This window comes from Bombina bombina, chromosome 5 (genome assembly GCF_027579735.1).
Source record: "Bombina bombina isolate aBomBom1 chromosome 5, aBomBom1.pri, whole genome shotgun sequence".
Lineage (NCBI taxonomy): Eukaryota > Metazoa > Chordata > Amphibia > Anura > Bombinatoridae > Bombina > Bombina bombina.
The window spans coordinates 890,154,706-890,298,884 of NC_069503.1; positions in this window are offsets into that span (position 1 = coordinate 890,154,706).

Below are 144,179 nucleotides of genomic sequence, written 5' to 3' on the forward strand. Positions count from 1 at the left end.
TGTTTTATTCAAGGGCCACTACCATTGTGTCATGCCACACCATTGCTAGGGGCACGGCATCTCCCCCTTGCTCATTGCCTAGGGCTGTGTCGGCTCAGGATGCATGCGCGCTGACGTCACCGCCGCACGCTCCTGATGCCAGCCGGTCTTGTGGCGCCAACCCCTCAGATATTTGAACAGGCAGCAAACGACCTGTCACTGCCCAAGTATAGGTGCTTATTTGTGTGCTCCTGGGAGTGATAGATCATTTGCTGGACTGTTACTTTGTTGCTGGAACCCTGCCTGTCTCACTACGCTACCTGGTTATCCCCTAAAATACTGGACTAATACTTTGTTTCTGGAACCCTACCTGTCTCACTATGCTACCTGATTAACCCCTAAATTACTGGACTGATACTTTGTTGTTGGAATCCTACCTGTCTCACTACGCTACCTGGTTAACCCATAAATTGCTGGACTGATACTTTGTTGCTGGAACCCTGCCTTTCTCACTTCTCTTTCTGCTTAACCCCTGAATTGCTTTACTGATTTCTGTTGCCGAATCCTGCTTGCCTGACCAATCTCGTAATCTGCCTTGTGCTGTCCTGCCTGTGGTGAGTGCCGCTCTCCTCATTTGCCTGATATTTCCCTATCTTTCCAGCTCGATGCCAGGATAACAAGACTACTGGCCGAGTTCTGTCTGATAGAGTAGTATCCCACAAGCATTACATTATACTTAGGCCATGGAACCAGATGAGGTGGCATGAGCTGTTTATCTCCAAGGACAGATGTTGGGATCCCATACTACACAATTGCAGAATATGGATTCCAAGCTGGAGGCTATTACCACTCAACTCTCCTTACTAGTCACATCAAGGAGTACTACTCCTGTTGTTTCACCGCAACAGTCCCTGCTCCCAGTACTGTGGCTTCTCCCTCTGTTTCTGGAAGCATACCCCGGATACCTTTGCCTGACAAGTATGAAGGTACTACAGATTGCAGGGGTTTCCTTAACCAATGCAGGCTGCACTTCCATAATGATCCCCACACCTTACAGTCTCCCCAGTTAAGGGTCACCTTTATCATTTCCTTGCTTAAAGGCAAGGCCCTAGCCTGGGTCTTTCCTCTTCTGGAACAGGAGGTTCCGCTCCTGCATGATGCTGATGATTTCATTTTTGCTTTTTCTGCTGTGTTTGGGTCTTCCGTCCATACCTCTGCTGCGGAATATTCCCTCCTGGATCTTCGCCAGGGCAATAGAACCGTGGCTCAGTTTGCCGTTGAGTTTCGCACCTTGGCACTTGAAACCACTTGGGATGGCAGTGCTCTCAAGGCAGCCTTTAGGAGGGGTTTGCATGAATGCATCACAGATTAACTCACCTATCGTGATATTCCTTCTTCTTTGGATGACTTTATAGCACTTTGTATCAGCCTGGACTCTTGCTTTCAGGAGAGACAAGCCGAGAGAGACCAAACAAGGAGGGCCCTCCCTTCCTGTCCCCCTGTTCGTCTGGTTCTGGCAGCATCCTCTACTCCTTCAGCAGCTCCAGTTACCTCAGTGGAGGAACCCATGGATCTCTCCTCCTTCCGAAAGACAGAGAAGAAGGAGACTGAGACTATGCTTTTATTGTGACTCTAACTCCCACCAACTAAAGGACTGTGACATTCGGCCAGGAAAAGCCAATGCTTAGAGGATAACACAGAGGTACCTCTAAGCATGATCTCTACCAAATCCCCTCACTCCTCTCGGATCCTGGTACCTGTTACCCTTACCTTCCTTCAGAATACTGTCCACACTCAAGCATTCATTATTCAGGTAATGAAACAAACAAAGAATCCAGCACCTGAAAGTAACAAGGTGTGCAAGCTTCAAGGATACTGCACTGTATCCCACAATATGGAAAATCCCAAAAAAGAAGCAGCACCATCCAATAGTTTCCAACAGATTTATTTGTGCAGTTTGCACAATGTGAAAGCCAGACCAACAAGCAGCAACATTACGGACCTAGTCCTCAATCATGCATGATTAAGGACTAGGTCCGAAACGTTGCTGCTTGTTGGTCTGGCTTTCACATTGTGCAAACTGCACGAATAAATCTGTTGGAAACTATTGGATGGTGCTGCTTCTTTTTTGTGATTTTCTTCATTGATTCAGGGCAGCTGGCAACTTCCTGGATCATCCTTTTATGATTTAAGCTGGTCTACCTCTGCTACAGAAAAGACATTGTCTCAAGATAACTACCATGGATGGAACCCCCCTGGGTTCAGGCTTGATCCATTTTGAGTCAGCACCAATGACCCCGACTGTGGGTGTTCTTCATACCGAACAGCTCCAGCTCGAGGTCATTCATTCCCCAGCTCAGCCTGTTATCCTTGGTCTTCCTTGGCTTCGCTTACACAATCCAGAGTTTGACTGGGCTGAGGGACAGCTGGCTTCTTGGGGTGCCTCCTGTTTCCACTCCTGCCTTGCTAAAGTCACTCCTCTGCTCCACATTCCCATAGCCAGCATCCAGACTCCCTCCATCCTTCCTTTGGTATATGCAGACTTTGTTCATGTGTTTGAGAAAAAAGCAGCCGACGTGCTGCCACCCCACCGTCCCTATGACTGTAAGATCGACCTCCTTCCTGGAGCCCCACTTACCAAGGGCAGGACGTATCCACACTCCAAGGCAGAAACCAAATACATGGAGGAGTTTATCCAAGAGAATCTAGCTAAAGGTTTCATTTGCCCTTCTTCCTCTCCTGCTGGGGCTGGCTCCTTTTTTGTTGGTAAGAAGTGTGGTGGGCTCAGACCCTGCATAGGCTACAGGGCCTTGAACAACATAACCATCAAGAATCGCTATCCCATACCATTGATCACTGAACTGTATGACTCACTCCAGGATGCTCGCTTCTTCACTAAATTGGACTTACGTGGGGCATATAATTTGATTTGCATCTCTCCAGGCCATGAATGGAAGACTGCCTTCAAGACAAGATCGGGGCATTACGAATACCTTGTAATGCCCTTTGGGCTGTCTTCCATGCATTTGTCAACGACGTCTTCCGTGACCTCCTCAACCGTACTGTCATAGTATATCTGGATGACATCCTTGTTTTTACTTCCACTTTAGAGGAGCATCACAGGCATGTGAGACAGGTGCTTCTTCTTCTCAGGAATAATTCTTTGGTAGCCAAGCTAGAAAAATGTGAGTTTGATCAAGTCCGGATCCAATTCCTTGGGTACGTCATCTCGAAGGAGGGTTTTGCCATGGATCCTGCTAAACTCACCATTGTACTAGAATGCTCTCAACCTACTTCCTTAAAGGAGTTGCAGAGGTTCTTGGAGTTCTCCAATTACTACCACAAGTTCATAAAGAACTTTTCTCAAACAGTCGCTACTATCACTGAATTGACAAGACGGAACAAGGACTGTAAACATTGGCCTCCTGAGGCCATAAAATACTTTTCTTGTCTGAAAAAGGCTTTTTGTTCAGCTCCTGTGCTCCGCCATCCTGATTCTGACCTACAGTTCACTTTAGAGGTTGATGCCTCCGAGATAGGGGCTGGAGCAGTTCTTACCCAAAGGGACCCTCTGACTTCCAAGTCACACCCTGTAGCCTTTTTCTTTAAACGCTTTACTCCTGTGGAGAGGAACTATGATGTGGGTAATCATGAACTCTTAGCCATTAAGATTGCCATGACTGAATGGCATCACTGGTTGGAGGGCACCGCCACTCCTATTCAGATACTCACCGACCACAAGAATTTGACTTACCTAGAAACTGCTCATCGACTCAATCCTCGACAGGCCAGGTGGGCCTTGTGTTTTTTCCATTTTCACTTTGTGGTCTCCTATCTTCTTGGGACCAAGAACAAGAAGGTGGACGCCTTTTCCCATCAGTTCCCTCACTCAAGTGATTCCTCCACAGCTCCTATTGAACACATCATACCCCCTTCCTGTGTGATTGCTCAACTCAATACCACCCTTCTGCAAAGATTACAAAGTGTTCAGTCTAGTAAACCTCCTGGTGCCCCCATGGCCTCTGATATCCTCTTTGTACCTCGGAACCTACGTATCCATGTGCTAGCCTGGGCCCATGATAGCAAACTCTCAGGACACCCTGATTCGACTAGGACCTTCAGGCGTCTTTGCCAACATGTTTGATGGCCTACTACTAAGTCTGATGCTCAGGACTACGTGAAAGCCTGCACAATTTGTGCTGCCAACAAGACTCCCCGATCCTTGCCTCCTGGCTTGCTCCAACCATTGTCCATTCCCAAACGACCCTGGACACACATAACAATGGACTTCATTGTGGACCTTCCCTCTTCCGACCAACATACAGTTATCTGGGTTGTGGTGGATCGCTTTCCAGACTGGCTAACTTTGTAACCCTAGCCAAACTGCCTTCTGCTCAGGAATTGTCATCCCTGTTTCTCTTGCATGTGGTGTGACTTCATGGCATTCCTGTGAATATTGTCTCTGACAGGGGTCCACAGTTCATCTCTGCCTTCTCGAGAGCCTTTTGTAAGTTGATTGGAACCACTGTCTCCTTGTCGTCTGGCTACCATCCTCAGACCAATGGATTAACTGAGAGAGCAAACCAGGATGTTAAAGCTTACCTTAGAGCCTTTGTCAACACTCGCCACACCAACTGGTCTGAATTGCTACCCCTAGCAAGAAATACTCATTGGCACTCTTCTCGTCAATGCTTTCTGTTTCAAGCTGCAGCTGGTTATCAACCTCGTATCTTCCCTCTTTCAGCTCGGTCCGCTGGGGTTCCTGCCACAGACCATCACGTCACTGATCTCACCACTCATTGGCAATGCATTCACTCTCAGCTGTGTTCAGCTGTCTCTAGATTTAAGAAGTTTGCTGATCATCGTAGGGCTTCTGTACGTGCCATTCCAGTGGGTGAACATGTCTGGGTCTCCACTCGACACATTCGTCTACGTCAACCCTGTCACAATTTGGGCCTAGGTTTATTGGTCCTTACAAGGTCCTGAAAAGACTGTCTCCTGTTGCCTACAAAGTGGCCTTGATGAGAACTCTACACATACATCCAGTCTTCCACATCTCACTACTCAAGCCGTACATCAAGAATAGATATTCCCAGCTTCGAACTCCATCTCCTCCGCTCTTGATCTGTGGTGACCCCGAATATGAAGAGGCTAAGATTCTGGACTCCAGATACAGGTGCATACAACTGCAGTGTCTGATACATTGGAAGGGTTACTCTGTGGTAGACCATTCCTGGGTTCCTGCCCATGTTGTGCATGCTCCATCTCTGGTTTCCAAGTACCATGCTGCTCACCCTTTGAAGCTGACTCCCGGAGGGAACCCTTGAGGAGGGGGCTATGTCACACCGTGCCGTTGCTAGGGGAGTGGCCTCTCCCCCTTGCTTGTTCCCTAGGGCTGTGTCAGCTCAGGATGCGTTCGACGCTCCTGATGCCGGCCGGTCTTGTGGCACCAATCCCTCAGGTATCTGAACAGGCAGCAAACGACCTGTCACTGCCCAAGTATAGGTGCTTCTTTGTGTGCTCCTGGGAGTGATAGATCGTTTGCTGGACTGTTACTTTGTTGCTGGAACCCTGCCTGACTCACTACACTACCTGGTTAACCCCTAAATTACTGGACTGATACTTTGTTGCTGGAACCCTGCCTGTCTCACTACACTACCTGGTTAACCCCTAAATTGCTGGACTGATACTTTGTTGCTGGAACCCTGCCTGTCTCATTTCTCTTTCTGTTTAACCCCTAAATTGCTGAACTGTTTTTCTGTTGCCGAATCCTGCTTGCCTGACCATTCTCGTAATCTGCCTTGTGCTGTCCTGCCTGTGGTGAGTGCCGCTCTCCTCATTTGCCTGATATTTCCTGCTCTGGGATATTCCCTATCTTTCTAGTTCGACACCGGGATAACAAGACTACTGGCCGAGTTTGGTCTTTTAGAGGAGTATCCCATGAGCATTACACATTGTAGTAGTTTTCTTACCTTTGTGTCTGCCTTTGTTTTTGTAATGGAATTCACTATGAGGTGCCCTTTGTTCTCTCTTTATCTTTAGTGGTGATCATATTTCATCTGGTTTAACTAAGTGGAGCAAACCTCACCATCTGTGTTCCATCACTGGCTTGGGATCCTTTTCTGAACCATTCAAGATTTCTTCCCTTCATACGGCTGATTCACAGAAAGAACATTGATTGCTTATTCCTTTTGGAACTCTCCATTTTTCAGCTTTTTTTGTGTGGATTAACTCCTTTTTCTTTGTTTTTGTATTTTTTATATAAATTTTGTATTGACATTCAGCATTTTGTATTATTATTAAAAAACAATTGTTATTTTTACCTACATTCTTTCACATTTCGTCTTCACCCTTTACAATTAACATTTTGAACGTGTTTTCAACACACTGCTTTTTTACTTTCATCCAACACTTATAGGGTTTTACACATTCCCTTTTCACTCTTTTTTTCTTTATGCAGCCTTTTATTTTGACTGTTGAATATTATTGAACCAATTATACACAGTCATATGCTAAAGTTTAGGCACCCCTGACAATTTCCATGATTTTCATTTATAAATAATTGGGTGTTTGGATCAGCAATTTAATTTTGATCTATCAAATTAATAAAGGACACAGTAATATTTCAGTAGTGAAATTAGGTTTATTGGATTAACGGAAAATGTGCAATATGCATCAAAACGAAATAAGACAGGTACATAAACTTGGGCACCTCAACAGAAATATTGCATCAATATTTAGTAGAGCTTCCTTTAGCAGAAATAACAGCCTCTAGACACTTCCTATAGCCTGTAATGAGTGTCTGGATTCTGGCTGAAGGTATTTTGGACCATTCCTCCTCGCAAAACATCTCCAGTTCAGCTAGGTTTGATGGTTGCCGATCAAGCACAGCCTGCTTCAAATCACCCCACAGATTTTCAATGATATTCAGGTCTGGGGACTGGGATGGCCATTCCAGAACCAGAACATTGTACTTGTTCCTCTGCATAAATGCCAGAATAGATTTTGAGCAGGGTTTTTGGTCGTTTTCTTGTTGAAATATCCAGCCCCGGCATAACTTCAACTTTGTGACTGATTCCTTAACATTATTCTCAAGTATCTGCTGATATTGAGTTGAATCAATGCGACCCTCAACTTTAACAAGATTCCCAGTACCGTCACTGGCCACACAGCCCCACAGCATGATGGAACATTTACCAAATTTTACTGTGGGTAGCAAGTGTTTGTCTTGGAACGCTGAGTTCTTTTGCCGCCATGCATAATGCCCCTTGTTATAACCAAATAACTCAATCATTGTTTCATCAGTTCACAGCACCTTCTTCTAAAATATTTGCATACCTCAAGCGACTCTGTTTGTGGCGTGTGTGCAGAAAAGGCTTCTTCTGCATCACTCTCCCATACAGCTTTTCCTTGTGCAAAGTGCGCTTAATTGTTAAACGATGCACAGTGACACCATCTGCAGCAAGATGATGTTTTAGGTCTTTGGAGGTGGTCTGTGGGCTGTGTTTGACCGTTCTCACCATCCTTAGCATCTCTGATATTTTACTTGGCCTGCCAATTCTGGGCCTGTGGTCTTCCATTTCCTCACAGTGGACACTGACAACTTAAATCTCTGCAATAGCTTTTTATAGCCTTCACCTAAACCATAATGTTAAAAAATCTTTGATTTTAGGTCATTTGAAAGTTATTTTGAGGCCCCCATGTTGCCAATCTTCAGAGAAGAGTCAAAGAGAACAACAACTTGCAATTGGCCACCTTAAATATCTTTTCTCATAATTGGATGCACCTGACTATGAAGTTTAAGGCTTAATGGGCTCGCCAAACCAAGTGTGTGTTTCAATTAATCAGTGCTAGGTAGTTACAGGAATTCAAATCAACAAAATGACAAGGGTGCCCAAATTTATGCACCTGTCTAATTTGTTTTGATGCATATTGCACATTTTCTGTTAATCCAATAAACCTCCTTTCACTTCTGAAATATTACTGTGTCTTTCAGTTATTTGATGAATCAAAATGAAATTGCTGATCCAAACACCCAATTATTTATAAATGAAAATCATGGAAATTGTCAGGGGTGCCTAAACTTTTGCATACGACTGTAGGTAGGTAACTAGTGTGCCACCTTAAGGTTTCCTCTTGGATTCCTAAACACTTTTTTAATTGCATCCTGTAGTGAAATATATATTAAAGGGCCATGATACCTAAATGTTAAAACCCTTGAAAGTGATGCAGCATAGCTGTAAAAAGCTGACTAGAAAGTATCAACTGAACATCTCTTTTACCCCAAAATGTCCTAAGCATTCACATCGCATTGTAAAAGACTTTAAGCAGCAATTCAGTATGCCTTTCCCAGGACAGGCAAGGGAGAGAGCATCATGCATACTCATCTTATTTCCCTATTCAGTTTAAGGAAGTTTACTATGAAATCTCATAAGATCATAAGAGGAAATTGTGAGGTAAAATATCTTCCTTTTTTACATAGAGATGCTGAGGTAATATTTTCATGTCAGCTTTTAACAGTTATACTGCATAATTTTTAAGTGATTTAGTATGAGTATTATGTCCCTTTAAATGAATAATCAATCTCTCACTGACGCAAGCTCCTTTAATACCTCACGTACCCACGCATGCGCATTGAATTCCAAGTGTCCCGCGTATGCACATTATCAGAAGCTTGTCACCTCAGAAGCTCTTCCTTATGACAGCATTCTTGTGGTCATGTGCAGTGGCTGTAGCAATAAGCTGATTCCAGCACTTGCCCAATATGCATGCACAACTTCCTTGTAAAGACCATGTGCATGGTGAAATGGACGAACCACTGCGCATGGGTTGGGGGTGCATGCCTGGTATGCAAATAAAATGCATTCAGAGGAGTGTTCAACAGCATGTCAGACTGTCCATATTTGTGGGCTGGCATTTGATACATCACTATGGGAAAAAATATTTATATTTTATACATCTTTGAGGCTTCGGAGTCAATTTATCAAGCTCCGTATGGAGCTTGATGCCCCGTGTTTCTAAAGACCAGTGCTCCATAACCTGTCCACCTACTCTGAGGCGGCGGATAGAAATCAACCCAATCAAATACGATTGGGTTGATTGACACCCCTTGCTAGCAGCTGGTGCAATGATAAATGCCGACAGCGTATGCTGTCAGCATTTATCGATTTGCGGTGGACATGATATGCTACATCGTATCATGTCCGTCTGCACTATCATAAATAGACCCCTTCATTTCAACAATGAAGTGAAAAAAACAGTTTTATAATCTTTTACACATTTTTATAAAGCTTTGTGTGAAGTGGTGGAAGAACAATAAGATAAACAGTGAGATAGTTATGTATCACACCCATGCTCAAGATTAAGCACTGCTATTTAAGGCAGCCTCACAAACCATACCCTGCCCTGACATTGAGGTTTACACTCTGTTTGTGCCTCTGACCTGTGCCTGTAGACAAGATATTCTGGAGTATGTTCTGGCTCCTGTACCCGGCTAGTCTCCTGACCTTTTTTTTGGATTGCCCCTGTATTTAGACAAAGGATCGGACTGCTTCTTTGGTAAACTGAACTTGGCTTATTTTCTGACTACTCTTCTGTATACTCCCTGTGCTTTGGTGGACTTGTATCTGACCCTCGGCTTGTCTTCAGACTATTCTCTTGTTATCTGCAAGTATATGCTACCAGTTTATCCAGTATCACTACTCTGGTATCCTGCTCCTATACCATAGCCCGGCAGAGGGTGCCTTTCTAGCACCTGTATCAATCTTCCAGTACCCTAGCCCTGCAGAGGGTATCTGCCAAGCACTGCTATCCTGCTCCAGTACCCTAGCCCTACAGAGAGCATCTGTCAAGCACCAGTATCCTGCTTCAGCACCCTAGCCTTGCAGAGGGAAATAGCCAAGCATCGGTATCCTGCTTCAGCACCCTCCCCTGCAGAGGGCATCTACCAAGCACCGCTTAGTACTCATGATAGGACTAAGGCTGACACTTCCACACACAAGCTCCAAATTCCTGAACCCACTCTGCAGAGCGCAACATTAAGTTTGGTTTATATGAAAATTGTATAAATTATTTCAATCTGCTGGCATATAGTGCTGAAAGTATAACAGTGTTACAAACTGAAGATCAAATTCCAAGGAGTAGTCTGAAAGAGGCAGGGGTCAAACCAGTCAGGCAGCAAGGTTCCTGGGGTTAGCCAAAGAGTGTACAATGCAAGCCATGGACAGGAAAGTTCAGTAACAAGCCAAATCAGGAACCATAGAGCAGTCAAATCAAGCCAAGATCATGCACTGGTTAAACAATCTGTTAATAAGCACACTTTAAGGAACTAATCCAAACAAACATGCACTGGAAATAGTGGCCACACCATTTTATAACAGAAATAACATGAAAATTACATTGCACATATGGATGTATGGAAAATGAAGAAATATTTAAAAGAAAACAGCATGAAAAAATAATGCATGAGGGTACATGACATAATTAATGATATTATCAAATGATATTATCAGACATATGTCAGTAAAATTGTATTACCATCAGGAATATCAAAATAATATCAGCGAACAAATCACATTAGGCTATTTAAAGTATTTTGTTATTATTATTATTATTATTATTATTGACTTCAAGTTGATTACAATCCAGAAGTAATAGAATTAATTAAAAAAACTAAATCCAAGTAATTTTATAGATAGAGAGATTGATAGAATATTACCTGATTGTTCCTATATTTGGAAAAACACAAAACCTTGGGCGAGATTACATATGCGGCACAGGCTTCAGCGTAACTGCTGAAACTCGCATCGCCAGTAATTTTACCTCGCACATCGGGGAATCACATAAACCCCGCCAGCAGTTCATAAACTGCTGTAAGTCAGATAAATGTCCAGAAATGTGCTCAAATACAAATTTCTGGAGTTGCCAGTGACTTATAGCGCTTTAGAAACTGCTGGCGCCTAAGAAAATAATTAAAAAAAAATATCTCCTGTAAAAGTCTAACCCGCCTCCCAAAAATAAAGCTGACACTTAAAACCCCTATATCCGCCATCACCTCCATATCGTAACTAATAATAAATGTATTAATCCCTAATCCGCCAACCCCCCTGCCAGGAATCAGACTGAGACGAGAAGTGCAAAAAATAATCACACCTTTATTAATAGCAAAAAATAATAAAAAGTCCACAAGTAAAAAAACAAGCCAGGAATCAAAACCAGAGCTGGTAGTCAGACGAGCCAAGTCAGGAGCCAAAGCGAATAGTCAGACGAGCCGAGCCAGGAGCCAAAGTGAGTAGTCAGACGAGCCTGAATCAGGAACAAGGAGAACAGCAGAGTCAGGAACAAGCCAGGGATCAGGAACCAGGAGGGATGTCAGACAGCCAGGTAATACGCAGGATCTCTCACAAACAGGTCTGAGACAATGCAAGGGCAAAGCATACTGAACAGAGGCCCTTTAAATAATAAGTGATGACATCATAATTCTGAGACTGTATCCTGTCTCACATGGATGATGTTCACCAGTCTGGCCATAAAAGGAAGTGCAGTAAATGAGCAGCATCACACAGTATGCACCAGAGTCAGCAAGAGAGGTGAGTAAAATGGTGCCAGCAGCACTTGGCAAACAAAGCAGGGAAAACCCCTGAAAGTACCCTCCCCTCAACGACCCCTCCCCCGTGAGAGGACAAAAGGCTTATTGGGGAAACAGGCATGGAAGGCACGGAGGAAGGTGGGAGCATGAACATCAGAGGAGAGAACCCATGAATGCTCCTCCGGACCGTAGCCCCTCCAGTGAACCAAATACTGTATGCGGCCCCTGGACATACGAGAGTCAATAATGCTGCTGACCTCATACTCCTCATGGTTGTCAATAAAGATAGGATGGGGACGAGGCAACACAGTGGTAAACTGATTAAAAACCAATGGTTTCAAGAGGGAGACATGAAAAACATTGGAGATGCGCATTGCAGGAGGAAGGTCAAGAGTGTAGGCCACAGGATTGACCCGTCGGAGGATTTGAAAAGGACCAATATAACAGGGAGCCAGTTTATTGGAAGGCACACGAAGGTTAAAGTTTGCGGGAGGACAGCCAAAACCTCTCACCAACCTGGTAGGAAGGCGCAGGCAGATGCCTACGATCAGCCTGGATCTTTTGGCGCTGCATAGAACGATGAAGGCAATCCTGAATCTGCACCCACGTGGAATGGATTTGCTGGAGATGCTCCTCCAAAGCTGGAATACCCTGAGACATGAATGAATCGGGCAACAAGGATGGTTGAAACCCATAATTTGCCATGAACGGGGATAACTTGGAGGAAGCATTAATAGCACTATTAAGAGCAAACTCTGCCCAAGGTAACAGTTCAGACCAATGTTTGTGGTGATCTGAGACATAGCAATGGAGGAACTGTTCCAGAGCTTGATTAGACCGTTCCGCAGCCCCATTGGATTGAGGGTGATATGCAGAGGAGAAGGAAAGCTGGACCCCCATTTGAGCACAAAAAGAACACCAAAATCTGGAGACAAACTAGCTACTCTGGTACGACACTATCTCCTTGGGTAACCCATGTAAACGGAAGACCTCACAGGCAAAAATTGAAGCAAGCTCCTGAGCGGTAGGCAACTTCTTCAAGGGAATGCAATGTGACATTTTATAAAAACGGTCAACCACCATAAGGATAACAGTATTGCCATTGGAAACAGGCAGCTCGACAATGAAGTCCATGGAAAGATGTGTCCAAGGACGCTCACCATTAGCAATAGGTTGAAGAAGACCCACAGGAAGACATTGAGGAGTCTTATTCTGTGCACAAACTGAGCAGGAGGCAACATATGCAGAAACATCAGAATGAAGACCTGGCCACTAGAATTTTTGAGTGACAGACCGAATCATTTGGTTCTTGCCTGGGTGACCTGTGGCTTTAGGATAGTGGTAAGTGTGTAAAAGTTTAGTTCGAAGATTCTCAGGAACAAAACACTTACCACTAGGTTTCTCAGGAGGTGCATAGGTTTTTGCAGCCAGGATCTCCTCCCCCAAGGGAGAAGACAAATTAGTATGTATGGTAGCCAAAATATGGTCAGGAGGTAGGTACAGACTCCTCTTTGGACAGAGTCAAAAATTGTCGAGAGAGGTCATCAGCCCTAACATGCTTACTACCAGGCAGATAGGAGACCACATAATTAAACTGAGACAAAAATAGCACCCATCTGGCCTGTCGGGGCGACAAACGTTTTGCTTCAGATAGATAAATTAAATTCTTGTGGTCAGTAAGAATGAGCACTGATACACTAGTACCCTCGAGAAGATGCCTCCATTCCTTGAGTGCCAAAATTATGGCCAGTAATTCCCTGTCGCCAATTTCATAATTGCACTCCACTGGAGACAATTTCTTAGAGAAGAAACTACACTGATGCAAGGAACCGTCAGGCGTAGGACGTTGAGACAAGAGGGCACCTACTCCAGTCTCAGATGCATCAACCTCAAGAACGAAAGGCAGGACAGGGTTAGGATGAGCCAGAACTGGAGCAGTAGCAAAAGCAGTCTTAAGACTATCAAAGGCCTTAATGGCAGTAGGTGACCAATGGAGTGGATTATTCTCTTTACGGGTCATGTCTGTGATAGGTTTGACCAAGGAAGAAAAGTTTTTAATAACTTTCTATAGTAATTGGCGAACCCCAAAAACGTTGAATAGACCGGAGACTTACTGGATGAGGCCACTGCAGAACTGCAGATAACTTGTCAGAATCCATGGAGAACCCTGCAATGGAGATAACATAACCTAGGAAGGTTACTTGAGTCTGATGGAACTCACATTTTCTCGAGTTTACAAAACAGGCCGTTCTCATGTAGTCTTTGAAGAACCCGTGTAACATCAGAACGATGAGCCTCAAGTGTGGGTGAGTGTATGAGGATGTAGTCTAAGTACACCACAACACACTGTTGCAACATAACTCATAGGAAATCATTAATAAATTCCTGGAAAACAGCAGGAGCATTACATAGGCCAAAGGGCATTACAAGATACTCATAATGCCCGCTCCTGGTATTAAATGCTGTTTTCCATTCTTGGCCCTCCTTATTCCTAACGAGATTGTACGCTCCTCTCAAATCAAGTTTAGTAAAGACCGTAGCTCCCTTGAGGCGGTCAAAGAGTTCTGTAATGAGTGGATTAATACCCCTATAATCTATGCATGGTCTTAACTCGCCACAAAGAAGGAGTCAGCCCCTGCAGGAGAGCAGGATTTGCGGATGATCCCCCGCTACAGAGCATTGGCAACATACTCCTCCATAGCACAATTCTCTGCAACAGACAGAGGGTAATCCCGGGCCCGAGGAGGAATGGCTCTGGGTTGCAGATCTACGGCACAATCGTAAGACCAGTGAGGATGCAACGTACCGGCACGCACCTTGTCAAAAATGTCTAGGAACTCTCTGTACTCCTCTGGCAATTGAGATACCGAAGATGTGCACAAGACTTTAACTGGTTTCTGAAGACAAGTGGAAATATAAACATATTAAACCCTAATCCGCCAAACCCCCACAATGCAATAAACCTAATAAATCTATTAACCCCTAAACCTCTAACCCCCCCACAATGCAATAAACCGAATAAATCTATTAACCCCTAAACTGCCAACCCCCCACAATGCAATTCACCTAATACTTTTATTAACTCCTAAACCACCAACCCCCCATAACACAAATAACTAATTAAATTACTAAGCCCCCTAACCTAACACTACCTAAATTAAACTTAGTTTTTTTTTAAAAAGTAATTTTAGGTTTTATATTTTAATTGTAAATTAGTATTTTTTTATTTAATGTAATTGGGGTTAATTTAGGGGGTGTTAATTAAGGGGCGGCTAGATTTAGAGTTCTGCGGCCAAAGGGATGCGTTAGCTACGCGTGCTTTTTTTCTCCTGCACCTTTTAAATACCGCTGGTATTTAGAGTTCACAGAATGGCTGCGTTAGGCTCCAAAAAAGGGAGCGTAGAGCATATTTACCGCCACTTCAACTCTCGATACCAGCGGTGCTTACGGACGCGGCCAGCTTCAAAAACGTGTTCGTGCACGTTTCCCCCATAGAAAACAATGGGGCCGTTTGAGCTGAAAAAAAACCAAACACCTGCAAAAAAGCAGCGTTCAGCTCCTAACGCAGCCCCATTGTTTCCTATGGGGAAACACTTCCTATGTCTGCACCTAACACCCTAACATGAACCCCGAGTCTAAACACCCCTAGCCTTACACTTATTAATCCCTAATCTGCCGCCCCCGCTATCGCTGACCCCTGCATATTATTATTAACCCCTAATCTGCCGCTCCGTACACCGCCGCAACCTACATTATACCTAAGTACACCTAATCTGCTGCCCCTAACACCACCGACCCCTATATTATATTTATTAACCCCTAATCTGCCGCCCCCAACGTCGCCTCCACCTACCTACAATTATTAACCCCTAATATGCTGACCGGAGCTCGCCGCTACTCTAATAAATGTATTAACCCCTAAAGCTAAGTCTATCCCTAACACTAACAGCCCCCTAAGTTAAATATAATTTTATTCGAACGAAATAAATAAACTCTTATTAAATAAATTAATCCTATTTAAAGCTAAATCTTTACCTGTAAAATAAACCCTAACATAGATACAATATAAATTATAATTATATTGTAGCTATTTTAGGATTTATATTTATTTTACAGGCAACTTTGTAATTATTTTAACCAGGTACAATAGCTATTAAATAGTTAATAACTATTTAATAGCTACCTAGTTAAAATAATTACAAAATGACCTGTAAAATAAATCCTAACCTAAGTTACAATTAAACCTAACACTACACTATCAATAAATAAATTAAATAAAATACCTACAATTATCTACAATTAAACCTAACACTACACTATCAATAAATTAATTAAATACAATACCTACAAATAAATACAATTAAATAAACTAACTAAAGTACAAAAAATAAAAAAGAACTAAGTTACAAAAAATAAAAAAATATTTACAAACATTAGAAAAATATTACAACAATTTTAAACTAATTACACCTACTCTAAGCCCCCTAATAAAATAACAAAGACCCCCAAAATAAAAAAATGCCCTACCCTACCCTATTCTAAAATTAAAATAGAAAAGCTCTTTTACCTTACCAGCCCTGAAAAGGGCCCTTTGCGGGGCATGCCCCAAAGAATTCAGCTCTTTTGCCTGTAAAAAAAAAACATACAATACCCCCCCCCAACATTACAACCCACCACCCACATACCCCTAATCTAACCCAAACCCCCCTTAAATAAACCTAACACTAAGCCCCTGAAGATCTCCCTACCTTGTCTTCACCACACCGGTCCCGATCTGTCCAGAAGAGCCTCCGAAATCTTCATCCAAGCCCAAGCGGGGGCTGAAGAGTGACGTCCATCCTCTGGCTGAAGTCTTGATCCAACCGGCAAATGAAGAAGTCCATCTTCGGGAAGAAATCTTCATCCTATCCTGGCAGAAGAGGACATCCGGACCGGCAAACATCTTCATCCAAGCCGCATCTTCTTTGTTGTTCTATCCGATGACGAGCGGCTGATCTTGAAGTCCTCCGGCGCGGATCCATCCTCTTCGTTCGACGTCCAACTGAAGAATGAAGGTTCCTTTAAGGGACGTCATCCAAGATGGTGTCCCTCGAATTCCGATTGGCTGATAGGATTCTATCAGCCAATCGGAATTAAGGTAGGAAAATTCTGATTGGCTGATAGAATCAGCCAATCAGAATCAAGTTCAATCCGATTGGCTGATCCGATCAGCCAATCAGATTGAGCACGCATTCTATTGGCTGATATGAACATATCAGCCAATCGGAATTCGAGGGATGCCATCTTGGATGACATCCCTTAAAGGAACCTTCAGTTGGACGTCGAACGAAGAGGATGGATCCGCGCCGGAGGACTTCAAGATCAGCCGCTCGTCATCGGATGGAACAACATAGAAGATGCGGCTTGGATGAAGATGTTTGCCGGTCCGGATGTCCTCTTCTGCCCGGATAGGATGAAGATTTCTTCCCGAAGATGGACTTCTTCATTTGCCGGTTGGATCAAGACTTCAGCCGGAGGATGGACGTCACTCTTCAGCCCCCGCTTGGGCTTGGATGAAGATTTCGGAGGCTCTTCTGGACAGATCGGGACCGGTGTGGTGAAGACAAGGTAGGGAGATCTTCAGGGGCTTAGTGTTAGGTTTATTTAAGGGGGGTTTGGGTTAGGGGTATGTGGGTGGTGGGTTTTAATGTCAAAGAATTCAGCTCTTTTGCCTGTAAAAAAAAAAACATACAATACCTCCCCCTAGTATTGTATGTTTTTTTTTTACAGGCAAAAGAGCTGAATTCTTTGGGGCATGCCTCGCAAAGGGCCCAATCAGGGCTGGTAAGGTAAAAGAGCTTTTCTATTTTAATTTTAGAATAGGGTAGGGCATTTTTTATTTTGGGGGTCTTTGTCATTTTATTAGGGGGCTTAGAGTAGGTGTAATTAGTTTAAAATTGTTGTAATATTTTTCTAATGTTTGTAAATATTTTTTTATTTCTTGTAACTTAGTTCTTTTTTATTTTTTGTACTTTAGTTAGTTTATTTAATTGTATTTATTTGTAGGTATTGTATTTAATTAATTTATTGATAGTGTAGTGTTAAGTTTAATTGTAGATAATTGTAGGTATTTTATTTAATTTATTTATTGATAGTGTAGTGTTAGGTTTAATTGTAACTTAGGTTAGGATTTATTTTACAGGTAATTTTGTAATTATTTTAACTAGGTAGCTATTAAATAGTTATTAACTATTTAATAGCTATTGTACCTGGTTAAAATAATTACAAAGTTGCCTGTAAAATAAATATTAATCCTAAAATAGCTACAATATAATTATAATTTATATTGTAGCTATATTAGGGTTTATTTTACAGGTAAGTATTTAGATTTAAATAGGAATAATTTATTTAATAAGAGTTAATTTATTTCGTTAGATAAAAATAATATTTAACTTAGGGGGGTGTTAGGGTTAGACTTAGCTTTAGGGGTTAAAAAATTTAGTAGAGTAGCAGTGAGCTCCGGTCGGCAGATTAGGGGTTAATACTTGAAGTTAGGTGTCGGCGATGTTAGGGAGAGCAGATTAGGGGTTAATACTATTTATTATAGGGTTATTGAGGCGGGAGTGAGGCGGATTAGGGGTTAATACATTTATTATAGTAGCGGTGAGATCGGGTCGGCAGATTAGGGGTTAATTATTGTAGGTAGGTGGAGGCGACGTTGGGGGCGGCAGATTAGGGGTTAATAAATATAATATAGGGGTCGGTGGTATTAGGGGCAGCAGATTAGGGGTACATAGGGATAACGTAGGTTGCGGCGGTGTATGGAGCGGCAGATTAGGGGTTAAAAAATTTAATAGAGTGGCGGCGATGTGGGGGGGCCTCGGTTTAGGGGTACATAGGTAGTTTATGGGTGTTAGTGTACTTTAGAGCACAGTAGTTAAGAGCTTTATAAACCGGCGTTAGCCCAGAAAGCTCTTAACTACTGACTTTTTTCTGCGGCTGGAGTTTTGTCGTTAGATTTCTAACGCTCACTTCAGCCAAGACTCTAAATACCGGCATTAGAAAGATCCCATTGAAAAGATAGGATACGCAAATGGCGTAGGGGGATCTGCGGTATGGAAAAGTCGCGGCTGGAAAGTGAGCGTTAGACCCTTTCCTGACTGACTCCAAATACCAGCGGGCGGCCAAAACCAGCGTTAGGACCCTCTCCCAACTCTAAATCTAGCCGGGGGTTAGTAATTAGTTATTTGCATTGTGGTGGGTTGGCGGTTTAGGAGTTAATAGCTTAATTATGTGTAATGTGTTGTGGGGGGTTGGCGGTTTAGGGGTTAATAGGTTAATTAGGTATATTTGGGTTGTGCAAGGTTGGCAGTTTAGGGGTTAATAGTGTTGATAGGTAATTAGAGTTGTGGGTGAATGGGGGATTAGGTGTTAATTCATATATTAGGTAGATTGCGATGTGGGTGAATGGCAGATTAGGGGTTATTAGTTTTTTTAGTTATTGCTGTGGGGGTTGGCGGTTGAGAGGTAGATAGATATTGTGCATGCTTTAGGTGTTAGTTATTATTTTCAAGGGTTTACGCTGCTTACATATTCAGCGCAAGGCTTGAAGCACCTGCCTATGGCCTAGATTTGGAGTTTGGCGGTAGATGGGTTGTTAACGCTACGCGGGCTTTTTTCTGGCCGCACCATAAATTTAACTCTGGTATCGAGAGTCCAAAAAAAATGCTGCGTTAGGCTCCAAAAAAGGAGCATAGAGCATTTTTACCGCAAATGCAACTCTCGATACCAGAGTTGCTTACGGACGCGGCCAGCCTCAAAAACATGCTCGTGCACGATTCCCCCATAGGAAACAATGGGGCTGTTTGAGCTGAAAAAAAACCTAACACCTGCAAAAAAGCCGCGTTCAGCTCCTAACGCAGCCCCATTGTTTCCTATGGGGAAACACTTCCTACGTCTGCACCTAACACCCTAACATGTACCCCGAGTCTAAACACCCCTACCCTTACACTTATTAACCCCTAATCTGCCGCCCCCGCTATCGCTGACCCCTGCATTATATTATTAACCCCTAATCTGCCGCTCCGTAAACCGCCGCTACTTACATTATCCCTATGTACCCCTAATCTGCTGCCCCTAACACCGCCGACCCCTATATTATATTTATTAACCCCTAACCTGCCCCCCACAACGTCGCCGCCAGCTACTTACAATAATTAACCCCTAATCTGCCGACCGCAAAGCGCCGCCACCTACGTTATCCTTATGTACCCCTAATCTGCTGCCCCTAACACCGCCGACCCCTATATTATATTTATTAACCCCTAATCTGCCCCCCTCAACGTCGCCGACACCTGCCTACACTTATTAACCCCTAATCTGCCGAGCGGACCTGAGCGCTACTATAATAAAGTTATTAACCCCTAATCCGCCTCACTAACCCTATCATAAATAGTATTAACCCCTAATCTGCCCTCCCTAACATCGCCGACACCTAACTTCAATTATTAACCCCTAATCTGACGACCGGAGCTCACCGCTACTATAATAAATGGATTAACCCCTAAAGCTAAGTCTAACCCTAACACTAACACCCCCCTAACTTAAATATAATTTACATCTAACGAAATTAATTAACTCTTATTAAATAAATTATTCCTATTTAAAGATAAATACTTACCTGTAAAATAAATCCTAATATAGCTACAATATAAATTATAATTATATTGTAGCTATTTTAGGATTAATATTTATTTTACAGGCAACTTTGTAATTATTTTAACCAGGTACAATAGCTATTAAATAGTTAAGAACTATTTAATAGTTACCTAGTTAAAATAATAACAAAATTACCTGTAAAATAAATCCTAACCTAAGTTATAATTAAACCTAACACTACCCTATCAATAAATTAATTAAATAAAATACCTACAATTACCTACAATAAAACCTAACACTACACTATCAATAAATAAATTAAATACAATTCCTACAAATAACTACAATTACATAAACTAACTAAAGTACGAAAAATAAAAAAGAACTAAGTTACAAAAAATAAAAAAATATTTACAAACATAAGAAAAATATTACACCAATTTTAAACTAATTACACCTACTCTAAGCCCCCTAATAAAATAACAAAGACCCCCAAAATAAAAAAATGCACTACCCTATTCTAAATTAATAGAGTTAAAAGCTCTTTTACCTTACCAGCCCTGAACAGGGCCCTTTGCGGGGCATGCCCCAAGAAAATCAGCTCTTTTGCCTGTAAAAAAAAACATACAATACCCCCCCCCAACATTACAACCCACCACCCACATACCCCTAATCTAACCCAAACCCCCCTTAAATAAACCTAACACTAAGCCCCTGAAGATCTTCCTACCTTGTCTTCACCTCAACAGGTATCACCGATCCGTCCTGGCATCCGGTGCTGAAGAGGTCCAGAAGAGGCTCCAAAGTCTTTCTCCTATCCGGCAAGAAGAGGACATCCGGACCGGCAAACATCTTCATCCAAGCGGCATCTTTGATCTTCTGATCGGAACAGCCAATAGAATGCGTGCTCAATCTGATTGGCTGATTGGAGCAGCCAATCGGATTGAACTTGATTCTGATTGGCTGATTCCATCAGCCAATCAGAATATTCCTACCTTAATTCCGATTGGCTGATAGAATCCTATCAGCCAATCGGAATTCGAGGGATGCCATCTTGGATGACGTCCCTTAAAGGAACCGTCATTCGTCGGGAGACGCAGAAAGAAGAGGATGGATCCGCGTCGGCTGCTTCAACATGGACCCGCTCCGAACCGGATGGAAGAAGATCGAAGATGCCGCTTGGATGAAGATGTTTGCCGGTCCGAATGTCCTCTTCTTGCCGGATAGGAGGAAGACTTTGGAGCCTCTTCTGGACCTCTTCAGCACCGGATGCCAGGACGGATCGGTGAACCTGGATGGTGAAGACAAGGTAGGAAGATCTTCAGGGGCTTAGTGTTAGGTTTATTTAAGGGGGGTTTGGGTTAGATTAGGGGTATGTGGGTGGTGGGTTGTAATGTTGGGGGGGGGTATTGTATGTTTTTTTTTACAGGCAAAAGAGCTGATTTTCTTGGGGCATGCCCCGCAAAGGGCCCTGTTCAGGGCTGGTAAGGTAAAAGAGCTTTTAACTCTATTAATTTAGAATAGGGTAGGGCATTTTTTTATTTTGGGGGGCTTTGTTATTTTATTAGGGGGCTTAGAGTAGGTGTAATTAGTTTAAAATTGTTGTAATATTTTTCTTATGTTTGTAAATATTTTTTTATTTTTTGTAACTTAGTTCTTTTTTATTTTTTGTACTTTAGTTAGTTTATGTAATTGTAGTTATTTGTAGGAATTGTATTTAATTTATTTATTGATAGTGTAGTGTTAGGTTTTATTGTAGGTAATTGTAGGTATTTTATTTAATTAATTTATTGATAGGGTAGTGTTAGGTTTAATTATAACTTAGGTTAGGATTTATTTTACAGGTAATTTTGTTATTATTTTAACTAGGTAACTATTAAATAGTTCTTAACTATTTAATAGCTATTGTACCTGGTTAAAATAATTACAAAGTTGCCTGTAAAATAAATATTAATCCTAAAATAGCTACAATATAATTATAATTTATATTGTAGCTATATTAGGATTTATTTTACAGGTAAGTATTTATCTTTAAATAGGAATAATTTATTTAATAAGAGTTAATTAATTTCGTTAGATGTAAATTATATTTATGTTAGGGGGGTGATAGTGTTAGGGTTAGACTTAGCTTTAGGGGTTAATCCATTTATTATAGTAGCGGTGAGCTCCGGTCGTCAGATTAGGGGTTAATAATTGAAGTTAGGTGTCGGCGATGTTAGGGAGGGCAGATTAGGGGTTAATACTATTTATGATAGGGTTAGTGAGGCGGATTAGGGGTTAATAACTTTATTATAGTAGCGCTCAGGTCCGCTCGGCAGATTATGGGTTAATAAGTGTAGGCAGGTGTCGGCGACTTTGAGGGGGGCAGATTAGGGGTTAATAAATATAATATAGGGGTCGGCTGTGTTAGGGGCAGCAGATTAGGGGTACATAAGGATAACGTAGGTGGCGGCGCTTTGCGGTCGGCAGATTAGGGGTTAATTATTGTAAGTAGCTGGCGGCGACGTTGAGGGGGGCAGGTTAGGGGTTAATAAATATAATACAGGGGTCGGCGGTGTTAGGGGCAGCAGATTAGGGGTACATAAGTATAACGTAGGTGGCGGTCGGCAGATTAGGGGTTAAAAAAATTTAATCGAGTTGCGGCGATGTGGGGGGACCTCAGTTTAGGGGTACATAGGTAGTTTATGGGTGTTAGTGTACTTTAGGGTACAGTAGTTAAGAGCTTTATGAACCGGCGTTAGCCCAGAAAGCTCTTAACTCCTGCTTTTTTTCTGCGGCTGGAGTTTTGTCGTTAGAGCTCTAACACTCACTTCAGAAACGACTCTAAATACCGGAGTTAGGAAGATCCCATTGAAAAGATAGGATACGCAATTGACGTAAGGGGATCTGCGGTATGGAAAAGTCGCGGCTGAAAAGTGAGCGTTAGACCCTTTTTTCAGTGACTCCAAATACCGGCGGTAGCCTAAAACCAGCGTTAGGAGCCTCTAACGCTGGTTTTCACGGCTACCGCCAAACTCTAAATCTAGGCCTATGTGTGGTGAGGTGAAAATGGAGTAAAATTTCTCTATTTTTATTGCGTAAGTCCTTGCGCTGAATATGTGATACCGATTTGCGACACGGTTCTATGTTAGCTTATGGGAGTAAAATTAGGGTTGACGGGTGAAATATACGCGCCACATTTATATGTGGCGCTATATATGTGATAGCAAAACCGGACTAAAAACCAGTGTTGCCGACTTTTGCGGGTGACGCAGCATATGTAATCTGGCCCCTTATGTGTAAAGGATCAGTTTCAACTTTATGTTAACTTTTACAGTGTGTTTTTCACAAAGGAAGTTGCAGCCAACCAATGGGAGTAAATTTAATCATTAATGAAAGATCAGTTACCATTAAACATTAAAAAAAAAAAAAATTTAATTTACTGCATCTAAAATATTTTTTTTTCTAAAATTCTCTTACCGGATTTTCTTCTTTATAAAATTGTTGTCCTTAGTAAAATAGCCTTTTGATTTAGTGGGGGTGTATAGTTTTCCTTAAAAGCAGGGACTAAGAATTAGATGTACAAATTAATTTACTAACTGATTCAATATATATTTAAATAGCTTAAAAGTGAATGTAAACTTTGATGAAATAGTGCCCGGTTTTTAAAAATACTATTAAAAACAGGGGCACTTTTATTCATCAAAGTTTACATTGCAGCGGATTTTACAAATACTTGCCTTTTTCTCCTGAAACTCCAGATCGCCAACCCCCCACCCCCACCTGCTTCTTCCTGCTATACTTACACAGCAATGACAAAACCGGCTTCCTCCAATAATGTTGTGGCCTCACCAGATGGACGCTCCTGGGGGGGAAGTCGTGATTTGAGGAAGCAGGTTTCGTCATTGCTGGCGAAGTACAGAGGACCTGCAGGCGGGGGATCAGCGATCCGACGGTTCAGGAGAAGGTAAGTATTTGTAAAATCCGCTGCAATGTAAACTTTGATGAATGGAAGTGCCCCTGTTTTTAATAGTATTTTTAAAAACCGTGCACTATTTTATCAAAGTTTACATTCACTTTAAGTTGACATTTTTAAATAGCAAAAAAATCAAGTTCGCATGTTCATTTTTTGTACTTATTTCATAAAGGTTACAATTTCTTTTAGATTCACATATCCCTTTATTTCATAAAGGGCTCGTTTATTAATAGATGGCTAATTATTGCAGGTATTAAATATACGCAATACCACTGGACCGTGCTAACATTAGTGTGCAACTTCATATTACAAGTCTATGGTAAATTGTGTTATCCAGAGAACCGTTAGCGCGGCTTACATTGTTCTAGCATAAATTACTTTCAATTGAGATAGCGAATGTGCTAACTTGTGCTTATATTGCAAGTTGAAATTTAAAGGTTACGCTCGAGCAAAAGTCGAAACTATACTAAAATATTTTGCATGACTTGAGACCTAAAGTAGAGTGTAAGGGTTAAAGAAAAAGTTGCACAAAACACATCAAAAACAAAATAAATAAACACACTCACATAAACACTTTTAATAAAAAACAAACAAACAAAACATTTAAATATTGATAAAAAGGGCTCCATTGTCTATCTATCTATCTATCTATCTATCTATCTATCTACTGTATCTATCATCTATCATCTATCTATCTATTTATCTATATATACTGTATATATACTGTGTGTGTATATATATATATATATATAATTTTTTACTGTAAATACTGTATATCTCTAAATGTGTATGCATGTGTATATATGTGTATACATGTGTATGTATGTATGCACAGGTGTAAATATGTATGTGCACACATACATACACATATACACACATGGGCGTCTGCAGGAATTTTTCCAGAGGGGCAAATAAAATGCCCCAGCACAGTGTAGGTTCAGGCTGGGCAATTGTTGTCACTCATTGGCAGCGCTCAGTTTAGTGCCTGGATTAGGGGAGAGGGTGATATAAATATTGTTTGAGCACAGGGCCAGAGCAAACATTTTGCTACAGATGGTAGCTTTCAGACTAATTTAGATAAATGGTGTTTTAAGCACTGTGCTTGGTTTCAGTATGAAACATTTCAGACTTCATATGCAGCCTAAACCTGAAACTTTAAATCTTTATTACAGTAATCAAGTAAATAACTTCAATGTATACCATTAATTTGATAGGACCATACACCAGCCCCACCTCCTACACTCAAAAGTTCAAAAAGCTTAACTTGCCTCTTCATCCATATATGTAGCTAGAGGTATTTCTAGACCATAGAACAGACATGAAGGTCATTTTAAATATTAAAATAGTTAAATAGAACAGTAATTTTGTGTTTTCAGTGATTTGTGAATTACATTGCCCTTCAAAGTTCCCAATCAGGTTTGTAGTACACACATATGCTGGAATTATTTGCACATGCACACAATTCATGCAAGGGCAGCAGAACTACCATTGGTGTAACAGGTGCAGTGGCACCAGGGCCTATGTAGGGTTGCTAGCTGTGCTCCATAAAAATACCAAACAACCTATAGGTGACTGGGCACTTGTGGTAGGAGGAATCATATAATGTCACTGCAAAATCCTCACCCTTTATACCACCATATATATTTTTCAAAACTGATTAATTTTATCCCCTTGGTTTCCAGTAACACACTCATACAGTAGTGATTTAACTCCTCTAACTGCCAGGAGAACACACACACAAAGCAGTGATATAACACCTTCATGACTGCCTGTAACACACGTAAAAAAAACAAAAAACATAGTGTTCCTTTTTTTTAGGTAATATTTGTCATGCATAGAGAGACATGAGTCTTAGCTATCACTTAGGGGACTTTAAGGATACTGGACATTAAAAATGTGTCTATTATTTTTGTAAAGATTTTACTAGACAGATGCTAAAATACCGGTCTAAAACTGGACACCTAACAACCCTAGGCCCAAGTGCTTGGTGGGGGGGGGGGGGGGGGCATAGCAGCCAGCCTATACAGACCTGAGAAGAATGTGTACATCTGTAATACATTTTAATTAGTGCAGGTTGCAGGTTTAATCTATCTATCTATCTCTCTCTATAAGCCTCCTATTCAATACCTCTCTGGCTATGGATAGAAATCGCACAACATATTTAGGATTTTTTTTTGACCTTCAATTGTAAAGTAAAAGTCTCTGTTTCACATAAAGAACACTACATAGCAACATAAACATTTCTCAAGATAACATTTTTGTTTATACTTTTTTTTAGGGCCTAGCAGTGCCGACAAGACTTCTTAGATCCATTCACCTGAGCGGCGAGATTTTGATATCTATCTATCTATCTATCTATCTATCTATCTATCATCTATCTATCTCTTTGTATGTTTGTCTGTCTATCCATCCATCCTTCCTCAAAATCATTATACAGAGTAGTGTAACTAGTGTTCACTACTGAGTTACCTTTGTTGGAAGCCAAAAAAAAAAATGCACAAGGGCCCTCTGTTGAGTAGGTCCCCTTCTGAATATTTGCAAGTCATTTGCTAGTTCTACAAGTATGCTGTGTATGTGGGGCTCAGCAGGTGAGCTATAACTGTACTGCTCAACTATTAGTCAAAAAGCAAACTTTTCATGGATGCAATGTAAAAGGCAATTGGTTTCATGCTCATAGTCACACTGTGGCCAGAGTACATGCAACAGAAAGATAATCTTGATTGCCCCCCAGATCGATGAAGAAAAATGCTTATTTATTGTCCACTGCAAATAAATGGCGAGATTACGAGTTTTGCGGTAACAGGGGTGCATTGCTAATGCTTAGTTTCAGCTCACCGCTCACCTAAAGTAACGCTGGTATTACAAGTTTTTTTAAACCCGGCATTAGCAGCAAAAAAGTGAGCGTAGAGCAGAATTTAGCTCCACATCTCACCTCAATACCAGCGCTGCTTACGGTAGCGGTAAGCTGGCTAAACGTGCTCGTGCACGATTTCCCCATAGGAAACAATGGGGCTGAGCTGGCTGAAAAAAAACCTAACACCTGCAAAAAAGCAGCGTTCAGCTCCTAACGCAGCCCCATTGTTTCCTATGGGAAAATACTTTTTATGTCTGCACCTAACACCCTAACATGAACCCCGAGTCTAAACACCCCTAATCTTACACTTATTAACCACTAATCTGCTGTCCCCAACATCGCCGACACCTATTTTATATTTATTAACCCCTAATATGCCGCTCCAGACACCGCCGCAACCTACATTATCTCTATGAACCCCTAATCTGCTGCCCCCAACATCGCCGAACCCTACATTTTATTTATTAACCCCTAATCTGCCCCCCAACGTTGCCACAACTATATAAATTTATTAACCCCTAATCTGCCGCCCCCAACGTTGCTGCCACTTTAACAAATGTATTAACCCCTAAACCTAAGTCTAACCCTAACCCCCCCCAACTTAAATATAATTTAAATAAATCTAAATAAATTTACTATAATTAACTAAATTATTCCTATTTAAAACTAAAACCTGTAAAATAAACCCTAAGCTAGCTACAATATAACTAATAGTTACATTGTAGCTATCCTAGGATTTATATTTATTTTACAGGCAACTTGTATTTATTTTAACTAGGTACAATAGTTATTAAATAGTTATTAACTATTTAATAACTACCTAGTTAAAATAAGTACAAATTTACCTGTAAAATAAATCCTAACCTAAATTACAATTAATTAATTTAAATAAACTAAATTACGAAAAAAACAAACACTAAATTACAGAAAATAAAAAAAAATTAAAATTTTTTAAAACTAATTACACCTACTCTTATCCCCCTAATAAAATAAAAAATAATAAAATTCCCTACCCTACACTAAATTACAAATAGCCCTTAAAAGGGCCTTTTGCGGGGCATTGCCCCAAAGTAATCAGCTCTTTTACCTGTAAAAAAAAATACAATACCCCACCAACATTAAAACCCACCACCCACACACCCAACCCTACTCTAAAACCCTCCCAATCCCCCCTTAATAAAACCTAACACTACCCCCTTGAAGATCACCCTACCTTGAGACGTCTTCGCCCAGCCGGACAAAAGTGGACCTCCAGAGGGGCAGAAGTCTTCATCATATCCGGGCAGAAGAGGACATCCAGACCGGCAGAAGTCTCCATCCAGACGGCATCTTCTATCTTCTTCCATCCGGAGCGGAGCAGGTCCATCTTGAAGACATCCAACGCGGAGCATCCTCTTCCTTCTTGATCCGACGACTGAATGAAGGTTCCTTTAAGTGACATCATCCAAGATGACGTCCCTTCAATTCCGATTGGCTGATAGAATCCTATCAGCCAATCGGAATTAAGGTAGGAAAAATCCTATTGGCTGATGCAATCAGCCAATAGAATTGAGCTCGCATTCTATTGGCTGATTGGAACAGCCAATAGAATGCGAGCTCAATCTTATTGGCTGATAGGGATAGAGATAGAGAGGGGTGAGAGATATAGAGGGGAAAGAGATAGAGAGGGTGGAGAGATAGAGAAGGGGAGAGAGAGGGGGGAGAGAGAGGGGGGAGAGAGGGGGAGAGAGAGAGGGGAGAGAGAGAGAGAGAGAGAGAGAGAGGAGGGAAGAGAGAGAGGAGAGGGGGGAAGAGAGGGGGGGAGAGAGAGGGGGAAGAGAGAGAGGGGGGGTAGAGAGAGAGGGGGGAGAGAGAGCGCAAAAGAGATGGGGGAGAGAGAGCTCAAAAGAGAGGGGGAGAGAGAGCGCAAAAGAGATGGGGGAGAGAGCTCAAAAGAGAGGGGGAGAGAGAGAGCAAAAGAGAGGGGGAGAGAGAGCGCAAAAGAGAGGGGGGTAGAGAGTGCAAAAGAGAGGGGGAGAAAGAGAGCGCAAAAGAGGGGGGAGAGAGAGAGTGCACAAAAGAGAGGGGGAGAGAGAGCGCGCAAAAGAGAGGGGGGAGAGAGGAAGCGCAAAAGAGAGGGGAGAGAGAGCAAAAGAGAGGGGGAGAGAGAGAGCAAAAGAGGGGGAGAGAGAGAGCACAAAAGAGAGGGGGGGAGAGAGAGCGCAAAAGAGAGGGAGGAGAGAGTGCAAAAGAGAGGGGGAGAGAGAGCGCAAAAGAGAGGTGGGAGAGAGCGCAAAAGAGAGGGGGGGAGAGAGAGTGCAAAAAAGAGGGGGAGAGAGTGCAAAAGAAAGGGGGAGAGAGAGCACAAAAGAGGGGGGAGATAGAGAGCGTAAAAGAGGGGGGAGAGAGAGAGCGCAAAAGAGGGGGGGGAGAGAGAGCGCAAAAGAGATGGGGAGAGAGCTCAAAAGAGAGCGGGAGAGAGAGAGCAAAAGAGAGGGGGAGAGAGAGCGCAAAAGAGAGGGGGAGAAAGCGCAAAAGAGAGGGGGAGAGAGAGCACAAAAGAGATGGGGGAGAGAGCGCAAAAGAGAGGGGGAGAGAGAGCTCAAAAGAGGGGGGAGAGAGAGAGCGCAAAAGAGGGGGGAGAGAGAGAGCGCAAAAGAGAGGGGGGGAGAGAGAGGGGGGAAGAGAGAGTGGGGAGAGAGCGCAAAAGAGATGGGGGAGAGAGAGAGTGCAAAAGAAATGGGGAGAGAGAGCGCAAAAGAGATGGGGGAGAGAGAGCGCAAAAGAGAGGGGGAAAGAGAGAGTGCAAAAGAGAGGTGGAGAGAGAGAGCGCAAAAGAGATTGGGGAGAGAGAGAGCACAAAAGAGAGGGGGCGAGAGAGAGCGCAAAAGAGATGGGGGAGAGAGCACAAAAGAGAGGGGGAGAGAGAGAGCACAAAAGAGAGGGGGAGAGAAAGCGCAAAAGAGAGGGGGAGAGAGAGCGCAAAAGAGAGGGGGAGAGAGCGCAAAAGAGAGGGGGGAGAGAGAGAGCTCAAAAGAGAGGGGGAGAGAGAGTGGGGAGAGAGCAAAAAAGAGGGGGAGGGAGAGAGCGCAAGGGGTGAACGGGCTTTAGGACTAGTATATATATATATATATATATATATATATATATATATACACACCACTTTTGAGCCCTTGCAAGTCAAATAACCTGAAATATGTAATATCATTTTTATTCATTTTTTATGTATTTTGAATAGAAATTCTGGAAATTCCAATGTTTTTCAATTAGAAACAAAATCTCTGTCCCTTCTCCCCTCTTTTTATGCTGTTCTTTGCCATAATTAAATGGAGTGAGATATACTCCTAAAACCATTTCTACCACACACTAAGAAGACAGGAAGGATGCTCCAATTATATTACAAAAACAGTTAATCAAGCTACAACTGAGGTCTTTCCGTCATAGAAGCAGCTACTTACCTCAAATTATCTGAGTTAATCTCTAGTAAGTGGATTCAATCAGAGATTTATTCCCCTATTATCAATGATTCACATGAAAAACTCTTTTCTCTTTTGCTAATAAATAACGTTACGTCATGCTTATAAACTAATGTTTTACCCCCTGTAGTGCTTACACTTGCTCTTGTTTCATCACATATATATATGAATATATATACAGTATATATATATATATATATATAGATATATAGCTTTAGATATATATTTTACAAAAAATATTGAAATATATATAGAAATACTGTATATATTTTAAAATAAAAATATTTTCTTCTATGTAAAGAACAAAGGAATTTAAAGTATTCCTAATGCAACGTTTGCTTTAGATCTGTTGAACTAGAGCTGTTTTAGTTTAGCGAGCAAGCAATAACTAATTGGCATTTTTTGAGCGTGACCCATAGAAGCCTATGGGGAGAAGGAATTAGCATGGTTGTGATATCTGAAGTCCTGGGCTCCATTACATATGAGGTGTCGCCCGCAAAAGCCGCCGCCACCAGATTTTAAGCGATTTTGTATTACATATACGGCGTAGCATATAAGTTACGCACGTATATTTCACCCTTCAGCCTTAAGTTTTATCCCCATAGACTAACATAGAACATCCGCGCAATTTGGTATCCAATATACAGCGTAAGGACGCACGAAGAATTCAGAAAATCTACTCTATTCTCATCTCGCCACATATTGCAGGTGCAGCAACCCTTGCACTAACTAAAAAAGCAACGTAACTCACTGGAAGCCTTAACAAACACATACATTTAAGCAGCATCTCAAGGTTAAAGGGACAGTATACTATGATATTGGTTTTTTAAGGTTTATTTGTGTATTTGAAATAGCTGATTTTGTTGTTTGAAGCCACAACATAATCAAATGGATTGAGCTTGTAGGTAGAATCAGATCTAATCACTTTATCACATTGTGTACATATACTGGCTTATTTAATTTAAATTTGTTCTAAAAACAATCAACAATACTTAGAGGAGAGAACAATGGGAAATCTTAATTGTATTACCTTCATCTCTTTAGAACCCTCTGGACTGTAATTTATTCTAATGTTAACACAGCTTGGCATTGATGCCAAAATCTATAAAGGGATGTTCAAGTCCAAAGAAAACCTTCTTGTTTCAAATAGGACATGTTATTTCAAACTACTTTCAGATTTAATCCTAACACTTACTTTGTTCTCTTGGTATTCTTAGTTGAAAGCTAAACCTAGGATGACTCATATGATAATTTCTAAGACCTTCTTGAAGGCTGCCTCTTTGCAATTGTGTCAAACCAATCACAGACAACACAACCTCTCACCTGCAGCCTTAAAACACCTGATAATGCACACCCTATAAGTAACATCACTACTATATATACCCATGTGTCAATTTATATTGGATGTGAGATACATTGATTTTTTTGTGTGAATATTACTATATGTACCCTTAATAAACAACTATTGTGGATGTGAGTTATAGTACAAGAATATGTAATAAACATGATAATATTACCTGTTTTTATTGCCATTTCCACACAGGTCATATTATATGTTTTAACAATATTAGTGTACTAAAACACACCTCACATGGGTGTGGATGACAATTATATGGTAAATAACAGAGGACAAGATTTATGGTAAACTATAAGAAAATGTATTTCTTTTTTGGCTTCTTGGATGAGGGAGCTGAGGTGACTGTAGTGGATTTCCTTGTTCTCCTGGTTTGAGAAGATTCTGCTGTTTCTGCTGGTGTGCTGGCCACAGATGATAGGCTGAAGGCAGTGTCCTGCTGGTGTGTAAAGTGCTCAACCAACACACCCAAGAGTTGATTTTGTTTTCTCCATCTATTGTCCATTTCTACCTGCATATCAGACAGAATTTGCATCATCTGTGACTGGTTATGAACACTTGCACTTAACGATGCTGCCATGTCCCTCTGTAGCTTTATGCTACGTTGTTGTCTCCTCTCTTGGCTCCTTGAAACTTTCATGGTTCCTGAAGAACCTCTCTTGGCCTTTTTGTATGCTATCAGTGCTTGTTATGAGCCTCCTCTGGAGTGCAATGTATTCCTCACCCAGGGGAGAATACAATGCATCCACAGACTCTTGAGCAGCAGGGCTTCTAGTTGCTTGTGGGGCAGGGTCACCTGCATCTGCTGTTGCTGGAGGTGCAGGGTCAGCTTCAACTGCTGGTTCATGTGGGGCAGGGCCAGCTTCAACTGCTGGTTCATGTGGGGCAGGGTCACCTGCATCTGATGGTTCATGTGGGGCAGGGCCAGCTTCAACTGCTGGTTCATGTGGGGCAGGGTCACCTGCATCTGATGGTGCTTGAGGTGCAACTGTAGATTCTGCTATATTACCATCTGCCGATGGTGGAGCTCGTCCAATTGCTGATGGTGGAGCTCGTCCAATTGCCGATGATGGTGGAACTCTCATGGTTGGTTGAAAGTCCCACTGATGACCAGTGTGTGACCACTCATCCTGTCCAATTGGCACTTCCTGTGACATTGTCTGTGGGTAAAATCCCTGACTGCCATGAGATTGTGTTGTGTGTGGGGGGGGGGGGTAAATACATGTACCCTTTGTGGCTGTCTTCCTCTGGCCAGGAATCTTGCCAGGGGTCATACGGCAATGGTGGGGGATTCACTCCCAGATCCTCAACTGAGGCCATCCAACCATGCTTATGCCTCGGAGCATACTGTTCTTGCGGTTGCCTGAAGACTGGTAGTGGTGGTGGTGGTGGCATGGATGTTTGTATCCTCTTGACAGGAGGTTCTGTAAAGGAGTCAAAGGATGAGAGGGATTAGTACAGTCAGATATATGTCCACGTGGGCATACAATATACATTGATACATGCTAGGGCCTATACTGATTCTCATGTCAAACTGTTATTCTTAGACATGTTAGTATTGCACTATTCCACCTCATATGATGAAGTGCATTGTGTTAAGTAGCAGTAATGTCAAATATAATTGTAGATGTTTTTGTTAGTAGGCCAAATACTATGCTCCTCATTGTGTACATGAATGTGTGATATTAAAGGATGTTATATCTCAAATACATATAATACTGGTGTTTGGGATGTTACTCACCAGCATGATGTGTTGTGGTTGCAGCCCCTGAGTCAAGAGCCCCTGGAAGTCCACGGACTGCTGTGATACTCAGGGGCCTGCGTATCATCTCCTGCCAGGTGTTATACTCAATATCCAGGGATAGACCACCGCCTATCCCCCTCTGGTGCATAGCTTCCTGCCCCATCTTTTCTTTGACCTGCCTCTTGCAGTCATTCCACCGCTTTTTCAGGACCTCAACAGTCCTCCTCTGTTGGGCCACACCGTTGACGGCATCCTCTAATGCAACCATGCCGTTATTTGCTTTTTGGCAATGCCTTTGCCCTTCTCCTGCCCGAAGAGGGCACTGTAATTGTCCATGATGGCCTGGACAAGGGCAACATTTTCATCAAATGAGAAGTTTGGACATCTCAGCCTCTCATCCTCCATGGACACTTGACTTCCTCCCTGTGATGTCCCTGGTGTGGGTTCCTCCCTATCCTCTCCCTCCACCCCCCTTCTGTCCCCATGTGCACCCTCTGTCCCTCTCCTAGATGTGCCTGCTCTCTGGGGCTCTCGGGCATCTCCCCTCCCATCATCCCTTCTAGCTCTCCCTTTCCCCACTCCACTTATTCCCTGATGGGGACCCCACTGCTCCTCCTATCATTTCCAATACTCCTCTCTCTGCCACTTCGCTCCCCTCCTCCCTACCTCTCCCTGCCATCCTCACACTAAATCACACTACACACACTCACACTCACTCCCAGTTCAATCACACACAATCACTACCAAACACTCAGCCTATAACACTGTAAAAATTAAATAAAATGTGTGAGGTGTGGGGGCGGAGCTTGTCCACGTACCGAGATGGCAGCTTGTTAGCACAGCTCCTAGGCCCTTGTCCCCAGATTAGTTAAACTAAATATAATTGGAAATCTAAAAAAAGCCCTATCTAACAGATTTAATGCCCTAATAGCTTATATAAGGTGAACCAGAGGTCCCATGTGCAGCATCTCATACACACGGCACCACGTAGCCAGCAACACACTGCAGACAGATCTCGGCGAGCAGAAATACATATCCCCACGGCTGCGGGTAAGGAGAAAACCAGGACCTACAAGCTGAACCCGGCAGAGTATACACAGCCGGAGAGACCTGCTGCTGCTTGATCGACAGCGGAGCAGGGAGTCCCTAGGACCGCAGCATACACGGCCACAAGCAGGAGGCGAGAGGATGCGCAGGCCGCACCACAAGAAAAAGTGCACATAAAAGAAACCCCGGCACCTGTCACAAAACACAGGGGACTCACCCGGCACAACAGACTGACAGAAAAGGCTGGAGTGGCAAAACAGCTGATACCACCACAAAGCAAGCGCAGCTGACAGGGACATCAGAGCGGATCACACAGGCGCGCCACGTGGAGGGTAAGCAGTGGTGATTATCGCACTGTGAATGTTACATGGCAGCAGGGACAAAAACACAGCCTAGCATTGCAGCATACAAACCTCGTTAGACCCGGCACAAACTATAAAATTCAAGGCCCAACACATACTGGGAAACCAAAGGGACATAACAGTGTGCACTGCTGTGTGACACGCATAACTCACTGGTTATAGAGACAGTATACATAACCACCCCACGTGGCGGGTCGGCGGCAGAGAAGGGCGCACTGCAGTTGAAAACTGGTATCAGGGGTTAAAACATAACCTCATCAAAATCACGCTTACTTCCCTAGGTGCATACCCCAGCCTGGCCACTACTTCACTCACAGCTGCCAGCAGCTCAGATTGAGGCCTAATATACTGAGGGTCAGATTCAGGTGGCACACGCAATAGCACCCACAGAGTGTATAAGCACCTAACTAATAATAAGGCCAATTTAAAGTACAAGCTTTCTAGACACACAGAAGGGTAATGCCGGGCAAAAAAATATTAAAAACAGACATTAACCCCAGGACAAAGATGATGGACCATTACTTAAAGTCAGCAGAAGAGCCAGCACAGGCCCCTTTAGAAATCACACATAATCCATCCTCATCAGCAGAGCTAAACGGGACTGACTTGATAACCCCTGCCACCCCTAACAAACATATGGAAATCACAAGAGAAGATCTGAAATTGTTAGCCTCTAAAGAGGACATCAAATCTGCCATGGCGGACATGAGGAACATGTTTCAGGAGATGAAAAGGGACATTAAAAGAATAGATAACAGAGTGGTTAATCTTGAAGAAAGCCATGATATTGTCACTCAAGACATGCATCATCTATCACAACTCCTGTATAATCAAGAAGAAACTATCCAGAACCTTCAAGAGAAGGTAGAGGATCTTGATAAAAGAGGGCGCAGAAACAATTTGAGGATCAGGGTCATACCAGAGAGTGTACAACCTTCAGCCCTAACGGGGTATTTGCAGGATCTATTCAGAACCCTTAAAGGCTCCAGTACTGCGGCAGAAGTGATAATGGAAAGGGCACATAGGGCCCTGAGGGCTAAACCCTCCCCGAAAGCACCGCCAAGGGATGTGATTATAAAATTTCTTAATTATCAAGAAAAAGAAGAAATACTGCGGCACGCAAGGCAAAAACCACAGTTTACCCATGCAGGAATACCCATACAAGTATTTACGGATCTGAGTCCAGCAACTCTACAGAAACGGAGGGAGCTCCATTTTATTACATCGGTTCTGAGAGAAAGAGGTATACAATACAGATGGGGATTCCCGGTCTGCATAAATGCTTCAAAAGGAGACAAATCGGCTATATACAGAGGCCAAGATGATCTGGAACGATTTTGCGAAGTCCTTCAAGTGAACATTGTACTACCTAAAGACCGTTCATCACAGGACAGAAACACCCTGTCGGAACCACGGGCACAGAAAGATAGAGCCCAAGAAGAACTATAGTCTCCCGTGAAAGGACAGTGTTAGAGAGCTTAGCTATCTCATGGACAGACTGACCTGGACACTCTCAGCAAGAGCTGCTCGTAAAAGGATGGGTAAAGTTATCAAAGTTGTAAAGTTATAAGTATATATATCTTATCTGTCAGAATGCTAAAGTTTTACAATGTTATTGCTAAAGTTACTGCAAAATTATATCTACTAATAATAACTGTAGCTGAAAGGCTGACACCAAAGTCAGAGAGTTTATCGATGCATGTTGGTCCACTGTTTGAGCAATTTACATTGTCATTAATAATTTAAGGCTTTTATATTGATAAGATGAGATGTTGCATACTGATATTTCATATATCATTGCAAGCAGAACATTGAGTGACATGCTATCCCACCCATATACACACTAATGAACGAGATCTGCATGGGGACACTATCATAGGGCCCTCTTATGCATCACTCAATGAGACCTGGATATGCCCAAAAGGACTGGTATATGAAAGACTATTACAGTTTTAATAGAAGCTAAAGTTTTGTTTGCTACACAGTAATTGTTGAAATGTTTGGGTTTAGACATGTTATTGCCGAATTTAATGCAAACTAAATTTTTTTACAGGGGTACCTTAGACAAAAAATTGATGTAAAATCTGATACTTTGTGAAGCGACACTGGTCCTATACATTGTTTACAAGCCTGGCTGCCAATAGTTAGAGGCCGCTGCCCTGATCTGGCAAATAGGTATCTGTTACATGTTTTAAGAATAATTATATTGACTTGCCTAATAGCATCTTTATACACACTGCTGCTAGCTGGGACACACAAACAGCGGGAGAAGGGATAGTACAGCACGCCCATACACAACCTGAGGTGAAGGCACGATAGACTTAATGAATAGGACATGAAAAGGCACACACATATAGGTAACATCAGGACAACAGGGTACACCCCATGCACTAGGCGGCTGTGGATGTGGTACGGAACAGGGTATGGGGGTGCCCATAATAACCAATGGCCGTAGGCCTGATGAGAACTATAGATTACCGCGCCTCATAGTATTTGAAACAGGCGTGCAGTGCTGCCGGACATTCTCTGGACACCCAGAGATAACTAACGAGCTAGATAAAACAAGACAGGGCAGCCAAGTTTACTACATATAGGACTAATGCATATCAGAAGACTGGTCTGGGGACAAGGGATAACACCCCCCAATTTAACGTAGACATTTGAGACACTACGTGATACACAGCACACAAGTAGCACTAACCGCTCCACTGGTAATACTGCACTCACGGTACAGGGGTTGACATCTCTCACAATAAACTGAAACAAGGCAATGCCTATCAATACGGCAATAAGATCAAAACCTCCCCCAGGACATGAAACAAATAACATGGCAGATAGGGAGACAAGGGAGGAACAAAATAGAGCACATAAACTACGACTCATTACCATCAATGCTAAGGGCCTCAATAGCCCGGGAAAGAGATCTATTGCCTTTAATGACTTACGAAAACTTACGATATATTATTTATACAGGAGACTCATTTCAAGAGGGGGAGGGAACCAAGGGTATTAAGCCCCAGATATCAAACAAAGTTCCTAGCCTCGGGTCCTACAAAGACAGGGGGGGGGTGGGAATCCTTATTTACAACAATGTACAATTTCAGGCAACCCATGTAGAGAAAGACAAGGGAGGACGATACATCATAGTTGTGGGACTTTTATATAATAGATACGTAACATTAGCAAACATATACTTGCCCAACCAGCAGCAACATATTACCATGAAGGCAGTAACCCAAAAACTCCTGGAAATAGGTAAAGGGGAAATGATAGTGGGAGGGGACTTTAACACACCCTTAGATCCGAAAATAGACACCTCCAGCGGTACCTCTAATATTCCAAAAAAAGTTCTGAAATCAATAGCAGCGCAGATACAGCAATTACAGCTGCGGGACACGTGGTGGGTGATGCACCCAAGGGCAAGGAATTATACATTCTACTCGCACCCGCACCATCTGTATTCTAGAATTGATAACATATTGGCTGACCCAGCTATGCTTTCACAAATCACCTACTCAGACATAATGCCTATCACTAATGCCTATCACATGGTCGGACCACGCGCCTGTGGTCTGCGATTTTGAATGGCAAGAGATACCATTTCTCCCCCATATATGGTGGTTAGATGAGTCTCTACTGAACAACCCGATAATTGTAATGGAAATAACAAAAGAATTAGAGGAATATTTCAAAATGAATAAAACAAACCAGAGCAAACCTTCCATGATATGGGAGGCGCACAAAGCAGTGATACGAGGAGTAATGATTAAAATTAAAACACAACAGAATAAGCAGACCAGACAATATTCTAACTCATTGAAAGCACAACTCGCATACTGGGAAAGGGAACATAAACAAGACACAACCGCTACAAATGTATATACTTCCCTGAAAAAGGTCAGATCTGAATTACAAAATTTACAAATTAAAGAGGCCCAAACGAAAGCTCTATATTTAAAACAACACTACTTTGAATACAGTAACAAACCTGGGACCTCACTAGCAAAAGCACTCAAGAGAAAACAGTATAGGGCATATGTCACAGGAATTGTAGATAAGCAGGGGAAAAAACATGATGACAGCAAGGGTATCGCGGAGACGTTAAGACAGTACTATTCGACATTATACAACCTAAAAGGAAACACAAGACCATCTGACATGAATCCAGAAACTGGGGACATAGACCACGAATTGGAATCTTATATAGATAATATAGAAATTCCCCAAATTAGTACAGAAGAGGCAGAAAGATTAGAGGCATGTATAACACCTGCAGAAATTATAAAGGCAATAAAAAACTCACCCACGGGAAAAAGCCCGGGACCAGATGGATTAGGCATAGCATACTATAAAAAATTTGGACAGATACTGGCCCCTCATCTTGCAGACACTTATAATACCCTACAAAAAGACAGAGGGTTTACAAGGAACCTGCTGGAGGCACATATTACAGTTCTTCCCAAACCGGGAAAGACCCCAGATAGGCCTGAAAATTTTCGCCCCCTCTCCTTACTCAACTCAGATGTAAAAATTTACGCGAAGATACTAGCCACAAGAATAAATAGGGTTCTCCCAGGGTTAATTAATTCGGATCAGGTGGGATTCGTCCCAGGGAGGGAGGCAAGGGATAATACGCTGAAAGTGCTGCAGTTATTACAATACGCTAAACTGAAACGCATCCCAATGACACTGACATCTATGGATGCAGAGAAAGCCTTTGACAGGGTGAGCTGGACATTCTTACGGTTCGCTCTGTCAAAATGGGCTTCAGCACACACTTTATCGAAATTATATTTTCACTTTATACCGCCCCATCAGCCAAGATTAAAGTTAATGGACTCTTGTCCACGAGCTTTGAAATCACAAATGGGACTCGGCAGGGCTGCCCCCTTTCCCCGATATTGTTCGCAATATCTATAGAAATTCTGGCCTTGAAGATCCGCGCAGACCCCCGAGTGTTGGGAATTAAATTAGACAACACAGAACACAAGATAGCCATGTATGCAGACGACATTCTGTTAACCGTTACAAAATCAAAGGACTCGCTGCCACAAGCTTTAAAGATAATTCAGGAGTACGGCAAATACTCCAATTTCCTATTAAACATAAACAAATCGGAGGTATTAAACATAAATCTATCGGAGGATAAAATGTCCCTATTGATGTCCCTCTGCCCACTACGTAGGCAGCCAGTCACCATGAAATATTTAGGAATACAGCTATCTGCAGACCCTGAGGCCATTTTTGAAGCTAATTACAAACAACTAGAAAAGACGATAATAGAAGATTTATCCAATTGGAAAAACAAGAAATTGTCAAGGTTAGGCAGAATTAGTGTTATTAAAATGAATGTCCTTCCCAGAATACTTTATATATATTATGCAAGCTCTACCAATTCCCCTTCCGAAAGACTTTATGAATAAACTCCAGAGTTCTCTGGAATCATATATCTGGGGTGACGTGCGACCTAGAATAAATAAGCAAACTATTTACCTGGCAAGGGAGGAGGGTGGTCTAGGGGTCCCGAATTTACTGACATATAGGCAGGCCCTGATGTTACAAAGAATAGTTGAATGGTGCTCCAACGACAATTCAAAACAATGGATACAGATAGATAGAGCAATCCTACACACTAATAACCCGGGGCATTTAGCCTGGACATTAGGGAAGGACCGACCACGGACTGTAGATAAATATCCTTTCTATAAGAAACTTTTCAGGGTATGGGACAAAATTATCCATACATCTGCACGGATATCCTCACCGACCTCCCCCATGACCCCATACATGGACAACCCAGCCCTCGCATTGGGAATAACGAGGAAATACTCAATCCAGGGGCAACAGGTAGGACAGAACACAATCACTAGGCTGACTCAACAACACAAAATCAAAAAATGGGAGAATGTAAGAGACGCGGAAACACACTTAAATTGGCTAGCCTATGCCCAGATCTCCCATTTTATACCGACACACAAAGACAAAAACACACTGCTCCGCGAGCTGACAGAATTTGAACAACTTTGCTATGCCGGACGGACACGCTCACACCTGATATCCATTATATATAAGAAATTGCGACAAAATGACTCAGGTAGCCTACCAACATATACCAAAACATGGGAGAGGGAGCTAGGTGAGGAAATAAATGTAAAAACATGGAAAAACACATTCCTTAATAATAAGACTGCCTCCATATCAGCACAGATACAAGAAACTAATTTCAAGTTTCTCACAAGGTGGTACCTCACCCCCAGCAGGTTAAAGAGATTATACCTGAACACCTCGAGTAAATGCTGGAGAGGCTGTGAAACGGAGGGTACTGTCTTGCACGTGTGGTGGGAATGTCCTGAACTGCAGCAATTCTGGACGGACATCCTCGCATGCACTTGCAGAATTCTAGAGATTATAATTCCCAGAGACCCAAAAATAATACTTCTGTACGCAGGGTTACACCAGATTAAATGCATGGCGAGGAGAAAGCTACTCCTGACTCTGCTGAACAGCGCAAAAACTCTAATTCCCCGTCGCTGTAAAACTGCTTCTCCCCCCACGCAACAAGAGTGGGTAAGGCTCTTCTCCCCCCTCCCCCTCCGCTCACAGATACATATCTCCCCAAGTCCGGACCTAGTAATAATCGCTTGCCCCCTACTTGGCGCGAAGGGTAGGGACACATGCGATAGCCACCCACAAATTCACTAGGATAACAAGACAGAAGGAGTGGTACTCAGGGGACATGGACATAGATGGGGGCACAGGGAAGAGAATAAACTTATGAGGACAATATACCACTGCCGGAACGAAGGGTAACATTACAATGTGTATGGTTCTGTTTACTGAGAGACACAGAGAAGTAATCAGACCCGGGAATAAGGAGGGAAGTGAAGAGGTGAAGGGATAGTCAGAGGCCGGCCAAGAAAGGCCATCAGTGCAGGACAGAATGGTTTCAAACAGCTCTGTGAAAAGATATGTATGAGACTATTGTATTATATTGAACATTGATGTTATACTTTGCTACAATGATTTTGCTGTAAAAAAAAAAAAAAAAGTGTGGTGTATTTGGTATATGTATGTATGTATGCAAAATTTGTGCAATATGTAAACATATGTGTAAATGTACAAGCTTAATCAAACTGTAATGCGACCTAACTAACTCCTCTGTTTGCGCCTCTCTCTCTCCTCTCACTAATCCTCCACTCCAGTGTAGTGTGTTGTAGCTCAACGAGCAATCCAAACACACTGAAGAAAATGGCGGCTGCGCATGGGTTTATATATGAATTTTGAATAGTGCAATTACGTGTCGCATTTTTATTTGAAATCTGTCCATTTTTACGAGTGTTAGCCTAATTTGCATAAAACAACTCTTTTTTTACACTTTCCGTGGACAAAATACTGGCGTAAGTTACTTGCAATAACTAAAATGTGTATTTGCGCACATTTCAGAAGCTCGCCAGTTTGTCCTACTTACGCCAGTTTAGCATCTAACGGCGCAGTATATGTAATACCCCAATGTGCAAGGTGAAATTACAAGCGGCGCGGGTTCCAACGCTTGCGCCGAAACCTGCGCCATATATGTAATCGCGCCCCCTGACATTAACGCATGCGCTACCTTTTTATTTTTAACTTGTAATACGCTAATGTGGTTGCGCTAATGCAGTTGTGCTAACTTTTAACTTTGAGCTCAGCTGCACTTGAGCAGAAAATAAAAAAAATGAGCACACCACTTGTAATCTGGCCCTAAATGTTACTGGGATTCCCAGCATTATCTGATCTGATTCAAAATGAAACATTCTTCAATTAATGGAAGTTTTACAATACCCCCAATGACATGTGCTCTGTTTTTAAATGTTAACATTTGAATAATACAGGTGGAAATTGTTTGAATGTTAATGTATGACTATAAAAATGTAAATTTCAATAATGACATTCAAATAAGGTACAAATTAACACCTAGATTACAAGTTTTGCGTTATGAGGGGGTGTGGTGCTAACGAGCAGTTTTTTCTCACCGCTCACTTACCTACAGTGCTGGTATTATGAGTTTTCAGAAACCCGGTGTTAAAAGACAAGAAGTGAGCGTTGAGCAAAATTTTGCTCCATATCTCACTTCAATACCAGCGCTGCTTAAGTCAGAGTTGAGCTGGTTGTACGTGCTTGTGCACAATTTCCCCATAGGAATCAACGGGGAGAGCTGGCTGAGAAAAAGTCTAACACCTGACAAAAAGCAGCGTAAAACTCAGTAACACAGCCCCATTGATTCCTATGGGGAAATAAAATTTATGTCTACACCTAACACCCTAACATGAACCCCGAGTCTAAACACCCCTAATCTTACACTTTTTAACCCCTAATCTGCCACCCCGACATCGCTGAAACGTGCATTATTCTTATTAACCCCTAATCTGCCGCTCCGGACACCGCCGCCACCTACATTATACTTATGAACCCCTAATCTGCTGCTCCCAACATCGCTGACACCTACATTATATTTATTAACCCCTAATCTGCCTTCCCCAATGTCGCCGCAACCTACCTACACTTATTAACCCCTAATCTGCCGCCCCCAACGTCACCGCCACTATAATAAACATATTAACACCTAAACTACTGCACTCCCGCCTCGCAAACATTAATTAAATGTTATTAACCCCTAATCTGCCTCTCTAACATTGCCGCCACCTACCTACATTTATTAACCCCTGATCTGCTGCCCCCAACGTCGCTGCTACTATATTAAAGTTATTAACCTCTAAATTTAAGTCTAACCCTAACCCTAACATCCCCTAACTTAAATATAATTAAAATAAATCTAACTAAAAATTCCTATCATTAACTAAATTATTCATATTTAAAACTAAATACTTACCTATAAAATAAACCCTAAGCTAGCTACAATATAACTAATAGTTACATTGTAGATATCTTAGGGTTTATTTTTATTTTACAGGCAAGTTTGTATTTATTTTAACTAGGTAGAATAGTTATTAAATAGTTATTAGTTTTACGAGTGCTAGCCTAATTTGCATAAAACAACTATTTAATAACTACCTAGCTAAAATAAATACAAAAGTACCTGTAAAATAAAACCTAACCTAAATTACACTAACACTACACTAAAATTAAATAATTAACTAAATTAACAACAATTAAGGGCTCCATGTACTAAGCAGTCAGCGAGCTACCCGCAACAAATCTCGCGTCAAAACTCGCAAACTGATATGTACAAAGTCGTCAACTATGTTCAAACTCGCATCTTTAAAATTGCGAGCGTACTTATCCGCCAAACCTCGCTACCTCTCCATTTTTCACTGTAATTAGACACATTTGACCACCAACTCGCCAAAAACGAATGTACTAAAAAATCTATTTGTCCGCTCGCTACAATTTACGCTCCCACCTCGTTATTTTTGCCTCGCCACCTTTTATGTGGCGGGCAAGGTACAAAACAATAGGAAAGTCAATCTAGACGCCAGTCTAGACATATATAAAAGGCAGTAATATCAGCATTGTACAGCATAACTGGCGTCTAATTTGTCTCTCATTTCCATGTACATAAATTGCGCCAAATTTGTCGACTGTAATTAAAGAGTAATCTATATTTTAAATTTGTATTGTATAGTTGTCAATCTTTATAATTATTTTTATATTAATATTTATATATTATCAGATCCAGATGAAGCCATATCCAAATTGTTAATAAATATTACAAAAATAACGCTCTGTTATCACTCTTCAAAAACTTTAGAACAATAATAAAGTTGTTTAGATAAGTTGAACTTTTATAGGAGCAAAATTCTATTCCCGCGACTACTATGATGTTCGTGACACCTTGCATGTCACGTGTTAATAATTGGCCAGACAATTCAACTGAAAGTTAAGTACATCAGCTTAGTCGCGGCAAGCGAGACGTCAAATTTATCAATAATCCGCCACTGCTCGCGGCGGGCTAGACTTGTCTATTTATTGGGGGATTATTAGTACATAGTGACAGCGGACACCATTTCGCCCGCGGCGAGTAACGGCGAGTTTATCCGCGTCTAAAATGACGGATGAATTGACGGCTTAGTACATGGAGCCCTAAATCAATTAAATTAAATTAGCTAAAGTACAAAAAAAAACCCCACTAAATTACAGAAAATAATAAACAAATTACAAGATATTTAAACTAATTACACCTAATCTAATAGCCCTATCAAAATAAAAAAGCCCCCCCAAAATAAAAAAAACCCCTAGCCTAAACTACCAATAGCCCTTAAAAGGGCCTTTTGCGGGGCATTGCCCCAAAGTAATCAGCTCTTTTACCTGTAAAATAAAATACAAACAACCCCCCCAACAGTAAAGCCCACCACCCACACAACCAAAACCCCCAAATAAAATACTATCTAAAAAAACCTAAGCTCCCTATTGCCCTGAAAAGGGCATTTGGATGGGCATTGCCCTTAACAGGGCAGTTAGCTCTTTTGCATGCCCAAACCCTAACCTAAAAATAAAACCAACCCAATACACCCTTAAAAAAACCTAACACTAACCCTCTGAAGATCGACTTACCGGGAGAAGTCTTCATCCAAGCTGGGCCGAAGTCCTCAACGAAGCCGGGAGAAGTCTTCATCCAAGCCGGGAGAAGTGGTCCTCCAGACAGGCAGAAGTCTTCAACCAGACGGCATCTTCTATCTTCATCCATCTGGCGTGGAGCGGGTCCATCTTCAAGACATCCAACGCGGAGCATCCTCTTCATCTGACGACTAAAGACGAATGAAGGTTCCTTTAAGTGACGTCATCCAAGATGGCGTCCCTTAGATTCTGATTGGCTGATAGAATTCTATCAGCCAATCGGAATTAAGGTAGGAAAAATTCTATTGGTTGAGGGTTATAGGGTTAGGGTTAGACTTAGGTTTAGGGGTTAATAAATATAATATAGTGGTGGCGGCGTTGGGGGCGGCAGATCAGGGGTTAATAAATGTAGGTAGGTGGCGGCGATGTTAGGGACGGCAGATTAGGGGTTAATAATATTTAACTAATGTTTGTGAGGCGGGAGTGCAGCAATTTAGGGGTTAATATGTTTATTATAGTGACGGCGACATTGGGGGCGGCAGATTAGGGGTTAATAAGTGTAGATAGGTTGCGGCGACATTGGAGAAGGCAGATTAGGGGTTAATAAATATAATGTGGGTGTCAGCGATGTTGGGGGCAGCAGATTAGGGGTTCATAAATATAATGTAGGTGGCGGCGGTGTCCGGAGCGGCAGATTAGGGGTTTATAATGTTATTTTAGTGTTTGCAATGTGGGAGAGCCTCGGTTTAGGGGTTAATAGGTAGTTTATGGGTGTTAGTGTACTTTTTAGCACTTTAGTTATGAGTTTTATGCTACAGCGTTGTAGTGTAAAACTCATAACTACTGACTTTAAAATGCGTTAGGACTCTTGACGGGGTAGGGTGTACCGATCACTTTTTGGCCTCCCAGGACAGACTCGTAATACCGGCGCTATGGAAGTCCCATAGAAAAAAAGGGTTTACGAATTTTACGTAAGTTGTTTTGCGGTAAGGCCAAAAAAGTGTGCGGTGACCCTAAACCTTCAAGAAAAGTAATATCAGCGGGCGTAAAAAAGCAGTGTTAGGACCTGTTAACACTGCTTTTTTACCCTAATGCACAACTCGTAATCTAGCCGTAAGTTTTTTTGCATTTGCATTAGACTGGTGCAGTGCAAGATGTTAGTATTTTATAAATAGCAGTATATTTATTAATATGGTTCCTAATTAAAACAATTTTATTTGTACTGGATGCTTCATAAAATTGTCCTCTAAATGTCAGCAAGAGATGGATAAAGCAACCATGGGGCCGAAATATCAATGTCTGGCAGATATGATACACTGTAGCGGATCATGTCCGCCAGACATTGCTGAATGCCGACAGCATACATTGTCGGCATTTAACATTACACAAGCAGTTCTGGTGAACAGCTTTTGCAATGCCGCCCCCTGCAGATTCGCGTCCAACCGGCCGCTAGCGTATACGATCGGGCGGATTGATGTCCGCAGCCTCAGAAACGGCAGACGAGTTAAGAAGCAGAGGTCTTAAGACCGCTGTTTCTTAACTCCTGTTTTTGGTGATCCTGAAGGCTCGAGGGGAAACAGGGGTATTTGGCCCCATTCGGGCCATGATAAATCGGCCCCTATGTCTGAACAATTCTTACAGCTTTTGTTGCATCCATTAATTCCTTTACCTTGGCAGCCCCTGCCAGATGATCTTTATAAATGAGTCTCAATGAATCTTATTACATTCTCCTTGTGAGCAATTGGCTGCATGCAGGAAGATTAAGTGGCAATCTCTATAATTTCTATAAAAAACTAACATGCAATCAGAGAGGTTTAATGAATGTAGGCTACGTGGTTGAAGATTGTTTAATTCTGTATGACCTGCTAGCAATAGCAGCAGTTTAGTGATGTAACCAGTTTGTACAACATATGTTCTTTAGTTAACTGTATCATATCTTCCATTTGCTAGTTCTCAATGTAAAGCAGCACCTTCAGATACAAAGTGCAATATTATCATAGAAAACATTACAATGTGCATAAAACTTAATAGGCATTAGGCACCAGAGGAGAAATCATAATTCTGTCACTGTAAACCCCAGGAGTTTTTGGAGCACTTCCCAAAAAGGTCATAGTGTATCAGAAACAAGTCTCATGATAAGGGCAAAATGATGGAGGTAATGGTGAGTGATTTACATATATAGTGAATTTATAAAATGCTTTTGGCTAGATTACGAGTCTTGCGTTATGAGTAAAAAAGCAGCGTTAAGGCTCATAACGCTGCTTTTTTACTACTGCTGCTATAACAAGTCTTGTAGGTACAGCTGAACCGCACACTTTTTTTGGCCTTACTGCAAATCAACTTACGCAATTTGCGTAAAGTCTATTTTCAATGGGACTTCCATAGCGCCGGTATTACAGGCTTTTTTTAGGCCAAAAAGTGAGCGGTAAAGCCTATCCCGCAAGATTCGTAATGCATTCTAAAGTCAGTAGTTATGAGTTTTACACTACAAAGCTGTAGCATAAAACTCATAACTAAAGTGCTAAACAGTACACTAACACCCATAAACTACCTATTAACCCCTAAACTGAGGCCCTCCCACATCGCAACCACTAAATAAAATTATTAATCCTTAATCTGCTGCTCCAGACATCGCCACCACTATAATAAACATATTAACCCCTAAACCGCCGCACTCCCGCATCACAAACACTAGTTAAATATTATTAACCCCTAATCTGCCGCCCCAAACATCGCCGCTACCTACCTACATTTATTAACCCCTAATCTGCCGCCCCCTACGCCGCCGCCACTATATTATATTTATTAACCCCTAAACCTAAGTCTAACCCTAACCCTAACACCCCCTAACTTAAATATAATTAAAACAAATATAAATAAAACCTACGATTATTACCTAAATTATTCCTATTTAAAACTAAATACTTCCTTATAAAATAAACCCTACTATATAACTTATAGTTACATTGTATCTAGCTTAGGGTTTATTTTTATTTTACAGGCAAGTTTGTATTTTTTTAACTAGGTAGAATAGTTATTAAATAGTTATTAACTATTTACTAACTACCTAGCTAAAATAAATACAAATTTATCTGTAAAATAAAACCTAACCTAAGTTACACTAACACCTAACACTACACTACAATTAACCCTTTGAGTGGTAAGCACTTCCCCATCTGGGTGCTAATATTTTCTATGTTATTTTTTTTTTTTTTATTTGTGAAATCTTTTTTTTTAACTTTTTTGTTTTTTTTTTTACAGACCCCCAATACTTACACTGTTGGAAAGGTTAGGCGATTACCTTTCCAACAGTGGGTCTTGAGGGTCTATAGCTGCTTAGATGCCTGAGATACAGGCTTCTAAGCAGCATGCCCCCTCCTCCTATACTTAACATTGTTAAGTATAAATAAAGTTGCGCGGTGACGTCATCACGTTATTGCGCGTGATGTCACCACACATCACGTGAAGCCCCGGCTATGCCTGTCACTCTACAGGCACGATCGCCGGGGTAGGAGCAGTTAGGAGCCCCCAGATCTCCCTCAAGGGGGGAGAGTGCTCATGATGGCTTTGAGCCATCATTAGCACCAGAGTGAGAAACTCTGTGATGGCTCAGAGCCGTCATTAGCACTCAAAGGGTTAAATAAATTCCCCAAATGAAATACAATTAACTAAATTAAATACAATTAGCTAAATTACAAAAAAACAAACACTAAATTACAGAAAATAAAAAACAAATTACAAGATCTTTAAACTAATTACACCTAATCTAATAGCCCTATCAAAATAAAAAAGCCCCCCCAAAATAAAAAAAAAACCTAGCCTAAACTAAACTATCAATAGCCCAACTATCAGGCAAGTTTGTATTTATTTTAATTAGGTAGAATAGTTACTAAATAGTTATTAACTATTTACTAACTACCTAGCTAAAATAAATACAAATGTACCTGTAAAATAAAACCTAACCTAAGTTACACTAACACCTAACACTACACTACAATTAAATAAATTCCCTAAATTAAATACAATTAGCTAAATTACAAAAAAAACCCTCTAACTTACAGAAAATAAAAAACAAATTACAAGATCTTTAAACTAATTACACCTAATCTAATAGCCCTATCAAAATAAAAAAGCCCCCTCAAAATAAAAAAAAAAAACCCTAGCCTAAACTAAACTACCAATAGCCCTTAAAAGGGCCTTTTGCGGGGCATTGCCCCAAAGAAATCAGCTCTTTTACCTGAAAAAAAAAATACAAACACCCCCCCCCCAACAGTAAAACCCACCACCCACACAACCAACCCCCCAAATAAAACCCTAACTAAAAAAACCTAAGCTCCCCATTGCCCTGAAAAGGGCATTTTGTTGGGCATTGCACTTTAAAGGGCATTTAGCTCTATTGTGGCCCAAAGCCCTAACCTAAAAATAAAACCCACCCGATACACCCTTTAAAAATCCTAACACTAACCCCCGAAGATCCACTTACAGTTTTGAAGATCCGACATCCATCCTCAACGAAGCCAGGAGAAGTCTTCATCCAAGCCGGGAGAAGTGGTCCGACAGACGGGCAGAAGTCTTCACCCAGACGGCATGTTCTATCTTCATCTATCCGTTGCGGAGCAGGTCCATCTTCAAGACATCCGGCACGGACATCCTCTTCCAACGATGACTACCCGACAAATGAAGGTACCTTTAAGTGACGTCATCCAAAATGGCGTCCCTTAGAAACCGATTGGCTGATAGAATTCTATCAGCCAATCGGAATTAAGGTTGAAAAAATCCTATTGGCTGATGCAATCCTGCAATCCTATTGGCTAATTGGAAAAGCCAATAGAATGCGAGCTCAATCCTATTGGTTGCATCAGCCAATAGGATTTTTTCAACCTTAATTCCGATTGGCTGATAGAATTCTATCAGCCAATTGGAAACTAAGGGACACCATCTTGGATGATGTCACTTAAAGGTACCTTCATTCGTCAGGTAGTCGTCATTGGAAGAAGATGCTCCGCGCCTGATGTCTTGAAAATGGACCCGCTGCGCGCCGGATGGATGAAGATAGAAGATGCCATCTGGGTGTTAGGATATGAGGAGGGAAAGTTCCTTATATAGTGGATCTCAACTGCAGTCCCAGGTTTTAGGTGGAAGTACAAGCTTAGTTTTAGGTAGACTCCTTCTAACTTGTTACAGGAGTAGGTTAGGTAGTCCTTGTAAGCTGGAAAAGGCAAAGAGAGGCGGTAATGTAATGGCTAAACCGCACTAGTGCAGCAGAGGATGCCTTTTATTATTAGCAGGGAGCAAGGAATGTGAAAACAATTCAGTGGTGGAATGATTCAGTATAATTCTTTTAGTAGGCAGTATACAATCCTAGAATGTGCTTTGGGTATTACAAGCTGTAAGGTTCCACAACGGAGGAGTTGCAAGTCAGAGCTGTATGCCTGTGGGGAGAGAGTGCTTCGTAGCTGCAGCAGCAGCGGCTGTAGAGGTGTGTGCGATCTGTCCAATCAGGACGCTGGAACGGCTGACAGGCTGTGGAGACGCTGAGCACACACAGGAGGCAAACAAACAGGAGCGGTAAAAGTTTGTAAACGGCTGGAATTTGACAAGCCGTAGGTGTACGTTCAGCCCGTAGGTCTCAGAGCTATAAGCCAGGAAATCAGAGGTGACAGCTGAAGGAACCGTAGTTTGTAACAGAGCTTGCTTGGTTGTTTGCAGGGTGAATTACTGTTGGGCTGTGACCCTGGAATAGCGAGGTATTGTAGGTGAGGCATAACACGTTGTGCAGGAAAGATAATCCAGTAAGTTAGTAAATTTTAGCTTTAGCCAGTAGAATGAGTAGCTGTGTCAAGGTAACTTGTTCAGTATCTCAAACGGATTAATTGGCAGGTGAAGGGGGGAGGAGTAGCCTTATATAAGCTATGCTTAAAGGTACATACTGACTGACAAGTACCTGACACTGGGTGAAGACTTCTGCCCGTCTTGAGGACCACTTCTCCCGGCTTGGATGAAGATTTCTCCCGGCTTTGTTGAGGACTTCTTGCCGCTTCGATGAGGACTTCTCCCGGCTTTGTTGAGGATGGATGTCGGATCTTCAAATCTGTAAGTGGATCTTCGGGGGTTAGTGTTAGGATTTTTTAAGGGTGTATTGGGTGGGTTTTATTTTTAGATTAGGGCTTTGGGCTGCAATAGAGCTAAATGCCCTTTTAAGAACAATGAACATCCAAATGCCCTTTTCAGGGCAATGAGGAGTTTAGGATTTTTCAGTTAGGGTTTTACTTGGGGGCTTTGTTGTGTGGGTGGTGGGTTTTACTGTTGGGTGTTGTTTGTCTTCTTTTCAGGTAAAAGAGCTGATTTCTGTGGGGCAATGCCCCACAAAAAGCCCTTTTAAGGGCTATTGGTAGTTTAGTTTAGGCTAGGGTTTTTTTTTTATTTTGAGGGGGCATTTTTATTTTGATAGGGCTATTAGATTAGGTGTAATTAGTTTAAAGATCTTGTAATTTGTTTTTTATTTTCTGTAAGTTAGAGGGTTTTTTTTTTGTAATTTAGCTAATTGTATTTAATTTAGGGAATTTATTTAATTGTAGTGTAGTGTTAGGTGTTAGTGTAACTTAGGTTAGGTTTTATTTTACAGGTATATTTGTATTTATTTTAGCTAGGTAGTTAGTAAATAGTTAATAACTATTTAGTAACTATTCTACCTAATTAAAATAAATACAAACTTGCCTGTAAAATAAAAATAAACCCTAAACTAGATACAATGTAACTATTAGTTATATTGTAGCTAGCTTAGGGTTTATTTTATAGGTAAGCATTTAGTTTTAAATAGGAATAATTTAGGTAATAATTGTAGGTTTTATTTATATTTATTTTAATTATATTTAAGTTAGGGGGTGTTAGGGTTAGGGTTAGACTTAGGTTTAGGGGTTAATAAATATAATATAGTGGCAGCGATGTTGGGGCGGCAGATTAGGGGTTAATAAATGTAGGTAGGTGGAGGCGATGTTAGGGACAGCAGATTAGGGGTTAATAATGTTTAACTAGTGTTTGTGATTCGGGCGTACGGCGGTTTAAGAGTTAATATGTTTATTATAGTGGCAGCGATGTTGGGGGCGGCAGATTAGGGGTTAATAACATTATGTAGGTGTAAGCGATGTTGTGGGCAGCATATTAGGGGTTAACAATTATAATGTAGGTGTCGGCGATGTTGGGGGCAGCAGATTAGGGGTTCATAAGTGTAATGTAGGTGACGGCGATGTCCAGAGCGGCAGATTAGGGGTTAATAAGTTTAATGTAGGTGTCGGCGATGTCAGGGTGGCAGATTAGGGGTTAATAAGTGTAAGATTAGGGGTGTTTAGACACAGGATTCATGTTAGGGTGTTAGGTGTAAACATAAATGTAGTTTCCCCATAGGAATCAATGGGGCTGTGTTACTGAGCTTTACGCTACTCACTGATGACTTAAGCAGCGCTGGTATTGGAGTGCGGTATGGAGCTCAATTTTGCTCTATGCTCACTTCTTGCTTTTTAACGCCGGGTTTGTAAAAACCTGTAATACCAGCGCTGCAGGTAAGTGAGCGGTGACAATAACGTGCAAGTTAGCACCGCACCCCTCATAACTCAAAACTCGTAATATGGCCGTTTGTTAGTTATCAAAAGAAATGTTACAGGGTTGAAATAAGGGAAATTTGTTTAAACATATTATTAACATCTTGTATTTTGTTTGAATTGTATCAGTTTGCATTTAGAATATTGTTATGTGCCTTGGTATGTCAGTAACACATTTCCTTGAATGACACAAAGATATTTTTTGCATAAATACAGTGGGCTAGATTACAAGTGGTGCACTAACAATAGCGTGTGCATTACTGAAATATCCTGCCCACACTAACTTTCGCTCACAATATAAGTTGAAAGTAAATGTGACCGCACACACGCAAACTAAATTTGTGCTTGTCAGGTTAGCGTGACTGAGGACCTTGCGAAAAGGGTTAGAGCTAAATTAGAAGAAATAGTGGAAAAGAAGAAGGCGCCACAATAGTGCACAATCAGTAGTACATGGTCTAAATTCATGCAGTATAATTATACTCACAAAGTATAAGGCACTTGAGAAGTGCCACAAACGCTTGCTGGACCTTTAGTAGCTGTCCAGATAGCTATCCCCTTGGCACACAATACCATCAGCAGTTGAAAATCACAGACTCGAAAGGCTCTTTTTCCACTTCAACCCAGTCTTAAGGCATAACACTAGATCAAGGCGATCCATTCAACTAGATATGGCACAATGTGAGTGATCTCACATTCTTATGTTTCAGCATAAGCAATAAATATGCCTTGGCATTGTGTTGCATATCCTTCTTTATTAATTGCACTATTAATTTATACGTAACTATTTTGCAAATTAGGCGCATCCAACATTTTTTTGATATTTTAGAGCTAAATTAATAGTTGCACCAAACATATTTTAAATACATTAAATAAAGTGACTCTCTTTTGTGCTCTCTTTCCCCTTCTCTTTTGAGCTCTCTCCCCCTATTTTGCACTCTCTCCCCCCTCTTTTGCTCTCTCTCTCCCCTCTTTTGCTCTCTCTCCCCCCTCTTTTGCTCTCTCTCTCCCCCCTCTTTTGCTCGCTTTCTCTCTCTCTTCCCCCCTCTTCTGCTCTCTCCCCCCTTTTTGCTCTCTCTCTCTCGCCCTCTTTTGCTCTCTTGCTCCCCTATTTTGCTCTCTCTCTCCCCTATTTTGCTCTCTCTTCCCCTCTTTTACTCTCTTTCCCCCTCTTTTACTCTCTCTCTACTCCCTCTTTTGCTCTCTCTCCACCCCTCTTTTGCGCTCTCGCTCTCTCCCCCCTGTTTTGCTCTCTCTCCCCCTCTCTTTTGCCCTCTCTCCCCCACTCTTTTTCGCTCTCTCCCCCCTCTCTTTTGTGCTCTCTCCCCCTCTCTTTTGCGCTCTCTCCCCTCTCTCTTTTGCGTTCTCTCCTCCCTCTATTTTGCGCTCTCTCCCTCCCTCTTTTGTGCTCCCTCGTTTGCGCTCTCTCCCTCTTTTGTGCTCTCTCTCCCCCTACTCTTTTGTGCTCTCTTTCCCCCTTCTTTTTTGCGCCCTCTCTCTCCCTCTTTTCTTTTGAGATCTCTCTCTCCCCCTCTCTTTTGCGCTCTCTCTCTCCCCCTCTCTTTTGAGCTCTCTCTCTCCCCCCCTCTCTTTTGAGCTCTCCCTCTCTTTTGCGCTCTCTCTCTCCCTCTCTTTTGAGCTCTCTCTCTCCCTCTCTTTTGAGGTCTCTCTCTCCCTCTCTTTTGAGCTCTCTCTCTCCCCCTTCTCTTTTACACTCTCTCTCTCCCCCTTCTCTTTTGCGCTCTCTTTCCCCCTTCTCTTTTGCGCTCTATCCCCCCCCTCTTTTGAGCTCTCTCTCTCTCCCCTCTCTTTTGAGCTCTCTCTCTCCCCCCTCTCTTTTGAGTGCTCTCTCTCTCTCTCCCTCTCTTTTGAGCTCTCTCTCCCCCTCTTTTTTGAGCTCTCTCTCTCCATCTCTTGAGCTCTCTCTCTCCGTCTCTTGAGCTCTCTCTCTCCCTATTTTGTGCTCTCTCTCACCCCCTCTTTTGCGCTCTCTCTCTCCTCCTCTTTTGCTCTTTCCCCCCCTTTTGCTCTCTCCCCCCCCTCTTTTGCTCTCTCTCTCTCCCCCCCCCCTCTTTTGCTCTCTCTCTCTCTCTCTTCCCCCCTCTTTTGCTTGCTTTCTATATTTCCCTCCTCTCTTTTGGTCTCTCCCACCTCTTTTGGTCTCTCCCACATCTCTCCCGTTGGCCGCGCCCATTCAAACGCGCGTCAGTGAAGCCATTCCCCCTTCGCCATGAGGCCACGCCCCCTTGTCATGCCCGTGATGTCACAGCCCCCATCGCGGCACACCCGGCCACGCCCCCACCAGACAGCTTCCGCAGTGCGCACTCCTCTGCTGATCAAGGCCATGTATGTTTGTCCTCTGCAGTCTCTACTGTGCATGACTGCATCTAACAAACATACCTGGCCTTTTGTTATATAGGATATATATAAAAGGTATATTTATAAGAATAAAATTTGTTATCAATAAGAAAACAGCTCTTCAAAAGCTTCTTCATTTATTCTTACAAAAATCTGGTACTGCAGCATCTAATGTCCTCCAAAACCATACCCTTGTGGTTTACAATGTGTTGGCTTTGCAAGTGTGCACAAAGCCAATCCAGAGCCAGTACGAGAGTAGTTCACTAGAAAGCGCTTTGGAGGGTGGGGAAAAGTGGCAGAGGCAGAAAAACCTTTAGCACCTTCGAATAAACAAAATTTCAAAGAGAGATTATTCTTAAGTAACCACAAGTTAATTAAGGAACTTTTAGGATTCTTTAAAGGGACAGTACACATCAATGTTAATATAATTACATGTAATAGACACTACTATAAAGAAAAATAATTTAGCACTCTTGATGAGTTTAAGCTGGGACACCCACTGCAAGGGGCTAAAAAGAAGGAAGAGCATCCCTCCCCTGATTATGAAAAGACACATTACACAAACAGGAGCAAGCAGAAATCGTAGACATCGGTCTACTTTTGATACATTGGGACTTGGTTAGGAGTCTGAAATCAGCACAATTTTATTTAAAAGTAAGCAAAACTATACATTTTTAATAAATTCTCCAAGATGGGCTATAGAAATGGATCATCTACAAAACATTATGCAAAGAAAAATCTAGTGTGCAATGTCCCTTTAAAGACTTAATGTGACAGTAAACACCTTGTAATTACAAGACATTTCTGCTGTCTTGCTATAGAATAACATGTCAGCAATGTCTAGATCTTTTTACAACAAATTAACACCTTGTCAGCTGCAGTTGTTTTTCAATAGACAACCTCCACCCAACACTTGCTTTTTGGAGGTTTGAGTCTGCAGACCTTAATGATCGCACATAGTCATAATGTTATTATGAAGTTATTATGAAGTGGATTGTTCCCTTGACAGCCTTCATAATTTTAGAAATTAGAAAAGCTACAGTTTTCTGAACTAAATTACATGGAAGGGAGTTAAATAATATAAAGATTTTTTTAAATCTAACTAAACATTTTATTGTAAAATATCAAGGTGCTGACTGTCCCTTTAGGTGAAATTACATGAGTGTATGCTCAAAATTAGAAGGAGAAAATTGCTGCATATTATCTATGCATTTCTGGGTGTGAAGGAGATAAATACTATGTAAAGCTGCATGAAGAGAGACTTCTGTAACATTTATATTTTGAATGTTGTATTTAAGTTTACATTACTCTTCTAATTTTGTGTATTAGGTTTTCTCTTTTATACAATCGCCTAGATTTAGAGTTTTACGTTAGAAGGGGTGCGTTAGCTACGCGTGTTTTTCTTCCACCGCATCTTTTAAACACCGCTGGTATTTAGAGTTCTCTGAAGGGCTGCGTTAGGCTCCAAAAAGGGAGCGTACAGGCATATTTACCGCCACTTCAACTCTAAATACCAGCGTTGCTTATGGACGCGGCCAGCTTCAAAAAACGTGCTCGTGCATGATTCCCCCATAGGAAACAATGGGGCAGTTTGAGCTGAAAAAAAATCCTAACACCTGCAAAAAAGCAGCGTTCAGCTCCTAACGCAGCCCCATTGTTTCCTATGGGGAAACACTTCCTAAGTCTGCACCTAACACCCTAACATGAACCCCGAGTCTAAACATCCCTAACCTTACACTTATTAACCTCTAATCTGCCGCCCCCACTATCGCTGACCCCTGCTTTTTATTATTAACCCCTAATCTGCCTCTCCGTACACTGCCGCAACCTACATTATCCCTATGTACCCCTAATCTGCTGCCCCTAACATCGCCGACCCCTATATTATATTTATTACCCCATAATCTGCCCCCCCCCCCAATGTTTCGCCGCTACCTTACCTACACTTATTAACCTCTAATCTGCCGACCGGACCTCGCCGCTACTCTAATAAATGTATTAACCCCTAAAGCTAAGTCTAACCCTAACACCCCCCTAAATTAAATATAATTTTATCTTATGAAATAAATTAACTCTTATTAAATAAATTAATCCTATTTAATGCTAAATACTTACCTGTAAAATAAACCCTAATATAGCTACAATATAAATAATAATTACATTGTAGCTATTTTAGGATTAATATTTATTTCACAGGCAACTTTGTATTTATTTTAACTAGGTACAATATCTATTAAATAGTTAATAACTATTTAATAACAACCTAGTTAAAATAATTACAAAATTACCTGTAAAATAAATCCTAACCTAAGTTACAATTAAACCTAACACTACACTATCAATAAATTAATTACATAAACTACCTACAATTATCTACAATTAAATAAACTAAACTAAATTACAAAAAAAAAACACTAAATTACAAAAAAATAAAAAAAGATTACAAGAATTTTAAACTAATTACACCTACTCTAAGCCCCCTAAAAAAATAACAAAGCCCCCCAAAATAAAAAAATGCTCTACCCTATTCTAAAATAAAAAGTTTACAGCTCTTTTACCTTACCAGCCCTTAAAAGGGCCTTTTGCGGGGCATGCCCCAAAGAATTCTGCTCTTTTGCCTGTAAAAAAAACATAAAATACACCCCCCAACATTACAACCCACCACCCACATACCCCTAATCTAACCCTAACCCCCCTTAAAAAACCTAACACTAAGCCCCTGAAGATCTCCCTACCTTATCTTCACCACGCGGGGTATCACCGATCCGTCCAGAAGAGGCTCAGAAGTCTTCATCCTATCCGGCAAGAAGAGGTCCAGAAGAGGCTCCAAAGTCTTCCTCCTATCCGGCAAGAAGAGGACATCCGCACCGGCAAACATCTTCATCCAAGTGGCATCTTCTATCTTCATCCATCCGACGAGCAGCGGCTCCATCTTCAAGACCTCTGGCGCGGAACATCCTCTTCTCACGACGACTAGATGACGAATGAAGGTTCCTTTAAGGGATGTCATCCAAGATGGCGTCCCTCAAATTCCGATTGGCTGATAGGATTCTATCAGCCAATCGGAATTAAGGTAGAAAAAACTAAATACTTCCTTATAAAATAAACCCTAAGCTAGCTACAATATAACTAATAGTTACATTGTATCTAGCTTAGGGTTTATTTTTATTTTACAGGCAAGTTTGTATTTATTTTAACTAGGTAGAATAGTTATTAACTATTTACTAACTACCTAGCTAAAATAAATACAAATTTACCTGTAAAATAAAACCTAATCTAAGTTACACTAACACCTAACACTACACTACAATTAACCCTTTGAGTGCTAAGCACTTCCCCATCTGGGTGCTAATATTTTCTATGTTCTTTTAAATTTTTTTAATTTTTGAAATCTTTTTTTTAACTTTTTAGTTTTTTTTTATAGACCCCCAAGACTTACACTGTTGGAAAGGTTAGGCGATTATCTTTCCAACAGTGGGTCTTGAGGGTCTATAGTTGTTTAGATGCCTGAGATACAGGCTTCTAAGCAGCATGCCCCCTCCTCCTATACTTAACATTGTTAAGTATAAATAAAGTTGCGCTGTGACGTCATTACGTTATTGCGCGTGATGTCACCGCACATCACGTGAAGCCCCGGCGATACCTGTCACTCTACAGGCATGATCGCCGGGGTAGGAGCAGTTAGGAGCCCCCAGATCTCCCTGAGTGAGAAACTCTGTGACGGCTCAGAGCCGTCATTAGCACTCAAAGGGTTAAATAAATTCCCCAAATGAAATACAATTAACTAAATTAAATACAATTAGCTAAATTACAAAAAAAACAAACACTAAATTACAGAAAATAAAAAACAAATTACAAGATCTTTAAACTAATTACACCGAATCTAATAGCCCTATCAAAATAAAAAAGCCCCCCAAAATAAAAATAAACCCTAGCCTAAACTAAACTATCAATAGCCCTTAAAGGGGCCTTTTGCGGGGCATTGCCCCAAAGAAATCAGCTCTTTTACCACCACCCACACAACCAACCCCCCAAATAAAACCCTAACTAAAAAATCCTAAGCTCCCCATTGCCCTGAAAAGGACATTTTGATGGGCATTGCCCTTAAAATGGCATTTAGCTCTATTGCGGCCCAAAGCACTAACCTAAAAATAAAACTTACCTTATACACCCTTTAAAAATCCTAACACTAACCCCCGAAGATCCACTTACAGTTTTGAAGATCCGACATCCATCCTCAACGAAGCCAGGAGAAGTCTTCATCCAACCCGGGAGAAGTGGTCCTCCAGACGGGCAGAAGTCTTCACCCAGACGGCATCTTCTATCTTCATCCATCGGGCGCGGAGCAGGTCCATCTTCAAGACATCCGGCGCAGACATCCTCTTCCAAAAACGACTACCTGACAAATGAAGGTACCGTTAAGTGACATCATCCAAAATGGCGTCCCTTAGATTCCGATTGGCTGATAGAATTCTATCAGCCAATAGGAATTAAGGTTGAAAAAATCCTATTGGCTGATGCAATCCTGCAATCCTATTGGCTAATTGGAAAAGCCAATAGAATGCGAGCTCAATCCTATTGGCTGATTGGATCAGCCAATAGGATTGAAGTTCGATCCTATTGGCTGATTGCATCAGCCAATAGGATTTTTTCAACCTTAATTCCGATTGTCTGATAGAATTCAGTCAATTGGAAACTAAGGGACACCATCTTGGATGACGCCACTTAAAGGTACCTTCATTCGTCAGGTAGTCATCATTGGAAGAAGATGCTTCGCGCCTGATATCTTGAAAATGGACCCGCTCCGCGCCGGATGGATGAACATAGAAGATGCCGTCTGGGTGAAGACTTCTGCCCGTCTGGAGGACCACTTCTCCCGGCTTGGATGAAGACTTCTCCGGGCTTTGTTGAGGACTTATGCCGCTTCGATGAGGACTTCTCCCGGCTTTGTTGAGGATGGATGTCGGATCTTCAAATCTGTAAGTGGATCTTCGGGGGTTAGTGTTAGGATTTTTTAAGGGTGTATTGGGTGGGTTTTATTTTTAGATTAGGGCTTTGGGCTGCAATAGAGCTAAATGCCCTTTTAAGAACAATGCCCATCCAAATGCCCTTTTCAGGGCAATGAGAAGCTTAGGATTTTTCAGTTAGGGTTTTATTTGGGGGGTTTGTTGTGTGGGTGGTGGGTTTTACTGTTGGGGTGTTGTTTGTATTTTTTTCAAGTAAAAGAGCTGATTTCTGTGGGGCAATGCCCCACAAAAAGCCCTTTTAAGGGCTATTGGTAGTTTAGTTTAGGCTACGTTTTGTTTTTATTTTGAGGGGGCTTTTTTATTTTGATAGGGCTATTAGATTAGGTGTAATTAGTTTAAAGATCTTGTCATTTGTTTTTTATTTTCTGTAAGTTAGTGGGGTTTTTTGTTGTAATTTAGCTAATTGTATTTAATTTAGGAGATTTATTTAATTGTAGTGTAGTGTTAGGTGTTAGTGTAACTTAGGTTAGGTTTTTTTTTACAGGTAAATTTGTATTTATTTTAGCTAGGTAGTTAGTAAATAGTTAATAACTATTTAGTAACTATTCTACCTAATTAAAATAAATACAAACTTGCCTGTAAAATAAAAATAAACCCTAAAATAGATACAATGTAACTATTAGTTATATTGTAGCTATCTTAGGGTTTATTTTATAGGTAAGTATTTAGTTTTAAATAGGAATAATTTAGGTAATGATTGTAGGTTTTATTTATATTTATTTTAATTATATTTAAGTTAGGGGGTGTTAGGGTTAGGGTTAGACTTAGGTTTAGGGGTTTATAAATATAATATAGTGGCAGCGTTGTTGGGGGTGGCAGATTAGGGGTTAATAAATGTAGGTAGGTGGCGGCGATGTTAGGGACAGCAGATTAGGGGTTAATAATATTTAACTAGTGTTTGCGATTCGGGAGTACGGCGGTTTAGGAGTTAATATGTTTATTATAGTGGCAGCGACGTTGGGGGCGGCAGATTAGGGGTTAATAACATTATGTAGGTGTTGGCGATGTTGTGGACAGCAGATTAGGGGTTAATAATTATAATGTAGGTGCCGGCGATGTTGGGGCAGCAGATTAGGGGTTCATAAGGGTAATGTAGGTGGCGGCGATGTCCAGAGCGGCAGATTAGGGGTTAATAAATTTAATGTACGTGTCGGCGATGTCGGGGCAGCAGATTAGGGGTTAATAAGTGTAAGATTAGGTGTGTTTAGACATGGGGTTCATGTAAGGGTGTTAGGTGTAAACATAAATGTAGTTTCCCCATAGGAATTAATGGGGCTGTGCTACTGAGCTTTACGCTACTCACTGATGACTTAAGCAGCGCTGGTATTGGAGTGCGGTATGGAGCTCAATTTTGCTCTATGCTCACTTCTTGCTTTTTAACGCCGGGTTTGTAAAAACCTGTAATACCAGCGCTGCAGGTAAGTGAGCGGTGACAATAACGTGCAAGTTAGCACCGCACCCTTCATAACTCAAAATTCGTAATATGGCCGTTTGTTAGTTATCAAAAGAAATGTTACAGGGTTGAAAATAAGGGAAATTTGTTTTAACATATTATTAACATCTTGTATTTTGTTTGAATTGTATCAGTTTGCATTTAGAATATTGTTATGTGCCTTGGTATGTCAGTAACACATTTCCTTGAATGACACAAAGATATTTTTTGCATAAATACAGTGGGCTAGATTACAAGTGGTGCGCTAACAATAGCGTGTGCAATACTGAAATATCATGCCCACACTAACTTTCGCTCACAATATAAGTTGAAAGTAAATGTGACCGAACACATGCAAACTAAATTTGTGCTTGTCAGGTTAGCGTGACTGAGGACCTTGCGAAAAGGGTTAGAGCTAAATTAGAAGAAATAGTGGAAAAGAAGAAGGCGCCACAATAGTGCACAATCAGTAGTACATGGTCTAAATTCATGCAGTATAATTATACTCACAAAGTATAAGGCACTTGAGAAGTGCCACAAACGCTTGCTGGACCTTTAGTAGCTGTCCAGATAGCTATCCCCTTGGCACACAATACCGTCAGCAGATGAAAATCACAGACTCGAAAGGCTCTTTTTCCACTCCAACCCAGTCTTAAGGCATAACACTAGATCAAGGCGATCCATTCAACTAGATATGGCACAATGTGAGTGATCTCACATTCTTATGTTTCAGCATAAGCAATAAATATGCCTTGGCATTGTGTTGCATATCCTTCTTTATTAATTGCACTATTAATTTATACGTAACTATTTTGCATATTAGGCACATCCAACATTTTTTTGATATTTTAGAGCTAAATTAATAGTTGCACCAAACACATTTTAAATACATTAAATAAAGTGACAAAATAGCGCAGCACTTGTAATCTGGCCCGGTATATTCAAGTTCATAAACATATGCAATTTTTAGAAATATTAATGTCAGAGAATACTTATTAAATATATTTATACTAGTCCTAAAACCTGTGTACCCACCTCTCTCCCGTTGGCCGTGCCCATTCACACGCGCGTCAGTGAAGCCATTCCCCCTTCGCCATGAGGCCACGCCCCCTTGTAACACCCGTGAGGTCACAGCCCCCATCGCGGCACACCCGGCCACGCCCCCACCAGACAGCTTCCGCAGTGCGCACTCCTCTGCTGATCAAGGCCATGTATGTTTGTCCTCTGCAGTCTCTACTGTGCATGACTGCATCTAACAAACATACCTGGCCTTTTGTTATATAGGATATATATAAAAAGTATATTTAAAAGAATAAAATTTGTTATCAATAAGAAAACAGCTCTTCAAAAGCTTCTTCATTTATTCTTAAAAAAATCTGGTACTGCAGCATCTAATATCATCCAAAACCATACCCTTGTGGTTTACAATGTGTTGGCTTTGCAAGTGTGCACAAAGCCAATCCAGAGCCAGTACGAGAGTAGTTCACTAGAATGCGCTTTGGAGGGTGGGGAAAAGTGGCAGAGGCAGAAAAACCTTTAGCACCTTCGAATAAACAAAATTTCAAAGAGAGATTATTCTTAAGCACAAAAAAATTCTGTTAAATACCCACAAGTTAATTAAGGAACTTTTAGGATTCTTTAAAGGGACAGTACACATCAATGTTCATATAATTACATGTAATAGACACTACTATAAAGAAAAATAATTTAGCACTCTTGATGATTTTAAGCTGGGGCACCCACTGCAGAAGGAAAGAAGGAAGAGCATCCCTCCCCTGATTATGAAAAGACACATTACACAAACAGGAGCAAGCAGAAATCGTAGACATCGGTCTACTTTTGATACATTGGGACTTGGTTAGGAGTCTGAAATCAGCACAATTTTATTTAAAAGTAAGCAAAACTATACATTTTTAATAAATACTCCAAGATGGGCTATATAAATGGATCATCTACAAAACATTATGCAAAGAAAAATCTAGTGTGCAATGTCCCTTTAAAGACTTAATGTGACAGTAAACACCTTGTAATTACAAGACATTTCTGCTGTCTTGCTATAGAATAACATGTCAGCAATGTCTAGATCTTTTTACAACAAATTAACACCTTGTCAGCTGCAGTTGTTTTTCAATAGACAACCTCCACCCAACACTTTCTTTTTGGAGGTTTGAGTCTGCAGAACTTAATGATCGAACATAGTCATAATGTTATTATGAAGTTATTATGAAGTGGATTGTTCCCTTGACAGCCTTCATAATTTTAGAAATTAGAAAAGCGACAGTTTTCTGAACTAAATTACATGAAAGGAAGGGGAGGTAAATAATATAAAGATTTTTTTAAATCTAACTAAACATTTTATTGTAAAATATCAAGGTGCTGACTGTCCCTTTAGGTGAAATTACATGAGTGTATGCTCAAAATTAAAAGGAGAAAATTGCTGCATATTATCTATGCATTTCTGGGTGTGAAGGAGATAAATACTTTGTAAAGCTGCATGAAGAGAGACTTCTGTACCATTTATATTTTGTATGTTGTATTTAAGTTTACTTTACTCTTCTAATTTTGTGTATTAGATTTTCTCTTTTATTCAATCGCCTAGATTTAGAGTTTTGCGTTAGAAGGGGTTCGTTAGCTACGCGTGTTTTTCTTCCCCCGCACCTTTTAAACACCACTGGTATTTAGAGTTCTCTGAAGGGCTGCGTTAGGCTCCAAAAAGGGAGCGTACAGGCATATTTACCGCCACTTCAACTCTCAATACCAGCGTTGCTTATGGACGCGGCCAGCTTCAAAAAACGTGCTCGTGCACGATTCCCCCATAGGAAACAATGGGGCAGTTTGAGCTGAAAAAAAAACCTAACTTCTGCAAAAAAGCAGCGTTCAGCTCCTAACGCAGCCCCATTGTTTCCTATGGGGAAACACTTCCTAAGTCTGCACCTAACACCCTAACATGAACCCCGAGTCTAAACACCCCTAACCTTACACTTATTAACCTCTAATCTGCTGCCCCCGCTATCGCTGACCCCTGCTTTTTATTATTAACCCCTAATCTGCCTCTCCATACACTGCCGCAACCTACATTATCCCTATGTATCCCTAATCTGCTGTCCCTAACATCGCCGACCCCTATATTATATTTATTACCCCCTAATCTGCCCCCCCCAATGTCGCCGCTACCTTACCTACACTTATTAACCCCTAATCTGCCGACCGGACCTCGCCACTACACTAATAAATGTATTAACCCCTAAAGCTAAGTCTAACCCTAACCCTAACACCCCCCTAAATTAAATATAATTTTATCTTATGAAATAAATTAACTCTTATTAAATAAACTAATCCTATTTAAAGCTAAATACTTACCTGTAAAATAAACCCTAATATAGCTACAATATAAATAATAATTACATTGTAGCTATTTTAGTATTAATATTTATTTCACAGGCAACTTTGTATTTATTTTAACTAGGTACAATAGCTATTAAATAGTTAATAACTATTTAATAGCTACCTAGTTAAAATAATTACAAAATTACCTGTAAAATAAATCCTAACCTAAGTTACAATTAAACCTAACACTACACTATCAATAAATTAATTAAATAAACTACCTACAATTATCTACAATTAAATAAACTAAACTAAAATACAAAAAAACCCACTAAATTACAAAAAAAACAAACACTAAATTACAAAAAATAAAAAAAGATTACAAGAATTTTAAACTAATTACACCTACTCTAAGCCCCCTAAAAAAATAACAAAGCCCCCCAAAATAAAAAAATGCCCTACCCTATTCTAAAATAAAAAGTTTACAGCTCTTTTACCTTACCAGCCCTTAAAAGGGCCTTTTGCGGGGCATGCCCCAAAGAATTCTGCTCTTTTGCCTGTAAAAAAAACATACAATACCCCCCCCAACATTACAACCCACCACCCACATACCCCTAATCTAACCCAAACCCCCCTTAAAAAACCTAACACTAAGCCCCTGAAGATCTCCTTACCTTATCTTCACCACGCCGAGTATCACCGATCCGTCCAGAAGAGGCTCAGAAGTCTTCATCCTATCCGGCAAGAAGAGGTCCAGAAGAGGCTCCAAAGTCTTCCTCCTATCCGGCAAGAAGAGGACATCCGCACTGGCAAACATCTTCATCCAAGCGGCATCTTCTAATTCATCCATCCGACGAGCAGCGGCTCCATCTTCAAGACCTCTGGCGCGGAACATTGTCTTCTCACGACGACTAGACGACGAATGAAGGTTCCTTTAAGGGACGTCATCCAAGATGGCGTCCCTCAAATTCCGATTGGCTGATAGGATTCTATCAGCCAATCGGAATTAAGGTAGAAAAAACAAAATACTTCCTTATAAAATAAACCCTAAGCTAGCTACAATATAACTAATAGTTATACTGTATCTAGCTTAGGGTTTATTTTTATTTTACAGGCAAGTTTGTATTTATTTTAACTAGGTAGAATAGTTATTAAATAGTTATTAACTATTTACTAACTACCTAGCTAAAATAATTACAAATTTACCTGTAAAATAAAACCTAACCTAAGTTACACTAACACCTAACACTACACTACAATTAACCCTTTGAGTGCTAAGCACTTCCCCATCTGGGTGCTAATATTTTCTATGTTCTTTATAATTTTTTTAATTTTTGAAATCTTTTTTTTTAACTTTTTTGTTTTTTTTACAGACCCCCAAGACTTACACTGTTGGAAAGGCACTGTGTTGCATATCCTTCTTTATTAATTGCACTATTAATTTATACGTAACTATTTTGCGTATTAGGTGAATCCAACATTTTTTGATATTTTAGAGCTAAATTAATAGTTGCACCAAACACATTTTAAATACATTAAATAAAGTGACTAAATAGCGCAGCACTTGTAATCTGGCCCGGTATATTCAAGTTCATAAACATATGCAATTTTTAGAAATATTAATGTCAGAGAATACTTATTAAATATATTTATACTAGTTCTAAAGCCCGTGTACACGTGCCAATTTTTTGAGTACCGTGGTTCCAACCCTTGCTCCCTCTCTCTCCCCCCTCTCTTTTAAACTCTCTCCCCCCTATTTTGTGCTTTCTCTCCCCCCTCTTTTGCTCTCTCTCCCCTCTTTTGCTCTCTCTCCCCTCTTTTGCTCTCTCTCTCCCCCCCTCTTTTGCTCTCTCTCTCCCACCTTTTTGCTCGCTTTTTCTCTCTCTTCCCCCCTCTTCTGCTCTCTCCCCCCTCTTTTGCTCTCTCTCTCTCTCTCTCTCTCTCTCTCTCTCTCTCAACCTCTTTTGCTCTCTCGCTCCCCTATTTTGCTCTTTCTTTCCCCTATTTTGCTCTCTCTCCCCTATTTTGCTCTCTCTCCCCTATTTTGCTCTCTCTCACCCTCTTTTACTCTCTCTCTCCCCCCTCTTTTGCTCTCTCTCTCCCCCTCTTTTGCGCTCTAACTCTCTCCCCCCTCTTTTGCTCTCTCTCCCACTCTCTTTTGTGCTCTCTCCCCCCTCTCTTTTGCACTCTATCCCCCTTCTCTTTTGCCCTCTCTCCCCCCTCTCTTTTGCGCTCTCTCCCCCTCTCTTTTGTGCTCTCTCCCCCCTCTCTTTTGCGCTCTCTCCCTCCCTCTTTTGCACTCTCTCCCTCCCTCTTTTGCGCTGTCTCGCTCCCTCTTTTGTGCTCTCTCTCCCCCTTCTCTTTTGCGCTCTCTTTCCCCCTTCTTTTTTGTGCTCTCTTTCCCCCTTCTCTTTTGCGCTCTCTCTCCCCCCTTTCTTTTGAGCTTTCTCTCCCCCCCTCTTTTGAGCTCTCTCCCTCCCCTCTTTTGCGCTCTCCCTCTCCCCCTCTCTTTTGAGCTCTCTCTCTCCCCCCTCTCTTTTGAGCTCTCTCTCTCCCTCTCTATTAAGCTCTCTCTCTCCCCCTTCTCTTTTGTGCTCTCTCTCTCCCCCTTCTCTTTTGTGCTCTCTTTCCCCCTTGTCTTTTGTGCTCTCTCTCCCCCCTCTTTTGAGCTCTCTCCCCCCTCTCTTTTGAGCTCTCTCTCTCCCCCTCTCTTTTGAACGCGCTCTCTCTCCCCCTCTCTTTTGAGCTCTCTCTCTCCCTCTTTTGAGCTTTCTCTCCCCCTCTTTTGTGCTCTCTCTCTCTCCTCCTCTTTTGCGCTCTCTCTCCCCCTCTTTTGCTCTCTCCCCCCTCTTTTGCTCTCTCTCTCTCCTCCTCTTTTGCTCTCTCCCCCCTCTTTTGCTCTCTCCCCCCTCTTTTGCTCTCTCTCTCTCTCCCCCCTCTTTTGCTCTCTCCCCCTCTTTTGCGCTCTCGCTCTCTCCCCCTTCTTTTGCTCTCTCTCCCCATCTCTTTTGTGCTCTCTCCACCTCTCTTTTGTGCTCTCTCTCTACCTCTTTTGAGCTCTCTCTCCCCCTCTTTTGTGCTCTCTCTCTCCTCCTCTTTTGCGCTCTCTCTCCCCTTCTTTTGCTCTCTCCCCCCTCTTTTGCTCTCTCTCTCTCCTCCTCTTTTGCTCTCTCCCCCCTTTTTTGCTCTCTCTCCTCCTCTTTTGCTCTCTCCCCCCTCTTTTGCTCTCTCCCCCCCCTCTTTTGCTCTTTCTCTCCCCCCTCTTTTGCTCACTCTCTCCCCCTCTTTTGCACTCTCTCCCCCCTCTTTTGCTCTCCCCCTCTCTTTTGCGCTCTCTCCACCTCTCTTTTGTGCTCTCTCCCCCCTCTCTTTTGCGCGCTCTCCCCCTCTCTTTTGTGCTCTCTCCCTCTCTCTTTTGTGCTCTCTCCCCCCCTCTTTTTTGCTCTGTCTCCTTCCCTCTTTTGCACTCTCTCCCTCCCTCTTTTGTGCTCTCTCTCTACTTCTTTTGCGCTCTCTCTCCCCCTTCTCTTTTACGCTCTATTTCCCCCTTCTCTTTTGTGCTCTCTTTCCCCCTTCTCTTTTGCACTCTCTCTCTCCCCCTTTTCTTTTGAGCTTTCTCTCCCCCCTCTTTTGAGCTCTCTCTCTCCCTCTCTTTTGTGCTCTCTCTCTCTCCCCCTCTCTTTTGAGATCTATCTCTACCCCCTCTCTTTTGAGCTCTCTCTCTCCCTCTCTTTTGCGCTCTCTCTCTCCCCCCTCTCTTTTGCACTCTCTCTTTTCCACTCTCTTTTGAGCTCTCTCTGTCCCTCTCTTTTGAGCTCTCTCTCACTCCCCCTTCTCTTTTGTGATCTCTCTCTCCCCTCTCTTTTGCACTCTCTTTCCCCCTTCTCTTTTGTGCTCTCTCTCCCCCCTCTTTTGCGCTCTCTCCCCCCCTCTCTTTTGCGCTCTCTCCCCTTCTCTTTTGAGCTCTCCCTCCCCCCCCCCCACTCTTTTGAGCGCTCTCTCTCTCCCTCTCTTTTGAGCTCTCTCCCCCTTTTTTTTGATCTCTCTTTCTCCCCCCTCTCTTTTGAGCGCTCTCTCTCCCTCTCTTTTGAGCTCTCTCTCCCCCTCTCTTTTGAGCTCTCTCTCTCCCTCTCTCTCCCTCTCTCTCCCCCTCTTTTGTGCTCTCTCTCTCTCCTCCTCTTTTGCGCTCTCTCTCCCCCTCTTTTGCTCTCTCCCCCCTCTTTTGCTCTCTCTCTCTCTCCTCCTCTTTTGCTCTCTCCCCCCTCTTTTGCTCTCTCCCCCCCTCTTTTGCTCTCTCTCTCTCTTCCCCCCTCTTTTTTTCGCTTTCTATATTTCCCTCCTCTCTTTTGGTCTCTCCCACCTCTTTTTGGTCTCTCCCACCTCTCTCCCGTTGGCCATGCCCCTTTGTGCGAACGCATGTGAGGCCATGCCCCTTGTCACGCCCGTGATGCCATGCCCCTTGCCACGCCCATGAGATCATGCCCCCTTGTCACGCCCATGAGGTCACGCCCCCATCGCGGCACGTCCGGCCACGCCCCCACCAGGCAGCTTCCGCAGTGTGCACTCTTCTGCTGATCAAGGCCAGGTATGTTTGTCCTCTGCAGTCTCTACTGTGCATGACTGCATCTGACAAACATACCTGGCCTTTTATTATATAGGATATATAAAAAAGGTATATTTAAAAGAATAAAATGCGTTGTCAATAAGAAAACAACTCTTCAAAAGCTTCTTCATTTATTCTTACAAAAATCTGGTACTGCAGCATCTAATGTCCTCCAAAACCATACCCTTGTGGTTTACAATGTGTTGGCTTTGCAAGTGTGCACAAAGCCAATCCACAGCCAGTACGAGAGTAGTTCACTAGAAAGCGCTTTGGAGGGTGGGGAAAAGTGGCAGAGGCAGAAAAACCTTTAGCACCTTCGAATAAACAAAATTTCAAAGAGAGATTATTCTTAAGCACAAAAAAATTCTGTTAAATACCCACAAGTTAATTAAGGAACTTTTAGGATTCTTTAAAGGGACAGTACACATCAATGTTAATATAATTACATGTAATAGACACTACTATAAAGAAAAATAATTTAGCACTCTTGATGAGTTTAAGCTGGGACACCCACTGCAAGGGGCTAAAAAGAAGGAAGAGCATCCCTCCCCTGATTATGAAAAGACACATTACACAAACAGGAGCAAGCAGAAATCGTAGACATCGGTCTACTTTTGATACATTGGGACTTGGTTAGGAGTCTGAAATCAGCACAATTTTATTTAAAAGTAAGTAAAACTATACATTTTTAATAAATACTCCAAGATGGGCTATATAAATGGATCATCTACAAAACGTTATGCAAAGAAAAATCTAGTGTGCAATGTCCCTTTAAAGACTTAATGTGACAGTAAACACCTTGTAATTACAAGACATTTCTGCTGTCTTGCTATAGAATAACATGTCAGCAATGTCTAGATCTTTTTACAACAAATTAACACCTTGTCAGTTGCAGTTGTTTTTCAATAGACAACCTCCACCCAACACTTGCTTTTTGGAGGTTTGAGTCTGCAGACCTGAAAGGGACAGTCTACACCAGAATTTTTATTGTTTTAAAAGATAGATAATCCCTTTATTACCCATTCCCCAGTTTTGCATAACCAACACAGATATAATAATATACTTTTAACCTCTGTGATTATCTTGTATCTAAGCCTCTGCAAACTACCCCTTTATTTCAGTTCTTTTGACAGACTTGCAGTCTAGCCTGCTCCCAGATAACTTCACGTGCACAAGCACAGTGTTATCTATATGAAATACTTGAACTAACACCCTCTAGTGGTGAAAAACTGTTAAAATGCATTCTGAAAAGAGATGGCCTTCAAGGTCTAAGAAATTAGCATATGAGCCTCCTAGGTCAACTAAGAATACCAAGAGAACAAAGCAAAATTGGTGATAAAAGTAAATTGGAAAATTGTTTAAAATTACATGCTCTATCTGAATCATGAAAGTTTATTGTGGCCTAGACTGTCCCTTTAATGATCACCCATAGTCATAATGTTATTATGAAGTAGATTGTTCCCTTGACAGCCTTCTTAATTTTAGAAATTAGAAAAGCTACAGTTTTCTGAACTAAATTACATGGAAGGGAGGTTAATAATATAAAGATTTTTTTAAATCTAACTAAACATTTTATTGTAAAATATCAAGGTGCTGACTGTCCCTTTAAGTGAAATTACACGAGTGTGTGCGCAAAATTAGAAGGAGAAAAATGCTGCATATTATCTATGCATTTCTGGATGTGAAGGAGATAAATACTATGTAAAGCTGCATGAAGAGAGACTTCTGTAACATTTATATTTTGTATGTTGTATTTAAGTTTACTTTACTCTTCTAATCTTGTGTATTAGGTTTTCTCTTTTATACTTAGTATTTAGCAAAGTATTTGCAATTGTAATTTGTACAAATTATGATCCTACTTTATATACCTCTGTTTATCTTGTGCAAAACACATAGCACTATTTATTGTTTCTATGTGAAATAAATCTCACAGCTTCAGAGATTGGGATGGAAAAAGGAGTTCGCTGGGTGTGTCTGAAGTTCTCTCATTATGGCTGAGATAGCAAGTGGAGTGCAAAATATCGCTTTCGTTAAAGCGATATTCGCATTCCACTTTATAATAGTGCACGCAAATTACCTTGCATTCGCATTGCATGGAAGAATTGCACTCATGAGAGCGTGCTTCCATAGGCTTAAATGGGAGCCTCGTTCTGATGCCGTCATACATAACAGTGAAGGGCCTAAGTTGTGCAGCAAATTTAAATAAATATATATATACTAGTCCTAAAGCCCGTGTACACGGGCCAATTTTTCCCCCTCTTTTTTGCTCTCTCTCCCCCTCTTTTGCTCTCTCTCTCTCCCACCTCTTTTGCTCTCTCTCCCCTCTTTTGCTCGCTCTCTCTCTTCCCCCCCTTATCTGCTCTCTCCCCCCTCTTGCTCTCTCTCGCCCTCTTTTGCTCTCTCTCACCCCCCTCTTTTGCTCTCTCTCTCCCCCCTCTTTTGCTCTCTCTCTCCCCCCTCTTTTGCGCTCTCTCTCTCTCCCCCCCTCTCTTTTGCTCTCTCTCCCCCCTCTTTTGCGCTCTCTCCCCCCTCTCTTTTGCTCTCTCTTCCCCTCTCTTTTGCTCTCTCTCTCCCCCTCTCTTTTGCTCTCTCTTCCCCTCTTTTACACTCTCTCTTCCCCTCTTTTGCGCTCTCTCTCCCTTCTCTTTTGCGCTCTCTCCCCCTCTCTTTTGCACTGTCTCTCCCCCTCTTTTGTGCACTCTCTCTCCCCCCTCTCTTTTAAACTCTCTCTCCCCCCCTCTCTTTTGAGCTCTCTCTCCCCCCTCTCTTTTGAGCTCTCTCTCCCCCCCTCTCTTTTGAGCTCTCTCTCTCCCCCCAATCTTTTGCGTTCTCTCCCCCATCTTTTTTGCACTCTCTCCCCCTCTTTTTTGCGCTCTCGCCCCTTCTCTTTTGTGCTTTCTCCCCCTTGCGCTCTCTCTCCCCCTTGCGCTCCCTCCCCCTCTTTTTTGCGCTCTCTCCCCCTCTTTTTTGCTCTCTCCCCCTCTCTTTTGCGCTCTCTCTCTCCCTCTTTTGTGCACTCTCTCTCCCCCTCTGTTTTGCGCTCTCTCTCTCCCTCTTTTGCTCTCTCTCTCCCTCTTTTGCACTCTGTCTCCCCCTTCTCTTTTGCGCTCTCTCCCCCCTCTTTTGCACTCTCTTTTAAACTCTCCCCCCTCTCTTTTGCGCTCTCTCTCCCCCCTCTCTTTTGAGCTCTCTCTCTCCCCCTCTTTTGTGCGCTCTCTCTCCCTCTCTTGCCCTCTCTCCCCCTCTCTTTTGCTCTCTCTCTCTCTCTCTTTTAAGCTCTCTCTCCCCCCTCTCTTTTGAGCTCTCTCTCCCCCCTCTCTCTCCACCTCTTTCTCTCCCACTCTTTTGCGCTCTCTCTCCCTCTTTTGCTCTTCCCCCCTCTCTCTGCTCGCTTTCTTTCCTTCCTTCCTCTGTTTTGTTCTCTCCCGCCGGCCACGCCCCTCCTGCTCGCTCCCGCGAGGCCATGCCCCCTCGGCACGCCCACGGCCACGCCCCCTCATCATGCCCGTCACGCCCACCGGCCACACCCCATCACGGCACGCCCGACGCTGGTCATTCCCCCACCAGGCAGCTTCCCCAGTGCGCACTACTCTGCAGCTGAAGGCCAGGTGTGTTTGTCCGCGCGCAGTCTCTACTGCGCTTGACGGCTTCAGACAAACACACTTGGGCCTAGATTTGGAGTTTGGCCAATCAGATTGAGCTCGCATTCTATTGGCTGATCAGAACAGCCAATAGAATGCGAGCTCAATCTGATTGGCTGATTGGATCAGCCAATCGGATTGAACTTGATTCTGATTGGCTGATTCCATCAGCCAATCAGAATATTCCTACCTTAATTTTGGATGACGTCCCTTAAAGGAACCGTCATTCGGCTAGTAGGCGTCGGGAAAAGAGGATGTTCCGCGTCGGAGGTCTGCAAGATGGATCCGGAAGAAAGAAGATTGAAGATGCCGTTGATAGAAGACTTCATCTGGATCATGGACCTCTTCAGCTCCAGCTTGGATGAAGACTTCATCCGGATCATGGACCTCTTTAGCTCCCGCTTGGATGAAGACTTCAGCCGGATCATGGACCTCTTCAGCCCCCCGCTTGGGCTTGGATCAGGACATTGGAGGAGCTCTTCTGGACAGATCGTTGAACCCGGTGAGGTGAAGACAAGGTAGGAAGATCTTCAGGGGCTTAGTGTTAGGTTTATTTAAGGGGGGTTTGGGTTAGATTAGGGGTATGTGGGTGGTGGGTTGTAATGTTGGGGGGCTTGGGTATTGTATGTTTTTTTTTACAGGCAAAAGAGCTGAACTTCTTGGGGCATGCCCCGCAAAGGGCCCTGTTCAGGGCTGGTAAGGTAAAAGAGCTTTGAACTTTAGTTATTTAGAATAGGGTAGGGCATTTTTTTATTTTGGGGGGCTTTGTTATTTTATTAGGGGGCTTAGAGTAGGTGTAATTAGTTTAAAATTGTTGTAATATTTTTCTTATGTTTGTAAATATTTTTTTATTTTTTGTAACTTAGTTCTTTTTTATTTTTTGTACTTTAGCTAGTTTATTTAATTGTTGTTATTTGTAGGAATTGTATTTAATTAATTTATTGATAGTGTAGTGTTAGGTTAATTGTAGGTAATTGTAGGTAGTTTATTTAATTAATTTATTGATAGTGTAGTGTTAGGTTTAATTGTAAATTAGGTTAGGATTTCTTTTACAGGTAATTTTGTAATTATTTTAACTATTTTAGCTATTAAATAGTTCTTAACTATTTAATAGCTATTGTACCTGGTTAAAATAAATACAAAGTTACCTGTAAAATAAATATTAATCCTAAAATAGCTATAATATAATTATAATTTATATTGTAGCTATATTAGGATTTATTTTACAGGTAAGTATTTATCTTTAAATAGGAATAATTTATTTAATAAGAGTTAATTAATTTTGTTAGATGTAAATTATATTTAACTTAGGGGGGTGTTAGTGTTAGGGTTAGACTTAGCTTTAGGGGTTAATACATTTATTAGAATAGCGGTGAGCTCCAGTCGGCAGATTAGGGGTTAATAATTGAAGTTAGGTGTCGGCGATGTTAGGGAGGGCAGATTAGGGGTTAATACTATTTATTATAGGGTTAGTGAGGCGGATTAGGGGTTAATAACTTTATTATAGTAGCACTCAGGTCCTCTCGGCAGATTAGGGGTTAATAAGTGTAGGCAGGTGGAGGCGACGTTGTGGGGGGCAGATTAGGGGTTAATAAATATAATATAGGGGTCGGCGATGTTAGGGCAGCAGATTAGGGGTACATAGGGATAATGTAAGTAGCGGTGGTTTACGGAGCGGCAGATTAGGGGTTAATAATAATATGCAGGGGTCAGCGATAGCGGGAGCAGCAGATTAGGGGTTAATAAGTGTAAGGTTAGGGGTGTTTAGACTCGGGGTACATGTTAGGGTGTTAGGTGCAGACGTAGGAAGTGTTTCCCCATAGCAAACAATGGGGCTGCGTTAGGAGCTGAACGCAGCTTTTTTGCAGGTGTTAGGTTTTTTTTCAGCTCAAACAGCCCCATTGTTTCCTATGGGAGAATCGTGCACGAGCACGTTTTTGAGGCTGGCCGCTTGCGTAAGCAACTCTGGTATCGAGAGTTGAAGCTGCGTTAAAAATGCTCTACGCTCCTTTTTTGGAGCCTAACGCAGCCTTTATGTGGACTCTCAATACCAGAGTTATTTTTATGGTGCGGCCAGAAAAAAGCCGGCGTTAGTTTTTCGGGTCGTTACCGACAAAACTCCAAATCTAGCCGTTGGCCTTTTATAATATAGGATATATATATATATATATATATATATATATATATATATATATATATATATATATATATATATGCTTATATACATATATATTTATGTGTTAATATGTGTATACACATTAGGACATTAAAATACATGTATATTAGCATATACAAATATATTTAAAGGGAACACACCGTTCCCATAGACCACAACGAAAAGACACTTTCAGTGCCGTTGTTTTTTTTTTCAAACACCCCCCACCTACCAACTTTAACCCCTGAAAACTGTTTTTTTTTTATCATTTTTTTATTTTTTTTTCTAATAAGCACTACACACTGTATTTTAGAGGCAATTTAGGGACAGTTAGAAAATTAATCAGAGGTCTGACCGCTGGTTAATTTTCAAAATGCTAATTGCTACTGCGAGCTTGCGGTAGCAATAAAACGCCACTTGTAATGGCTGTTTTTTTATCTTGCGCCCGCAAACAGGCAAATTTGCCTGTTTGCGCGTGCGTGATTAATTAGCGCTCCACTTGTAATCTAGCCCTATATTATCTAAGTATTTTACCTCTGCAGTTCTCACTAATTTAACTGAGAGAAAAGTCTTGTAAAGTGGCATAAAAGCTAATTTAAACTGCATTTAAATAATTTCAGTTTAATTTATATTTATGTCACAATAAGAGCCGAATGATCTAAAGCCCGATGATCTAAAGCACTCTGATCACATAAAATGATCTAAAATAATCTGTCAGTGCTATGAATTCTTGATGAGATGATCTAAGGGAACATTTTACACTGTGTCATTTGTATCTCGTTAAAGGGCGTAACCTACATTTCTGTATGCAATAGCGAGATACATACATACAGTAAAAGGCACAATAAACTAAGCACTTATAAAGGCATATATAATGTATGCTGTAAAAAAACTGATTTATATTATGCATAAAAAAGTATATAAACACATCATAATTGGTGTTAAAACCCTGCTGAAAATTGTTAATTTACATTATTCCATTCAAATCGTCCTTCAATGACATGAAATAAAATTGATTAAATTAAGACGGTTAACTTAAAGGGACACTAAACCTAAATATTTTCTTTCATGATTCAGGTAGAGAATACAATTTTAAACAACATTCCAATTTACTTCTATTAATTATTTTGTCTAATTCTTTAGATATCCTTTGCTGAAGAAATAGCAAAGCACATGGGTGAGCCAATCACACAAGGCATCTATGTGCATCCACCAATCAGCAGCTACTGAGCCTATCTAGATATGCTTTTCAGCAAAGGATAGCAAGAGAGAGAATAAAGCAAATTAGATAATAGAAGTAAATTACAAAGTTGTTTAAAATTGCATGCTCTGTCTAAATCATGAAAGAAACATTTTGGGTTTCATGTTCTTTTAAGGTACACAGTAATTTATAAAAACAAAGTTGAAATTTTAAACAAGACGTAAACATTTGAAGAATTCTTTATATTTATTTTATGTTTTCCCTTTGAGAATCTGCATTCTGTTGAGCTTTGTTACTTTCTATAGAGATAAGTTTGCAACTGGTCAAGAATTCCTGGTTCAGCCCCTTTTTCTTAAATTATTAAAGATTGTCTGCCCATGCAAGGGTCAGTGTGATATTTCTCCCCATACTGATTCCTTTTAGATCATTATGCCCTAAGAATTTAGATTGGTGCCAGGTGCTGCCATGTTAACCTAACACTTCCCTGTGAGATTCTGTGCTTTTATAATCCTCATTACTTTCTATAGAAGGCAGCTCCCATTTATTTTAATGGAGCATTATCTTACAGAATTTAGTGATGTTTTTAAAGGCGTAATAATCTATTTGTAAGGGTTTGCTTCTCTTTTAAGAATTCCCAAACCTTCAGAGTAGGCTGAGCAACTACCTTTATAAACACACCTCTAAACATTACACCTTGTTTGGAAATTGAAAAAGCTTTGTGTCTCCACAGGTGTTCCTCATTTTAGGATTACACTCTTTCAACTAGATTATGAGTTTTGAGTGATATAGAGAAATTAACGAACGCAACAAAAGTTACGTTATTTAATTTCCTATAGCGCTGCAATTACAAGCTTTCAAACATATGTCTTCTGCATGCAATATGGTTGCGTTGAGCTCCATACCACACACAATCAGAGCACTGCTGAGACGTGTTCGTGCATGATTTCCCCATAGACATCAGATGGCCAAAAAAAAAAAACTAACACCTGCAATCGCGGAAACAAAAGTTCCGTAACGCAACCCCATTGATGTCTATGGGGAAATAAAAAGACAGTTTAAACCGAACACCCTAACATAAACCCTACGTCTAAACACCCCTAATCTGCTGCCCCAACATCCCCGATGCCTGCCTACGGTTATTAACCCCTAATCTGCCGCTCACAATATCGCTGTTACCTAAATAAAATTATTAACCCCTAATCTGCCGCTCCCGATATCGCCGCCACTATACTACATTTGTTAACCCCTAAACCGCCAGACCCCCACATCGCAAAAAGCTAAATTAAACTATATTAACCCCAAAACCTAACCCTAAACCTACCCCCCCTAACTTTAACATAATTAAATTAGATCTAAATTAAATTTACAATTATTAACTAAATAATTCCTATTTAAAACTAAATACATACTTACCTTTGAAATAAAACCTAAGCTAGCTACAATATAACTAATAGTTACATTGTAGCTAGCTTAGGTTTTATTTTTATTTCACAGGTAAGTTTGTATTTATTTTAATTAGGAAGACTAGTTAGTAAATAGTTATTAACTATTTACTAACCACCTAGTTAAAATAAATACAAACTTTTTGTTTGGCATTGCCCTGAGATAAACAGCTCTTTTACTTTAAAAAGAATACAAACATCCCCTAACACTATACAATCCCCCACCCCCCAAACTTCCAAGGGGCCTTAAAAGGGCCTTTTGGGGGGTCCTTAAAGGGCCTTTTGTAGGGCATTGCCCTGAGATAAACCGCTCTTTTACTTTAAAAAAAAAAAACACCCCCTAAAAATATATATTACACAAAATAACAAACAAATTATCAAAAATAAAAAAGAATTACACTTAATCTAATAGCCCTATCAAAATAAAAAAGCCCATTGAAAATAAATAAAAAGGGCATTTAGCTCTTTTACTGCCCAGACACTAAATTAAAAAAAAACACCCAAAAAACCCTTAAAAAAACCTAACACTAGCCCCCGACGATCCACTTACAGTTGTTGTAGTCCCGCTTGAAGGATCCATCCAGTTGGCGAAGTTCTCATCCATGCGGCAAGAAGTCTTCATCCAGGCGGCCTCTTTGATCTTCATCCAGGTGGCGCGGAGCGGGTCCATCCTGAAGACATCCGGTGCAGAGCATCCTCTTCATACGGTCTCTGCCGTACACTGAATATTCAATGCAAGGGACGCGATTCAAGATGGCGTCCCTTGCATTCCTATTGGCTGAAAATTTGAATTACCCAATAGACTGAGAGTTGCTTAAATCCTTTTGGTTGATTTGAATTGCCAATAGGATTTTAGCAGCCCTAATTCCTATTGGCTGATTCAAAATAGATAGATAGATAGATAGATAGATAGATAGATAGAGGAATATATAATATAGGGATAGAAGAATAGGGATAGATGGCTAGAGGGATAGGGATAAATGGATATATATAGTAAAACATAAAAGGGCATATAGTCCCTACACCCTCCAATGTTTGCCTGCACTGTAAACTCGAAAACAACCATGACACACTAAACAGACTGGTTATCTTCAGTGATCTTAACAATCTGCTGAACGTCAGTGGAGAAAATCATGCACCCGTGCTGATTTCCTGCATTATAAATTAATCCAGATCATACAACTCTGCTCTCAACCTGGCCAAAAAAGTATATTCTCTTTCCTTCTGTCAACTCATTCATCCAAATCCAGAAGGTTGTTTTTCAACCTTTAACTCCCTCCAATGTCTGCCTGCACCTCCACTCACTACAAAATTCACTGCTCAATTAGAAAAGACATCTCTTCCTCACACTGCTTGAATCCAACCCTCCTACCTACCCCTTCTATTAACAAAACACCTCTGTTTTTTTCACACACATTTACAGACGCTCACACAGACACTAATACATATATAGATGCACACACAAAAGCAAACACAAATACAAATGCACACACACACACACAGAGATTCATACGCAAACACACACCCACCCACAGATGCACATACACACAGAAATACTCATAAAAACGCACTGATGCATATACAAACACACACATATTCACACACATGCAGAAATGCTCACACACACACAGAAAAGCTCACACACACACAAACACACAGAAATGCTCACATACACACCACACAGAAATGTTCACATACACACAGAAATTCTCACACACACACACACACACACACAGAAATGCTCACAACAAACACACACACACAGAAATGCTCACATACACACAGAATTGTTCACACACACACACACACACAGAAATGCTCTCACACACACAGAAATGCTCACACACACAGAAATGCTCTCATACACACACACATACAGAAATGCTCACACACACATACATACACAGAAATGCTCACACACACACACACAGAAATGCTCTCACACACTCACACAGAAATGCTCACACACACAAAAAAATGCTCACACACACATATAAATGCTCATATACACACACGCACATAAATGCTCATACACTGCATACAGATGCACATACACACACAGAAATGCTCATACATAAATGTACAGCACACACAGAAATACACATACAAACTGCATACAGATGCACATATTCATAAACAAACAGGCACATGCACATAAACACAGGCACACACACAGGCACACACACACACACACACAGACACACATACACACACAGGCACATACACACACAGGCACAATACACACACACAGGCACATACACGCACACACACAGGCACATACACACAGACAGGCACAAGCACACACACAAAGGCACAATACACACACAGGCACAATACACACACAAACACAGACACAATACACACACACACAAACACACATGCACAATACACGCACACAAGCACATACACGCAGGCACATACACACTGCATACATACACTATACATATATATTAATGCTATTTGAAACAGGAATCATTTAATATATAACAATTTCATTTCTTAGTAGGCACCATTTTTTAGTTGTAAGCAGTTGTTCTGATATTCACCTCAACTTGGAAACTAACATACATTCCCACTGCAACTGTCCTTTTTATCCATTGCTTGATCTGTCAATTTCTACCTCTGCAGGTTCTAGGGTTAAAGGCACACTGAACCCAAATTTTTAAACCATAGATCTATTGGTTGCACGTCAGTGCAGACAGTATATGAGCTCTGAGCAGGCATGAAGGTATATGAGTCAAAGATATCACTGATAGTGATGTCGTGAATAATTCGCCGGCGAATAGTTCCCGGCGAACATAGCCGCGGCGGGCGAACATATGCGATGTTCGATCCGCCCCCTATTCGTCATCATTGAGTAAACTTTGACCCTGTATCTCACAGTCTGCAGACACATTTCAGCCAATCAGCAGCAGACACTCCCTCCCAGACCCTCCCTGCTCCTGGACAGCAGCCATTTTAGATTCATTTTGATCCTACATTCTTAGTTAGAGGAGGGATAGTGTAGCTGCTGCTGATTTTATAGGGAAATTGATAGCTAGGCTAGTGTATTCAGTGTCTACTACAGTCCTGAAGGACTCATCTGATCTCTGTTGTAAGGACAGCACCCCAAAAAAGCCCTTTTTAGGGATAGAACATCTTTTTTTTGCCTGTGTAATTTTGACTGTGAAACATCAGTCTGCTAGTGTAATCTAATTGCAGTTGCCTGCCTGCAGTGCCACCACTCATATGTGTTGTAACAGTAGTGTAAATTTAAAAAAAAAACTTTTTTGACTGTGAAACATCAGTCTGCTAGTGTAATCTATAAGCAGTTGCCTGCCTGCCAGCGTGTGTGCCAGGCCCACTTGCCGACTAGTGCCACCACTCATATCTGTTGTAACAGTAGTGTAAATTTTTTTAAAAAAAAACTTTTTTGACAGTGAAACATCAGTCTGCTAGTGTAATCTAATTGCAGTTGCCTGCCTGCCAGCGTGTGTGCCAGGCCCACTTGCCAACTAGTGCCACCACGCACATCTTTTGTAACAGTAGTGTAAATTTTAAAAAAAAAACTTTTTTGACTGTGAAACATCAGTCTGCTAGTGTAATCTAATAGCAGTTGCCTGCCTGCCAGCGTGTGTGCCAGGCCCACTTGCCAACTAGTGCCACCACTCATATCTGCTGTAACAGTAGTGTAATTTTTAAAAAAAAAAACTTTTTTGACTGTGAAACATCAGTCTGCTAGTGTAATCTAATAGCAGTTGCCTGCCTGCCAGCGTGTGTGACAGGCCCACTTGCCAACTAGTGCTACCACTCGTATCTGTTGTAACAGTAGTGTAAATTTTTTTTTAAAAAAAAAACTTTTTTGACTGTGAAACATCAGTCTGCTAGTGTAATCTAATTGCAGATGCCTGCCTGCCAGCGTGTGTGCCAGGCCCACTTGCTAAGTGCCACCACTCATATCTGTTGTAACAGTAGTGTAATTTAAAAAAAAAAAAAACTTTTTTGACTGTGAAACATCAGTCTGCTAGTGTAATCTAATAGCAGTTGCCTGCCTGCCAGCGTGTGTGACAGGCCCACTTGCCAACTAGTGCTACCATTCGTATCTGTTGTAACAGTAGTGTAAATTTAAAAAAAAAAAAACTTTTTTGACTGTGAAACATCAGTCTGCTAGTGTAATCTAATTGCAGTTGCCTGCCTGCCAGCGTGTGTGCCAGGCCCACTTGCTAAGTGCCACCACTCATATCTGTTGTAACAGTAGTGTAAATTTAAAAAAAACTAAGGCCTAGATTTGGAGTTCGGCGGTAAAAGGGCTGTTAACGCTCCGCGGGCTTTTTTCTGGCCGCACCATAAATTTAACTCTGGTATCGAGAGTTCAAACAAATGCTGCGTTAGGCTCCAAAAAAGGAGCGTAGAGCATTTTTACCGCAAATGCAACTCTCGATACCAGAGTTAATTACGGACGCGGCCGGCCTCAAAAACGTGCTCGTGCACGATTCTCCAATAGGAAACAATGGGGCTGTTTGAGCTGAAAAAAAACCTAACACCTGCAAAAAAGCAGCGTTCAGCTCCTAACGCAGCCCCATTGTTTCCTATGGGGAAACACTTCCTACGTCTGCACCTAACACTCTAACATGTACCCCGAGTCTAAACACCCCTAACCTTACACTTATTAACCCCTAATCTGCCGCCTCCGCTATCGCTGACACCTGCATATTTTTTTTAACCCCTAATCTGCCGCTCCGTAAACCGCCGCAACCTACTTTATCCCTATGTACCCCTAATCTGCTGCCCTAACATCGCCGACCCCTATATTATATTTATTAACCCCTAATCTGCCCCCCTCAACGTCGCCGACACCTGCCTACACTTATTAACCCCTAATCTGCCGAGCGGACCGCACCACTACTATAATAAAGTTATTAACCCCTAATCCGCCTCACTAACCCTATCATAAATAGTATTAACCCCTAATCTGCCCTCCCTAACATCGCCGACACCTACCTTCAATTATTAACCCCTAATCTGCTGAGCGGACCTCACCGCTACTATAATAAATGTATTAACCCCTAAAGCTAAGTCTAACCCTAATACTAACACCCCCCTAAGTTAAATATAATTTACATCTAACGAAATAAATTAACTCTTATTAAATAACTTATTCCTATTTAAAGCTAAATACTTACCTGTAAAATAAATCCTAATATAGCTACAATATAAATTATAATTATATTATAGCTATTTTAGGATTAATATTTATTTTACAGGCAACTTTTTAATTATTTTAACTAGGTACAATAGCTATTAAATAGTTAAGAACTATTTAATAGCTACCTAGTTAAAATAATAACAAATTTACCTGTAAAATAAATCCTAACCTAAGATATAATTAAACCTAACACTACCCTATCAATAAATTAATTAAATAAACTACCTACAATTACCTACAATTAACCTAACACTACACTATCAATAAATTAATTAAATACAATTGCTACAAATAAATACAATTAAATAAACTAGCTAAAGTACAAAAAATAAAAAAGAACTAAGTTACAAAAAATAAAAAAATATTTACAAACATAAGAAAAATATTACAACAATTTTAAACTAATTACACCTACTCTAAGCCCCCTAATAAAATAACAAAGCCCCCCAAAATAAAAAATTCCCTACCCTATTCTAAATTAAAAAAGTTACAAGCTCTTTTACCTTACCAGCCCTGAACAGGGCCCTTTGCGGGGCATGCCCCAAGAATTTCAGCTCTTTTGCCTGTAAAAGAATAAATACAATACCCCCCCCCAACATTACAACCCACCACCCACATACCCCTAATCTAACCCAAACCCCCCTTAAATAAACCTAACACTAAGCCCCTGAAGATCTTCCTACCTTATCTTCACCATACCAGGTTCACCGATCCGTCCTGGCTCCAACATCTTCATCCAACCCAAGCGGGGGTTGGCGATCCATCATCCGGTGCTGAAGAGGTCCAGAAGAGGCTCCAAAGTCTTCCTCCTATCCGGCAAGAAGAGGACATCCGGACCGGCAAACATCTTCTCCAAGCGGCATCTTCGATCTTCTTCCATCCGGTGCGGAGCGGGTCCATCTTGAAGCAGGCGACGCGGATCCATCCTCTTCTTCCGTTGTCTCCCGACGAATGACGGTTCCTTTAAGGGACGTCATCCAAGATGGCGTCCCTCGAATTCCGATTGGCTGATAGGATTCTATCAGCCAATCGGAATTAAGGTAGAAATTTTCTGATTGGCTGATGGAATCAGCCAATCAGAATCAAGTTCAATCCGATTGGCTGATCCAATCAGCCTATCAGATTGAGCTCGCATTCTATTGGCTGATCGGAACAGCCAATAGAATGCGAGCTCAATCTGATTGGCTGATTGGATCAGCCAATCGGATTGAACTTGATTCTGATTGGCTGATTCCATCAGCCAATCAGAAAATTCCTACCTTAATTCCGATTGGCTGATAGAATCCTATCAGCCAATCGGAATTCGAGGGACGCCATCTTGGATGACGTCCCTTAAAGGAACCGTCATTCGTCGGGAGACAACGGAAGAAGAGGATGGATCCGCGTCGCCTGCTTCAAGATGGACCCGCTCCGCACCGGATGGAAGAAGATCGAAGATGCCGCTTGGAGAAGATGTTTGCCGGTCCGGATGTCCTCTTCTTCCCGGATAGGAAGAAGACTTTGGAGCCTCTTCTGGACCTCTTCAGCACCGGATGATGGATCGCCAACCCCCGCTTGGGTTGGATGAAGATGTTGGAGCCAGGACGGATCGGTGAACCTGGTATGGTGAAGACAAGGTAGGAAGATCTTCAGGGGCTTAGTGTTAGGTTTATTTAAGGGGGGTTTGGGTTAGATTAGGGGTATGTGGGTGGTGGGTTGTAATGTTGGGGGGGTATTGTATTTATTCTTTTACAGGCAAAAGAGCTGAAATTCTTGGGGCATGCCCCGCAAAGGGCCCTGTTCAGGGCTGGTAAGGTAAAAGAGCTTGTAACTTTTTTAATTTAGAATAGGGTAAGGAATTTTTTATTTTGGGGGGCTTTGTTATTTTATTAGGGGGCTTAGAGTAGGTGTAATTAGTTTAAAATTGTTGTAATATTTTTCTTATGTTTGTAAATATTTTTTTATTTTTTGTAACTTAGTTCTTTTTTATTTTTTGTACTTTAGCTAGTTTATTTAATTGTATTTATTTGTAGGAATTGTATTTAATTAATTTATTGATAGTGTAGTGTTAGGTTAATTGTAGGTAATTGTAGGTAGTTTATTTAATTAATTTATTGATAGGGTAGTGTTAGGTTTAATTATATCTTAGGTTAGGATTTATTTTACAGGTAAATTTGTTATTATTTTAACTAGGTAGCTATTAAATAGTTCTTAACTATTTAATAGCTATTGTACCTAGTTAAAATAATTTCCAAGTTGCCTGTAAAATAAATATTAATCCTAAAATAGCTACAATGTAATTATAATTTATATTGTAGCTATATTAGGATTTATTTTACAGGTAAGTATTTAGCTTTAAATAGGAATCATTTATTTAATAAGAGTTAATTAATTTCGTTAGATGTAACTTATATTTAAGTTAGGGGGGTGTAAGTGTTAGGGTTAGACTTAGCTTTAGGGGTTAATCAATTTATTAGAATAGCGGTGAGCTCCGGTCGTCAGATTAGGGGTTAATAATTGAAGGTAGGTGTCGGCGATGTTAGGGAGGGCAGATTAGGGGTTAATACTATTTATGATAGGGTTAGTGAGGCGGGTTAGGGGTTAATAACTTTATTATAGTAGCGGTGCGGTCCGCTCGGCAGATTAGGGGTTAATAAGTGTAAGCAGGTGGAGGCGACGTTGAGGGGGGCAGATTAGGGGTTAATAAATATAATATAGGGGTCGGCGGTGTTAGGGGTAGCAGATTAGGGGTACATAGGGATAACGTAGGTGGCGGCGCTTTGCGGTCGGAAGATTAGGGGTTAATTATTTTAAGTAGCTGGCGGCGACGTTGTGGGGGGCAGGTTAGGGGTTAATAAATATAATATAGGGGTCGGCGGGGTTAGGGGCAGCAGATTAGGGGTACATAAGTATAACGTAGGTGGCGGTCGGCAGATTAGGGGTTAAAAATTTAAATAGAGTGGCGGCGATGTGGGGGGAGCTCGGTTTAGGGGTACATAGGTAGTTTATGGGTGTTAGTGTACTTTAGGGTACAGTAGTTAAGAGCTTTATGAACCGGCGTTAGCCAGAAAGCTCTTAACTCCTGCTATTTTCAGGCGGCTGGAATTTTGTCGTTAGAGCTCTAACGCTCACTTCAGAAACGACTCTAAATACCAGCGTTAGAAAGATCCCATTGAAAAGATAGGATACGCAAATGGCGTAGGGGGATCTGCGGTATGGAAAAGTCGCGGCTGAAAAGTGAGCGTTAGACCCTTTAATCACTGACTCCAAATACCGGCGGTAGCCTAAAACCAGCGTTAGGAGCCTCTAACGCTGGTTTTGACGGCTACCGCCGAACTCCAAATCTAGGCCTAATTTTTTTTGACTGTGAAACATCAGTCTGCTAGTGTAATCTAATTGCAGTTGCCTGCCTGCCAGCGGGTGTGCCAGGCCCACTTGCACACTAGTGCCACCACTCATATCTGTTGTAACAGTAGTGTAATTTAAAAAAAAAACTTTTTTGACTGTGAAACATCAGTCTGCTAGTGTAATCTAATAGCAGTTGCCTGCCTGCCAGCGTGTGTGACAGGCCCACTTGCCAACTAGTGCCACCACTCATATCTGCTGTAACAGTAGTGTAAATTTAAAAAAAAAAAACTTTTTTGACTGTGAAACATCAGTCTGCTAGTGTAATCTAATAGCAGTTGCCTGCCTGCCAGCGTGTGTGCTAGGCCCACTTGCCAACTAGTGCCACCACTCATATCTGTTGTAACAGTAGTGTACATTTTGTAAAAAAAAACTTTTTTGACTGTGAAACATCAGTCTGCTAGTGTAATCTAATTGCAGTTGCCTGCCTGCCAACGTGTGTGCCAGGCACACTTGCTAATTGCCACCACTCATATCTGTTGTAACAGTAGTGTAAATTTTTTTTTAAAAAAACTTTTTTGACTGTGAAACATCAGTCTGCTAGTGTAATCTAATAGCAGTTGCCTGCCTGCCAGCGTGTGTGACAGGCCCACTTGCCAACTAGTGCCACCACTCATATCTGCTGTAACAGTAGTGTAAATTTAAAAAAAAAAAACTTTTTTGACTGTGAAACATCAGTCTGCTAGTGTAATCTAATAGCAGTTGCCTGCCTGCCAGCGTGTGTGCTAGGCCCACTTGCCAACTAGTGCCACCACTCATATCTGTTGTAACAGTAGTGTACATTTTGTAAAAAAAAACTTTTTTGACTGTGAAACATCAGTCTGCTAGTGTAATCTAATTGCAGTTGCCTGCCTGCCAACGTGTGTGCCAGGCACACTTGCTAAGTGCCACCACTCATATCTGTTGTAACAGTAGTGTAAAAAATTTTTTAAAAAAACTTTTTTGACAGTGAAACATCAGTCTGCAAGTGTAATCTAATTGCAGTTGCCTGCCTGCCAGCGTGTGTGCCAGGCCCACTTGCCAACTAGTGCCACCACTCATATCTGTTGTAACAGTAGTGTAATTTTTTTAAAAAAAAACTTTTTTGACTGTGAAACATCAGTCTGCTAGTGTAATCTAATTGCATTTTTCTGCCTGCCAGCGTGTGTGCCAGGCCCACTTGCCAACTAGTGCCACCACTCGTATCTGTTGTAACAGTAGTGTAAATTTTTTTTAAAAAAAACTTTTTTGACTGTGAAACATCAGTCTGCTAGTGTAATCTAATTGCAGTTGCCTGCCTGCCAGCGTGTGTGCCAGGCCCACTTGCTAAGTGCCACCACTCATATCCGTTGTAACAGTAGTGTAAATTTAAAAAAAACAATTTTTTTTTTACTGTGAAACATCAGTCTGCTAGTGTAATCTAATTGCAGTTGCCAGCCTGCCAGCGTGTGTGCCAGGCCCACTTGCCAACTAGTGCCACCACTCATATCTGTTGTAACAGTAGTGTAAATTTAAAAATAAAAAAATTTTTGACTGTGAAACATCAGTCTGCTAGTGTAATCTAATAGCAGTTGCCTACCTGCCAGCGTGTGTGCCAGGCCCACTTGCACACTAGTGCCACCACTCATATCTGTTGTAACAGTAGTTTAATTTAAAAAAAAAAACTTTTTTGACTGTGAAACATCAGTCTGCTAGTGTAATCTAATAGCAGTTGCCTGCCTGCCAGAGTGTGTGACAGGCCCACTTGCCAACTAGTGCCACCACTCATATCTGCTGTAACAGTAGTGTAAATTTAAAAAAAAAAAACTTTTTTGACTGTGAAACATCAGTCTGCTAGTGTAATCTAATAGCAGTTGCCTGCCTGCCAGCGTGTGTGCTAGGCCCACTTGCCAACTAGTGACACCACTCATATCTGTTGTAACAGTAGTGTACATTTTGTAAAAAAAACTTTTTTGACTGTGAAACATCAGTCTGCTAGTGTAATCTAATTGCAGTTGCCTGCCTGCCAACGTGTGTGCCAGGCACACTTGCTAAGTGCCACCACTCATATCTGTTGTAACAGTAGTGTAAATTTTTAAAAAAAAAACTTTTTTGACTGTGAAACATCAGCCTGCTAGTGTAATCTAATTGCAGTTGCCTGCCTGCCAGCGTGTGTGCCAGGCCCACTTGCCAACTAGCGCCACCACTCATATCTGTTCTAACAGTAGTGTAAATTTAAAAAAAACAAAAAACTTTTTTGACTGTGAAACATCAGTCTGCTTGTGTAATCTAATAGCAGTTGCCTGCCAGCGTGTGTGCCAGGCCCACTTGCCAACTAGTGCCACCACTCATATCTGTTGTAACAGTAGTGTAATTTTTTTAAAAAAAAACTTTTTTGACTGTGAAACATCAGTCTGCTAGTGTAATCTAATTGCAGTTGCCTGCCTGCCAGCGTGTGTGCCAGGCCCACTTGCTAAGTGCCACCACTCATATCTGTTGTAACAGTAGTGTAAATTTTTAAAAAAAAAACTTTTTTGACAGTGAAACATCAGTCTGCTAGTGTAATCTAATTGCAGTTGCCTGCCTGCCAGCGTGTGTGCCAGGCCCACTTGCCAACTAGTGCCACCATGCACATCTTTTGTAACAGTAGTGTAAATTTAAAAAAAAAAACTTTTTTGACTGTGAAACATCAGTCTGCTAGTGTAATCTAATAGCAGTTGCCTGCCTGCCAGCGTGTGTGCCAGGCCCACTTGCCAACTAGTGCCACCACTCATATCTGCTGTAACAGTAGTGTAATTTAAAAAAAAAAAAAAACTTTTTTGACTGTGAAACATCAGTCTGCTAGTGTAATCTAATAGCAGTTGCCTGCCTGCCAGCGTGTGTGACAGGCCCACTTGCCAACTAGTGCTACCACTCGTATCTGTTGTAACAGTAGTGTAAATTTTTTTTAAAAAAAACTTTTTTGATTGTGAAACATCAGTCTGCTAGTGTAATCTAATTGCAGATGCCTGCCTGCCAGCGTGTGTGCCAGGCCCACTTGCTAAGTGCCACCACTCATATCTGTTGTCACAGTAGTGTAATTTAAAAAAAAAAAAACTTTTTTGACTGTGAAACATCAGTCTGCTAGTGTAATCTAATAGCAGTTGCCTGCCTGCCAGCGTGTGTGACAGGCCCACTTGCCAACTAGTGCTACCACTCGTATCTGTTGTAACAGTAGTGTAATTTTTTTTAAAAAAAAACTTTTTTGACTGTGAAACATCAGTCTGCTAGTGTAATCTAATTGCAGTTGCCTGCCTGCCAGCGTGTGTGCCAGGCCCACTTGCTAAGTGCCACCACTCATATCTGTTGTAACAGTAGTGTAAATTTAAAAAAAACTAATTTTTTTTGACTGTGAAACATCAGTCTGCTAGTGTAATCTAATTGCAGTTGCCTGCCTGCCAGCGGGTGTGCCAGGCCCACTTGCACACTAGTGCCACCACTCATATCTGTTGTAACAGTAGTGTAATTTAAAAAAAAAACTTTTTTGACTGTGAAACATCAGTCTGCTAGTGTAATCTAATAGCAGTTGCCTGCCTGCCAGCGTGTGTGACAGGCCCACTTGCCAACTAGTGCCACCACTCATATCTGCTGTAACAGTAGTGTAAATTTAAAAAAAAAAAACTTTTTTGACTGTGAAACATCAGTCTGCTAGTGTAATCTAATAGCAGTTGCCTGCCTGCCAGCGTGTGTGCTAGGCCCACTTGCCAACTAGTGCCACCACTCATATCTGTTGTAACAGTAGTGTACATTTTGTAAAAAAAAACTTTTTTGACTGTGAAACATCAGTCTGCTAGTGTAATCTAATTGCAGTTGCCTGCCTGCCAACGTGTGTGCCAGGCACACTTGCTAAGTGCCACCACTCATATCTGTTGTAACAGTAGTGTAAATTTTTAAAAAAAAAACTTTTTTGACAGTGAAACATCAGTCTGCAAGTGTAATCAAATTGCAGTTGCCTGCCTGCCAGCGTGTGTGCCAGGCCCACTTGCCAACTAGTGCCACCACTCATATCTTTTCTAACAGTGGTTTTATTTATAAAAAAAAACTTTTTTGACTGTGAAACATCAGTCTGCTAGTGTAATCTAATAGCAGTTGCCTGCCTGCCAGCATGTGTGCCAGGCCCACTTGCCAACTAGTGCCACCACTCATATCTGTTGTAACAGTAGTGTAATTTTTAAAAAAAAAAACTTTTTTGACTGTGAAACATCAGTCTGCTAGTGTAATCTAATTGCATTTTTCTGCCTGCCAGCGTGTGTGCCAGGCCCACTTGCCAACTAGTGCCACCACTCATATCTGTTGTAACAGTAGTGTAAATTTTTTTAAAAAAAAACTTTTTTGACTGTGAAACATCAGTCTGCTAGTGTAATCGAATTGCAGTTGCCTGCGTGCCAGCGTGTGTGCCAGGCCCACTTGCTAAGTGCCACCACTCATATCCGTTGTAACAGTAGTGTAAATTTAAAAAAAACAATTTTTTTTTTACTGTGAAACATCAGTCTGCTAGTGTAATCTAATTGCAGTTGCCAGCCTGCCAGCGTGTGTGCCAGGCCCACTTGCCAACTAGTGCCACCACTCATATCTGTTGTAACAGTAGTGTAAATTTAAAAAAAAAAAAAATTTTGACTGTGAAACATCAGTCTGCTAGTGTAATCTAATAGCAGTTGCCTACCTGCCAGCGTGTGTGCCAGGCCCACTTGCACACTAGTGCCACCACTCATATCTGTTGTAACAGTAGTGTAATTAAAAAAAAAAAACTTTTTTGACTGTGAAACATCAGTCTGCTAGTGTAATCTAATATCAGTTGCCTGCCTGCCAGCGTGTGTGACAGGCCCACTTGCCAACTAGTGCCACCACTCATATCTGCTGTAACAGTAGTGTAAATTTAAAAAAAAAAAACTTTTTTGACTGTGAAACATCAGTCTGCTAGTGTAATCTAATAGCAGTTGCCTGCCTGCCAGCGTGTGTGCTAGGCCCACTTGCCAACTAGTGCCACCACTCATATCTGTTGTAACAGTAGTGTACATTTTGTAAAAAAAACTTTTTTGGCTGTGAAACATCAGTCTGCTAGTGTAATCTAATTGCAGTTGCCTGCCTGCCAACATGTGTGCCAGGCACACTTGCTAAGTGCCACCACTCATATCTGTTGTAACAGTAGTGTAAATTTTTTTTAAAAAAACTTTTTTGACTGTGAAACATCAGCCTGCTAGTGTAATCTAATTGCAGTTGCCTGCCTGCCAGCGTGTGTGCCAGGCCCACTTGCTAAGTGCCACCACTCATATCTGTTGTAACAGTAGTGTAAATTTTTTAAAAAAAAACTTTTTTGACAGTGAAACATCAGTCTGCTAGTGTAATCTAATTGCAGTTGCCTGCCTGCCAGTGTGTGTGTCAGGCCCACTTGCCAACTAGTGCCACCACTCATATCTTTTGTAACAGTAGTGTAATTTAAAAAAAAAAAAATTTTGACTGTGAAACATCAGTCTGCTAGTGTAACCTAATAGCAGTTGCCTGCCTGCCTGCCAGCATGTGTGCCAGGCCCACTTGCCAACTAGTGCCACCACTCATATCTGTTGTAACAGTAGTGTAATTTTTTAAAAAAAAAACTTTTTTGACTGTGAAACATCAGTCTGCTAGTGTAATCTAATTGCATTTTTCTGCCTGCCAGCGTGTGTGCCAGGCCCACTTGCTAAGTTCCACCACTCATATCTGTTGTAACAGTAGTGTAAATTTTTTTAAAAAAAACTTTTTTGACTGTGAAACATCAGCCTGCTAGTGTAATCTAATTGCAGTTGCCTGCCTGCCAGCGTGTGTGCCAGGCCCACTTGCTAAGTGCCACCACTCATATCTGTTCTAACAGTAGTGTAAATTTAAGAAAAAACAACTTGTTTGACTGTGAAACATCCGTCTGCTAGTGTAATCTAATTGCAGTTGCCTGCCTGCCAGCGTGTGTGCCAGGCCCACTTGCCAACTAGTGCCACCACTCATATCTGTTGTAACAGTAGTGTAAATTTTTTAAAAAAAATAACGTTTTTGACTGTGAAACATCAGTCTGCTAGTATAATCTAATAGCAGTTGCCTGCCAGCGTGTGTGCCAGGCCCACTTGCCAACTAGTGCCACCACTCATATCTGTTGTAACAGTGGTGTAATTTTTTTAAAAAAAAAACTTTTTTGACTGTGAAACATCCGTCTGCTAGTGTAATCTAATTGCATTTTTCTGCCTGCCAGCGTGTGTGCCAGGCCCACTTGCTAAGTGCCACCACTCATATCTGTTGTAACAGTAGTGTAATTTTTTTTTAAAAAAAACTTTTTTGACTGTGAAACATCAGTCTGCTAGTGTAATCTAATTGCAGTTGCCTGCCTGCCAGCGTGTGTGCCAGGCCCACTTGCCAACTAGTGCCACCACTCATATCTGTTGTAACAGTAGTGTAAATTTAAAAAAAAAAAATTTGACTGTGAAACATCAGTCTGCTAGTGTAATCTAATAGCAGTTGCCTGCCTGCCAGCGTGTGTGCTAGGCCCACTTGCCAACTAGTGCCACCACTCATATCTGTTGTAACAGTAGTGTACATTTTTTAAAAAAAAACTTTTTTGACTGTGAAACATCAGTCTGCTGGTGTAATCTAATTGCAGTTGCCTGCCTGCCAGCGTGTGTGCCAGGCACACTTGCTAAGTGCCACCACTCATATCTGTTGTAACAGTAGTGTAATTTTTTTTTAAAAAAACTTTTTTGACTGTGAAACATCAGTCTGCTAGTGTAATCTAATTGTAGTTGCCTGCCTGCCAGCGTGTGTGCCAGGCCCACTTGCCAACTAGTGCCACCACTCATATCTGTTGTAACAGTAGTGTAAATTTAAAAAAAAAAAACTTTTTGGACTGTGAAACATCAGTCTGCTAGTGTAATCTAATTGCAGTTGCCTGCCTGCCAGCGTGTGTGCCAGGCCCACTTGCTAAGTGCCACCACTCATCTCATACCTGTTGTAACAGTAGTGTAAATTTAAAAAAAAAAAAAAATTGACTGTGAAACATCAGTCTGCTAGTGTAATCTAATAACAGTTGCCTACCTGCCAGCGTGTGTGCCAGGCCCACTTGCACACTAGTGCCACCACTCATATCTGTTGTAACAGTAGTGTAATTTAAAAAAAAAAACTTTTTTGACTGTGAAACATCAGTCTGCTAGTGTAATCTAATAGCAGTTGCCTGCCTGCCAGCGTGTGTGACAGGCCCACTTGCCAACTAGTGCCACCACTCATATCTGCTGTAACAGTAGTGTAAATTTAAAAAAAAAAAACTTTTTTGACTGTGAAACATCAGTCTGCTAGTGTAATCTAATAGCAGTTGCCTGCCTGCCAGCGTGTGTGCTAGGCCCACTTGCCAACTAGTGCCACCACTCATATCTGTTGTAACAGTAGTGTACATTTTGTAAAAAAAAACTTTTTTGACTGTGAAACATCAGTCTGCTAGTGTAATCTAATTGCAGTTGCCTGCCTGCCAACGTGTGTGCCAGGCACACTTGCTAAGTGCCACCACTCATATCTGTTGTAACAGTAGTGTACATTTTTTAAAAAAAAACTTTTTTGACTGTGAAACATCAGTCTGCTAGTGTAATCTAATTGCAGTTGCCTGCCTGCCAGCGTGTGTGCCAGGCCCACTTGCAACTAGTGCCACCACTCATATCTGTTGTAACAGTAGTGTAAATTTAAAAAAAAAACTTTTTGACTGTGAAACATCAGTCTGCTAGTGTAATCTAATAGCAGTTGCCTGCCTGCCAGCGTGTGTGCCTAGGCCCACTTGCCAACTAGTGCCACCACTCATATCTGTTGTAACAGTAGTGTACATTTTAAAAAAAAAAACTTTTTTGACTGTGAAACATCAGTCTGCTAGTGTAATCTAATAGCAGTTGCCTGCCTGCCAGCGTGTGTGCCAGGCCCACTTGCCTACTAGTGCCACCACTCATATCTGTTGTAACAGTAGTGTAATTTTTTTTTAAAAAAACTTTTTTGACTGTGAAACATCAGTCTGCTAGTGTAATCTAATTGCAGTTGCCTGCCTGCCAGCGTGTGTGCCAGGCCCACTTGCCAACTAGTGCCACCACTCATATCTGTTGTAACAGTAGTGTAAATTTAAAAAAAAAAAACTTTTTGGACTGTGAAACATCAGTCTGCTAGTGTAATCTAATTGCAGTTGCCTGCCTGCCAGCGTGTGTGCCAGGCCCACTTGCTAAGTGCCACCACTCATCTCATACCTGTTGTAACAGTAGTGTAAATTTAAAAAAAAAAAAAAAATTGACTGTGAAACATCAGTCTGCTAGTGTAATCTAATAACAGTTGCCTACCTGCCAGCGTGTGTGCCAGGCCCACTTGCACACTAGTGCCACCACTCATATCTGTTGTAACAGTAGTGTAATTTTAAAAAAAAAACTTTTTTGACTGTGAAACATCAGTCTGCTAGTGTAATCTAATAGCAGTTGCCTGCCTGCCAGCGTGTGTGACAGGCCCACTTGCCAACTAGTGCCACCACTCATATCTGCTGTAACAGTAGTGTAAATTTAAAAAAAAAAAACTTTTTTGACTGTGAAACATCAGTCTGCTAGTGTAATCTAATAGCAGTTGCCTGCCTGCCAGCGTGTGTGCTAGGCCCACTTGCCAACTAGTGCCACCACTCATATCTGTTGTAACAGTAGTGTACATTTTGTAAAAAAAAACTTTTTTGACTGTGAAACATCAGTCTGCTAGTGTAATCTAATTGCAGTTGCCTGCCTGCCAACGTGTGTGCCAGGCACACTTGCTAAGTGCCACCACTCATATCTGTTGTAACAGTAGTGTACATTTTTTAAAAAAAAACTTTTTTGACTGTGAAACATCAGCCTGCTAGTGTAATCTAATTGCAGTTGCCTGCCTGCCAGCGTGTGTGCCAGGCCCACTTGCTAAGTGCCACCACTCATATCTGTTGTAACAGTAGTGTACATTTTTTTTAAAAAAACTTTTTTGACAGTGAAACATCAGTCTGCTAGTGTAATCTAATTGCAGTTGCCTGCCTGCCAGCGTGTGTGCCAGGCCCACTTGCCAAATAGTGCTACCACTCATATCTTTTGTAACAGTAGTGTAATTTTAAAAAAAAAAACTTTTTTGACTGTTAAACATCAGTCTGCTAGTGTAATCTAATAGCAGTTGCCTGCCTGCCAGCATGTGTGCCAGGCCCACTTGCCAACTAGTGCCACCACTCATATCTGTTGTAACAGTAGTGTAATTTTTTTTTTAAAAAATTTTTTTGACTGTGAAACATCAGTCTGCTAGTGTAATCTAATTGCATTTTTCTGCCTGCCAGCATGTGTGCCAGGCCCACTTGCCAACTAGTGCCACCACTCGTATCTGTTGTAACAGTAGTGTAAATTTTTTTTAAACTTTTTTGACTGTGAAACATCAGTCTGCTAGTGTAATCTAATTGCATTTGCTAGCCTGACAGCGTGTGTGCCAGGCCCACTTGCTAAGTGCCACCACTCATATCTGTTGTAACAGTAGTGTAAATTTTAAAAAAACTATTTATTTTTTACTGTGAAACATCAGTCTGCTAGTGTAATCTAATTGCAGTTGCCTGCCTGCCAGCGTGTGTGCCAGGCCCACTTGCACACTAGTGCCACCACTCATATCTGTTGTAACAGTAGTGTAATTTAAAAAAAAAATCTTTTTTGACTGTGAAACATCAGTGTGCTAGTGTAATCTAATAGCAGTTGCCGCCTGCCTGCCAGCGTGAGTAACAGGGCCACTTGCCAACTAGTGCCACCACTCATATCTGCTGTAACAGTAGTGTAAATTTTTTTAAAAAAAAACTTTTTTGACTGTGAAACATCAGTCTGTTAGTGTAATCTAATAGCAGTTGCCTGCCTGCCTGCCAGCGTGTGTGCTAGGCCCACTTGCCAACTAGTGCCACCACTCATATCTGTTGTAACAGTAGTGTACATTTTGTAAAAAAAAACTTTTTTGACTGTGAAACATCAGTCTGCTAGTGTAATCTAATTGCAGTTGCCTAAGCCAACGTGTGTGCCAGGCACACTTGCTAAGTGCCACCACTCATATCTGTTGTAACAGTAGTGTAAATTTTTTAAAAAAAACTTTTTTGACTGTGAAACATCAGCCTGCTAGTGTAATCTAATTGCAGTTGCCTGCCTGCCAGCGTGTGTGCCAGGGCCACTTGCTAAGTGCCACCACTCATATCTGTTGTAACAGTAGTGTAAATTTTTTTTAAAAAAACTTTTTTGACAGTGAAACATCAGTCTGCTAGTGTAATCTAATTGCAGTTGCCTGCCTGCCAGCGTGTGTGCCAGGCCCACTTGCCAACTAGTGCCACCACTCATATCTTTTGTAACAGTAGTGTAATTTAAAAAAAAAAACTTTTTTGACTGTGAAACATCAGTCTGCTAGTGTAATCTAATAGCAGTTGCCTGCCTGCCAGCATGTGTGCCAGGCCCACTTGCCAACTAGTGCCACCACTCATATCTGTTGTAACATTAGTGTAATTTTTTTTAAAAAAAAACTTTTTTGACTGTGAAACATCAGTCTGCTAGTGTAATCTAATTGCATTTTTCTGCCTGCCAGTGTATGTGCCAGGCCCACTTGTCAACTAGTGCCACCACTCGTATCTGTTGTAACAGTAGTGTAAATTTTTTTTAAAAAAAAAACTTTTTTGACTGTGAAACATCAGTCTGCTAGTGTAATCTAATTGCATTTGCTAGCCTGACAGCGTGTGTGCCAGGCACACTTGCTAAGTGCCACCACTCATATCTGTTGTAACAGTAGTGTAAATTTAAAAGAAACAATTTTTTTTTTACTGTGAAACATCAGTCTGCTAGTGTAATCTAATTGCAGTTGCCTGCCTGCCAGCGTGTGTGCCAGGCCCACTTGCACACTAGTGCCACCACTCATATCTGTTGTAACAGTAGTGTAATTTAAAAAAAAAAACTTTTTTGACTGTGAAACATCAGTTTGCTAGTGTAATCTAATAGCAGTTGCCGCCTGCCTGCCAGCGTGTGTAACAGGGCCACTTGCCAACTAGTGCCACCACTCATATCTGCTGTAACAGTAGTGTAAATTTAAAAAAAAAAAAACTTTTTTGACTGTGAATCATCAGTCTGTTAGTGTAATCTAATAGCAGTTGCCTGCCTGCCTGCCAGCGTGTGTGCTAGGCCCACTTGCCAACTAGTTCCACCACTCATATCTGTTGTAACAGTAGTGTACATTTTGTAAAAAAAAACTTTTTTGACTGTGAAACATCAGTCTGCTAGTGTAATCTAATTGCAGTTGCCTGCCTGCCAACGTGTGTGCCAGGCACACTTGCTAAGTGCCACCACTCATATCTGTTGTAACAGTAGTGCAAATGTTTTTAAAAAAAAAACTTTTTTGACTGTGAAACATCAGCCTGCTAGTGTAATCTAATTGCAGTTGCCTGCCTGCCAACGTGTGTGCCAGGCCCACTTGCTAAGTGCCACCACTCATATCTGTTGTAACAGTAGTGTAAATTTAAAAAAAAAAAACTTGTTTGACTGTGAAACATCCGTCTGCTAGTGTAATCTAATTGCAGTTGCCTGCCTGCCAGCGTGTGTGCCAGGCCCACTTGCCAACTAGTGCCACCACTCATATCTATTCTAACAGTAGTGTAAATTAAAAAAAAAAAAAAAAAAATTTGACTGTGAAACATCAGTCTGCTAGTGTAATCTAATAACAGTTGCCTACCTGCCAGCGTGTGTGCCAGGCCCACTTGCACACTAGTGCCACCACTCATATCTGTTGTAACAGTAGTGTAATTTAAAAAAAAAAACTTTTTTGACTGTGAAACATCAGTTTGCTAGTGTAATCTAATAGCAGTTGCCTGCCTGCCAGCGTGTGTGACAGGCCCACTTGCCAACTAGTGCCACCACTCATATCTGCTGTAACAGTAGTGTAAATTTAAAAAAAACAAAACTTTTTTGACTGTGAAACATCAGTCTGTTAGTGTAATCTAATAGCAGTTGCCTGCCTGCCAGCGTGTGTGCTAGGCCCACTTGCCAACTAGTGCCACCACTCATATCTGTTGTAACAGTAGTGTACATTTTGTAAAAAAAAACTTTTTTGACTGTGAAACATCAGTCTGCTAGTGTAATCTAATTGCAGTTGCCTGCCTGCCAACGTGTGTGCCAGGCACACTTACTAAGTGCCACCACTCATATCTGTTGTAACAGAAGTGTAAATGTTTTTAAAAAAAAAACTTTTTTGACTGTGAAACATCAGCCTGCTAGTGTAATCTAATTGCAGTTGCCTGCCTGCCAACGTGTGTGCCAGGCCCACTTGCTAAGTGCCACCACTCATATCTGTTGTAACAGTAGTGTAAATTTAAAAAAAAAAAACTTGTTTGACTGTGAAACATCCGTCTGCTAGTGTAATCTAATTGCAGTTGCCTGCCTGCCAGCGTGTGTGCCAGGCCCACTGGCCAACTAGTGCCACCACTCATATCTGTTCTAACAGTAGTGTAAATTAAAAAAAAAAAAAAAAAATTTGACTGTGAAACATCAGTCTGCTAGTGTAATCTAATAACAGTTGCCTACCTGCCAGCGTGTGTGCCAGGCCCACTTGCACACTAGTGCCACCACTCATATCTGTTGTAACAGTAGTGTAATTTAAAAAAAAAAACTTTTGTGACTGTGAAACATCAGTCTGCTAGTGTAATCTAATAGCAGTTGCCTGCCTGCCAGCGTGTGTGACAGGCCCACTTGCCAACTAGTGCCACCACTCATATCTGCTGTAACAGTAGTGTAAATTTTAAAAAAAAAACTTTTTTGACTGTGAAACATCAGTCTGCTAGTGTAATCTAATAGCATTTGCCTGCCTGCCAGCGTGTGTGCTAGGCCCACTTGCCAACTAGTGCCACCACTCATATCTGTTGTAACAGTAGTGTACATTTTGTAAAAAAAAACTTTTTTGACTGTGAAACATCAGTCTGCTAGTGTAATCTAATTGCAGTTGCCTGCCTGCCAATGTGTGTGCCAGGCACACTTGCTAAGTGCCACCACTCATATCTGTTGTAACAGTAGTGTAAATTTTTTTAAAAAAAACTTTTTTGACTGTGAAACATCAGCCTGCTAGTGTAATCTAATTGCAGTTGCCTGCCTGCCAGCGTGTGTGCCAGGCCCACTTGCTAAGTGCCACCACTCATATCTGTTGTAACAGTAGTGTAAATTTTTTTAAAAAAAACTTTTTTGACAGTGAAACATCAGTCTGCTAGTGTAATCTAATTGCAGTTGCCTGCCTGCCAGCGTGTGTGCCAGGCCCACTTGCCAACTAGTGCCACCACTCATATCTTTTGTAACAGTAGTGTAATTTTTTAAAAAAAAAACTTTTTTGACTGTGAAACATCAGTCTGCTAGTGTAATCTAATTGCATTTTTCTGCCTGCCAGCGTGTGTGCCAGGCCCACTTGCCAACTAGTGCCACCACTCGTATCTGTTGTAACAGTAGTGTAATTTTTTTTTAAAAAAAAACTTTTAAGACTGTGAAAAATCAGTCTGCTAGTGTAATCTAATTGCATTTGCTAGCCTGACAGCGTGTGTGCCAGGCCCACTTGCTAAGTGCCACCACTCATATCTGTTGTAACAGTAGTGTAAATTTAAAAAAAACAATTTTTTTTTTACTGTGAAACATCAGTCTGCTAGTGTAATCTAATTGCAGTTGCCTGCCTGCCAGCGTGTGTGCCAGGCCCACTTGCTAAGTGCCACCACTCATATCTGTTGTAACAGTAGTGTAAATTTAAAAAAAAAAAACTTTTTTGACAGTGAAACATCCGTCTGCTAGTGTAATCTAATTGCAGTTGCCTGCCTGCCAGCGTGTGTGCCAGGCCCACTTGCCAACTAGTGCCACCACTCATATCTTTTGTAACAGTAGTGTAATTTAAAAAAAAAAAATTTTGACTGTGAAACATCAGTCTGCTAGTGTAATCTAATAGCAGTTGCCTGCCTGCCTGCCAGCATGTGTGCCAGGCCCACTTGCCAACTAGTGCCACCACTCATATCTGTTGTAACAGTAGTGTAATTTTTAAAAAAAAAAACTTTTGTGACTGTGAAACATCAGTCTGCTAGTGTAATCTAATTGCATTTTTCTGCCTGCCAGCGTGTGTGCCAGGCCCACTTGCTAAGTTCCACCACTCATATCTGTTGTAACAGTAGTGTAAATTTTAAAAAAAAAAAACTTTTTTGACTGTGAAACATCAGCCTGCTAGTGTAATCTAATTGCAGTTGCCTGCCTGCCAGCGTGTGTGCCAGGCCCACTTGCTAAGTGCCACCACTCATATCTGTTCTAACAGTAGTGTAAATTTAAGAAAAAACAACTTGTTTGACTGTGAAACATCCGTCTGCTAGTGTAATCTAATTGCAGTTGCCTGCCTGCCAGCGTGTGTGACAGGCCCACTTGCCAACTAGTGCCACCACTCATATCTGTTGTAACAGTAGTGTAAATTTTTTAAAAAAAATAACGTTTTTGACTGTGAAACATCAGTCTGCTAGTATAATCTAATAGCAGTTGCCTGCCTGCCAACGTGTGTGCCAGGCCCACTTGCTAAGTGCCACCACTCATATCTGTTGTAACAGTAGTGTAAATTTAAAAAAAAAAAACTTGTTTGACTGTGAAACATCCGTCTGCTAGTGTAATCTAATTGCAGTTGCCTGCCTGCCAGCGTGTGTGCCAGGCCCACTTGCCAACTAGTGCCACCACTCATATCTGTTCTAACAGTAGTGTAAATTAAAAAAAAAAAAAAAAAATTTGACTGTGAAACATCAGTCTGCTAGTGTAATCTAATAACAGTTGCCTACCTGCCAGCGTGTGTGCCAGGCCCACTTGCACACTAGTGCCACCACTCATATCTGTTGTAACAGTAGTGTAATTTAAAAAAAAAAACTTTTGTGACTGTGAAACATCAGTCTGCTAGTGTAATCTAATAGCAGTTGCCTGCCTGCCAGCGTGTGTGACAGGCCCACTTGCCAACTAGTGCCACCACTCATATCTGCTGTAACAGTAGTGTAAATTTTTTAAAAAAAAACTTTTTTGACTGTGAAACATCAGTCTGCTAGTGTAATCTAATAGCAGTTGCCTGCCTGCCAGCGTGTGTGCTAGGCCCACTTGCCAACTAGTGCCACCACTCATATCTGTTGTAACAGTAGTGTACATTTTGTAAAAAAAAACTTTTTTGACTGTGAAACATCAGTCTGCTAGTGTAATCTAATTGCAGTTGCCTGCCTGCCAACGTGTGTGCCAGGCACACTTGCTAAGTGCCACCACTCATATCTGTTGTAACAGTAGTGTAAATTTTTTTAAAAAAACTTTTTTGACTGTGAAACATCAGCCTGCTAGTGTAATCTAATTGCAGTTGCCTGCCTGCCAGCGTGTGTGCCAGGGCCACTTGCTAAGTGCCACCACTCATATCTGTTGTAACAGTAGTGTAAATTTTTTTTTAAAAAACTTTTTTGACAGTGAAACATCAGTCTGCTAGTGTAATCTAATTGCAGTTGCCTGCCTGCCAGCGTGTGTGCCAGGCCCACTTGCCAACTAGTGCCACCACTCATATCTTTTGTAACAGTAGTGTAATTTAAAAAAAAAAACTTTTTTGACTGTGAAACATCAGTCTGCTAGTGTAATCTAATAGCAGTTGCCTGCCTGCCAGCATGTGTGCCAGGCCCACTTGCCAACTAGTGCCACCACTCATATCTGTTGTAACAGTAGTGTAATTTTTTTAAAAAAAAACTTTTTTGACTGTGAAACATCAGTCTGCTAGTGTAATCTAATTGCATTTTTCTGCCTGCCAGTGTGTGTGCCAGCCCCACTTGTCAACTAGTGCCACCACTCGTATCTGTTGTAACAGTAGTGTAAATTTTTTTTTTAAAAAAAAACTTTTTTGACTGTGAAACATCAGTCTGCTAGTGTAATCTAATTGCATTTGCTAGCCTGACAGCGTGTGTGCCAGGCCCACTTGCTAAGTGCCACCACTCATATCTGTTGTAACAGTAGTGTAAATTTAAAAAAAACAATTTTTTTTTTACTGTGAAACATCAGTCTGCTAGTGTAATCTAATTGCAGTTGCCTGCCTGCCAGCGTGTGTGCCAGGCCCACTTGCTAAGTGCCACCACTCATATCTGTTGTAACAGTAGTGTACATTTTTTTAAAAAAAACTTTTTTGACAGTGAAACATCAGTCTGCTAGTGTAATCTAATTGCAGTTGCCTGCCTGCCAGCGTGTGTGCCAGGCCCACTTGCCAAATAGTGCTACCACTCATATCTTTTGTAACAGTAGTGTAATTTAAAAAAAAAAAACTTTTTTGACTGTTAAACATCAGTCTGCTAGTGTAATCTAATAGCAGTTGCCTGCCTGCCAGCATGTGTGCCAGGCCCACTTGCCAACTAGTGCCACCACTCATATCTGTTGTAACAGTAGTGTAATTTTTTTTTAAAAAAACTTTTTTGACTGTGAAACATCAGTCTGCTAGTGTAATCTAATTGCAGTTGCCTGCCTGCCAGCGTGTGTGCCAGGCCCACTTGCCAACTAGTGCCACCACTCATATCTGTTGTAACAGTAGTGTAAATTTAAAAAAAAAAAAATTTGACTGTGAAACATCAGTCTGCTAGTGTAATCTAATAACAGTTGCCTACCTGCCAGCGTGTGTGCCAGGCCCACTTGCACACTAGTGCCACCACTCATATCTGTTGTAACAGTAGTGTAATTTAAAAAAAAAACTTTTTTGACTGTGAAACATCAGTCTGCTAGTGTAATCTAATAGCAGTTGCCTGCCTGCCAGCGTGTGTGCTAGGCCCACTTGCCAACTAGTGCCACCACTCATATCTGTTGTAACAGTAGTGTACATTTTGTAAAAAAAAACTTTTTTGACTGTGAAACATCAGTCTGCTAGTGTAATCTAATTGCAGTTGCCTGCCTGCCAACGTGTGTGCCAGGCACACTTGCTAAGTGCCACCACTCATATCTGTTGTAACAGTAGTGTAAATTTTTAAAAAAAAAACTTTTTTGACTGTGAAACATCAGCCTGCTAGTGTAATCTAATTGCAGTTGCCTGCCTGCCAGCGTGTGTGCCAGGCCCACTTGCTAAGTGCCACCACTCATATCTGTTGTAACAGTAGTGTAAATTTTTAAAAAAAAACTTTTTTGACAGTGAAACATCAGTCTGCTAGTGTAATCTAATTGCAGTTGCCTGCCTGCCAGCGTGTGTGCCAGGCCCACTTGCCAACTAGTGCCACCACTCATATCTTTTGTAACAGTAGTGTAATTTAAAAAAAAAAAAACTTTTTTGACTGTGAAACATCAGTCTGCTAGTGTAATCTAATAGCAGTTGCCTGCCTGCCAGCATGTGTGCCAGGCCCACTTGCCAACTAGTGCCACCACTCATATCTGTTGTAACAGTAGTGTAATTTTTTTTAAAAAAAACTTTTTTGACTGTGAAACATCAGTCTGCTAGTGTAATCTAATTGCATTTTTCTGCCTGCCAGCGTGTGTGCCAGGCCAACTTGCCAACTAGTGCCACCACTCGTATCTGTTGTAACAGTAGTGTAAATTTTTTTAAAAAAAAAAACTTTTAAGACTGTGAAAAATCAGTCTGCTAGTGTAATGTAATTGCATTTGCTAGCCTGACAGCGTGTGTGCCAGGCCCACTTGCTAAGTGCCACCACTCATATCTGTTGTAACAGTAGTGTAAATTTAAAAAAAACAATTTTTTTTTTACTGTGAAACATCAGTCTGCTAGTGTAATCTAATTGCAGTTGCCTGCCTGCCAGCGTGTGTGCCAGGCCCACTTGCCAACTAGTGCCACCACTCATATCTGTTGTAACAGTAGTGTAAATTTAAAAAAAAAAAATTTTTGACTGTGAAACATCAGTCTGCTAGTGTAATCTAATAGCAGTTGCCTACCTGCCAGCGTGTGTGCCAGGCCCACTTGCACACTAGTGCCACCACTCATATCTGTTTTAACAGTAGTGTAATTTAAAAAAAAAAACTTTTTTGACTGTGAAACATCAGTGTGCTAGTGTAATCTAATAGCAGTTGCCGCCTGCCTGCCAGCGTGTGTAAAGGGGCCACTTGCCAACTAGTGCCACCACTCATATCTGTTGTAACAGTAGTGTACATTTTGTAAAAAAAAACTTTTTTGACTGTGAAACATCAGTCTGCTGGTGTAATCTAATTGCAGTTGCCTGCCTGCCAACGTGTGTGCCAGGCACACTTGCTAAGTGCCACCACTCATATCTGTTATAACAGTAGTGTAAATGTTTTTTAAAAAAAACTTTTTTGACTGTGAAACATCAGCCTGCTAGTGTAATCTAATTGCAGTTGCCTGCCTGCCAGCGTGTGTGCCAGGCCCACTTGCTAAGTGCCACCACTCATATCTGTTGTAACAGTAGTGTAAATTTTTTAAAAAAAAAACATTTTTGACAGTGAAACATCCGTCTGCTAGTGTAATCTAATTGCAGTTGCCTGCCTGCCAGCGTGTGTGACAGGCCCACTTGCCAACTAGTGCCACCACTCATATCTGCTGTAACAGTAGTGTAAATTTAAAAAAAAAAAACTTTTTTGACTGTGAAACATCAGTCTGCTAGTGTAATCTAATAGCAGTTGCCTGCCTGCCTGCCAGCGTGTGTGCTAGGCCCACTTGCCAACTAGTGCCACCACTCATATCTGTTGTAACAGTAGTGTACATTTTGTAAAAAAAAACTTTTTTGACTGTGAAACATCAGTCTGCTAGTGTAATCTAATTGCAGTTGCCTGCCTGCCAACGTGTGTGCCAGGCACACTTGCTAAGTGCCACCACTCATATATGTTGTAACAGTAGTGTAAATTTTTTTTAAAAAAACTTTTTTGACTGTGAAACATCAGCCTGCTAGTGTAATCTAATTGCAGTTGCCTGCCTGCCTGCCAGCGTGTGTGCCAGGCCCACTTGCCAACTAGTGCCACCACTCATATCTTTTGTAACAGTAGTGTAATTTAAAAAAAAAAAAACTTTTTTGACTGTGAAACATCAGTCTGCTAGTGTAATCTTATAGCAGTTGCCTGCCTGCCAGCATGTGTGCCAGGCCCACTTGCCAACTAGTGCCACCACTCATATCTGTTCTAACAGTAGTGTAATTTTTTTTAAAAAAAACTTTTTTGACTGTGAAACATCAGTCTGCTAGTGTAATCTAATTGCATTTTTCTGCCTGCCAGCGTGTGTGCCAGGCCCACTTGCCAACTAGTGCCACCACTCGTATCTGTTGTAACAGTAGTGTAAATTTTTTTTAAAAAAAAACTTTTAAGACTGTGAAAAATCAGTCTGCTAGTGTAATCTAATTGCATTTGCTAGCCTGACAGCGTGTGTGCCAGGCCCACTTGCTAAGTGCCACCACTCATATCTGTTGTAACAGTAGTGTAAATTTTAAAAAAAAAAACTTTTTTGACAGTGAAACATCCGTCTGCTAGTGTAATCTAATTGCAGTTGCCTGCCTGCCAGCGTGTGTGCCAGGCCCACTTGCCAACTAGTGCTACCACTCATATCTTTTGTAACAGTAGTGTAATTTAAAAAAAAAAAAACTTTTTTGACTGTGAAACATCAGTCTGCTAGTGTAATCTAATAGCAGTTGCCTGCCTGCCAGCATGTGTGCCAGGCCCACTTGCCAACTAGTGCCACCACTCATATCTGTTGTAACAGTAGTGTAATTTTTTTAAAAAAAAACTTTTTTGACTGTGAAACATCAGTCTGCTAGTGTAATCTAATTGCATTTTTCTGCCTGCCAGCGTGTGTGCCAGGCCCACTTGCCAACTAGTGCCACCACTCGTATCTGTTGTAACAGTAGTGTAAATTTTTTTTTAACTGTTTTGACTGTGAAACATCAGTCTGCTAGTGTAATCTAATTGCATTTGCTAGCCTGACAGTGTGTGTGCCAGGCCCACTTGCTAAGTGCCACCACTCATATCTGTTGTAACAGTAGTGTAAATTTAAAAAAAACTATTTTTTTTTACTGTGAAACATCAGTCTGCTAGTGTAATCTAATTGCAGTTGCCTGCCTGCCAGCGTGTGTGCCAGGCCCACTTGCACACTAGTGCCACCACTCATATCTGTTGTAACAGTAGTGTAATTTAAAAAAAAAAACTTTTTTGACTGTGAAACATCAGTGTGCTAGTGTAATCTAATAGCAGTTGCCGCCTGCCTGCCAGCGTGAGTAACAGGGCCACTTGCCAACTAGTGCCACCACTCATATCTGCTGTAACAGTAGTGTAAATTTAAAAAAAAAAAACTTTTTTGACTGTGAAACATCAGTCTGTTAGTGTAATCTAATAGCAGTTACCTGCCTGCCTGCCAGCGTGTGTGCTAGGCCCACTTGCCAACTAGTGCCACCACTCATATCTGTTGTAACAGTAGTGTACATTTTGTAAAAAAAAACTTTTTTGACTGTGAAACATCAGTCTGCTAGTGTAATCTAATTGCAGTTGCCTGCCTGCCAACGTGTGTGCCAGGCACACTTGCTAAGTGCCACCACTCATATCTGTTGTAACAGTAGTGTAAATTTTTAAAAAAAAAAACTTTTTTGACTGTGAAACATCAGCCTGCTAGTGTAATCTAATTGCAGTTGCCTGCCTGCCAGCGTGTGTGCCAGGCCCACTTGCTAAGTGCCACCACTCATATCTGTTGTAACAGTAGTGTAAATTTTTTTTAAAAAACTTTTTTGACAGTGAAACATCAGTCTGCTAGTGTAATCTAATTGCAGTTGCCTGCCTGCCAGCGTGTGTGCCAGGCCCACTTGCCAACTAGTGCCACCACTCATATCTTTTGTAACAGTAGTGTAATTTAAAAAAAAAAAAACTTTTTTGACTGTGAAACATCAGTCTGCTAGTGTAATCTAATAGCAGTTGCCTGCCTGCCAGCATGTGTGCCAGGCCCACTTGCCAACTAGTGCCACCACTCATATCTGTTGTAACAGTAGTGTAAATTTTTAAAAAAAAAAACTTTTTTGACTGTGAAACATCAGCCTGCTAGTGTAATCTAATTGCAGTTGCCTGCCTGCCAGCGTGTGTGCCAGGCCCACTTGCTAAGTGCCACCACTCATATCTGTTGTAACAGTAGTGTAAATTTTTTTAAAAAAACTTTTTTGACAGTGAAACATCAGTCTGCTAGTGTAATCTAATTGCAGTTGCCTGCCTGCCAGCGTGTGTGCCAGGCCCACTTGCCAACTAGTGCCACCACTCATATCTGTTGTAACAGTAGTGTAATTTAAAAAAAAAAAACTTTTTTGACTGTGAAACATCAGTCTGCTAGTGTAATCTAATAGCAGTTGCCTGCCTGCCAGCGTGTGTGCCAGGCCCACTTGCCAACTAGTGCCACCACTCATATCTGTTGTAACAGTAGTGTAATTTTTTTTAAAAAAAACTTTTTTGACTGTGAAACATCAGTCTGCTAGTGTAATCTAATTGCAGTTGCCTGCCTGCCAGCGTGTGTGCCAGGCCCACTTGCCAACTAGTGCCACCACTCATATCTGTTGTAACAGTAGTGTAAATTTAAAAAAAAAAAAAAATTTGACTGTGAAACATCAGTCTGCTAGTGTAATCTAATAGCAGTTGCCTACCTGCCAGCGTGTGTGCCAGGCCCACTTGCACACTAGTGCCACCACTCATATCTGTTTTAACAGTAGTGTAATTTAAAAAAAAAACTTTTTTGACTGTGAAACATCAGTGTGCTAGTGTAATCTAATAGCAGTTACCGCCTGCCTGCCAGCGTGTGTAACAGGGCCACTTGCCAACTAGTGCCACCACTCATATCTGCTGTAACAGTAGTGTAAATTTTTAAAAAAAAACTTTTTTGACTGTGAAACATCAGTCTGTTAGTGTAATCTAATAGCAGTTGCCTGCCTGCCAGCGTGTGTGCTAGGCCCACTTGCCAACTAGTGCCACCACTCATATCTGTTGTAACAGTAGTGTACATTTTGTAAAAAAAAACTTTTTTGACTGTGAAACATCAGTCTGCTAGTGTAATCTAATTGCAGTTGCCTGCCTGCCAACGTGTGTGCCAGGCACACTTGCTAAGTGCCACCACTCATATCTGTTGTAACAGTAGTGTAAATTTTTTTAAAAAAAAACTTTTTTGACTGTGAAACATCAGCCTGCTAGTGTAATCTAATTGCAGTTGCCTGCCTGCCAGCGTGTGTGCCAGGCCCACTTGCTAAGTGCCACCACTCATATCTGTTGTAACAGTAGTGTAATTTTTTTAAAAAAAAAACATTTTTGACAGTGAAACATCCGTCTGCTAGTGTAATCTAATTGCAGTTGCCTGCCTGCCAGCGTGTGTGCCAGGCCCACTTGCCAACTAGTGCCACCACTCATATCTTTTGTAACAGTAGTGTAATTTAAAAAAAAAAAAACTTTTTTGACTGTGAAACATCAGTCTGCTAGTGTAATCTAATAGCAGTTGCCTGCCTGCCAGCATGTGTGCCAGGCCCACTTGCACACTAGTGCCACCACTCATATCTGTTGTAACAGTAGTGTACATTTTGTAAAAAAAAACTTTTTTGACTGTGAAACATCAGTCTGCTAGTGTAATCTAATTGCAGTTGCCTGCCTGCCAACGTGTGTGCCAGGCACACTTGCTAAGTGCCACCACTCATATCTGTTGTAACAGTAGTGTAATTTTTTTTAAAAAAAACTTTTTTGACTGTGAAACATCAGCCTGCTAGTGTAATCTAATTGCAGTTGCCTGCCTGCCAGCGTGTGTGCCAGGCCCACTTGCCAACTAGTGCCACCACTCATATCTTTTGTAACAGTAGTGTAATTTAAAAAAAAAAAAACTTTTTTGACTGTGAAACATCAGTCTGCTAGTGTAATCTAATAGCAGTTGCCTGCCTGCCAGCATGTGTGCCAGGCCCACTTGCCAACTAGTGCCACCACTCATATCTGTTGTAACAGTAGTGTACATTTTGTAAAAAAAAACTTTTTTGACTGTGAAACATCAGTCTGATAGTGTAATCTAATTGCATTTTTCTGCCTGCCAGCGTGTGTGCCAGGCCCACTTGCCAACTAGTGTCACCACTCATATCTGTTCTAAAAGTAGTGTAAATTAAAAAAAAAAAAAAATTTGACTGTGAAACATCAGTCTGCTAGTGTAATCTAATAACAGTTGCCTACCTGCCAGCGTGTGTGCCAGGCCCACTTGCACACTAGTGCCACCACTCATATCTGTTGTAACAGTAGTGTACATTTTGTAAAAAAAAACTTTTTTGACTGTGAAACATCAGTCTGCTAGTGTAATCTAATTGCAGTTGCCTGCCTGCCAACGTGTGTGCCAGGCACACTTGCTAAGTGCCACCACTCATATCTGTTGTAACAGTAGTGTAATTTTTTTAAAAAAAACTTTTTTGACTGTGAAACATCAGCCTGCTAGTGTAATCTAATTGCAGTTGCCTGCCTGCCAGCGTGTGTGCCAGGCCCACTTGCTAAGTGCCACCACTCATATCTGTTGTAACAGTAGTGTAAATTTTTAAAAAAAAAACTTTTTTGACAGTGAAACATCAGTCTGCTAGTGTAATCTAATTGCAGTTGCCTGCCTGCCAGCGTGTGTGCCAGGCCCACTTGCCAACTAGTGCCACCACTCATATCTTTTGTAACAGTAGTGTAATTTAAAAAAAAAAAACTTTTTTGACTGTGAAACATCAGTCTGCTAGTGTAATCTAATAGCAGTTGCCTGCCTGCCAGCATGTGTGCCAGGCCCACTTGCCAACTAGTGCCACCACTCATATCTGTTGTAACAGTAGTGTAATTTTTTTAAAAAAAACTTTTTTGACTGTGAAACATCAGTCTGCTAGTGTAATCTAATTGCATTTTTCTGCCTGCCAGCGTGTGTGCCAGGCCCACTTGCCAACTAGTGCCACCACTCGTATATGTTGTAACAGTAGTGTAAATTTTTTTAAAAAAAAAAACTTTTAAGACTGTGAAAAATCAGTCTGCTAGTGTAATCTAATTGCATTTGCTAGCCTGACAGCGTGTGTGCCAGGCCCACTTGCTAAGTGCCACCACTCATATCTGTTGTAACAGTAGTGTAAATTTAAAAAAAAACAATTTTTTTTTACTGTGAAACATCAGTCTGCTAGTGTAATCTAATTGCAGTTGCCTGCCTGCCAGCGTGTGTGCCAGGCCCACTTGCCAACTAGTGCCACCACTCATATCTTTTGTAACAGTAGTGTAATTTAAAAAAAAAAAAAACTTTTTTGACTGTGAAACATCAGTCTGCTAGTGTAATCTAATAGCAGTTGCCTGCCTGCCAGCATGTGTGCCAGGCCCACTTGCCAACTAGTGCCACCACTCATATCTGTTGTAACAGTAGTGTAATTTTTTTTAAAAAAAACTTTTTTGACTGTGAAACATCAGTCTGCTAGTGTAATCTAATTGCATTTTTCTGCCTGCCAGCGTGTGTGCCAGGCCCACTTGCCAACTAGTGCCACCACTCGTATCTGTTGTAACAGTAGTGTAAATTTTTTTTAAAAAAAAAAACTTTTAAGACTGTGAAAAATCAGTCTGCTAGTGTAATCTAATTGCATTTGCTAGCCTGACAGCGTGTGTGCCAGGCCCACTTGCTAAGTGCCACCACTCATATCTGTTGTAACAGTAGTGTAAATTTAAAAAAAACAATTTTTTTTTTACTGTGAAACATCAGTCTGCTAGTGTAATCTAATTGCAGTTGCCTGCCTGCCAGCGTGTGTGCCAGGCCCACTTGCTAAGTGCCACCACTCATATCTGTTGTAACAGTAGTGTAAATTTTTAAAAAAAAAACTTTTTTGACAGTGAAACATCCGTCTGCTAGTGTAATCTAATTGCAGTTGCCTGCCTGCCAGCGTGTGTGCCAGGCCCACTTGCCAACTAGTGCCACCACTCATATCTTTTGTAACAGTAGTGTAATTTAAAAAAAAAAAAATTGGACTGTGAAACATCAGTCTGCTAGTGTAATCTAATAGCAGTTGCCTGCCTGCCTGCCAGCATGTGTGCCAGGCCCACTTGCCAACTAGTGCCACCACTCATATCTGTTGTAACAGTAGTGTAATTTTTTTAAAAAAAAACTTTTTTGACTGTGAAACATCAGTCTGCTAGTGTAATCTAATTGCATTTTTCTGCCTGCCAGCGTGTGTGCCAGGCCCACTTGCCAACTAGTGCCACCACTCATATCTGTTGTAACAGTAGTGTAATTTTTTTTTTAAAAAAAACTTTTTTGACTGTGAAACATCAGTCTGCTAGTGTAATCTAATTGCATTTGCTAGCCTGACAGCGTGTGTGCCAGGCCCACTTGCTAAGTGCCACCACTCATATCTGTTGTAACAGTAGTGTAAATTTAAAAAAAACTATTTTTTTTTTACTGTGAAACATCAGTCTGCTAGTGTAATCTAATTGCAGTTGCCTGCCTGCCAGCGTGTGTGCCAGGCCCACTTGCACACTAGTGCCACCACTCATATCTGTTGTAACAGTAGTGTAATTTAAAAAAAAAAACTTTTTTGACTGTGAAACATCAGTGTGCTAGTGTAATCTAATAGCAGTTGCCGCCTGCCTGCCAGCGTGAGTAACAGGGCCACTTGCCAACTAGTGCCACCACTCATATCTGCTGTAACAGTAGTGTAAATTTTAAAAAAAAAGAACTTTTTTGACTGTGAAACATCAGTCTGTTAGTGTAATCTAATAGCAGTTGCCTGGCTGCCTGCCAGCGTGTGTGCTAGGCCCACTTGCCAACTAGTGCCACCACTCATATCTGTTGTAACAGTAGTGTACATTTTGTAAAAAAAAACTTTTTTGACTGTGAAACATCAGTCTGCTAGTGTAATCTAATTGCAGTTGCCTGCCTGCCAACGTGTGTGCCAGGCACACTTGCTAAGTGCCACCACTCATATCTGTTGTAACAGTAGTGTAAATGTTTTTAAAAAAAAAACTTTTTTGACTGTCAAACATCAGCCTGCTAGTGTAATCTAATTGCAGTTGCCTGCCTGCCAACGTGTGTGCCAGGCCCACTTGCTAAGTGCCACCACTCATATCTGTTGTAACAGTAGTGTAAATTTAAAAAAAAAAAACTTGTTTGACTGTGAAACATCCGTCTGCTAGTGTAATCTAATTGCAGTTGCCTGCCTGCCAGCGTGTGTGCCAGGCCCACTTGCCAACTAGTGCCACCACTCATATCTGTTCTAACAGTAGTGTAAATTAAAAAAAAAAAAAAAAAATTTGACTGTGAAACATCAGTCTGCTAGTGTAATCTAATAACAGTTGCCTACCTGCCAGCGTGTGTGCCAGGCCCACTTGCACACTAGTGCCACCACTCATATCTGTTGTAACAGTAGTGTAATTTAAAAAAAAAACCTTTTTTGACTGTGAAACATCAGTCTGCTAGTGTAATCTAATAGCAGTTGCCTGCCTGCCAGCGTGTGTGACAGGCCCACTTGCCAACTAGTGCCACCACTCATATCTGCTGTAACAGTAGTGTAAATTTAAAAAAAAAAAAACTTTTTTGACTGTGAAACATCAGTCTGTTAGTGTAATCTAATAGCAGTTGCCTGCCTGCCAGCGTGTGTGCTAGGCCCACTTGCCAACTAGTGCCACCACTCATATCTGTTGTAACAGTAGTGTACATTTTGTAAAAAAAAACTTTTTTGACTGTGAAACATCAGTCTGCTAGTGTAATCTAATTGCAGTTGCCTGCCTGCCAACGTGTGTGCCAGGCACACTTGCTAAGTGCCACCACTCATATCTGTTGTAACAGAAGTGTAAATGCTTTTTAAAAAAAAAACTTTTTTGACTGTGAAACATCAGCCTGCTAGTGTAATCTAATTGCAGTTGCCTGCCTGCCAACGTGTGTGCCAGGCCCACTTGCTAAGTGCCACCACTCATATCTGTTGTAACAGTAGTGTAAATTTAAAAAAAAAAAACTTGTTTGACTGTGAAACATCCGTCTGCTAGTGTAATCTAATTGCAGTTGCCTGCCTGCCAGCGTGTGTGCCAGGCCCACTTGCCAACTAGTGCCACCACTCATATCTGTTCTAACAGTAGTGTAAATTAAAAAAAAAAAAAAAAAAATTTGACTGTGAAACATCAGTCTGCTAGTGTAATCTAATAACAGTTGCCTACCTGCCAGCGTGTGTGCCAGGCCCACTTGCACACTAGTGCCACCACTCATATCTGTTGTAACAGTAGTGTAATTTAAAAAAAAAACTTTTTTGACTGTGAAACATCAGTCTGCTAGTGTAATCTTATAGCAGTTGCCTGCCTGCCAGCGTGTGTGCTAGGCCCACTTGCCAACTAGTGCCACCACTCATATCTGTTGTAACAGTAGTGTACATTTTGTAAAAAAAAACTTTTTTGACTGTGAAACATCAGTCTGCTAGTGTAATCTAATTGCAGTTGCCTGCCTGCCAACGTGTGTGCCAGGCACACTTGCTAAGTGCCACCACTCATATCTGTTGTAACAGTAGTGTAAATTTTTAAAAAAAAAACTTTTTTGACTGTGAAACATCAGCCTGCTAGTGTAATCTAATTGCAGTTGCCTGCCTGCCAGCGTGTGTGCCAGGCCCACTTGCTAAGTGCCACCACTCATATCTGTTGTAACAGTAGTGTAAATTTTAAAAAAAAAACTTTTTTGACAGTGAAACATCAGTCTGCTAGTGTAATCTAATTGCAGTTGCCTGCCTGCCTGCCAGCGTGTGTGCCAGGCCCACTTGCCAACTAGTGCCACCACTCATATCTTTTGTAACAGTAGTGTAATTTAAAAAAAACAAAACTTTTTTGACTGTGAAACATCAGTCTGCTAGTGTAATCTAATAGCAGTTGCCTGCCTGCCAGCATGTGTGCCAGGCCCACTTGCCAACTAGTGCCACCACTCATATCTGTTGTAACAGTAGTGTAATTTTTTTTAAAAAAAACTTTTTTGACTGTGAAACATCAGTCTGCTAGTGTAATCTAATTGCATTTTTCTGCCTGCCAGCGTGTGTGCCAGGCCAACTTGCCAACTAGTGCCACCACTCGTATCTGTTGTAACAGTAGTGTAAATTTTTTTTAAAAAAAAAACTTTTAAGACTGTGAAAAATCAGTCTGCTAGTGTAATGTAATTGCATTTGCTAGCCTGACAGCGTGTGTGCCAGGCCCACTTGCTAAGTGCCACCACTCATATCTGTTGTAACAGTAGTGTAAATTTAAAAAAAACAATTTTTTTTTTACTGTGAAACATCAGTCTGCTAGTGTAATCTAATTGCAGTTGCCTGCCTGCCAGCGTGTGTGCCAGGCCCACTTGCCAACTAGTGCCACCACTCATATCTGTTGTAACAGTAGTGTAAATTTAAAAAAAAAAATTTTTTGACTGTGAAACATCAGTCTGCTAGTGTAATCTAATAGCAGTTGCCTACCTGCCAGCGTGTGTGCCAGGCCCACTTGCACACTAGTGCCACCACTCATATCTGTTTTAACAGTAGTGTAATTTAAAAAAAAAAACTTTTTTGACTGTGAAACATCAGTGTGCTAGTGTAATCTAATAGCAGTTGCCGCCTGCCTGCCAGCGTGTGTAAAGGGGCCACTTGCCAACTAGTGCCACCACTCATATCTGTTGTAACAGTAGTGTACATTTTGTAAAAAAAAACTTTTTTGACTGTGAAACATCAGTCTGCTGGTGTAATCTAATTGCAGTTGCCTGCCTGCCAACGTGTGTGCCAGGCACACTTGCTAAGTGCCACCACTCATATCTGTTATAACAGTAGTGTAAATGTTTTTTAAAAAAAACTTTTTTGACTGTGAAACATCAGCCTGCTAGTGTAATCTAATTGCAGTTGCCTGCCTGCCAGCGTGTGTGCCAGGCCCACTTGCTAAGTGCCACCACTCATATCTGTTGTAACAGTAGTGTAAATTTTTAAAAAAAAAAACATTTTTGACAGTGAAACATCCGTCTGCTAGTGTAATCTAATAGCAGTTGCCTGCCTGCCAGCATGTGTCCACTTTTGTAACAGTAGTGTAATTTAAAAAAAAAAAAACTTTTTTGACTGTGAAACATCAGTCTGCTAGTGTAATCTAATAGCAGTTGCCTGCCTGCCAGCATGTGTGCCAGGCCCACTTGCCAACTAGTGCCACCACTCATATCTGTTGTAACAGTAGTGTAATTTTTAAAAAAAAAAACTTTTTTGACTGTGAAACATCAGTCTGATAGTGTAATCTAATTGCATTTTTCTGCCTGCCAGCGTGTGTGCCAGGCCCACTTGCTAAGTGCCACCACTCATATCTGTTGTAACAGTAGTGTAAATTTAAAAAAAAAAAACTTTTTTGACTGTGAAACATCAGCCTGCTAGTGTAATCTAATTGCAGTTGCCTGCCTGCCAGCGTGTGTGCCAGGCCCACTTGCTAAGTGCCACCACTCATATCTGTTCTAACAGTAGTGTAAATTTAAGATAAAACAACTTGTTTGACTGTGAAACATCCGTCTGCTAGTGTAATCTAATTGCAGTTGCCTGCCTGCCAGCGTGTGTGCCAGGCCCACTTGCCAACTAGTGCCACCACTCATATCTGTTGTAACAGTGGTGTAATTTTTTTTTAAAAAAACTATTTTGACTGTGAAACATCAGTCTGCTAGTGTAATCTAATTGCATTTTTCTGCCTGCCAGCGTGTGTGCCAGGCCCACTTGCTAAGTGCCACCACTCATATCTGTTGTAACAGTAGTGTAAATTTTTTTTAAAAAAAAACTTTTTTGACTGTGAAACATCAGTCTGCTAGTGTAATCTAATTGCAGTTGCCTGCCTGCCAGCGTGCGTGCCAGGCCCACTTGCCAACTAGTGCCACCACTCATATCTGTTGTAACAGTAGTGTAAATTTAAAAAAAAAAAATTGACTGTGAAACATCAGTCTGCTAGTGTAATCTAATAGCAGTTGCCTGCCTGCCTGCCAGCGTGTGTGCTAGGCCCACTTGCCAACTAGTGCCACCACTCATATCTGTTGTAACAGTAGTGTACATTTTAAAAAAAAAAACTTTTTTGACTGTGAAACATCAGTCTGCTAGTGTGTGCCAGGCACACTTGCTAAGTGCCACCACTCATATCTGTTGTAACAGTAGTGTAAATTTTTAAAAAAAAAACTTTTTTGACTGTGAAACATCAGTCTGCTAGTGTAATCTAATTGTAGTTGCCTGCCTGCCAGCGTGTGTGCCAGGCCCACTTGCCAACTAGTGCCACCACTCATATCTGTTGTAACAGTAGTGTAAATTTAAAAAAAAAAAACTTTTTGGACTGTGAAACATCAGTCTGCTAGTGTAATCTAATTCTAGTTGCCTGCCTGCCAGCGTGTGTGCCAGGCCCAGTTGCCCAGTGCCACCACTCATATCTGGCGTAACAGTAGTGTAAACAATTTAAAAAAAAAAAAACTTTTTTGACTGTGAAACATCAGTCTGCTAGGGTAATTCTAATTGCATTTGCCTGCCTGCCAACGTGTGTGCCCGGCCCACTTGCCCAGTGCCACCACTCATATCTGGTGTAACAGTAGTGTAAATAATTAAAAAAAAAACTTTTTTGACTGTGAAACATCAGTCTGCTAGTGTAATCTAATTGCAGTTGCCTGCCTGCCAGCGTCTGTGTCAGGCTCACTGCGTATACTGTGCCCACTTGCCCAGTGGCACAACTCATATCTTGTTTAATAGTAGTGTAAGTGTACATTTAAAAAAATAAAAACTTTTTTGACTGTGAAACATCAGTCTGCTTTTTTGTGTCAGACTCACAGCGTATACTGTGCCCACTTGCCCAGTGCCACCACTCATATTATCTTGTTTAATAGTAGTGTAAGTTTACATTTTAAAAATAAAAAAAATATTTTGACTGTGAAACATCAGTCTGCTTTTTTGTGTCAGGCTCACAGCGTATACTGTGCCCACTTGCCCAGTGCCACCACTCATATTATCTTGTTTAATAGTAGCGTAAGTGTACATTTAAAAATAAAAAAACTATTTTGACTGTGAAACATCAGTCTGCTTTTTTGTGTCAGGCTCACAGCGTATACTGTGCCCACTTGTCCAGTGCCACCACTATATTATCTTGTTTAATAGTAGTGTAAGTGTACATTTTAAAAATAAAAAAACTATTTTGACTGTGAAACATCAGTCTGCTTTTTTGTGTCAGGCTCACAGCGTATACTGTGCCCACTTGTCCAGTGCCACCACTCATATTATCTTGTGTAATAGTAGTGTAAGTGTACATTTTAAAAATAAAAAAACTATTTTGACTTTGAAACATCAGTCTGGTTTTTTGTGTCAGAATCACAGCGTATACTGTGCCTACTTGCCCAGTGCCACCACTCATATTATCTTGTTTAATAGTAGTGCACTGTCAGTGTATATAAAAAAAAAAAAAAAATTTGACTGTGAAACATCAGTCTGTTTTTTTGTGTCAGGCTCACAGCGTATACTGTGCCCACTCACAGTAGCTTGCACGCATAGTAGCACTAATCAAAAAAAAATGACAGGCAGAGGCAGGCCAACCCGCAGAGGCCGTCATGGTCGTGGTGCTGTGATTCCCTTTGGCCATAGAATAATGCCCAGTGTTAGGCCACGTACCATGAACACGAAAAGTTCTGATGAAATAGTTGACTTTATAACACAGGACACCCAATCTTCTACAGCTTCCGCTCGTAACCTTGATACACCATCCTCCTCCTCTAGCTTAGCTTCGGGCACCTCTCAACTTACCACTCGCCCGCCTGCCGCCACCAGCGACACTAGCACCACAGCCGCCTCACTTGATCTGTCAGAGGAGTTATGTACACCTCAGTGTGAAGAAATGAGTGATGCGCAACCATCATTGACAGAGGATGTAGATAACTGTGATATGTCTCAGTCAGGCAGCATTACAGACATGGACGACGCACGGTGTGATGATGATGATGATGTTGTACCCGCCGTTGCTTCTGTTGTTGCGTTGTCAGATACAAGTGAAGGGGTTGATGATGACGATGCGTCGGTGGATTTCACGTGGGCGCCCGGTAGAAGAGAAGAAGAACAGGGGGAAAGTTCAGATGGGGAGACAGAGATGAGCAGGAGAGGAGGAGACGAGTTGGAAGCAGGGGGAGGTCGTCACAAGGAGCTAGTGGCACAGTCAGACAGCATGCATTGGCACCCGGGGACAGCCAGCACGCCAATCAATGCATGCTGTTGCCACCACCAGAATGCCGTCATCGCAGAGCTCAGCAGTGTGGCATTATATTATGTGTCTGCCTCTGACAACAGCAATGCCATTTGCAACCTGTGCCAAAAGAAACTGAGTCGTGGGAAGTCCAACACCCACCTAGGTACAACTGCTTTGCGAAGGCACATGATCTCACATCACAAACGCCTATGGGATGAACACATGCAGACAAGCAGCACACAAACTCAAAGCCGCCATCCTCCTCCTGGTCCAGCATCTTCAGCCACGTCAACCACTGCTGTGATCCTTGCCCCCTCTCAACCATCCACCAATCGGTCTCTCTTCTGGAGCAGTTCCTGCTCATCTGCCCACAGTCAGGTGTCTGTCAAGTACATGTTTGAGCGTAAGAAGCCAATGTCACCAAGTCACCCCCTTGCCCGGCGTCTGACAGCTGGCTTGTCTGAACTCTTAGCCCGCCAGCTTTTACCATACAAGCTGGTGGAGTCTGAGGCGTTCAAAAAATTTGTAGCTATTGGGACACCGCAGTGGAAGGTACCCGGATGAAATTTCTTTGCACAAAAGGCAATCCCCAACCTGTACTCGATTGTGCGGAAGGAAGTAATGGCATGTCTGGCACACAGTGTTGGGGCAAGGGTCCATCTGACCACTGATAGCTGGTCTGCAAAGCATGGTCACTGCAGGTATATCACCTACACTGCGCATTGGGTAAACCTGCTGATGGCTGCCAAGCATGGAATGCCTGGTTCTGCAGAGGAGTTGGTGACACCGCCACGACTTGCAGGCAGGCCTGCTGCCACCTCCTCTACTCCTCCTACTCCATCCTCTTCCATAACCTCCTTGGCTGAGTCCTCTTCTGCTGCTGCGTCTTGCTCCACATCAACAGCACCCCCCCCCCCCCCAGCTCCCCAGGTACTATTCCACATCCCGGATACGGCAGTGTCATGCCGTCTTGGGGTTGACTTGCCTGAAAGCAGAGAGTCACACCGCAGTAGCACTCCTGTCCGCCCTGAATGCACAGGTGGGTCAGTGGCTGACTCCGCACCAACTGGAGATCGGCAAAGTGGTTTCTGACAATGGAAGTAATTTGGTGGAGGCATTGAAATTGGGCAAGTTGACACATGTGCCGTGCATGGAACATGTGTGTAATCTGATTGTACAACGCTTTGTGCATACGTACCCAGGCTTACAGGACGTCCTGAAGCAGGCCAGGAAGGTGTGTGGCAATTTCAGGCATTCCTACATGGCCATGGTGCACTTGTCAGATATCCAGCGGCGAAACAACCTGCCAGTGAGGCGCTTGATTTGCGACAGCCCGTCACAATGGAATTCAACACTCCGAATGTTCGACAGCCTGCTGTTAACGAGTATTTGTATGACCGGGGTGCTAGGACAGCCTTTGGGGAGCTGGGAATGTTTTTTGCCACGTTACTGGATGCTCATGCGCAATGCCTGTAGGCTCATGCGTCCTTTTGAGGAGATGACAAACCTAGAAGGCACCATCAGCGACATCATACCATTTGTTTTCTTCCTGGAGCGTGCCCTGCGAAGAGTGCTGGATCAGGCCATAGATAAGCGTGAAGAGGAAGAGTTGTGGTCACCATCACCACCAGAAACAGCCTTATCAGCATCGCTTGCTGGACCAGCGGCAACGCAGGAAAAGGATTGTGAGGAAGAGGAGTCAGAAGAGGAATGTGGCTTTGAGAAGGAGGAGGAAGACCAAGCACAACAGGCATCCCAGGGTGCTCGTTGTCACCTATCTGGTACCCGTGGTGTTGTACATGGCTGGGGGACAGAAGATACCTTCAATGAGATCAGTGAGGACGAGGAACGGGACATGAGTAGCTTGGCATCCAACTTTGTGCCAATGGGGTCTTTCATGCTGACGTGCCTGTTGAGGGACACTCGTATAAAAAAGCTGAAGGAGAATGAACTGTACTGGGTGTCCATGCTACTAGACCCCCAGTATAAGCATAAAGTGCTTGAAATGTTACCGAATTCCCGCAAGTCGGAAGGGATGGAGCAGTTCAAAAATAAATTAAAAAGTATGCTTTACACAGCGTATAAGGGTGATGTCACAGCACAATGGGAATCTAACAGGGGAAGAGGTGAAAGTAATACTCCTCCTCCCACGACCATGCCGGCAAGGACAGGACGCTTTACAGACGTGTTGTTGATGGAGGACATGCAGACCTTTTTAACTCCTATGCATCGCCACAGCCCTTCGGGGTCCAGCCTCAGAGAACAACTTAACCGACAGGTAGAAGACTACCTCACCTTAACTGCAGATCTCTACACTCTGAGGAGCGATGAACCCCTTGACTACTGGGTGTGCAGGCTTGACCTGTGGCCTGAGCTATCCCAATTTGCCATAGAACTTCTGGCCTGCCCCGCTTCAAGTGTCCTGTCGGAAAGGACCTTCAGTGCAGCAGGAGGTATTGTCACTGAGAAGCGAAGTCGCCTAGGTCAAAAAAGTCTCGATTACCTCACCTTTATTAAGATGAATGAGGGATGGATCCCGAAGGGACTGACATTGGGTGATACATTTGAGTAAAAAAGGCCTGATGAGATGAGCTGCCTTGGGCTAAAAATGGTCCACAAGCTGCTGTATTTTATCTCCGAATGCAGGATGACTTGCTTAACTTATCCGCCACCAACTCGGGTTCAAGCCGCCATGTTTTAGGGCACTTTCTGCCAGGGAAACAAACATCAATTTTTCTGGCCGCTGCTACAGCAGCGTCTGCAACAATACCTAATTTTTCAGGCATGTGCACATACCAAATTTGTCTGGCCTCTGGTGCTGCACTGTGGCTTCAAAAATCAAACCAAAAAAAAGGCACATAACAGGGATTAAACTGATAGGAATAGTACTACTTAACACACCACTCCTATCTGGTGGCACATTAGATTGCATGCGCAGTGCCCCAAATTTGAAGTAGGAGGACAGACAAAGCATCTTTTTCCATCTCCCCGTGTCTTTCGTGCTGTCGTGCCATCTTTTTCCATCTCCTGGTTCCTAAAATCATCTCCGGGTTCCTAAAATCGATGCCATACCTGTACTCGATTGTGCAAAAGGAAGTAATGGCATATGGGGTCTTTCATGCTGTCGTGCCTGTTGAGGGACCCTCGTATAAAATGGCTGAAGGAGAACGACCTGTACTGGGTGTCCAAGCATCTTTTTCCATCTCCCGGTTCCTAAAATTATCTCCGGGTTCCTAAAATCGATGCCATACCTGTACTCGATTGTGCAAAAGGAAGTAATGGCATACGGGGTCTTTCATGCTGTCGTGCCTGTTGAGGGACCCTCGTATAAAATGGCAGAAGGAGAACGACCTGTACTGGGTGTCCAAGCATCTTTTTCCATATCCCGGTTCCTAAAATCATCTCCGGGTTCCTAAAATTGATGCCATACCTGTACTCGATTGTGCAAAAGGAAGTAATGGCATATGGGGTCTTTCATGCTGTCGTGCCTGTTGAGGGACCCTCATATAAAATGGCTGAAGGAGAACGACCTGTACTGGGTGTCCAAGCATCTTTTTCCATCTCCCGGTTCCTAAAATCATCTCCGGGTTTCTAAAATCGATGCCATACCTGTACTCGATTGTGCAAAAGGAAGTAATGGCATATGGGGTCTTTCATGCTGTCGTGCCTGTTGAGGGACCCTCGTATAAAATGGCTTAAGGAGAACGACCTGTACTGGGTGTCCAAGCATCTTTTTCCATATCCCGGTTCCTAAAATCATCTCCGGGTTCCTAAAATTGATGCCATACCTGTACTCGATTGTGCAAAAGGAAGTAATGGCATATGGGGTCTTTCATGCTGTCGTGCCTGTTGAGGGACCCTTGTATAAAAAGGCTGAAGGAGAACGACCTGTACTGGGTGTCCAAGCATCTTTTAACATCTCCCGGCTCCTAAAATCATCTCCGGGTTCCTAAAATCGATGCCATACCTGTACTCGATTGGGCAAAAGGAAGTAATGGCATATGGGGTCTTTCATGCTGTCGTGCCTGTTGAGGGACCCTTGTATAAAAAGGCTGAAGGAGAACGACCTGTACTGGGTGTCCAAGCATCTTTTTCCATCTCCCGGTTCCTAAAAGCATCTCTGGGTTCCTAAAATCGATGCCATACCTGTACTCGATTGTGCAAAAGAAATTAAAGGCATATGGGGTCTTTCATGCTGTCTTGCCTGTTGAGGGACCCGCGTATAAAAAGGCTGGAGGAGAACGACCTGTACTGGGTGTCCAAGCATCTTTTTCCATCTCCCGGTTCCTAAAATCATCTCTGGGTTCCTAAAATCGATGCCATACCTGTACTCGATTGTGCAAAAGGAAGTAATGGCATATGGGGTCTTTCATGCTGTTGTGCCTGTTGAGGGACCCTCGTATAAAAAGGCTGAAGGAGAACGACCTGTATTGGGTGTCCAAGCATCTTTTTCCATCTCCCGGTTCCTAAAATCATCTCCGGGTTCCAAAAATCGATGCCATACCTGTACTCGATTGTGCAAAAGGAAGTAATGGCATATGGGGTCTTTCATGCTGTCGTGCCTGTTGAGGGACCCTCGTATAAAAAGGCTGAAGGAGAACGACCTGTACTGGGTTTCCAAGCATCTTTTTCCATCTCCCGGTTCCTAAAATCATCTCCGGGTTCCTAAAATCGATGCCATATACACATCTCCTGATAGGGGACGTAACAGGGATTAAACTGATAAGAATAGTACTAGTTAACACACCACTCCTATCTGATGGCACAGTAGATTGCACGCGGTGCTCTGACAAAATGCAGAAGGACATTTGGCAGACGGACATTTGGCCGACAGGCAGAAAGCTAAAGAATGTTCTGATTTCGGCTGAGGGCAGATACACAGAGTGCTCTGTTCTAATCAGAGCCTCGGGTGCCGCAACTGCCTCTGGGAACCTTACCATGGGTCCCAGACTGCCCGTCTTGTAATTCTCTGTCTGGGAAATTATCTATCTATCAAATCTATCTATTTATCTATCAAATATATCTATCTATCTATCGTATCTATCATCAAATGTATCTATTGCTTCTATTGATCTGTCTATCTAATCTATGTATATATCTATCTATCTCGTGGCCGGACCGACCAAGCATCTTTTTTCCATCTCCCGGTTCCTAAAATCATCTCCGGGTTCCTAAAATCGATGCCATATACACGTCCCCTGATAGGGGACGTAACAGGGATTAAACTGATAAGAATAGTACTAGTTAACACACCACTCCTATCTGGTGGCACATTAGATTGCACGCGCAGTGCCCCAAATTGGAAGTAGGAGGACCGACCAAGCATCTCATCTCTGTGTGATTTCTGTTCTTGTAGGACAGTTAATGGGTCAGTCATGTTGCACAGCTCCTCAATGTGACAAATCTTCCTGGTTAGTTCGTCGTTCTCTTTTTCCCAGCTGCTGGATCAGATCAGAGATTGTGAGTAAAACCTGCTCCTGCTGCCGGGTGATCTCACTGAGGACTCGCTTCTCTAGGTCTTCCAGCTGTATCCTGATGTCCCTAATCAGGGCAGTCAGTCTCTCTGTTACACCAGCTGCTTTCTCTTGCACCCCTCTCCTGTGCTTCTGCAGACTCTGGACTCTTTTCTCAGTCTCCTCTCTCTTTGTGGTCAGTTTCTGCAGAACATTTCTCAGTTTCTTTTTCTTCTTCTCAGAAGCCTCATTCAGCAGCTCGACCTGGTGTCCCCTGTGCTCTCCGACCAGGGAGCAGGACACACAGATACAGGCAGCATCCTCAGTGCAGTAATATAGTAATAGCATCTTGTGGGTGGAGCATTTTCTGTTACCCCAGGAAGTGATTGCATGCGCAGTGACATCAGTGAGTACAAGGAACGGGACATGGCTAGCATGGTATAAAACCTTGTGCAAATGGGGAGTTTGCGGTTGTGCAAATGGACTGTTTGCGGTTGTTTGCGGTGCGTTAAACGGGGAGTTTGGTCTGTCACTGTGAAGCGGCGTAACCCTTACACTACCTGAACGATACAACATCATACCTGATGTTTTAAAGCACATTATTTCAAACAATTTAGGTTAGGTGATTTATGCCCTTTATGGATTAAAATCAGACTCTGCATCAACTATGTAATTTTCCATGGGAGTTTTACCATGGATCCCCCTCCAGCATGCCACAGTCCAGGTGTTAGTCCCCTTGAAACAACTTTTCCATCACTTTTGTGGCCAGAAAGAGTCCCTGTGGGTTTTAAAATTTGCCTGCCTATTGAAGTCTATGGCGGTTCACCTGGTTCGCCTGTTTGCAAACTTTTGCGGAAGTTCACTGTTCGCGAACGCAAAATTTTAGGTTTGCGGGGGGAGCAAACTGTTTAGGATCCGCCCATACATAGTCAGGGCCTTGACCTCTAGCTGTATGTTTTTTTTTCTAGGACCTCAGATGCTGTCAACTGTTTGATGTTTGACTTTGTGAAAATCTTAGTTTGAGTGTTTTTGTTATTTAAATAAATAAATGCGGCCAGCAGCACACAGGAGCGGTCGCACATTTACACTGCTCCGGTATTACCAAATTTATAATCAATCCTGAAGGACAATTAAAAACCTAACTAAGCCCTACACAATCCTTTGATGTCTTTCTGAACCCCTTCTCAATGTCTGGGAAGTGCTAAACTTTTATACCGGAGCAGCTGTACCGCACCAGGAACTGAAGCTTGTTCTCCTATCATATATGTAGCGGCCATCTTTGACGTCTAGTAACTGTAGATGCTTTGGGCCTCCACTGAAAATTGAAGCCAAATATTCCCCCTTGCAATAGCCTAGAAGCATGTTACCTAAAATTACTATGGCGGGAGCTAAAAGTCTAATAGAAGCCCTGCGCTGCATGCTTGCAGAACATCACACTGCTCTGGAACAATCGCTTTGCGGGGCATTTAAACGCAACGATGCCTGTACACCTCAATTAGAATTACACCCTGAACTGGCTCTGGCAGATGCTGTTGGTGGTCGCGTTGTGGATCCCCAGCGCACAAGCATTCCAATCAACCGGACAACAGATTTGTCTCCTGCTGTTTTGGAGCCTAATGTGGCGGATGTAGACCTTGTGACCACAAGTACAGCTTCACACCAAGCTGATCTACTGAGGATCAGAGAAACTGGCGACACCGCTGAACAGCTGGTCCCTACATTGGGCTCAGCAGGGGGGACCCAGGCACTTAAGAGAATTTCAGCCGCAGCTATTTTTCGAGTCAAGAGGGAGACAGAGCCACATTTGCAGCTGACTGTGCGGTATGCCAGTGGTTCCTCAAGCCCAGAACTACTGAAGCTCAATTATGGATCTGAGTGTGCCCACAAAATGGATCTATTTGAGGAATTCTGGTCCACAGTGCAGTATGACATGGAGCTCTCAGAACAGAGTTTTAGGTATATTGCTCTACAACCTGCTAAGCATACCAGATATACCGCTATATGCATATATTGACGCTGCAGTGGGACTCTGGAGGCTCATATACTCTGAACTATGCATATACACAAAGTGACTTGCATTGAGGTTCTTACTATTAAACAAGGGTTAAAGTGAGCAAAGTTTTCATATCTCAGTGGCAGTTATTTTTTATTATTGGGATCTCGTTATGATAGCAGCAATGTTAGTTGCATTAGTTCCCTAGCCAGTACGGGATAGTCACTTTGTGCTTGGTTGTTCTTTTATAAATAAGGATATTTGTTACAGAATATGCCTAAATATATCCAAATGTTTGACTTTAGGTTGTACACTTTACAAATGTATATTGCACTGTTTAATATGTTATCTGTATCTGTTTTGCGTGTTGAACTTACAATATCATTTCCTGATAGACGCAATGACCATTTACAGCCACTAGAGGGGAGTCAAAGCTCAGCTACAACCTGAACTATACGGCAAACTTATGTGATTTAATTGCCTCAGTTAACTGTTCCTGTTTTTCTTGGGACTCCCTGTCCTAGGCATTGTGATTTATTCCCCATAAGTCTATTTAATAAACACAGACTTAGGGCATCATTGGAAACTTTAGACATACTCCTTAGAAATCTGGAGCTGGCATCTACTTATTATTGATAACTTCTCTCTCATTTGATATTCACATCCTTCAAGGAGAGTGTCCATCACTCTGATTAGAATGCCCCAGTTATAGAAATGTAAAGGAGTTTAAGATAAGGTTTGCCACCAAATCTTTTTGTCCTCAATATGCAACTGGAGTAACTGTATTTACCTATTTGTGCTCCCTATATGGTTTGTTTTCCTCTCTTTAAAACAATATAGCTACATCTATATTAAACTTAGCAGTCTGGAAGCAGATATGGTAATATAATATATCTTCGGGCTGTCTCTATGCCAGGATACTTGCTTTGCCCATTTGTCAGTGTTATATTTAGCATGTAACCAGTTATACGCATGAATGACACTAAGTGCTCCTATCTCATCTCTGTCTAACTTCAGCCAAGCTGTTAGCTTCTTATATTTTAATTTGTAGTCAATTTATATTGCCTAGCATAACCCCCTGTTTTTACAGCCTTCTTTTTAATCCAATTGTCCATTCTATGCCCCATACCTTTAACATTACTTTTAGCACATTCATAATATAATTTATGCCGCATCCATTCACAGCACCCCTAAGAGCCCACTACCACTACCTTGTTCTCTATTTTAAATTGACCTTTGCAACGTATTGGCTGTACACTTGCTTACAATCTAATCCTCTCACTTTACAATTGCTTAACCTCAACATTACTGTTCTCTGAATTTCTAACGTTCCAGACCAAGGGTAGGATATATATGTACTCTGTAGTTCTTGGGTTGTTGGAACTATTTGTATATAGCCCCTGCTTACTGGTCTTGTATGGTGACGCCGCCGGCGGCCGAGGTGGTGAGCCATACGTATCACGATTAACTACATCTCATACAAGGAGTTATGTTCAATCCTTGCATGCCATTAACTATACTGGGTTATTTATGTCTAAGTGTTTTCTTCCCTTTCTGCAACAGAACCTCTAAAGCCATTTAAATAGAAGTTAGAATTTGTGCTATAGTTTAATCTTTTGAGCCTGATAGGGCTACAATGTGATTTACAGCTCTGTTACATAACAGTAGTGGATAGGTTTCTAGTGTAGGCTGGACCTGCTCTGTTACTCTCATATCCCTACTCATGGTATACCACATAAGTTACATAAACCTTATTTCACTTACCACCTCCTCCCCCCTCTCCCCCCTGTAAGGTACCTCCTAATGCTGGAGGGCTATCTATATGGCTTATCTTGTCTATGCCATACTTTAACAAAGCGACCATTCAACTTACTTAGTTCACAGCATTTCCCTTATCTACTTTAATAATTTACATAATCTATGAGTAGTCCTGAGGATTCATTATTACTCCCAGTTCATACCCCTCCTGTCTTATGTTGCATAAATCCTCAGGACCTCAGGAACCAAACTGTTTAAATCTGAGGTTTATCAATGAGATCCAAAAGGGGTCTCCCCAGTTATAATTTCCTTCCTTCGCTTCATTACTACCTGTTACTTTTGTTGGCCCGAGAGTAAACTATTACGTCATATAGAAGGATCATAAAAGATTAGCATCTTATCTGTATAATATTTGCAAGCTATGTAATTTGTTGACTATACGTCTATTTCATGTCTACTTTATTACTCATGTAACACTGAAGCCTTTTCTAATGTGACATAAGAATTTGTTAATATGATCTATGTATGCCTTTTAACTAAACCTCAATAAAAAATAAAAAAAATAAAAAAAAAAAATTAAAAAAAAAATAAATAAAAATAAATAAATAAATAAATAAATGCGACCATGACATGGTCTTATACCCCAAAAAAAAAAAAAAAAATTAGGTTTGCGACATCACTAATCACTGAAACTGTGATATAATTTACTAGAAGCCTTTTTTGCTAATAATGTATATTGAAAGGATAATTATGTTCATAAATATAAAGCATTTATAATGCATATTCCATATCTGTTTCATTTCACATTGCAATAGTGCAACAGGAAATTCTTTAAAGGGACACTAAACCCCAATTTTTTTTTCTTTCATGATTCAGATAGAGCATCACATTTTAAGCAACTATCTAATTTACTCCTATTATCAATTTGTATTCGTTCTCTTGCTATCTTTATTTAAAAAGCAAGAATGTGATGCATAGAAGCCAGACCATTTTTGGTTGAGAACCTGGAATATGCTTGCTTATTGGTGGCTGAATGTCAGCCTCCAATAAGCAAGCGCTATCCATGGTGCTGAACCTAAAATGGTCTGGCTGCTAAGATTTACATTCCTACTTCTACTTTTAAAATAAAGATAGCAAGAGAACGAGAAAAATTGATAATAGGAGTAAATTAGAAAGTTGCTTAAAATGTCATGCTCTATCTGAATCATGAAAGAAAAAAATGTGGGTTCAGTGTCCCTTTAAGCAGACCATAAGAATACTAAATACCTAGAGAGCATGCCCTAAGCATGCTATAAGAAGCAATCTGTGTTGCAGACTTATCTACACAGATTGCTTCTTTTCAGATAGCAGTTGTATTTTTTACCTTTCTCAATTTACAGACACATTTGAAAGTAGATGTGAGGTATTCAGTTTGTACTTGAATCAAATGTGTAGTTTGCAGACAAGCCCTTGTGTAGTGAAGTGTGAAGAGTCACATGTTTGCTGGACACCAGGGGCCCGATCCGATATGCAGCGTCGCCCGCAAAAGCCGGCAATCCCAGATTTTGCGCTGGTTTGGTATCACATATACGGCGTAGCATACAACTTATGCCCATATATTTCACCCGTCGCCCGCAAATTTTACCCCATAGGCTAACATGGGACTGCGTCGTAAGTCGGTATCCAATATCCAGCGCAAGGCCTTACGTGGCGTAAATGGAGAAATCTTACTCCATTTTCACCTCGCCATAAAATGCACCCGTAGCAGGCCTTGCACTGAGTATTGGAGCACCGTAACTCCCTAAAATGCCTTCCAAAAGAAACCCTAACACCTAACGCATGCGCAATGTCTATCTACCTGTCAACCGCATTAGGGTTATTTTATAGGTAAGTATTTAGTTTTAAATAGGAATAATTTAGTTAATAATATTAATATTATTTAGATTTATTTAAATAATAATTAAGTTAGGGGGGTGTTAGGGTTAGACTTAGGTTTAGGGGGTAATATATTTAATGTAGGTGGCGGCGGTGTAGGGGGGTTAGATTAGGGGTTAATACATTTAATGTAGGTGGCGGCGGTGTAGGGTGGTCAGATTAGGGGTTAATACATTTAATGTAGGTGGCAGTGGTGTAGGGGGGGTCAGATTAGGGGTAAATACATTTAATGTAGGTGGCGGCGGTGTAGGGGGTCAGATTAGGGGTTGATATATTTAATGTAGGTGGCGGCGGTGTAGGGGGGTCAGATTAGGGGGTAATATATTTAATGTAGGTGGCGGCAGGGTCCGGGAGCGGCGGTTTAGGGGTTAAACACTTTATTTAGGTGCGGCGGGGTCCGGGAGCGGTGGTTTAGGGGTTAATACATTTAATGTAGGTGGCGGTGGGTTCCGGGTGCGGCGGTTTTAGGGGTTAATACTAGGATAGGTTTATTGTGGTTTGGGCTATGGCGGTTTAGGGGTTAATAATTAGGCTTATTGTGTTGTGGGGGGTTGTCGGTCTAGGGGTTAATACATTTATTATTAATATATCAGACTTAGGGCACTTTAGCAACTGCCGGCGCCATATATGTAATACCCCGATGTGCGAGGTGAAACTACGAAAACTACGCCGTATATCGGATCGTGCCCCAGCTCTTTCAAAGTTGTTTTAGACAGAAAAAAAACAGTGAAGTGCTGCACTTAGAAGCCTCTTCAGAAAAACATGTAATAAAACCAAGTCCCAATACGGAGCCCCAGAGGTGTCACACAATTTTTTTTTTATAAATCGTGTGCACGTTTTGGTAAATCGTGTGCACATGTTGTTAAATCGTAAGATCAATTTAGCTCAATAGTGCACACAATTTATAAAAAATTATAATCATGCTTTTCCACCTTAAAGGGACATTATACACTAGATTTTTTTTTGCATAAATGTTTTGTAGATGATCCATTTGTACAGTCCACCTGCGAGTTTTTTTGTAGCAATGTATAGTTTTTTTTTAATAACATTGTACTGGTTTTCAGACTCCTACCCAAGCCCCAATGTGTAAGATGTATACTTGCATTTACAGACCACTGCTGCCTCCTGTTTGTCTAATCTATCTTTTCATATGCAGGGAAGGGAGGGAGAGTATCTGCACCATACCCTTTTCACTGGGTGTTCTGCTAATTTCATCAACAGTGCTAAATTTGAGCTTCTACGTAAGTTTTTAAAAGGTTTTATACTGGATTTTTAGATCAGTATCTGTGCATATTCTTCTTTCTAGAAGTGTCTATTACATGCAGTTATATGGAAATTGGCGTATACTGTCCCTTTAAGCATGAATTCTCCCCCGTACAGATCAGCCTGCTCCTCCCCTAGCTAGTCATGTTTTGATGACCAATATACAGGAGGAAGAGCTCCCACCAGCTACTAGTTCTTTCAGTTCAGTTCAGTGTGTCAGTAGAGATGGGAAGTCTGATTCATCTTGATGAAACAGTTCATTTCGGATGGTTCGTTTAACTGAACCAGTGCATGAACCAATTCATCAGTTTACTTGGGCACATGATGCATGAGGGACGAGCCGCAGAGTCTCCTATTACGGATGCTCCACCGATTCGATTCCTGAGTCACTGTCAGACTCTTCCTGACACACAATGCAGCGTTACATCTATTTCTTGCCCATATGATATAGAGAACCAGTCTTTTGTTGTATATGAAAAACTAAGGCAAATACATAAAACATAGTGCATAGAACAGAGTATGCTGCATATTTGTACTGTTGTATTTGCCTAATAGTTGCATATCTGACAAAAGACTGGTTATCCATGATCATACAGAGGGAAGTGATACACACTTTATTTACCTAATAGGTATTATAATACATTTACATTAACACAATATATAACTATTAGCCCAGAGCTCCACAGCAATATTTGGGGTTAATTTAGGGTCAGTTAGGGTTAACAGGGGTCCTTAGGGTTAAGTTATGGTGAGGAGTATTTATAGTAAGGGATAGTAAGGGTTAATTTAAGGTGCAGTTAGGGGTAAAGGCAAAGATCTATTGAAAACTGCTGTGACCTGATATTTGAATCATTCTACTGTTACCTGAGTGTTTCATTGCAAAGGAGTAAATTAAATTGGACACTCAAGTCAAAATAACCTTTTATGATTCAGAGCATGTAGTTTTAAGACACTTTCCAATTTACTTCCATTATCAAATTGTGCACAGTATTTTAATATTCACACTTTCTGGGGAACAAAAGCCTACTGAGCATGTGCACAAGCTCACACAGTATACGTATACTAGTCTGTAATTGGCTGATGTCTGTCACATGATACAGGGGACCGGAATATGAGAGACAAAAATATTTTGTCAGAAAAAAAATCTACTGCTTATTTGAAATTGGTAGTAGGTGTTTTTGCATTGTCTTTTTAATATGCACTTGTTAATCATGTGATTCTACTGCATCGTTTATGAACTGGACATCACTATGGGCTCGATTTATGAATCCCTTCCCCTCCCTATAACTCACAAGAGAACCTGCAGTCACGATTTATCAAGCAGTGGCCATGAGGCCTGCTCTCGCATGACAGCTTTTGCCTGTGAGTGATTGGCTGTGTGTGGATAGGTAGCGGGATTGCAGGCAAGCGCAAAATAATGCTTGTGTGCAATGTTAAATTCCGGCAGCAAATTGCTGCCCACCAGAGAGCTGGGATGGACAGGTGCGAATATGTACGCCCCTTAATTGATAATTTGAGCCCTATGTGTCAGTAAATTTCAGTACAAACTGGTAAACTAGTAGCAAGTAACTGTGCACCTCAGCTTTAGCCACATGGATTTCTAAAAGCCCCATGATAGCATTATGTTATGTGACAAACAGAACATTTAGCATAAAGAATATTTATCCTTTCACAATACAATACTAAATAATCTGAGTAACTTTTATCTAAGACTTTGCACAAATCCCCCTTATCTCAGAGGTGTGTGCCATTTTTTTCTTTAGGTAGTGGAATCAAATTGGATGTTTCCATAGTATTCATAAAAAAATGAATTGCCAACATTACCCAGCTTTAAAAAGACTGTGACAATATTTTATAGAGAAATGACAGAAAAATATGTATTTGAAATTGTACAATTCATATTTTTTTAAGGGAGCACAACTATTTTGTTTTGAGAAACCAGTTTTTAACCTGAATAATTAACTAATTTCTGTTCAATATATACTTAAAATATAATATAATTTATGTACACCTATTTCACCTCCAATAATTTGAAAATAATTGCATTGTATTATGAAAGGATAAATATGCTTTATGCTAAATGTACTGTTTGTCACATAACATAATGCTAACATTGGGCTTTTAGAAATCTGTGTGACTGAAGCTAAGGTGCATTTACTTACCAGTCTGTCTGTACTGAGCTTCCAGTCTGACAAACTGAGGCCAATTTAACAAATGTCTTGCGGACCTGATTTGACAGTGTGGATCAGGTCCGCAAGACATCGCTGAATGTGGAGAGCAATACGCTATCCGTATTCAGCATTGCACCAGCAGCTCACAAGAGCTGCTGGTGCAACGTCGCCCCCTGCAGACTCATGGACAATTGGCCATCAGCAGGGGGGGTGTCAATCAACCCGATCGTACTCGATCGGATTGAATTCCGGCGATTCCTGTCTGCCTGCTCAGAGCAGGCGGACAGGGTTATGGAGCAGTGGTCTTTGTGACCACTGCTCCATAACTGGTGTTTCCGGCGAGTCTGAAGACTTGCCAGAAACTCGGCCATCAAGCTCCGTTCAGAGCTTGATAGGCCCCACTGACTGAACTGAAACTGAAAGTGTAGCTGGTTAGCACGCTGATCTATAAGTGGAAGGATTCATGCTTAAGGTGGAATAGAATGATTATAAATTGTGCACACGATTAAGCAAAATGTGCGCACGATTTAGCAAAATGTGGACATGATTTAGCAAAATGTGCTCATGATTTAGCAAAATGTGCTCACGATTTAGCAAAACGTGCGCACGATTTAGCAAAATGAGCGCACAATTTATAAAAAAAATATTGTGTGACATTTCTAGGACTCTGTATCTCAAAAACGTTTTGCTATAAAACACATTCCCAGCTCTGCCTGCCTGGCTCTCACCTCCAGGGGAAGGGACACACTGTCTTCCTGCCAGATCTTAGCTGGAATTAATGTTGGGCACAGAGATCCGCAGCTCATCACTGTCTAGGGGCTGATCTCACACTTCAGGGCTGCTTGCTCCTTTCAGCATGAGTGAAAAGGGGCTCTCAGTCACACACAGACCGGCAATTACTCAGGCAGAATTAGTGCTACTCCCTCCACTTACTCAGCCCTCCCTGGCAGCAGTTGTTAAGTCTAAATCTCTGGGATGCAGCAAATGTGTGCTCAGGGGCGAAACTACAGGGGATGCAGAGGTAGCAATTGCGACTGGGCCCCCAAGGGTGGGGGCCCAGCTTAAAAAAAAACGGTGACCTGCACTGATATCATGTGAGTGTGACATGATGCTTCACTAGTGTCTCTGACTACAGGGGTTAGGGTTTCTGTTTTACCCATTGGTGTTTATGTGTGTGTGTATGCATGTATGTGACTGTGTGTGTATGTATGTATGTGACTGTGTGTGTATTTATGAATGTGACTGTGTGTGTGTGTGTGTATGTGTGTATGTGTGTATTTATGCATGTATGTGTGTGTGTGTATGTTTGTGGAACCAGCAAATTACAGACCTTGTTACTACAGCATGGGGGGTAAACAGTGTCAGTATACAGTACCACTATATACAGTACGGGGGGGGCTGGACCATGTCACAGACTACTGTGGTCACTTTATAAAGTACTGGGGCTGGTAGGGTCAGGCCAGCCATCTCACCGACAGATTACAGACTGTGTCACTGACTCACTATATACAGTACTGGTGGGTTAAACAGTGTCACTATATACAGTAATAGGGGGTCAGACCATCTCACAGACTGTGGGCACAGGGTACCTCCTTTTGCAGACGTAATCTGATTCACATTTTTTTTCTGTGTTAAATGTAAAAAAAAAAAAAAAAAAAAAGATATGTATCAAATTCACTTTTTTTTGGGGGAGGGTGGGGGTGGAGTGGGGGTGGGGCCTTCTTAGATTCTTGCACCTGGGCCCTGTGGTTTCTAGTTACGCCTCTGTGTGTGCTCTTTGCTTGCTGCAATCCAAGGCTGACTCAGTGCAGGCTCCTCTGCAATCATGAAACTATTATGAACTGTCCCCTGCAGGGCTGCCATCTTGCCTTAGTTTACATAAAAAATGTGCACGTTGCAATTGCTGCATGCAATGGTTTTGGTCTAGCTTTAAAAAAAAATATATATATATATATATATATATATATATATCATACCTGCCTGCTGTAATTGCTTCTTTACTCTGAACAGTGATTGCAGTGTGCGAACGATTTTGCTGTGCAGATCCCTTCCATGTACGTGTAAGCTTCCCCCAGGCTCCCTCCTATTGGCTCAAAGGAGCATTGGAGGGACCCACATGCAACTTTCAGCCAATAGGAGCTTAGAAGACCGTCTGTGTCTAGACGTCCTTCTGCTAACAGATGAGTGACTTCAGAAATATTTTAAAGGCACAGCTGAAGCATGTGCAAAGACCTCTCAAACAGGGCAGATTACCAAAACACCCTACCAGAGAGTACTTTGCAAATGCAAATTATTTTTTTTTGTTTTTTTTTTAAGAAACATAAAAAAACACCCATTCCTACTTGTGCCACCACAATGGCATTTTATTTATTTTTTTAATATTTTTTTTTCCTTTCCCCCCGATTTTTTTTTTTTTTCGGGGGGGGGGGGCGCTTGTTAACAATTACTAATTCTTCTGGATCTATCTGCAGCTTTCGACAGTTGACCATCTTCTCCTCTTACAAATCCTACATTCTTTTGTCATTCCCTCTCCTGGTTGGCTTCCTATCTCTAGGGATGTGCATTCCTTTTTGGATGAATGTACATTAGTACTGAAAATCGGATATATGTTTTTGTTTACGAAAAGGAAAATCCAAAAGAATGCACCAACGAATTTTAAAGAAAATGAAAAAATACTGATAACATTTTTCACTATTTATTTGCTACCTTTAAATTGTTTGTTTTTTTTAATACTTTATATTTAACAACACACTCTGGAGAGTGTGCTACCTGATCTTCTTCTTGCCAGGTACCAGGCCATGCTAGCAGAAGGCTTAGCTCCCTCTGCACCCAGGACCTGCACTAACTTTAGAGCCAGTCCTGGGAGCCGAACTGCTAAGCCTCCTGATAGTGCAGCCAGGGCTCTGGCAAGAAGAGGATCGGGCTAGCGAGTTCTCCAGTGTGCGTTAGGGTATGTACCTATGAAACATTTACAATAGCTTTAACGAAAACTAATGTAAATGTTTAACAAAAATTCAATTTATGTTTAGTTTTAAATGAGACAAAATCCCAATAGTGCAGGGAATGAATGATAGAAAAATGTAGTCCAAACAAATTCCCTGCACACGTCTACCTAGCTCTCAAACCGCTTGTTTAGATTTTCCTTTAACATATGCTCTGATCCTTTGACTCTCTCAGTAAGTGCTTTTTTTTCTTTATATATCCTACCTTGGAAACTTATATCCTCCTTTGGGTTTCAGTTTCAGTACCACATATGCTGATGATACCAAAATCTATCTTTCCTCTATTGATATCTCTTCCTCTATACTCAAGAAGATTACCAACTGTCTCTCTGCAATTTCTTTGCACTAGCTGCAACTCTATCTGTCTAAAACTGAGCTGCTTTTTATTCCTCCCTCTCCTAGACATCCAACATCTGACATTTCTCTTCCTGTTGGAGACTCTATTCTCAACACCTCACCCTAGGTCCGCTGTCTTTTGGTCACACTTGATTCAGAACTCACATTCACTCCACATATACAAGCGCTCACCAAATCCTGCCGTGCACATCTGCGCAACATTTCCATAATCTGACCTTTCCTTACACAAGAAACTACAACAATCCTAATAAATTACCTCATTTTGTCACACACTGACTACTGTAATCTATTTCTAAATTACCTTCACAAACACTGCCTCTCCCCCTCCAATCTATTAAGAACACTTCAGCTAGATATATCCACCGAAGTCACTGATCTACATCAGCTACTCTGGTCTGCCAGTCTCTACACTGGCTCCCCATACACTTTAGAATACAATTAAAAGTATTAACCCTAACCTATAAAGTACTCAATAGACTCACACCCAACTATATTTCCTCTCTCATCTTTAAATACTCCCAAACCGGTCCTCTTCGATCAACCTCCTAACTATGTTGCTCCATTCCTATTATCCACTCCTATTATCTCTACATCCCACTCTCACCTCCAAGACTTCTCACGCACTGTTTCTGTCCTCTGAAACTCTCTACCCATGTTGTATATCTTTGGGTGCTCTTTGATGAATGTGGAGAGAAAGATGCCCCTTCTTTCCAATTAAGGGGTCTCATAAATCTACATTGTTAAAGCAATATGAAAAAGTGTTCCTTTAGTAAACAACATATATGTTACGTCACAGTAAACATAAGCGAAAACAAATTGTGTTAAATACAGAAAACAACTTACCTGTTGCCTTGGAAAATGAGCACTTCTCAGTGTAGTCATTGCCTATAGTTATAGAATAGAGCAGAAATGCTGGGAACTTAAGCTGCATTCTACCTCTTCTGAGCATTGGCAAGAAACTGACTTTCTCTAGCATTCACAAAAAACAGCAAGCTTTTTACAATGATGAATAATGCATATTGCAATGATTTGTATTAAGTATAAGCAAGGGTTTTATATTCCTGTAAGTGATTGCTATAAAAAGAAAAACTCCTACCTTATTGTAATAGGTTTAGTAGCTTCAAAGAAGCTGCTACCCCCCTAAAAGCAGCATACACATCACATAATTCCCTTTCTTTCAAATGAAGTGCTTCATGCCCATCTAGGTAGCAAGAGATTGTGAAAGGAATGACAATCATCTATCTGCTAGATGACACATAGGGGCCGATTTATGAAATGTCTGTCCGTCATGATCCGCTCAGGTCCGGCCACATCCCCCCCACTATACTTAAGTTATTAAGCCCTACACCGCCGACACTATAATTAACCTACTAACCCCTAAACGGCAAGCCCCACACAATGACATATACTAAAGTAAACTATTACCCCTAAACTGAAAGCACCCCACAACGCAATAAACTAAATTAAACTTGTAACCCCTAAACCTAACAACCCCCTAATTTTAGATTAAAATTACAATTTCCCTGTCTAAAATTAAGTTATTACTTACCTGTCAAATTAAAAAAACAAAGTTTAACTAACAATTAAACTAATGTAATTATTAAACTAAAAGTAAACTAACTACCAATTAAAAAAAAACAAAAATACACATTAAACAAATCCTAACACTACTATAAAAATTACAAACTATCTAATTACAAAAAATAAAAAACACTAAATTACAAAAAATAACAAACAAAATGATCCAAAATAAAAAAGAATTACACCTAATCTAATAGCCCTATCAAAATAAAAAAGCCCACCCAAAATAAAAAAAACCTAGCCTACAATAAACTACCAATAGCCCTTAAAAGGGCCTTTTGTAGGGCATTGCCCTAAGTTAAACAGCTCTTTTACCTGTAAAAAAAATACAAAAGACCTCCAACAGTAAAACCCAACCAACCCCCCAAAATAAAAAAAATAATTCTAAAAAAAACCTAAGCTACCCATTACCCTGAAAAGGGCATTTGGATGGGCATTGCCCTTAAAAGGGCTTTTAGCTTTTTACATGCCCAAACCCTAATCTAAAATTAAAACCCACCAAAAAAAAAACTTAAAAAAACCTAACGCTAACTCCTGATGATCCATTTACAGTTTTTGAAGTTCTGCTTGAACGATCTTCATCCAGGCGGCCTCTTCAGTCTTCATCCAGGCGGCCTCTTCAGTCTTCATCCCGGCGGCGAAGTTCTCATCCAAGCGGCGAGAAGTCTTCATCCAGGCGGCCTCTTCAATCTTCATCCAGGCGGCATCTTCTATCTTGATCCCGGCGGCACTGAGCGGGTCCATCCTGAAGACATCCGGCGTGGAGCATCCTCTTCATACGGTCGCCGCTGTACACTGAATCTTCAATGCAAAGTACTCGACTCAAGTACCTTGCATTCCTATTGGCTGAAAAAATTGAATCAGCCACTAGGAATTAGAAACTAGGAATTAGAGTTGCTAAAATCCTATTGGCTGTTCAAATCAGCCAATAGGATTTAAGCAGCTCTCATTCTATTGGCTGATTCAAATTATTTTAAGGTGTTTTTTTTTTTTTTTAATGGGTATTGGGATAGGAATATTTGTTATTATTTTGGATAATTTGTTTGTTATTATGTATAATGTATTTTTTTCATTTTGGGGTGTGTTTTTATTTTTAGATTAGGGCTTGGGCAGCAAAAGAGCCAAATGCCCTTTTAAGGGCAATGCCCATACAAATACCCTTTTCAGGGCAATGGGTAGATTAGGTTTTACTTTCTTTTTATTTTGTGGGTTTGAGGGTTTTTTGTAGCAAAAGAGATGTTAACTTTAGGGCAATGCCCTACAAAGGCCCTTTTAAGGGCCCCCAAAAGGACCCTTTAGTAGTTTATTCTAGATAAAGGCATTTTTTAAAGGGTATTAGAATAGTAATAATTTGTATTTTTTTTGGATAATTTCGTTTTTTATTTTGTGATTTTAGTGTTTTTTATTTTTTGTAATTTGAGGTTTTAGCGTAAGGTAGCTTAGGATTTATTTCACAGGTATGTTTGTATCTATTTTAACTAGGTAGTTTGTAAATAGTTAATAACTATTTACTAACTAGTTTACCGAGCTAAAATAAATACAAACTTACCTGTGAAATAAAAATAAAACCTAAGCTAGCTGCAATATAACTATTAGTTATATTGTAGCTAGCTTAGGTTTTATTTCACAGGTATGTATTTAGTTTTAAAAAGGTATTATTTAGTTTATAATTGCAACTTTAATTTAGCTCTATTGTGATTATGTTAAAGTTAGGGGTGTTAGGGTTAGGTTTTGGGTTAGGGTTAAGTTTAGGGGTAGGTATAGGGGTTAATAGTTTAATTTAGATTTTTGAGATGTGGGGGGCTGGCGGTTTAGGGGTTATTGATTTATTTAGTGGTGGTGATGTGGGAGGCCAGAGGTTTAGGGGTTAATAGCTTTATTTATTTGCAGCGATGTTGGGGAGCGGCAGAATAGGGGTTAATAGATTTATTATAGTTTGGGCGATGTTGGGGTGCAGGGGAATAGGGGTTAATAACTTTAGCATAGTGGCGGTGATATCGGGAGTGGCAGATTAGGGTTTAATAACATTATGTAGGTGCCGACAATGTCGGTGGGGGGCAGATTAGGGGTGTTTAGACTCGAGGTTTATGTTAGAGTGTTAGGTTTAAACGTTAGTTTTTTTTCCCCATAGACATCAATGGGGCTGCGCTACGGAGCTTTTCTTTCCACGATCCCAGGTGTTAGACTTTTTTTAGACACCTTCTCCCCATTGATGTCTAAGGGGAAAGCGTGCACGAGTACGTCAAAACAGCGCTTGTTTTTGGTGCAGTATGGAGCTTAAAAGCACCATATCGCAAACACAAGCCGGGTTTTGAAAAACTTGTAATGACTGTGCTATAGGGGGTTAAATAACACAACTTTTCTTGTGTTCGTTAATTTCCCTATAGTGCACATAACTCGTAATCTAGCTGATTATTTCTTAGTTCACATATTGGTCTAGATCACAACTGAAGCTCAAACATATTAGAGCTATTGCGTGCTAACAGCTCACAAGTTAAAGCAGTAGCGCTCCTATTCTTGCGCTCATATTAGAAGCTGAAAGTATATTGCGCATGAGTGAAAGCCTCAGGCATGCTATAATCTGGAGGTCAGATAGCATGACCGTTTGACTCCCTTTCCCCACAACTTCTATGGGGTGCATTACACAACCCTCTTCTGGCTTTAGCTTGCATGCGAACCCCAAGGTACATTAGGACAAATGCTCTAAAACCGAAGATGTATTAAAAAATACTTAAAATAGCTTTGTTCTTTACTTATGTCATTTTTAAAAATATATATATATACACACACACATCTTTGAATGCTTCCAAATCAAACAACATATACCATATCCCTTTAAAACACATTACATACATTTATTTTAAAAATGAACATATCATTTATAAGAATACATTTGAGTGTAATACTTAAATTGAATATGGGCTAGATTACAAGTGGAGAGGTATTTTGCATTTTCGCTATAGAAAAAACTCCACTAGGATTTTCATTTTTGCGCTAGTCGGGTTAGCCCTGATATTACAAGTTAAAAGTAAACTGTTTTTTCTCCAGCGGTAACTCAACTTGCGCAAAAACACCCCACTCTCTCGAACAAACACCATAACATAGTCACAATAGTGCTAACCCGACATGAAATCATGAATATTTAATTTTCCAATGTTATTTACATAACGGATTATGTTCTATTTATTCATAAATAAATATTTATGCATATATATATTTGATTTTTTTTAACAAATATATATTTAAACCTATATATATATATATATATATATATATATATATATATATATATATATATATATATATATACATTTATATATTTATATGATTATATATTGGTATTGATATATACAGATAAGTATTGGAATATCTATGTAAAAAGAAACATATTCTGCTATGTGCAGAACATTGGAATGTGAAATATTTACAGTACATTCATAGTTAAAAAGTTTATTAAATATGAATATTGCATACATATGCTTTTACATGTTTTCATCTAATTAAAGGGACAGTCTAGACCAAAATAAACTTTCATAATTCAGATAGGGCATGTCATTTTCCAATTTACTTTTATCACCTATTTTGCTTTGTTCTCTTGGTAGTCTTAGTTCAAAGCTAAACCTAGGAGGTTCATATGCTAATTTCTAAGCCCTTGAAGGCCACCTCTTCTCTCAGGGCATTTTGACAGTTTTTGACCACTAGAGGGTGTTAGTTCACGTGTTTCATATAGACAACACGGTGCTCACGCACGTGGCGTTCCAGTGAGCCAGCTCTGATTGGCTAAAATGGATATCAGGCAAAAGATCTGAAATAAGGGGGCAGTTTGCAGAGGTTTAGATACAAGGTAATCACAGAGGTAAAAAGTATATTAATATAACTGTGTTGGTTGTGCAAAACCAAGGAATGGGTAATAAAGGTATTATCTATCTTTTTAAAGAATAAAAATTCTAGTGTAGACTGTCCCTTTAACATTGCGATTTCGCTCAACTTATAATATGAGCGAAATTTAAATGGAGCTCAAACAATCGCAAAAACCCTTCCAAAATTGTTTGCACTCCACTTGTAATCTAGCCCTACATTTTCTATGGGTTTATGATACTTTTATTCTAGCTCTGACAAATTTCAAGTCACGCTAACTTTTTAGCGCTGTTTTATGTTGTGCTCAAGCGCAGTATGAGTAGTATGGACTTGTAATACCAGATTCCGCGACAATCCTAGCACAGTGCAAAGATATTGATAGCACAACATTTACTAACAACAGCGCTCCACTTTTAATCTAGGCCCTTTTCTATAAGACAGTACATCATTTTAAAATAATATTTAGCAGCAAGTGAATTTAGAAATGTTATCACCTAATTGCTTATCTAATAGTGAGACCTTTTTGATTAAGAGTAAACATTTCCTATGATGTGAACAATATTTTGTAAACAAAATTAGACATTACCATTCTCCAATTTCATCTCTCTGGATTCGTGTTTGATAAGAAAGATATAGGGCAAAAACATATCCAAGAAGGAAAGAAATGACCTCTTCAATTAAGTATCCAGAGATATGAAAGATGTAATATTAAACCTAATAAAATGCTGACCAATCCATACATTCTAATGTACATATGCCAAATACTACTTTGTGACCAAACTGGAGGAATTGTGAAGTAACTGTCTTGTCCTTATACCCAATATTAGATTACAGTTTATCTGTCTGAACATGGTCATTTTATTAACTGGATACTTGTATAGCACACAATCTAAAATGACTAGCGGCACTGATAACAGGTATTATTATTACCCAACTTAATTGTACTCATTTTACCGACCTCGGAAGTATGAAAGGCTGAGTGGACCTTGCTGGAATTGAACCTGCAACCCTTTGGTTGCCACAGATCTCTGTAACAGTGCATTAGCATGACTAGCTATCTGTCCGGCTTATTAAAAATCTTTACACAATAAGGAAAAACAAAATATTTTTCCAAGCTTAGGGGGCGCCACAGGTAACACCAATGATAATTTAATATATGTAATAAATATACCAATCTAAAGGTATAAAATGTAGCTATATACTACATAAAGTATAAATATCAATGTATCTGTACACCATACAAAGGGAAAATGTCTAAAGCGATATATAACAGTCCCAGCAGTGGAGAGTACTTGAATCCTTCAATATGACCAAGGAGCTGCATTCTTCTTTTATCCCCCTTTACAGTCAAATTTGGATCAAAAAGTCTAAAAAGTAAAGAAAAATGTGCATCCTTGTGCAGATCAATGCTACAAGAGCTAATATATAAGGCTCCTTCTGTTGTTTAATTTCAAACGAAAATTACTGGGACCCTCATATAAAAATGTTTTGTAGGTGAGAGAAAGGAGGGGAAAACAACGTGTTGATTTAAATGAAATACCTATTTAAACCATAGATCTATTGGTTGTGCGTCAGTGCAGACAGTATATGCGCTCTGAGCAGGCATGAAGGTATACGAGTCAAAGATATCACTGAAACTGTGATATAATTTACTAGAAGCCTTTTTTTGATAATAATGTATATTGAAAGGATAATTATGTTCAGAAATATAAAGCATTTATAACGCACATTTCATGTCTGTTTCATTTCACATTGCAATAGTGCAACAGGAAATTCTTTAAAGGGACACTAAACCCCAATTTTTTCGTTCATGATTCAGATA